Source organism: Dendrobates tinctorius, unplaced genomic scaffold (assembly GCF_039654945.1).
Source record: "Dendrobates tinctorius isolate UK_male_01 unplaced genomic scaffold, ASM3965494v1 ptg000168l, whole genome shotgun sequence".
NCBI classification, from domain to species: Eukaryota; Metazoa; Chordata; class Amphibia; order Anura; family Dendrobatidae; genus Dendrobates; species Dendrobates tinctorius.
Genome location: NW_027361835.1, coordinates 835 through 145,013, shown reverse-complemented (window position 1 = coordinate 145,013; position 144,179 = coordinate 835). Strand labels below are relative to the sequence as shown.

The following is a 144,179-nucleotide window of genomic DNA, read 5'->3' as shown; positions in this document are numbered from 1 at the left end:
CCCACCGACCCTACAACGGCTTGGCGCCAGCCGCCCCACGTGACTCAGCTTCCCGGGCGGTAGTGACGTGTCGGCTTAGTGCGGGCAGGGGCGACATCCGCTTTACAGCGCTGTCCCATGTGACTCAGTTCTCTGGGCGGTAGTGACGTTTTGGTCTCCTGCCCCCACCTCTTACAGCATGACGGGTAACTATCAATACATGCTGTGCAGCTATTTACTGAACTGCCACTCTTTTGCTGTGTAATCTCCTACTTATTGTTACCTCTGGACAAATTTCCCTGTCCCCTGCTATCCAGCGTTCCCATAGCCTTGATGAAGACCTCAGTCACTGGTACATACTGGTCTGAAGCGCTCTTCTTTACTAATAGTTCACACATCGGGAATTCTGAATACCAGGGTTCTACTAATCTACTTTGCACTTTATTTACTGATTGGGTTATATTTGCCCAGAGGAGACTATCATTATTATTAGTGGCATTTATCATACGCCTTACATGCCTTTTATTGTGGGAGCAGGGCGCTCATGGTATGATCTAGTGTATTTAGGTCACTGAATGATGTGTGTATTCTCTTTTCACAACTTATTCTGCTCATTAATGTTCGCTATATTGTGTGCTTTTTGCATATATTAACATTCTATGTCATTTTTTATGATAAAATTTAGTATCTTTATAAGTTACGTAGACTCTATTTCTCCTTTTTCTTACATGTATATGAGTCGCTGCTTAAATGCAATCTCTTAAAAAGGGTGGAAATTGCACCATAACTAGATAATTATGATTTGGAGATTTGTTGTATTACACATATAAATAAAGCAGGATCCTAGAGCAGCCAAAAAAAAACCCCATAGAACAAGGATCCTTAAAATGTAACTTTTAATAAGACAAGTTAAGATCATGTTCAAATCAAAAAAGGACATTAAAAAAGGAATATGGTGTGTGCCTTAAGACACCCTATAGGGCCACTATACTGAGCCCTGCCTGACAATGGAGCTTGGCACCCTAAGTTTCTGTGGTAGGCGCCCCCACTCCTCGACGGCTCACCCTAATATCTCTTATAGTCCCTCCAATAGTGACCCACAACAAATGTCCCAGTACACCCCAATACCCAAAAACTAAGAAAAACGTGAAAGATAAAAAATCAATAATTCAACAAATATCAAATAAACCAAATAGGTAAATGCTTTCTTAATATGTGCTGCTCAATAGCATCATTACAGAAATACCCTTTTGGCACTTTCCCTTATCAAGAAGAAAGGCCAAACAAATCACATATGGGTAAATAGGATGCAAATGTCTATAGCCTAGTAATGTAGGGGTCCCCAAACAGATAAGATGCAAATCAAAAAAACACCCATAATAAGGCTGGTAAGGCAATAATACCGTTCAAAATGCACAGTGTATCAATCAAAAAGCAATATGCTCATCTATTTGCCGTAATGCATCTTTAACCCCTTAACCCCCAAGGGTGGTTTGCACGTCCATGACCGGGCCAATTTTTACAATTCTGACCTCTGTCCCTTTATGAGGTAATAACTCTGGAGCTTCCATGGATCCCGGTGATTCTGACATTGTTTTCTCGTGACATATTGTACTTCATGCTAGTGGTAAAATTTCATTCAAATAACTTGCGTTTATTTGTGGAAAAAAACAAATTTGGCAAAAATTTTGAAAATTTTCCAACTTTGAATTTTTATGCCCTTAAATCACAGAGATATGGCACACAAAAAGCTTAATAAATAACATTTCCCACATGTTTACTTTATGTCAGCACTGTGATGGTGTGATATGCTATATGGATATCATTTTGTGTATATTGCTATTTCACTGATTTGCATAGTGTTAATCTTGATGCCTTGTATGTCTGCAGCCTGACTTTTATCTATGACTCTTGATGACCCCCTGTAGTGTCATAATCCCCCAGGCACCTTTTGTCAAGTCTGGGAGGCCTGAAAACCGCCAAACCGGTTTGACTCTCCCTGGACATAATGAGGGGGCTGGGGAGGACAGGGGCTGGGCAAGTCAGTTGCTGTGTGCAGAACATGGTGTGAAGACAGGACTTCGGAGAGAAAGAAGAATATATGGAACATGTTATCACTGTCAGCTGGATTTTGGACTCTCATCTCCCTGGACATGTTATACTGTTACTGAACTGCATTCAGATTCTGGACTATCTATCTTTTGTGGGGTGGACTGAATATGGACCTTTCACATTTTTGCCTAAATAAATGTCTGGGAATTGTTCACTCTCCTCTTGCTCGGTTGATTGTGTGATACCAGAGAAGGACCCCGTGACAAGCACAATTTTGGAACCCCAATTTTTTTTTCTTAGGAAGTTATAAGGGTTAAAAGTTGACCAGCTATTTCTCATTTTTGCAACACCATTTTATTTTTACGGACCACATCACATTTGAAGCCACTTTGAGGGGTCTATATGATAGAAAATACCCAAAAGTGACACCATTCTAAAAACTGCACCCTTTAAGATGCTCAAAACCACATTCAAGAAGTTTATTAACCCTTCATGTGTTTCACAGGAATTTTTTGAATATTTAAAAAAAATGAACATTTAACTTTTTTTCACAAAAAAAATACTTCAAGTTCAATTTTTTTTATTTTACCAAGGGTAACAAGAGAAGTTGGACTGCAAAAGTTATTGTGCAGTTTGTCCTGAGTACGATAATACCTGATATGTGGGGGGGAACCACTGTTTCAGCGCACGGCAGAGCTCAGAAGGAAAGGAGCGCCGTTTGACTTTTTCAATGCAAAATTGGCTAGAATTCAGATCGTGCGCCTTGTCACGTTTGGAGAGCCCCTGATGTACCTAAACAGTGGAAGACCCCCCAAGGAACTTATCTAGATATGTGCTGAGAACTTTGAACCAACAAGGGCTTCACAGAAGTTTATAACGTACAGCGGTACAATTAAAAAATCATATTTCCACAAAAATTATCTTTTCACCCCCAATTTTTATTTTCCCAAGGGTAACAGGACCCTAAAAGTTATTGTGCAATTTGTCGTGAGTACGCTGATACCCCATAATTGGATGTAAACGACAATTTGGGCGCATGGCAGAGCTCAGAAGGGAAGCAGCGCCATATGTGGGAGAAAACTACTGTATGGGCACACGTCGGGGCTCGGAAGGGAAGTAGTGACGTTTTGGAATGCAGACTTTGATGGAATGTTCTGCAGGTGTCATCTGTGTTTGGAGAGCCTCTGCTGTACCTAAACTATTGAAACTCCCCACAAGTGACCCCATTTTGGAAACTAGACCCCCCACGGAACTTATCTAGATGTGTGGTGAGTACTTTGAACCCCCAAGTGCTTCACAGAAGTTTATAACGCCCGGGCGTGAAAATAAAAAAAATCATTTTTTTCCACAAAAATGATATTTTTGCCCCCAATTTTTTATTTTCCTAAGGGTAACAGGAGAAATTGGACCCCAAAAGTTGTTTTGCAATTTGTCCTGAGTAGGCTGATACCCCATATGTGGGGGTAAAACACTGTTTGGGCGCATGGCAGAGCTTGGAAGGGAAGGAGCACCATTTGACTTTTTCAACGCAGAATTGGCTGGAATTGAGATCAGACGCCATGTTGCATTTGGAGAGCACCTGATGTGCCCAAACAGTGGAAACCCCCAATTCTAACTCCAACCCTAACCCCAACACACCTCTAACCCTAATCTCAGCCCTAACCCTAATGGGAAAATGGAAATAAATACATTTTCTTTTAATTTTATTATTTTTCCCTAACTAAGGGGGTGATAACGGGGGGTTTGATTTACTATTTATGGCGGTTTTTATGTTTGGCAGCTGTCACACGCTAAAAGACGCTTTTTATTGTAAAAATAGTTTTTGCATCACCACATATTGAGAGCTATAATTTTTCCATATTTTGACCCACAGAGTTATGTGAGGTCTTATTTTTTGCGGGACGAGTTGACGCTTTTATTGGTATCATGTTCAGGCACATGACATCTTTTGATCGCTTTTTATTCCGATTTTTGGGACGCAGAATGAACAAAAACCAGCATTTCAAGAATTTCTTTTTGGGGGTGCGTTTACACCGTTCCGCGTGTGGTAAAATTGATAAAGCGGTTTTATTCTTCGGGTCAGTACGGTTACAGCGATACCTCATTTATGTCTTTTTTTATGTTTTGTCGGTTATGCAATAAAAACAATTTTATATAAAAAATAATTATTTTTGCATCGCTTTATTCTGCAATCTATAACTTTTTTTATTTTTTCGCTGATGACACTGTATGGCGGCTCGTTTTTTGTGGGACAAGATGACGTTTTCAGCGGTACCATGCATAATTATATGCGTCTTTTTGATCGCGCGTTATTGCACTTTTTGTTCGGCGGTATGATAATAAATCATTATTTTTTGCTTCAATTTTTATTTTTTAAGGGGTTAGCTAAAGGGGTTAACTAATGGGACAGTTTTATAGGACGGGTCGTTACGGATGTGGCGATACCAAATATGTGTACTTTTATGTTTTTGTTTTTTTTTATTTCCAAAAAATGAATTTATTAGGGAATATTTTTTTTTTAATTTATTTAGCGATTTTTTTTTTTAAATTATTATTTTTTTTTTTTTAAACTTTATTACATTGTCCCACATCACTGTCCTGTGTCAGATCACTGATCTGTCACATCACAGATCACTATGACAGATCAGCGATCTGTCACAGGCACTGCACAAGGCTTCCTCCTTGCCTGCGCTTTGCAGGCATGAGGAAGCCAGCTCCCTGCAGGCCCCCGAACATCCCCGTCGCCATCTTGGATTCGGGGACCTGCTGGGATGGAGCCCCCCGCAGCAGCGCTGCACATTGCGCTGCTGTGGGGGTCTCAGGGAAGCACGGAGGGAGCCCCCTCCCTGCTGATGCTTCACTTTAACCCCGGGTACACCGCGATCGTGTTTGATCGCGGTGTGCAAGGGGTTAACGTGTCGGGGGCGGTCCGTGACCGCCCCTGACACATTGTGCCGGGTGTCAGCTGTGATAATCAGCTGACACCCAGCCGTGATCAGCGGCGCTCACCACGTGGGCGCCGCTGATTGCTGTGACGTACTATCCCGTCCCTGGGAATTAAGTCCCAGGACACATGAATGGGATAGTACGTCACATGACAGAAAGGGGTTAAATTGGTCCTGGGGATCCCATAAGATGATCCTCAATCAGGTTCCATTTAAGAATGGCACCGTTCCCAAGCAATGCCCAAAGTCTTTGAGGCAGGAGCGTCACTAGCATCAACAATCCACGGGGAAATATAACTTTTGGGGGGGGGGGGCATTGTTACTTAAAGGGGATACACAAGGGTATTTGTTGCTTGGAGCGAACACTTCAGATAACTTTCAAAATAGCATATCTGGCATGATTACTTGTTAGGTAGAACAGTGGGGTCATTACTAGTGATGATTGAGCACTAAAACTCGAGTGCTCAGTACTGGAACTGAGCAGGTTGGACATTCGGATGGGCTCAACTCGAGTAACAAGTGTAATGGAAGCTGTGGAGACACGAGGGGTCAGTGGGAGCTTTCGTCCACTGGCCCCGAGACCACATGTACCAGGGCTCATCCCACTGAATGCCCGCACTCCTTTTCCTTTGGGCATAGTACTACTCTGACAACACAGGGTTAGAGTAAAACAGTGCGGCAATACTTTATTGAACCACAAAACTTGCAAATAACACATAGAACAGTCCCAGCACAGTACCCAAGATGGCGAAAATTACAGAGTCTCACTGAAGCTTCGTAATTTCCAGGGCCGACTACCCCCCACTAGTGGCACCCTGCTTTTGGCAGGCACCCAAAGAGAGGAGGTAAGGACAAGCTTGGAAAGCTGACAGTCCATTCAGGCACGTGGACAGGTGACTGCATGGTCCCAACCTGTCTTCTCCATGGAGCCAGGTGACCGAATGGTCCCAACCTGGCTTCTCCAAACATCTCCATGGAGCCAGGTGACCGAATGGTCCCAACCTGGCTTCTCCAAACGTATCCATGTATTCTGTGATAATCAATGGAGCTGATCTGTATTCTGCCAGCCAGGGTCGTGGTCCCTTAAGCTGGCATCCTGTAGAATCCAAATCTGTGTCCCCCTTGAATGAGCCATGTTGTCCTGGTAGAGTGTTCTTTTATGGAGTTATGGTGTCTTGGCTGTTTCTCTGTCAAGTCCCTTTTGATACAGAGGCATATCACCCTTATGTAGTTTATATCTGTCCTTCAAGCCTTCATCCACAGGTCAAGGAGAAGGTGTGATAAGATTAACTCGCATTGTTTGAGTATTTAATCAAACTGCCTAGTTTGTCCTCCCCTGTTTTGCAAGTCAACAAACTAGCTGGCTTGGCACAATGTGTAATCAACATATTAGCAAATATTGATTGTTCACTTACCCCCACGTCCCTATCCCTCAAACATGGCAGACAATGAGTTGCAGCAAACAGCAACTTAAAATTCAACATCCAACTTATGCTGTGTTGTCACAGAAATCATTGTGGAACTCAAGCATTTTTCCCGAAGACCCAAACAGGAGTGCTGAGGGGCACTAAAATCCCTGAAATAGATGGAAATAGCAATCAAATTGAGTGGGAACAGCATGGGGAAGACGTCTGGACACATCTCTGACTCTCAGGTTGCTTCTTGGCCGCCGAAAAACCATGGCCGCCGAGAAAACAATGATGCACTCGGCTCTGCTCACCGTGGACACCAGGCCACAGCATCACCACATTTCTGCCGCCGGATCCTGAGGAAGGGACCCTGCTCCATGCAACGCACTCTGCTCTGCCTCACCACTGACACGAGACTCGCAGCATCACACTGCTGGGATACCCCGGGACTGCAGCATTGCCCCCGCCAGCTCCCTGAGGAAGGGACCATGCCTCCTGTGACCACACTCTACCACCGCCGGCCCTCAGGTAAGGTACCTTAAATTCGGACAATAAGACAGACCTCCATCTTATAAAAAGCGTATTTTTTTTTCTATTTTCCACCCCACAATTGAAGATGCGTCTTATGGGCCGGTGCATCTTATAGTCTGAAAAATACGGTAATTGTTATCGGCCTGCGACTGGGTGGAAAGGCAGATATAACCGGAGAGGGCCAGGGCGTGTGAGCAGACTGTGGTTTATTGTCCAGAAGCCTCCTCCACTGCGGTCGGATAGTAAGGGCCTTATCGGCCAGGGCGGCATCTCTATCCACTGTGCTCGGTGTGCAATTATCAGACCTTTTGTAAGGTGATTAAGACTTGAGACCAGACAGGGAAAACAGAATGATACAGAGCAACAAAACAACACTCCTAAAGTCAGTAACAATATGAACATGGACAGAGTGACGCCACACACCACATCACACCATCACAACCTAAAAGACAAAACGTTTGAACGAGTGCTGCTTGATGATCCTCTTAAAATTTGGACAGAGTGACGCACAAAGGCTGTAAAGATTTTGAGTGAGGGCCACCTGATGATCCCACATTTTAATTGGCTTTATGTTCTGCTGCTGTGATCCAATGGGGTTGGGAAGTTTGTGCCAATCCAGAGCTTGTTCATTTTTATTTAGTTCTATTAAACATTTTTCAAACAAGAATAAATCCCAACAGATCATCCAGATTACAGCATGTTATCTGGTAAATTGTGACAACCATTGCCCAATAAAGCATGCAATACCAATAAAAGATGGAAAATGAAAAAAAAAAATAAGTGTGTGCATGTCTCATTTCTTACTAGTGCCATTTCTTCTGGATAAGTAATGAACAGGCTGTGATGGTGTGATAGGCTATGCGGATATCATTTTGTGTATATTTCTATTTCACTGATTTTCATAGTGTTTTTCTTGTTGCCTTGTATGTCTGCAGCCTGACTGTGTCTTTGTCTCTTGATGACCCCCTGTAGTGTCTTCTCCCAGGCACCTTTGTCAGGCATGGGAGGCCTGTAAACCACCCCAACCCGTCTGACTACTCCTGGACATAGGGAGGGGGCTGGAAAGGACAGGAGGGGGGGAGTCAGTTCCTGTGGAGAGCATCGTGTGAACACAGCACGTCAAAGAGAAAGGGAAGCGTATGGACTTTTTATCCTCTGGCTGATGGATTTTTGGACTCTAATCTCCTTGGACATTCATCCTGTTACTGAACTACATTCATGTTCTGGACTATTGTATCCTCTGTGTGGTGGATTGTTTATGAACCTTTTAGTTTTGCCTATAATAAAGGTCTTGGGATTGTTCACACTTCCCTCGCTCTGTTGATTGTGTGATATCGGGGAAGGACCCTGTGACACAGTCCAATTACTGTATGAGTATCAAAACTCAGGAATAACTCCAAACTTTAAACCTGTAACAGTAATAACAACTTTGCTGCCAGGATTACCTCCATTTAAACATAAAAATCTTTTCATGTAATATATAAGAACACATTCCGCCTCAGCCCATCCACGCTAAACAGGATGAAGCTGGTGTGGGTAGTACCCTTTGTAGCGGAGGCAACCATCTCCTGTTCCTCCTCCTAATCATTATCATCCAATCCATGCTGAGAAGATGTGATGAGGCAGGGCTGGGTATTATCACCCTTTGCCCTTTCTTCCTCCATCTCCACCCGATCCACATGCAAAGCCTCCTCTTTAATTGTGAGCAGTGAGTGTTTGAGCAGACACAAGTGGGATGGTTACGCTGATTATGGCGTCATCATCACTCATCATCTTGGTTGATTTCTCTTAAGTTTTGGAGAACCTCACAGATGTGCGACATCCATGCTCACTCATCGATTATTATGTATGGAGGTTGACCGGATTAAGCATGTTGTAGTTGGTGTTCAACTACTGCCCTCTGCTGCTCAGAAAGCCTTGCTGACGTGTAATATGGAGTTCCAGTGTGTGGTCAGGTCGCACACCAGTCGGTGAGCTGGGACTTGCCAGAACTGCTGCAGCACTGACGAAGTGTCATGGTAGGTGACTTTCAGAAATGAGAGCACACAAGGCGCACCTTTACAAGTAGCTCACTCAAGTCTGGGTAGGTTTTCAGAAACCGCTGAATCAGTAAGTTGAGCACGTGGACTAGACAGGGTACATGTGTGAGTTTGCCAAGCTTCAGAGCCGTCACCATGTTACGGTCATTTTCACACACAACTATGCCTGGTTGGAGGTTCCAGCGGTGAGAGCCACAGATCTGTCTGGTCTGTTATACCTTTTCACAACTCTCGGCAGTGTGCAGATTGTGTCCTGGGCAAGTTAGTTTCAGCAGAGCCTGTTGCCACTTCACTGAGGCAGTGCTGCAAAGCTTAAAGCTTGCAACTGCTATAGCTGGCAACTCAGAGATTGCAGAATTTAGCAGGTGTGCTGAGGAAGGGAGCCACCTCTGCACTCCGATCAGTGCCCCTGCAATGTCATAACGGGGGCCCGATCGATGACATGGTGACCCGATGTCGACATCCAGGTCACCAGGCTATGGCAAGCCCCTCAGACCATGCCCAGAGCACAGTCTAAGGGGCTTGTGTCAGTGCAGCACTGATGGTTATAAATTCATTGCATTGTTCGTGCATAATAACTGTAATCAGGCTGCTAAAAGTCAAAGTCCCATAGCCACCGGAACAGCACGGTGGCTCAGTGGTTAGCACTACAGCCATGCAGCGCTGGAGTCCTGTGTCCCACCAAGGACAACATCTGCAAGGAGTTTGTATGTTCTCCCCGTGTTTGTGTGGGTTTCCTCCAGGTATTCCGGTTTCCTCCCACATTCCAAAGACATACTGATAGGGAATTTAGATTGTGAGCCCCATCAGGGACAGTGATGATAATGTGTGAAAATTGTAAAGCGCTGCGGAATATGTTTGCGCTATATAAAGATTATTATTAGTAGGCCAAGGTAAGGTTTTTTTAAAAAAAAAAGTAAAGAAAAAAAATTGTAAAACTTATTTTAAAAAGAAACATAAAATAATAAAAAAAAATATATACTGTACTGATAAATGTATATTTTTATGTAAAAAATAAAGTTCACATTTGGTATAAAAAAAAATGGCGGAAAACCATGCTTTTTCATCATATTTCCAGACAAAAAGTGGAATAAAACACGATCTAAAAGATGAATGTAAATACAAATGGTATCTCTGAAAATGTCATCTTGTCCACCAAAAAACAAGCCGCCATACAGCTTTATCAATGAAAAAATAAAAAAGTTACAGCTCTCAGAATAAAGCTATGCAAATTTTTTTTCTATAAAATAGTTTTAAATGTGTAAAAGTGCCAAAACATAAAAAACTATATAAATGAGGTATCGCTGTAATCGTTCTGACCCTAAAAATAAAGCTGCCTTACCAATTTTACCACATGAGGAATGACACCGAAATAAACTCTAAATATCAATTCCTTAATTTCTGTCTTTTGTTCATTCTGCCTCCCAAAGATTGCAGTAAGACTAGGCTCACATTTATCCTGTGCTCTGCGCTGAGCCCTTACACCGGGGTTTCTGTGTAAATCTCTGAAATACATGATTCAGACAGAACCTCTGGTGGAATATTCCCTACAATGAGGCAGATGGAGGCACTGTGGAGCCGTGTGACCTGGGATCCAGCAGTGTCCGTCTTTTTAGGACTGCATAAAAGTGTCGTTGGCCACAGTTTTGTTCACTTCTGAAAAGAAGGACACCACTGACCCAATATGAGTAACTCTGCTGCCTCACTATAGTGAATGGATCCCTCGGGGGTTTCCTCTGAATTACGTCACTCAGAGATTTAGATGGAAACCCCAAGTAAGAGCGCTGGATAACTGTGATCCCAAACGTCATGTAAAATGTTCCTAACAAAAGCTTCAACTCAATCCACAAAAATAGGAATAGGAAAGGTACAGCTGCACCACCCCAACCCCTACGCTGTTTCGCATTAAAGCTTTTTCCGGGGGTGTGAAGTTGTTTTGTTATTTATACTGGTTTTAATAATTTGTTAATAAAGAGAACTGTACTCTTTACTTAAGCTGGAATCTCTTTGTATTTTGTTGACAGCCAAGAAAAAACACAGCTGTTTGCAAAAACATATTTACACATATGGGGTATTGCCGCATTCTGCAGAAATTGTGGGACAAATATTGATGCTATTTTTACCCATTTATCCTTGTAAAAATGTAAACTCTGGGGCTAAAACTATTTATTTTGTGGTAAAAATGTAATTTTCTTTTCACAGTCCAAAGATATAAAATTCTGTAATGCACATGTGGTACCAATATGATCACTGTACCCCTAGATAAATTCATTGGGGAGTGTAGTTTGTAAAATGAGGTTATATAAGGGGGTTTCTCCTGTTCTGGCACCTCAGGGGCTCTTGTTGTGAACACTTTTGACCTGGCTTCTGAGTTTGGGCTCCCTCTGGTGGTTGCTGCTGGTAATGGAGCTGGTCTGGCTGACAGAAGTCAATCACCTGAGGAGGATGATTGGTCAGGTGTTACAGACTGGAGAGATTTAAGTGAGCAACCTTCCCTCAGTTGTTGCCGGTGATTTGGTTTTCTTCCTAAGCATTTTGGATATCTGCTTGCCCTCTGCTTTGTCCTGCGTCTTTCAGATAAGTTATTTGTTTGCTTGAATCTTTTTGCATTTGATCCAGTTTTTGCCTTTCTCTGATTTCGGCTTTGCTGGTGTGAGTTCAGCCCTGTTCCCTGCTGGAACCTGTGCTGGACTCTGTTCCATATGCCACAGCTCATGTCAGTCTTTTCAGTATTTCTAATCCCCTGTTATATCACTATCTTTTGTTTAGCGTCCAGTTCACACTAGAATTCTGATCTAGTGGGGGAGAGGTCGTGTGGCCTCAGTATTTTTTCATATCAGACGTGTTGGATTTTTCTTAGGGTTTTTTGCGTGATTGCAGACAGTATCTTTCCTGTCCTGTTCTATCTAGACAGTTTGGGCCCCATCATTTGCTTACTCTATTTTCTGCCTGTGTTTTGTGCCTCATCTTGTCTCACCAGCAATAGATGTTTGGGGGCTATCTATTCCTTTGGTGTTCTACTCCAGGGCAGTTTAGCTTTCCCCTTTCTGTCGTTAGGCTTAGTTATCTCTTTGGCTGTGCCGAGGCGTCTAGGGCATCGTAGGCATGACTCACGGCTAATTCTGGTTGTGTTGTCAGTTTAGGGGTCTGCAATCCGCTAAGCTACCAACCTCTCTGGTTATCTGGTAGGCCTAGCCTATTCCCCTGCTATCCTCCTCGGTTACCTAATCATAACAGGCTCTGCCAATGTGACATGACACCCTGAAACCATTCTAGCAAAATCTGAACTCCAATATGGCGCCTCTTCCCTTCTGAGCTTTGCACTGTGCCTTAAAAGTAGTTTTTGACCACATATGGGGTATCGGTGAACTCAGGAGAAATTGCACAACACATTTTGGAGTCCATTTCTCCTGCTATCCTTGTAAAAATGAAAACATTTGGGGCTAAAACAACAATTTGTGAGAATTTGTTTTTTAATTTTCACAGATCAACATAATACTGCCCCTATATACAAGAATATAACTACTATAATACTGCCCCTTTATACAAGAATATAACTACTATAATACTGCCCCTGTGTACAAGAATATAACTACTATAATACTGCCCCTATGTATAAGAATACAACTACTATAATACTGCCCCCTATATACAAGAATATAACTACTATAATACTGCTCCCTATGTACAGGAATATAACTACTATAATACTGCCCCTATGTACAAGACTATAACTACTATAATACTGCTCCTATGTACAAGAATATTACTACTATAATACTGCCCCTATGTACAAGAATATAACTACTATAATACTGCTCCTATGTACAAGAATATAACTACTATAATACTGCTCCTATGTACAAGAATATAACTACTATAATACTGCTCCTATATACAAGAATATAACTACTATAATACTGCCCCTATGTACAAGAACATAACTACTATAATACTGCTCCTATGTACAAGAATATAACTACTATAATACTGCTCCTATGTACAGGAATATAACTACTATAATACTGCCCCTATGTACAAGAATATAACTACTATAATACTGCCCCTTTATACAAGAATATAACTACTATAATACTGCCCCTGTGTACAAGAATATAGCTACTATAATACTGCCCCTATGTATAAGAATACAACTACTATAATACTGCCCCCTATATACAAGAATATAACTACTATAATACTGCTCCCTGTGTACAGGAATATAACTACTATAATACTGCCCCTATGTACAAGACTATAACTACTATAATACTGCTCCTATGTACAAGAATATTACTACTATAATACTGCCCCTATGTACAAGAATATAACTACTATAATACTGCTCCTATGTACAAGAATATAACTACTATAATACTGCTCCTATGTACAAGAATATATCTACTATAATACTGCCCCTATGTACAAGAACATAACTACTATAATACTGCTCCTATGTACAAGAATATAACTACTATAATACTGCTCCTATGTACAGGAATATAACTACTATAATACTGCTCCTATGTACAAGAATATGACTACTATAATACTGCCCCTATGTACCAGACTATAACTACTATAATACTGCCCCTATGTACAAGACTATAACTGCTATAATACTGCCCCTATGTACAAGACTATAACTGCTATAATACTGCCCCTATGTACAAGCTTATAACTACTATAATACTACCCCTATGTACAAGAATATAACTACTATAATACTGCTCCTATGTACAGGAATATAACGACTATAATACTGCTCCTATGGACAAGAATATAACTACTATAATACTGCCTCCTATGTACAAGAATATAACTACCATAATACTGCCCCTATGTACAGGAATATAACTACTATAATACTGCTCCTATGTACAAGAATATAACTACTATAATACTGCCCCTATGTACAAGAATATAACTACTATAATACTGCCTCCTATGTACAAGAATATAACTACCATAATACTGCCCCTATGTACAGGAATATAACTACTATAATACTGCCCCTATGTACAAGAATATAACTACTATAATACTGCTCCTATGTACAAGAATATAACTACTATAATACTGCCCCCTATGTACAAGAATATAACTACTATAATACTGCCTCCTATGTACAAGAATATAACTACCATAATACTGCCCCTATGTACAGGAATATAACTACTATAATACTGCTCCTATGTACAAGAATATAACTACTATAATACTGCCCCTATGTACAAGAATATAACTACTATAATACTGCCTCCTATGTACAAGAATATAACTACCATAATACTGCCCCTATGTACAGGAATATAACTACTATAATACTGCCCCTATGTACAAGAATATAACTACTATAATACTGCTCCTATGTACAAGAATATAACTACTATAATACTGCCCCTATGTACAAGAATATAACTACTATAATACAGTCATGGCCAAAAGTTTAGAGAATGACACAAATATTATATTTTCATATGATCTGCTGGCCTCTGGTTTTTATGTGTGTTTGTCAGATGTTTTTATCACATACAGAAATATAATTGCAATCATATTATGAGTAGCAAAAGGTTATATTGACAGTTAGAATGAGTTAATGCAGCAAGTCAATATTTGCAGTGTTGACCCTTCTTCAGGACCTCAGCAATTCTCCCTGGCATGCTCTCAATCAACTTCTGGATCAAATCCTGACTGATAGCAGTCCATTCTTGCAAAATCAATGCTTTTATTTTGTCTGAACTTGAAGGTTTTTGTTTGTCCACCCGTCTCTTGATGATTGACCACAAGTTCTCAGTGGGATTAAGATCTGGGGAGTTTCCAGGCCATGGTCCCAAAATCTCTGTTTTGTTCCCTGAGCCATTTAGTTATGACCTTTGCTTTATGGCAAGGTGCTCCATCATGTTGAAAAAGGCATTGTTGATCGCCAAACTGCTCTTGGACGGTTGGGAGAAGTTGCTCTTGGAGGACATTCTGGAACCATTCTTTATTCATGGCTGTGTTTTTAGGCAAGACTGAGAGAGAGCCCATTCCCTTGGCTGAGAAGCAACCCCACACATGAATGGTTTCAGGATGCTTGACATTTGGCATGAGACAAGACTGGTGGTAGCGCTCACCTGGTCTTCTCCGAATAAGCCGTTTTCCAGATGTCCCAAACAATCGAAAAGGGGATTCATCAGAGAAAATGACTTTACCCCAGTCCTCAGCAGTCCACTCCCTGTACCTCTTGCAGAATATCAGTCTGTCCATGATGTTTTTCCTGGAGAGAAGTAGCTTCTTTGCTGCCCTCCTTGAGACCAGGCCTTGCTCCAAGAGTCTCCACCTCACAGCGCGTGCAGATGCACTCACACCTGCCTGCTGCCATTCCTGAGCAAGCTCTGCACTGCTGGTAGCCCGATCCCGCAGCTGAAACACTTTTAAGAGACGGTCCTGGCGCTTGCTGGTCTTTCTTGGGCGCCCTGGAGCCTTTTTGGCAACAAGGGAACCTCTCTCCTTGAAGTTCTTGATGATGCGATAGATTGTTGACTGAGGTGCAATCTTTCTAGCTGCGATACTCTTCCCTGTTAGGCCATTTTTGTGCAGTGCAATGATGACTGCACGTGTTTCTTTAGAGATAACCATGGTTAGCAGAAGAGAAACAATGATGCCAAGCACCAGCCTCCTTTTAAAGTGTCCCGTGGTGTCATTCTTACTTAATCATGACAGATTGATCTCCAGCCCTGTCCTCATCAACACCCACACCTGTGATAATGGAGCAATCACTGAAACGATGTTAGCTGGTCCTTTTAAGGCAGGGCTGCAATGATGTTGAAATGTGTTTTGGGGGATAAAGTTCATTTTCTAGGCAAATATTGACTTTGCAAGTAATTGTTGTTAAGCTGATCACTCTTTATAACATTCTGGAGTATATGCAAATTGCCATTAGAAAAAAATGAAGCAGTAGACTTTGTAAAAATTAATATTTGTGTCATTCTCAAAACTTTTGGCCATGACTGTACTGCTCCTATGTACAAGAATATAACTACTATAATACTGCTCCTATGTACAAGACTATAACTACTATAATACTGCCTCTATGTAGATGAATATAACTACTAAAGTGGTTTGGTACCGTGTTAGCAAGTAGAAAAAAATATATAAAGTGCTCTCAGTGAAAGAAACAAAATAGGAATCTATCTATCATACCCACAAGATTCCTATTTTTTTTTCTCTCACTGAGAGCACATTATATAATATAACTACTATAATACTGCCCCCTATGTACAAGAATATACCTACTATAATACTGCTCCTATGTACAGGAATATAACTACTATAATACTGCTCCTATGTACAAGAATATAACTACTATAATACTGCCCCCTATGTACAAGAATTTAGTTACTATAATACTGCCCCCTATGTACAAGAATTTAACTACTATAATACTGCTCCTATGCACAAGAATATAACTACTATAATACTGCTCCTATGTACAAGAATATAACTACTATAATACTGCTCCTATGTACAAGAATATAACTACTATAATACTGCTCCTATATACAAGAATATAACTACTATAATACTGCCCCCTATGTACAAGAATATACCTACTATAATACTGCTCCTATGTACAAGAATATAACTACTATAATACTGCCCCCTATGTACAAGAATATAAGTACTATAATACTGCCCCCTATGTACAAGAATATAACTAGTACAATACTGCTCCTATGTACAGGAATATAACTACTATAATACTGCTCCTATGTACAAGAATATAACTACTATAATACTGCCCCCTATGTACAAGAATATAAGTACTATAATACTGCCCCCTATGTACAAGAATATAAGTACTATAATGCTGCCCCCTATGTACAAGAATATACCTACTATAATACTGCTCCTATGTACAGGAATATAACTACTATGATACTGCTCCTATGTACAAGAATATAACTACTATAATACTGCCCCCTATGTGCAAGAATTTAATTACTATAATACTGCCCCCTATGTACAAGAATTTAACTACTATAATACTGCTCCTATGTACAAGAATATAACTACTATAATACTGCTCCTATATACAAGAATATAACTACTATAATACTGCTCCTATATACAAGAATATAACTACTATAATACTGCTCCTATGTACAAGAATACAACTACTATAATAATGCCCCCTATGTACAAGAATATATCTACTATAATACTGCTCCCTATGTACAAGAATATAACTACTATAATACTGCCCCTATGTACAAGAATATAACTACTATAATACTGCCCTCTATGTACAAGAATATAACTACTATAATACTGACCCCTATGTACAAGAATATAACTACTATAATACTGCCCCTATGTACAAGAATATAACTACTATAATACTGCCCCTATGTACAAGAATATAAGTACTATAATACTGCCCCTATGTACAAGAATATAAGTACTATAATACTGCCCCCTATGTACAAGATTATAACTACTATAATACTGCCCCTATGTACAAGAATATAACTACTATAATACTGCCCCTATGTACAAGAATGTAACTACTATAATACTGCCCCTATGTACAATGACACCATTGTAGGCATTTACTACAGGCCGCCTGTGCAAAATGAAGATATGGATGAACTCTTTATGCATCAAATGGCCAAGTTCTCCAAAAAATATGACATAGTTGTCATGGGAGATTTCAACTATCCAGACATTTGTTGGGAATCTCTCTCAGGCAAAACTAACAGGTCAAGGAAATTCTTATCCTCTCTTGCTGACAACTTTATCTTCCAAAAGGTAAGGGAGAAAACAAGGGGAACTGCTACCTTGGATCTAATCCTTATAAACAGGGAGGAAATGGTTGAGGAGGTAAAAGTGGCTGGGACCCTAGGAGGTAGCGACCATGCTATTTTAGAATTTTGGATAACTAGAGGCGGAAGACCTGTGAAGACTCAGACGTCAAGGTTAGATTTCAGAAAGGCAGATTTTAAGGGATTCAGAAAGAGAATTGGAGGGATCCAATGGCTGGATATCCTTAAAGACAAAAATGTCCAGGAAGGATGGGAAATCTTGAAAAATGAAATTCTCAAAGCACAGTTGTTAACAATTCCGAAAAGAGGGAAGAATAGGAAGCATTTAAGGAAACCAGGATGGATGAACACAGAACTTAAGCACATGCTAAAAAGGAAGAAAAAAATGTTTATAAAATGGAAAGAGGGAGGCATATCTAAAGAAGAATATAATGCTGTCTGCAGAACCTGCAGGGCACAAATCAGATTATCTAAAGCTGAAAATGAATTGAGGCTTGCAAGAGATGTCAAAAGCAATATTAAAGGATTTTGGGGATATGTCAAAAGTAAAAGAAAAGTCAAAGATGCTATAGGATTTTTACAGGATGAAAATGATGAAATGGTAAGACAGGATGTTGAGAAGGCTGAACTTTTAAATTCCTATTTTGCATCTGTTTTCTCTCAGAAAGGAAATGTAACATCAACTGTTATTCACTGTCCTATTAAGGGAATAGAAGAATCCAGGATATCTATAAACAGAAAGATAGTGAGGAAACACTTAGCTAACCTAAATGAATTCAAGTCTCCAGGTCCAGATGAATTACACCCAAGAGTACTGAAGGAGATAGCAGAAGAAATTTTTGAACCCCTCTCCATAATCTTTGAAAATTCTTGGAGAACAGGAGAAGTGCCAGAAGACTGGAGAAGAGCAAATGTTGTTCCTATCTTCAAAAAGGGGAAGAAGGTGGACCCAGGCAACTATAGGCCGGTGAGTCTGACTTCTATACCAGGAAAGATCTTTGAACAAATTATTAAACAACATGTATGTCAATACCTGGATAAGAATGAAGTGATTAAACAGAGTCAGCATGGGTTTGTAACTAATAAGTCATGTCAGACTAACTTAATTTCCTTCTATGATGGTATCACTGATTGGGTGGATCAAGGAAATGCTGTAGATATAGTATATCTTGACTTCAGCAAAGCATTTGACAAAGTCTCTCATACAATCCTTATTGAAAAAATGACTAAGTATGGAATGGACAAGGCAACTGTTAGGTGGATTCATAACTGGCTTAGTGATCGGACCCAAAGAGTGGTCGTAAATGGCTGCACATCCAGTTGGAAGAATGTCTCAAGTGGGGTACCACAGGGCTCTGTCCTGGGCCCTGTATTGTTCAACATCTTTATCAACGATTTAGATGAAGGAATTGAGGGTAAACTGATTAAATTTGCTGATGACACAAAGCTAGGAGGGATAGCTAATACTAGAGAAGAGAGAGCGAGGATTCAAAAATATTTAAATAAACTGGAGAAGTGGGCAGCAACTAACAGAATGGTTTTTAACAGGGAGAAATGCAAAGTACTACATCTGGGCAATAAAAATGAAAAAAGCAGATATAGAATGGGAGGAATAGGGCTAAGTGACAGCACATGTGAAAAAGACTTGGGTATACTAATAGATCACAGACTGAATATGAGTCAACAGTGTGATGCAGCATCAAAAAAGGCAAATGCAATTCTAGGATGTATTAACAAGCATACAGTCTAGATCACGTGAAGTCATTATTTCCCTCTACTCCTCTTTGGTCAGACCTCATCTGGAATATTGTGTCCAGTTTTGGGCACCACATTTTAAAAAAGACATCAACAAACTGGAGCAAGTTCAGAAAAGAGCGACCAGAATGGTGACCGGTCTGCAAACCCTGTCTTATGAGGAAAGGTTGCAGGATTTGGGAATGTTTAGTTTGCAAAAGAGAAGACTGAGAGGAGACTTAATAGCTGTCTACAAATATCTAAAGGGCTGTCACATTTTAGAAGGATCAACTTTATTCTCATTTGCAAGAGGAAAGACTAGAAGCAATGGGATGAAACTGAATGGGAGGAGGCACAGATTAGATATTAGAAAAAACTTTTTGACAGTTAGAGTGATCAATGAGTGGAACAGGCTGCCACGAGAAGTGGTGAGTTCTCCTTCAATGGAAGTCTTCAAACAGAGGCTGGACAGACATCTGACTGGGATGATTTAGCGAATCCTGCTTTGAGCAGGGGGTTGGACCAGATGGTTCAGGAGGTCCCTTCCAACTCTACGATTCTATGATTCTTTGATTGTATGATTCTACAAGAATATAAGTACTATAATACTGCTCCTATGTACAAGAATATAAGTACTATAATACTACCCCTATTTACAAGAATATAACTACTATAATACTGCCCCCTATGTACAAGATTATAACTACTATAATACTGCCCCTATGTACAAGAATATAACTACTATAATACTGCCCCTATGTACAAGAATATAACTACTATAATACTGCCCCTATGTACAAGAATATAAGTACTATAATACTGCTCCTATGTACAAGAATATAAGTACTATAATACTGCCCCTATGTACAAGAATATAACTACTATAATACTGCCCCCTATGTACAAGAATATAACTACTATAATACTGCCCCTATGTACAAGAATATAACTACTATAATACTGCCCCTATGTACAAGAATATAACTACTATAATACTGCCCCCTATGTACAAGAATATAACTACTATAATACTGCCCCTATGTACAAGAATATAACTACTATAATACTGCCCCTATGTACAAGAATATACCTACTATAATACTGCCTCCTAGCTGTGAGGTTGTGTGTCTGTGGTTCTCCTCATGTCTGGAGCAAGCCCAGGGAGGGGCCACCCTGGGCGGGGAAGCTCCCCAAGCAAGGCCCAGGCTTCCAGGCCTACACTGGGAGGAAACTCCCAACCTTCTCATGTGGATGGAAATCCCAGAGTTGCCTCTGCGGGAAATAAACCTCAGAATGGAAGTCCCAGCAGCAAGGAGAAAGATCCTGTGTTGAAGTTCAGCACAGGAAAGAAACAGGAGAAAGCTTTGTCTGTGTGCAAGGATGTTTCTGTTAAACAGTCGGCCAGTCAAGGCAAACAGTTTCCAGAGCCTGGAAGGAAATCCCAGAAGGCATCTTCTGCTGAGTGCTGGAGGGCAGGTGGCTGCACAGAAGGTGAGGCAGAGTTCATCACCAGCTTCAGGTGTGCAGCTCACTCCAGGCAGACAGAGACGGACATCTCTGGAGAAGCAAACACTCCAGGAGAACCTTCAGCTGGGACATGTGACCAGCATGGCGAGCTCTGGACGCACGAGGTTGCAGGCTGGTGGCAGCGGTAAAAGTGTTGCGGAGGCTGGAGTCACAAAACCAGCGACATTAAAAACCAACGTGTCAACCCCTAAAGTAAGACCCCAGAAGGAGCTGCCGCGTGCCCCAGAGCTACAGCTGGCAGAGGAGATACCAGGACTGGTCAGGAGGATGGGTGAGTTGCAGCAGCAGAGGAATCTTATGGAAATGGAAATTGACTGTATTTACAAGGTGAAGGCTGCTAATCCTGGGGATCACTCTGTTTATGACCAGAGACTGAATGCACTGGGAGTAGAGCTGGCGACTGTGGTGCGGGACATAGACTGTGTGCTGGCGAGGATGGGGCCCCTGGCAGAGACATATAGGAACCAGGAGCGGTTTAGGTCCTACACGCAGGACTCTGCTGGTTCCCGCACAGACATTGTCCCAGGTGGGACCCGGCAGCAGGTACGGCCGGTGCTGCAGCCCGCTAGCTTCTGTTTTAAGGGTCAGATACTGCACCAGCAGCCACAACTACCTGCGGCAGACCCCAAGCAGGAGCAAGAGGCTCAGATCCCAGCGGTACCACAAGTCCCAGCATGCCCAGCACAACAGCAAGACAGTGGACATGAGACTGCATCTACTGTTGGAGCCCAGGAGAGCACTAATTCTGGGGATATTGATACTGTTCATGTGGGGTTGGGGGCTGAAGGGGTTACAGAGTCTGTGGTGGACATTGCACATCCTGATGACGCTATTGAGATTGATGATGGTAATAATAATAATGTGCAAAATGTCTGTGATTTCCCCCCTTTGGTTTCCGGCACACAAGGTGCAACAGGCCCCTCCGCTGCAGACCCTCGCCCTGTCAGTCAGCCCAGTGTGGCCCCACAGGTCCCTCCCAGTAATGTTTGGAGCCGCGGCGCTCCATCCTTTACCTCCGGCGCCAATTACACCGGGCAGGCTTTCAAAAGGAGGAATGTGGTGCGGTTCAGGCACAGAGGTGCCAAGGAGGATCTGCCAGACAGGAGGCTGGTGGTCAGGGAGCTTCTGTGCCGCCAGATGGGGTTTGCGCCGGTTAATATCTTGGCGGTCATCAATCTGCCAGACAGACAGGGCTATGATATCAGCTTTAAGCTTATGTCTGATCTGGACAGATTCTGGGCCAATTTCCCCAAGTTCAGGGACGCTGATGGCTGGAACAAGTTCAGCTTCATTCCAATATCTAAGCCGGATACCGCCACGGTTAATATCATCTTTTGGAATGAGGCTGTTCCCCCGCAGGACATTGTGGTGTGGCTCCGGAGGCATTGTGACCTTGTCTCCGACCTCACCAAAAACAGGGATGAGGACGGTATATGGACCGGTGGATGGAAGGTGCTGGTGAAACTGCGCCAGCACAACAATATCACGGCTCACTTACCCAACTCCTTCTTTATCGGGAGGGAGTTTGCTTCTACCCTGGGCAGCCACGAAAGTGTTTTAAGTGTGGTAAAGTGGGTCACCTGGCAAACACCTGTACCGTGGTAAAGTGCAGCCTGTGCGGGGAAGTCGGCCACTTAGCGGCAGATTGCCAGAACATCAAGTGCAATCTCTGTGGGGAGATCGGCCACCCTCACAGGGACTGTCCTGATGCCTGGCACAATATATGCAAGCTCCTTCCTGATGAGGAGTTAGTGACAGGGACAGAGGCTCAGGAGGAGGAGGCTTTAATGTCAGGGACAGTACTGACCAGGTCAGAGGTCCACCAGGGGTCCGCTCAGGTAACATCAGAGCAGCTTTGTACAGAGGGGAGCATGGAGGTCGTCCCTCAGGTCCAGCAGCCACATGTAGCCACCACTTCAGTATCACCATCTCTAGCTGAAGAAAGTGGCTGTAATCAGGTAAAAAGGAAAAAAAGGACAAGGCCTCCCGTAAACCTGAGGAGGAGTATGTCACTAGCCAGGGTGGCAGGAAAAAAGTCCAGAGTTCAGCAGGTGTGATGGTCGTGTCCAATAAGTTTGATGTTTTGTCTGAGTCTGATGGGGACTTGGAGGAAGAGATAAAAAGAATAGAGACTGAGTATGACAGGGACGTAGCGGACCATCCCCCTACAAAACGGAAGCCCGTACCTGCTGACAATGAGATACAGTCTGACATGGAGACCGGTGGTAGTCAGAACATCTGTGACCCAGACTTATGATGGCGGCTTTTACATCTCTGCTCCTCTGTTGTGGCATTGTGATGGTGGATTTCTCATTAAAAGTAACATCCAGTAATGTGAACAGCATTAAGGTGAGGAGGACGAGGCACGCTGTCTATGACCATCTCCGATACCTGGACGCAGATGTCATCTTTCTGCAGGAGACGCGGCTGACGACTCAGGGGCTCATGAGGGAGGCTGAGAGGGAATGGCGGTCTGGTCCCTCTTTTTGGTCACTGGCTGTGGAGCCGTACGCCGGGGTCGCCATTCTGTTTAACACCAGGGATGTGACAGTACATAGGATGACGGAGGTGGTAATGGGAAGGTGTCTGGTCCTGGAAGTCACTGTCCATGGGAGGCGTCTCCGGCTTATTAACATCTATGGGCCACAGACAGTGACTGACAGGATACAGTTATTTAATGATGTCAAGCCTTATCTGTTCACCTCTCTTCCAGTGATAATGGTGGGGGACTTTAATGCCATACTGACATCTGGTGACAGCTCCTCAGGTAGAACCGTGACGAGGGATGGTAGGATCTTGAATAACATAGTCCTGCAGGCCGGATTAGGGGACGTCTTTAAACGGGGAGGACGAAAGCCAAAAATAACCTATTCCTGCTCCAATAGAGGCAGTAGAATAGATCTGGCTTTTGTAAGTCCCATGGAAGTCATTGGTGCCATGAGTGAGAGAGTCGTCCCATACTCAGACCATCTTGCCCTATATTTCTGCCTGGGGGCCACTAAGCGAGCTGATGTTAGTAGGGGGTTATGGAGACTCAATTCCAGCCTCCTCCATGATGTTTCTGTCCAGAGTTGTGTCCACTCCCTTTTGCAGGGTCATCTACAGAGAGTGGACTTCTATGACAACATGGCCGACTGGTGGGAGGACGTCAAGGATGATATCAGATACCTCTTGAAGAGACTGTCAGCTAAGAAAGGCAGGAGTAAGTATAGCCAGTACCTAAGGCTGCGCAAAGAATTGGAGTCACTCTATTCGGAGGGCGGGGGTAACAAAGAGAAGATCGACCGGCTGAAATCTGAGATAAGGCAGTATCAGTACAGCAGGTATACCTCCTTGGTTCTCGAACGGGATTATGGGGTCTTAGGGGCACCTGATCCCTTTGAGAATTGCCGGGAGCGGGTGGCCAATAAATTGGTCACAGGTCTCATTGACTCCCAGGGTGTATTGCAGGAATCTCGGGAGGGTATCCTGGGGGTTGTGAAATCTTATTATACTGACTTGTTTCAGAGGAAGGCTTTGGATAAATATAAAATGACTCAATTCTTGGAGGCAACTCCAACACCTGATATTAATGACCTGGACTTTTCTCCTTTGACAGCAGAATTAACGGTGGAGGAGGTTAAGGAGGCCATTGATAAGTTACATCTGAAGAAGGCACCAGGTCCGGATGGTATAACAGCAGAATTTTATAAGAAGTTCAAAGACCTCCTGGTTCCAATTCTTGTGGATGTTTACAAACATTGTCTAGAAAATCACCTGATGCCTCCATCCATGAGAGTGTCCTCATTAATTCTGCTGTCTAAAGGTAAGGAGCCGAGCGACATCAAGAACTGGAGGCCAATTGCCCTCTTGAATGTTGACAGGAAGATTCTGGCAAAGATCCTGTTTTCTAGGTTAGTCTGTTTGTCCCCGGCACTGTTGGTAGGCTCTCAGTTTGGCACGGTAAAAGGGCGGAACATCTCTGGAGCAGTCATCTCGATACGGGAGATGTTTGAGAGATGTAAAGCTCTGCGGTGTGGGAGATATGTTGTTAGTCTGGACCAGGCTAAAGCCTTTGACAGGGTTGATCATGATTATCTGTGGGCCACTTTGTCAAAGTACGGTATTCCAGGACAATTTGTGGATTGGCTGAAGACTTTGTACAGAGAGGCGGTGAGCTTTCCTCTGATTAATGGTTGGCAGGGTGACACTTTTGGAGTTGAGGCGGGGGTGAGACAGGGCTGCCCGCTGAGTCCACTCCTGTATGTTTTTGCCATAGACCCGTTTTTGAGGTCACTGCAGGAGTGTAACTTTTGGGGGGTGCCGGTCCCCCACTGCTTGCCTCTGAAGGTGGTTGCCTACGCGGATGATGTGACTCTGGTGATATCTAATCCTCATGAGGTGCAGATGTTGTCTGCGGCCATCAGAAGTTACTCAGAGGCCTCCGGGTCTCTGGTCAACCTTGAGAAGAGTCAAGCTCTGTGGACATTGCAATCTGACCCAGACTTTGATCTGCCGCAGTTTGTTAAGGCCTCCACCCATATTAAGATCTTAGGGGTTAAATTTGGGAGGGACGATAATGCCAGCCTAAATTGGGAGGAGAAATTGGAGACCGGAAATGCAAAGGTTCAGCGATGGAAGAACTGGAGGCTGACTTACAGAGAAAGGGTTGCTATGTTGAAGACGTACCTGGTCCCCGTCTTCTTGTATGTCTCTGTCGTTTTTCCTTTGCCAGAATCCTTCTCGGCGAGGCTCCTCAGCCTGTTCTTCCAGCTCTTGTGGGGGAACAGGATGAACCTGATAAAGAGGGGAATAACGTACCTACAGCGGAGTGAGGGCGGGCTGGATATGTTAAATCCAAGGGTTTTCTTTGACTCCTTGTTTCTGAAAGTAAATTTTGGGAGCATGGATTCAAACAGTAGCTCCCTGTGGGCGAAAAGTATCAGGTATTGGATATTGCCTTTTGCGGAATCTTGGGTGCGAGGCGGCAGTCTCAAGAGGAGGAGATGGAGAGGTGACCACCTCCCCCAGTATCTGGAATATGGTCTGAAGTGTGTCAGGAAGTGGGGACTGGAGACGTCCTACATTGAGAGTAATACGAGGAAAGATCTGTGTGCTCATATATGTAGGGCTTTCTTCTACTCTCCACTGGCCCTAAGGGATTGTGCCACTAGTACCCTTCAGGACAGTCTCCGGTTCCTCAACGGGAGGCGACTTCCAGCAAAGTTTTTTGACATTGCTTGGCTGTCGCTATATGGGAAGCTCTTTGTGAGGGGGAACTTAAAATATTTAAGTGTTTCGGATCGGAACTGTCCCCTTGGTTGTCAGCAGGAGGAAACCATGGAGCATTTTATTTGTGATTGCTGGGGAGGTAGGGAAATATGGACGGAAGTATCGACCAAGCTGAAAATCCCCAGACTGCTGTCCCTGAAATACCCTGACATTATCTATGGAGTCCCATCCACTGACGGTACCATCGACAGGGGGACAATGTACCTGATCATTACCACCATTAAATATTACCACTGGCACATGAGAACCCGAGTGTCCCTCCACAGCGAGCCCTTCCATCCCGTCACCGCAGCCACAAAGATACTGTCCGAGCTCAGATGGATAAGAGCGATAGAGATAAAGAAAAGTCAGAGTAATGAGAAACTATGGAGGAATGTGTCTGTGGGATAATAACATGATCGTGTTACTAAAAGTGTTTATTTCATATTCTTCCTTCCACAGGAGTGAACTCTAAGTTACCTTTATTCCTAATGTATTAATTTAGTTCTATAATTATTGTCTGATGCATTCATGAGAATTTATGTTTTGTATTAAGGAAGAATTCTGTTTATTTTAATTGTATTTGTGGGTTTTTATACAATAAAAATTGCCCCTATATACAAGAATATAACTACTATAATACTGCCCCTATGTACAAGAATATAACTACTATAATACTGCCCCCTATGTACAAGAATATAACTACTATAATACTGCCCCTATGTACAAGAATATAACTACTATAATACTGCTTCCTATGTACAAGAATATAACTACTATAATACTGCCCCCTATGTACAGGAATATAACTACTATAATACTGCCCCTATGTACAAGAATATAACTACTATAATACTGCTCCTATGTACAAGAATATAACTACTATAATACTGCTCCTATGTACAAGAATATAACTACAATAACACTGCTCCTTATGTACAGGAATATAACTACTATAATACTGCCCCTATGTACAAGAATATAACTACTATAATACTGCCCCTATGTACAAGAATATAACTACTATAATACTGCTTCCTATGTACAAGAATATAACTACTATAATACTGCCCCCTATGTACAGGAATATAACTACTATAATACTGCCCCTATGTACAAGAATATAACTACTATAATACTGCCCCTATGTACAAGAATATAACTACTATAATACTGCTCCTATGTACAAGAATATAACTACAATAACACTGCCCCTATGTACAAGAATATAACTACTATAATACTGCTCCTATGTACAAGCATATAACTACTATAATACTGCTCCTATATACAAGAATATAACTACTATAATACTGCCCCTATGTACAAGAATATAACTACTATAATACTGCCCCCTATGTACAAGAATATAACTACTATAATACTGCCCCTATGTACAAGAATATAACTACTATAATACTGCTTCCTATGTACAAGAATATAACTACTATAATACTGCCCCCTATGTACAAGAATATAACTACTATAATACTGCCCCTATGTACAAGAATATAACTACTATAATACTGCTCCCTATGTACAAGAATATAACTACTATAATACTGCCCCCTATGTACAAGAATATAACTGCTATAATACTGCCCCTATATACAAGAATATAACTACTATAATACTGCCCCTATGTACAAAAATATAACTACTGTAATACTGCTCCTATGTGCAAGAATATAACTACTATAATACTGCCCCTATGTACAAGAATATAACTACTATAATACTGCCCCTATATACAAGAATATAACTACTATAATACTGCTCCTATGTGCAAGAATATAACTACTATAATACTGCTCCCTATGTACAAGAATATAACTACTATAATACTGCCCCCTATGTACAAGAATATAACTGCTATAATACTTCCCCTATGTACAAGAATATAACTACTATAATACTGCCTCCTATGCACAAGAATATAACTACTATAATACTGCTCCTATATACAAGAATATAACTACTATAATACTGCTCCTATGTACAAGAATATAACTACTATAATACTGCCCCCTATGTACAAGAAAATAACTACTATAATACTGCCCCTGTGTACAAGAATATAACTATAATACTGCCCCTATGTACAAGAATATAACTACTATAATACTGCCCCCTATGTACAAGAATATAACTACTATAATACTGCTCCTATGTGCAAGAATATAACTACTATAATACTGCCCCTATGTACAAGAATATAACTACTATAATACTGCTCCTATGTGCAAGAATATAACTACTATAATACTGCCCCTATGTACAAGAATATAACTACTATAATACTGCTCCTATGTGCAAGAATATAACTACTATAATACTGCCCCTATGTACAAGAATATAACTACTATAATACTGCTCCCTATGTACAGGAATATAACTACTATAATACTGCCCCCTATGTACAAGAATATAACTACTATAATACTGCCCCTATGTACAAGAATATAACTACTATAATACTGCCTCCTATGCACAAGAATATAACTACTATAATACTGCTCCTATATACAAGAATATAACTACTATAATACTGCTCCTATGTACAAGAATATAACTGCAATAATACTGCCCCTTATGTACAAGAAAATAACTACTATAATACTGCCCCCTATGTACAAGAATATAACTACTATAATACTGCCCCTATGTACAAGAATATAACTACAATAATACTGCCCCCTATGTACAAGAATATAACTGCAATAATACTGCCCCTTATGTACAAGAAAATAACTACTATAATACTGCTCCTATATACAAGAATATAACTACTATAATACTGCTCCTATGTACAAGAATATAACTACAATAATACTGCTCCTATGTACAAGAATATAACTGCAATAATACTGCCCCTTATGTACAAGAAAATAACTACTATAATACTGCTCCTATATACAAGAATATAACTACTATAATACTGCCCCTATGTACAAGAATATAACTACAATAATACTGCTCCTATGTACAAGAATATAACTGCAATAATACTGCCCCTTAAGTACAAGAAAATAACTACTATAATACTGCTCCTATATACAAGAATATAACTACTATAATACTGCTCCTATGTACAAGAATATAACTACAATAATACTGCCCCCTATGTACAAGAAAATAACTACTATAATACTGTCCCTATGTACAAGAATATAACTACTATAATAGTGTCCCTATGTACAAGAATATAACTACTATAATACTGCTCCTATGTACAAGAATATAACCACTATAATACTGCTCCTATGTACAAGAATATAACTACTATAATACTGCCCCTATGTACAAGAATATAACTACTATAATACTGCTCCTATGTACAAGAATATAACTACTATAATACTGCTCCTATGTACAAGAATATAACTACTATAATACTGCCCCTATGTACAAGAATATAACTACTATAATACTGCTCCTATGTACAAGAATATAACTACTATAATACTGCCCCTATGTACAAGAATATAACTACTATAATACTGCTCCTATGTACAAGAATATAACTACTATAATACTGCCCCTATGTACAAGAATATAACTACTATAATACTGCCCCCTATGTACAAGAATATAACTACTATAATACTGCTCCTATGTACAAGAATATAACTACTATAATACTGCCCCTTTGTACAAGAATATAACTACTATAATACTGCTCCTATGTACAAGAATATAACTACTATAATACTGCTCCTATGTACAAGAATATAACTACTATAATACTGCCCCTATGTACAAGAATATAACTACTATAATACTGCCCCTATGTACAAGAATATAACTACTATAATAATGCTCCTATGTACAAGAATATAACTACTATAATACTGCTCCTATGTACAAGAATATAACTACTATAATACTGCTCCTATGTACAAGAATATAACTACTATAATACTGCTCCTATGTACAAGAATATAACTACTATAATACTGCCCCTATGTACAAGAATATAACTACTATAATACTGCCCCCTATGTACAAGAATATAACTACTATAATACTCCCTCTATGTACAAGAATATAACTACTATAATACTCCCTCTATGTACAAGAATATACCGTATTTTTCGCTTTATAAGACGCTCCGGATTATAAGACGCACCCCAAATTTTGAGGAGAAAAATAGGAAAAAATGTTTTTTCAATAAAATGGTGGTGCTTCTTATAATCCAGGCGTCTTATTGCTTACCGGCCTGTCCCCGGGGTGCTGTTGCCCACTCGGTCCCCGGGGTGCTGTCGCCCACTCTGTCCCAGGGGTGCTGTCGCCCACTCTGTCCCCGGGGAGCTGCCGCCCACTCTGTACCTGGTGCTGCCGCCACCGCGCTGGGTCCTCCGGCTGCTGACGCCGCCACACTGGGTCCCTCGGGTGCTGCCGTGCTGGGTCCCTCGGGTGCTGCCGCTGCCGCGCTGGGTCCCTCGGGTGCTGCCGCCACCGCGCTGGGTCCCTCGGGTGCTGCCGCCGCACTGGGTCCCCCGGTGCCTGCCGCCGCCGTCGGGCTCTGTCCCGTGCTGCGTTTGGGGCTCTGCCATTTCATCCGTGCCTGTGCGGTGGCTTGCTTCCTGGAAGATGGAGATCTTGCATTGAAATCTCGGGAGATTTCAGCACCCGAGGGACCCAGCGCGGCGGCAGCACCCGAGGGATCCAGCGCGGCGGTGGCAGCTCCCGAGGGACCCAGTGCGGCGGTACCCGAGGGACCCAGTGCGGCGGCGGCAGCACCCGGACGACCCAGCGCGGCGGCGGCAGCACCCGGAGGACCCAGCGCGGTGGCGGCAAGTATCGGACACCCGCAGCGGCAGCACAAAAAAACGTATGTTTGCATTGTAAGACGCACCCCTATTTTCCCCCCAAATTTTGGGGAAAAAAAGTGCGTCTTACAAAGCGAAAAATACGGTAACTACTATAATACTGCTCCTATGTACAGGAATATAACTACTATAATACTGCCCCTATGTACAAGAATATAACTACTATAATACTGCTCCTATGTACAAGAATATAACTACTATAATACTGCCCCTATGTACAAGAATATAACTACTATAATACTGCTCCTATGTACAAGAATATAACTACTATAATACTGTCCCTATGTACAAGAATATAACTACTATAATACTGCTCCTATGTACAAGAATATAACTACTATAATACTGCCCCTATGTACAAGAATATAACTACTATAATACTCCCTCTATGTACAAGAATATAACTACTATAATACTCCCTCTATGTACAAGAATATAACTACTATAATACTCCCTCTATGTACAAGAATATAACTACTATAATACTGCTCCTATGTACAAGAATATAACTACTATAATACTCCCTCTATGTACAAGAATATAACTACTATAATACTCCCTCTATGTACAAGAATATAACTACTATAATACTGCTCCTATGTACAAGAATATAACTACTATAATACTGCTCCTATGTACAAGAATATAACTACTATAATACTGCTCCTATGTACAAGAATATAACTACTATAATACTGCCCCCTATGTACAAGAATATAACTACTATAATACTCCCTCTATGTACAAGAATATAACTACTATAATACTCCCTCTATGTACAAGAATATAACTACTATAATACTGCTCCTATGTACAAGAATATAACTACTATAATACTGCCCCTATGTACAAGAATATAACTACTATAATACTGCTCCTATGTACAAGAATATAACTACTATAATACTGCCCCCTATGTACAAGAATATAACTACTATAATACTGCCCCCTATGTACAAGAATATAACTACTATAATACTGCCCCTATATACAAGAATATAACTACTATAATACTGCCCCTATGTACAAGAATATAACTACTATAATACTGCTCCTATGTACAAGAATATAACTACTATAATACTGCCCCTATGTACAAGAATATAACTACTATAATACTGCTCCTATGTACAAGAATATAACTACTATAATACTCCCTCTATGTACAAGAATATAACTACTATAATACTCCCTCTATGTACAAGAATATAACTGCTATAATACTGCCCCTATGTACAAGAATATAACTACTATAATACTGCTCCTATGTACAAGAATATAACTACTATAATACTGCTCCTATGTACAAGAATATAACTACTATAATACTGCTCCTATGTACAAGAATATAACTACTATCATACTGCCCCCTATGTACAAGAATATAACTACTATAATACTCCCTCTATGTACAAGAATATAACTACTATAATACTGCTCCTATGTACAAGAATATAACTACTATAATACTGCTCCTATGTACAAGAATATAACTACTATAATACTGCCCCCTATGTACAAGAATATAACTACTATAATACTCCCTCTATGTACAAGAATATAACTACTATAATACTCCCTCTATGTACAAGAATATAACTACTATAATACTGCTCCTATGTACAAGAATATAACTACTATAATACTGCTCCTATGTACAAGAATATAACTACTATAATACTGCTCCTATGTACAAGAATATAACTACTATAATACTCCCTCTATGTACAAGAATATAACTACTATAATACTCCATCTATGTACAAGAATATAACTACTATAATACTGCTCCTATGTACAAGAATATAACTACTATAATAATGCCCCTATGTACAAGAATATAACTACTATAATACTGCCCCCTATGTACAAGAATATAACTACTATAATACTGCTCCTATGTACAAGAATATAACTACTATAATACTGCCCCTATGTACAAGAATATAACTACTATAATACTGCTCCTATGTACAAGAATATAACTACTATAATACTGCCCCCTATGTACAAGAATATAACTACTATAATACTGCTCCTATGTACAAGAATATAACTACTATAATACTGCTCCTATGTACAAGAATATAACTACTATAATACTGCCCCTATGTACAAGAATATAACTACTATAATACTGCTCCTATGTACAAGAATATAACTACTATAATACTGCCCCTATGTACAAGAATATAACTACTATAATACTGCTCCTATGTACAAGAATATAACTACTATAATACTGCTCCTATGTACAAGAATATAACTACTATAATAATGCCCCTATGTACAAGAATATAACTACTATAATACTGCCCCTATGTACAAGAATATAACTACTATAATACTGCCCCCTATGTACAAGAATATAACTACTATAATACTGCTCCTATGTACAATAATATAACTACTATAATACTGCCCCCTATGTACAAGAATATAACTACTATAATACTGCCCCCTATGTACAAGAATATAACTACTATAATACTGCTCCTATGTACAATAATATAATACTATAATACTGCTCCTATGTACAAGAATATAACTACTATAATACTGCTCCTATGTACAAGAATATAACTACTATAATACTGCCCCCTATGTACAAGAATATAACTACTATAATACTGCCCCCTATGTACAAGAATATAACTACTATAATACTGCCCCCTATGTACAAGAATATAACTACTATAATACTTCTCCTATGTACAAGAATATAACTACTATAATACTGCCCCCTATGTACAAGAATATAACTACTATAATACTGCCCCCTATGTACAAGAATATAACTACTATAATACTGCCTGTGTAGTGAGGGTGTAAGTGCTGTGAGATCAGCCCCAATTGGTTGCAGTGTGCTGTACTGTAGTCGCCCCTGACTTTGCGCTGTGGTCTGGTGATGGTGCGCACTGTGCGGCTTCTTCCTCTCCTGTGTGATGCGGTCTCTTCCCTTTCTGAGGAGTCAGATCCTCATCATACAGGACATTTCCTCTGATCCGTTACAATGTGACAGTGCAGTCTTCTGCCCTCCTGGAATAATGGCCCCGTCCTCCAATAGGATAATGGGGCGAGAGGTGGGGAGCTGTGACGTCACTCGTACACAATATCGGCGCTGCCGGATGGGCGGGGCGGTGACGTCACTTATTTCTCTCCTCTCTCCGCTCTTCCTCCAATCAGCAGACGGCTCCTCGCTTGCAGCCAATCCTGTGCGTGCGGGGGGCGGTCCCGTGCTCAGCTGGTCGGCTCCGCTGTGAGATGTTGCTCGGGGGGTCCCGGGCTCCTCTCTGGGGGGTCGCGGCCGCCTGTGCCGCCCTGCTTCTCCTCATCTTCCTCGTCAGACAGGTCCGGAGGCAGCGGAGACCCCCGAGCTTCCCCCCTGGGCCCCCCGGACTGCCGCTGATCGGGAACATCCTGGCTCTTGCCCGAGACCCGCACGTGTATATGAGAGAGCTGAGCGGGGAGCACGGGGAGGTGAGACCGGAGAAACCGGGGAGCGCGGGGGAGGTGAGACCGGAGAAACCGGGGAGCGCGGGGGAGGTGAGACCGGAGAAACCGGGGAGCGCGGGGGAGGTGAGACCGGAGAAACCGGGGAACGCGGGGGAGGTGAGACCGGAGAAACCGGGGAGCGCGGGGGAGGTGAGACCGGAGAAACCGGGGAGCGCGGGGGAGGTGAGACCGGAGAAACCGGGGAGCGCGGGGGAGGTGAGACCGGAGAAACCGGGGAGCGCGGGGGAGGTGAGACCGGGGAAACCGGGGAGCGCGGGGGAGGGGAGACCGGAGAAACCGGGGAGCGCGGGGGAGGTGAGACCGGGGAGCACGGGGGAGGTGAGACCGGGGAGCACGGGGGAGGTGAGACCTGGGGGGGAAACCGGGGAGGTGAGACCGGAGAAACCGGGGAGCACGGGGGAGGGGGGAAACCGGGGAGGTGAGACCGGAGAAACCGGGGAGCACGGGGGGAGGGGGGAAACCGGGGAGGTGAGACCGGAGAAACCGGGGAGCACGGGGGAGGTGAGACCGGGGAGCACGGGGGAGGTGAGACCGGGGAGCACGGGGGAGGTGAGATCGGGGAGCACGGGGGAGGTGAGATCGGGGAGCACGGGGGAGGTGAAACCGGGGAGCACGGGGGAGGTGAGACCGGAGAAACGGGGGAGCGTGGGGGAGGTGAGACCGGGGAGCGCGGGGGAGGTGAGACCGGGGAGCGCGGGGGAGGTGAGACCGGGGAGCGCGGGGGAGGTGAGATCGGGGAGCGCGGGGGAGGTGAGATCGGGGAGCACGGGGGAGGTGAGACCGGGGAGCACGGGGGAGGTGAGACCTGGGGGGGAAACCGGGGAGCACGGGGAGGTGAGACCGGAGAAACCGGGGAGCACGGGGGAGGTGAGATCGGGGAGCACGGGGGAGGTGAGACCGGGGGGGGGAAACCGGGGAGCAGGGGGAGGTGAGACCGGAGAAACCGGGGAGCACGGGGGAGGTGAGACCGGAGAAACCGGGGAGCACGGGGGAGGTGAGACCGGAGAAACCGGGGAGCACGGGGGAGGTGAGACCGGAGAAACCGGGGAGCGCGGGGGAGGTGAGACCGGAGAAACCGGGGAGCGCGGGGGAGGTGAGACCGGAGAAACCGGGGAGCGCGGGGGAGGTGAGACCGGAGAAACCGGGGAGCGCGGGGGAGGTGAGACCGGAGAAACCGGGGAGCGCGGGGGAGGTGAGACCGGAGAAACCGGGGAGCGCGGGGGAGGTGAGACCGGAGAAACCGGGGAGCGCGGGGGAGGTGAGACCGGGGAGCGCGGGGGAGGTGAGACCGGGGAGCGCGGGGGAGGTGAGACCGGGGAGCGCGGGGGAGGTGAGACCGGGGGGAAACTGGGGAGCGCGGGGGAGGTGAGACCGGGGGGAAACTGGGGAGCGCGGGGGAGGTGAGACCGGGGGGAAACCGGGGAGCGCGGGGGAGGTGAGACCGGGGAGCGCGGGGGAGGTGAGACCGGGGGGAAACCGGGGAGGTGAGACCGGGGAGCACGGGGGAGGTGAGACCGGGGGGAAACCGGGGAGCACGGGGGAGGTGACACCGGGGAGCACGGGGGAGGTGAGACCGGGGAGCACGGGGGAGGTGAGACCGGGGAGCACGGGGGAGGTGAGACCGGGGAGCACGGGGGAGGTGAGACCGGGGAGCACGGGGGAGGTGAGACCGGGGAGCACGGGGGAGGTGAGACCGGGGGGAAACCGGGGAGCTCGGGGGAGGTGTAACCGGGGAGCACGGGGGAGGTGAAACCGGGGAGCACGGGGGAGGTGAGACCGGGGAGCACGGGGGAGGTGAGACCGGGGAGCACGGGGGAGGTGAGACCGGGGGGAAACCGGGGAGCACGGGGGAGGTGAGACCGGGGAGCACGGGGGAGGTGAGACCGGGGAGCACGGGGGAGGTGAGACCGGGGGGAAACCGGGGAGCACGGGGGAGGTGAGACCGGGGAGCACGGGGGAGGTGAGACCGGGGAGCACGGGGGAGGTGAGACCGGGGGGAAACCGGGGAGCACGGGGGAGGTGAGACCGGGGAGCACGGGGGAGGTGAGACCGGGGAGCACGGGGGAGGTGAGACCAGGGGGAAACCGGGGAGCGCGGGGGAGGTGAGACCGGGGAGCGCGGGGGAGGTGAGACCGGGGAGCGCGGGGGAGGTGAGACCGGGGAGCGCGGGGGAGGTGAGACCGGGGAGCGCGGGGGAGGTGAGACCGGGGAGCGCGGGGGAGGTGAGACCGGGGAGCGCGGGGGAGGTGAGACCGGGGGGAAACTGGGGAGCGCGGGGGAGGTGAGACCGGGGGGAAACTGGGGAGGTGAGACCGGGGGGAAACTGGGGAGCGCGGGGGAGGTGAGACCGGGGGGAAACTGGGGAGCGCGGGGGAGGTGAGACCGGGGGGAAACTGGGGAGCGCGGGGGAGGTGAGACCGGGGGGAAACTGGGGAGCGCGGGGGAGGTGAGACCGGGGGGAAACTGGGGAGCGCGGGGGAGGTGAGACCGGGGGGAAACCGGGGAGCGCGGGGGAGGTGAGACCGGGGAGCGCGGGGGAGGTGAGACCGGGGAGCGCGGGGGAGGTGAGACCGGGGAGCGCGGGGGAGGTGAGACCGGGGGGAAACCGGGGAGGTGAGACCGGGGAGCACGGGGGAGGTGAGACCGGGGGGAAACCGGGGAGCTCGGGGGAGGTGACACCGGGGAGCACGGGGGAGGTGAGACCGGGGAGCACGGGGGAGGTGAGACCGGGGAGCACGGGGGAGGTGAGACCGGGGAGCACGGGGGAGGTGAGACCGGGGGGAAACCGGGGAGCTTGGGGGAGGTGAAACCGGGGAGCACGGGGGAGGTGAGACCGGGGAGCACGGGGGAGGTGAGATCGGGGAGCACGGGGGAGGTGAAACCGGGGAGCACGGGGGAGGTGAGACCGGAGAAACGGGGGAGCGTGGGGGAGGTGAGACCGGAGAAACCGGGGAGCGCGGGGGAGGTGAGACCGGGGAGCGCGGGGGAGGTGAGACCGGGGAGCACGGGGGAGGTGAGACCGGGGAGCACGGGGGAGGTGAGATCGGGGAGCACGGGGGAGGTGAGACCGGGGAGCACGGGGGAGGTGAGACCTGGGGGGGAAACCGGGGAGCACGGGGAGGTGAGACCGGAGAAACCGGGGAGCACGGGGGAGGTGAGATCGGGGAGCACGGGGGAGGTGAGACCGGGGGGGGGGAAACCGGGGAGCAGGGGGAGGTGAGACCGGAGAAACCGGGGAGCACGGGGGAGGTGAGACCGGAGAAACCGGGGAGCACGGGGGAGGTGAGACCGGAGAAACCGGGGAGCACGGGGGAGGTGAGACCGGAGAAACCGGGGAGCACGGGGGAGGTGAGACCGGAGAAACCGGGGAGCACGGGGGAGGTGAGACCGGAGAAACCGGGGAGCGCGGGGGAGGTGAGACCGGGGAGCGCGGGGGAGGTGAGACCGGGGAGCGCGGGGGAGGTGAGACCGGGGAGCGCGGGGGAGGTGAGACCGGGGGGAAACTGGGGAGCGCGGGGGAGGTGAGACCGGGGGGAAACTGGGGAGCGCGGGGGAGGTGAGACCGGGGGGAAACCGGGGAGCGCGGGGGAGGTGAGACCGGGGAGCGCGGGGGAGGTGAGACCGGGGGGAAACCGGGGAGGTGAGACCGGGGAGCACGGGGGAGGTGAGACCGGGGGGAAACCGGGGAGCTCGGGGGAGGTGACACCGGGGAGCACGGGGGAGGTGACACCGGGGAGCACGGGGGAGGTGACACCGGGGAGCACGGGGGAGGTGAAACCGGGGAGCACGGGGGAGGTGAGACCGGGGAGCACGGGGGAGGTGAGACCGGGGAGCACGGGGGAGGTGAGACCGGGGGGAAACCGGGGAGCTCGGGGGAGGTGTAACCGGGGAGCACGGGGGAGGTGAAACCGGGGAGCACGGGGGAGGTGAGACCGGGGAGCACGGGGGAGGTGAGACCGGGGAGCACGGGGAGGTGAGACCGGGGGGAAACCGGGGAGCACGGGGGAGGTGAGACCGGGGAGCACGGGGGAGGTGAGACCGGGGGGAAACCGGGGAGCACGGGGGAGGTGAGACCGGGGAGCACGGGGGAGGTGAGACCGGGGAGCACGGGGGAGGTGAGACCAGGGGGAAACCGGGGAGCGCGGGGGAGGTGAGACCGGGGAGCGCGGGGGAGGTGAGACCGGGGAGCGCGGGGGAGGTGAGACCGGGGAGCGCGGGGGAGGTGAGACCGGGGAGCGCGGGGGAGGTGAGACCGGGGAGCGCGGGGGAGGTGAGACCGGGGAGCGCGGGGGAGGTGAGACCGGGGAGCGCGGGGGAGGTGAGACCGGGGGGAAACCGGGGAGCGCGGGGGAGGTGAGACCGGGGGGAAACCGGGGAGCGCGGGGGAGGTGAGACCGGGGGGAAACCGGGGAGCGCGGGGGAGGTGAGACCGGGGAGCGCGGGGGAGGTGAGACCGGGGAGCGCGGGGGAGGTGAGACCGGGGGGAAACCGGGGAGGTGAGACCGGGGAGCACGGGGGAGGTGAGACCGGGGGGAAACCGGGGAGCTCGGGGGAGGTGAGACCGGGGAGCACGGGGGAGGTGAGACCGGGGAGCACGGGGGAGGTGAGACCGGGGAGCACGGGGGAGGTGAGACCGGGGAGCACGGGGGAGGTGAGACCGGGGGGAAACCGGGGAGCTCGGGGGAGGTGAAACCGGGGAGCACGGGGGAGGTGAGACCGGGGAGCACGGGGGAGGTGAGACTGGGGAGAACGGGGGAGGTGAGACCGGGGAGCACGGGGGAGGTGAGACCGGGGGGAGACCGGGAAGCACGGGGAGGTGAGACCGGGGAGCACGGGGGAGGTGAGACCGGGGGGAGACCGGGGAGCACGGGGGAGGTGAGACCGGGGGGAAACCGGGGAGCACGGGGGAGGTGAGACCGGGGAGCACGGGGGAGGTGAGACCGGGGAGCACGGGGGAGGTGAGACCGGGGAGCACGGGGGAGGTGAGACCAGGGGGAAACCGGGGAGCTCGGGGGAGGTGACACCGGGGAGCACGGGGGAGGTGAGACCGGGGAGCACGGGGGAGGTGAGACAGGGGAGCACGGGGAGGTGAGACCGGGAGACACCGGGGAGCACGGGGGAGGTGAGACGGGGGGAAACCGGGGAGCACGGGAAGGTGAGACAGGGAGACACCGGGGAGCACGGGGAGGTGAAACCGGGGGACACCGGGGAGCACGGGGGAGGTGAGACAGGGGGCAAACCGGGGAGCGCGGGGGAGGTGAGACAGGGGGCAAACCGGGGAGCGCGGGGGAGGTGAGACCGGGGGGAAACCGGGGAGCGCTGGGAAGGTGAGACCGGGGGGAAACCGGGGAGCGCGGGGAAGGTGAGACCGGGGGGAAACCGGGGAGTGCGGGTAAGGTGAAACCGGGGAGCACGGGGAGGTGAGACCGGGGAAGGTGAGACCGGGGGAAACCGGGGAGCGCGGGGAAGGTGAGACCGGGGGGAAACCGGGGAGTGCGGGTAAGGTGAAACCGGGGAGCACGGGGAGGTGAGACCGGGGAAGGTGAGACCGGGGGACACCGGGGGAGGGGACACCGGGGAAGGTGAGACCGGGGGACACTGGGGGAGGGGACACCGGGGAAGGTGAGACCAGGGGACAACGGGGAAGGTGAGACCGGAGAAACCGGGGAGCGCGGGGGAGGTGAGACCGGGGGAAACCGGGGAGCGCAGGGTAGGTGTGACCGGGGATAAACCGGGGAGCGCGGGGGAGGTGAGACCGGGGGAAACCGGCGAGCGCGGGGTAGGTGTGACCGGGGGGAAACCGGGGAGCACGGGGGAGGTGAGACCGGGGAGCACGGGGGAGGTGAGACCGGGGAGCACGGGGGAGGTGAGACCGGGGAGAAAACGGGGAGCACGGGGGAGGTGAGACCGGGGAGCACGGGGGAGGTGAGACCGGGGAGCACGGGGGAGGTGAGACCGGGGAGCACGGGGGAGGTGAGACCGGGGAGCACGGGGGAGGTGAGACCAGGGGGAAACCGGGGAGCTCGGGGGAGGTGACACCGGGGAGCACGGGGGAGGTGAAACCGGGGAGCATTGGGGAGGTGACACCGGGGAGCACGGGGGAGGTGACACCGGGGAGCACGGGGGAGGTGACACCGGGGAGCACGGGGGAGGTGACACCAGGGGGAAACCGGGGAGCACGGGGAGGTGAGACCGGGGAGCACGGGGGAGGTGAGACCGGGGGGAAACCGGGGAGCACGGGAAGGTGAGACAGGGAGACACCGGGGAGCACGGGGAGGTGAAACCGGGGGACACCGGGGAGCACGGGGGAGGTGAGACAGGGGGCACACCGGGGAGCGCGGGGGGAGGTGAGACAGGGGGCAAACCGGGGAGCGCGGGGGAGGTGAGACCAGGGGGAAACCGGGGAGCTCGGGGGAGGTGACACCGGGGAGCACGGGGGAGGTGAGACCGGGGAGCACGGGGGAGGTGAGACCGGGGAGCACGGGGAGGTGAGACCGGGAGACACCGGGGAGCACGGGGGAGGTGAGACCGGGGGGAAACCGGGGAGCACGGGAAGGTGAGACAGGGAGACACCGGGGAGCACGGGGAGGTGAAACCGGGGGCAAACCGGGGAGCACGGGGGAGGTGAGACAGGGGGCAAACCGGGGAGCGCGGGGGAGGTGAGACAGGGGGCAAACCGGGGAGCGCGGGGGAGGTGAGACCGGGGGGAAACCGGGGAGCGCTGGGAAGGTGAGACCGGGGGGAAACCGGGGAGCGCGGGGAAGGTGAGACCGGGGGGAAACCGGGGAGTGCGGGTAAGGTGAAAACGGGGAGCACGGGGAGGTGAGACCGGGGAAGGTGAGACCGGGGGAAACCGGGGAGCGCGGGGAAGGTGAGACCGGGGGGAAACCGGGGAGTGCGGGTAAGGTGAAACCGGGGAGCACGGGGAGGTGAGACCGGGGGAGGGGACACCGGGGAAGGTGAGACCAGGGGACAACGGGGAAGGTGAGACCGGAGAAACCGGGGAGCGCGGGGGAGGTGAGACCGGGGGAAACCGGGGAGCGCAGGGTAGGTGTGACCGGGGAGAAACCGGGGAGCGCGGGGGAGGTGAGACCGGGGGGAAACCGGCGAGCGCAGGGTAGGTGTGACCGGGGGGAAACCGGGGAGCACGGGGGAGGTGAGACCGGGGAGCACGGGGGAGGTGAGACCGGGGAGCACGGGGGAGGTGAGACCGGGGAGCACGGGGGAGGTGAGACCGGGGGGAAACCGGGGAGCACGGGGGAGGTGAGACCGGGGAGCACGGGGGAGGTGAGACCGGGGAGCACGGGGGAGGTGAGACCGGGGAGCACGGGGGAGGTGAGACCAGGGGGAAACCGGGGAGCTCGGGGGAGGTGACACCGGGGAGCACGGGGGAGGTGAAACCGGGGAGCATGGGGGAGGTGAGACCGGGGAGCACGGGGGAGGTGAGACCGAGGAGCACGGGGGAGGTGACACCGAGGAGCACGGGGGAGGTGACACCGGGGAGCACGGGGGAGGTGACACCGGGGGGAAACCGGGGAGCACGGGGAGGTGAGACCGGGGAGCACGGGGGAGGTGAGACCGGGGGGAAACCGGGGAGCACGGGAAGGTGAGACAGGGGGCACACCGGGGAGCGCGGGGGGAGGTGAGACAGGGGGCAAACCGGGGAGCGCGGGGGGAGGTGAGACAGGGGGCAAACCGGGGAGCGCGGGGGGAGGTGAGACAGGGGGCAAACCGGGGAGCGCGGGGGAGGTGAGACAGGGGGCAAACCGGGGAGCACGGGGGAGGTGAGACAGGGGGCAAACCGGGGAGCGCGGGGGAGGTGAGACCGGGGGCAAACCGGGGAGCGCGGGGGAGGTGAGACCGGGGGCAAACCGGGGAGCGCGGGGGAGGTGAGACCGGGGGGAAACTGGGGAGTGCGGGTAAGGTGAAACCGGGGAGGTGAGACCGGGGAAGGTGAGACCGGGGGAAACCGGGGAGCGCGGGGAAGGTGAGACCGGGGGGAAACCGGGGAGTGCGGGTAAGGTGAAACCGGGGAGCACGGGGAGGTGAGACCGGGGAAGGTGAGACCGGGGGAGGGGACACCGGGGAAGGTGAGACCGGGGGACACCGGGGAAATTGAGACCGGAGGACACCGGGGAAGGGGACACCGGGGAAGGGGACACCGGGGGACACCGGGGAAGGGGACACTGGGGAAGGGGACACCGGGGAAGGTGAGACCGGGGGACGCCGGGGAAGGGGACGCCGGGGAAGGTGAGACCGGGGGACGCCGGGGAAGGGGACGCCGGGGAAGGTGAGACCGGGGGACACCGGGGAGCACGGGGAGGTGACATCGGGGAAGGTGAGACCGGGGGACACCGGGGAGCACGGGGAAGTGATACCGGGGAAGGTGAGACCGGGGAGCACGGGGAGGTGAGACCGGGGGGATCTGCTTCTTACGTGTGGTATGAGGGTTACATTATGGTGACCGCCCCCTCTTTCTTCCCCTCAGATCTTTAGTTTAGACCTTGGGGGCATCTCCGCTGTGGTGCTGAACGGTTATGACGCGCTGAAGGAATGTCTTTTGCGGCAGAGCGATGTGTTCGCCGACCGCCCGTCGCTGCCGCTGTTTCTGAAACTAACGAAGATGGGAGGTGAGAAGCGTGCAGTCCCATGTAACGGACTTGTGCCCTGTGTGGTCGTACCCTTGTTCCAGTTTGTCTTTTTTTCTGAGATCTCTGCTTGTTGTCAGTGAACCCAAATATTTTTGTTTCCATTCTGAAGCTGAAAACTTGCTCAGATCTAAGTCTTCTCCTCGCTGAGGGTTTGTTACACTGTATCGAGTTGTGCACCAATCATCCTGTGCTCCACACTGACACATGGTGACATTTGTACCATTTTGGGTCCTGACTTGGTTTTCCAGGCCTTCTGAACGCCAAGTACGGGCGCTGCTGGACGGAGCACCGGAAGCTGGCCATCGGCTGTTTCCGCACCTTCGGGTACGGTCAGAAGTGGTTTGAGAGTCGGATCTGCGAGGAGTCAAGCTTCTTCCTGGACGCAGTGGACACGTACAAGGGCAGAGCCTTTGACCCCAAGCACCTGACCACCATCGCAGTGTCCAACATCTCCAACCTCATCCTGTTCGGCGAGCGCTTCCGCTACGACGACGGCGACTTCCTGCACATGATCGAGATCTTCAGCGAGAACATCGAGCTAGCGGCCAGCGCTTGGGTCTTCCTCTACAACGCCTTCCCCCTGATCGGCCTCCTGCCCTTCGGGAAGCACCGCCAGCTCTTCAGGAACGCCGCCGAGGTCTACGACTTCCTCCTACGCATCATCGGGAGGTTCTCCGAAAACCGCACACTGCACTCACCGCGACACTACATAGATGCGTATCTGGATGAGATGGAGAGGAGCACGGCTGATCCCGACAGCTCCTACTCCACAGAAAACCTCATCTTCTCTGTGGGGGAGCTGATCATCGCCAGCACCGAGACCACCACCAATGTGCTGAGGTGGGCCATGCTCTTCATGGCGCTGTACCCCAATATACAAGGTGAGAGCGAGATTACTGATGTCCGGCTGTTGCATCATGGCTTCTCCTCCAGAGCTGCACTCACTATTCTGCTGTTACATCGTATCTTATCCTCCAACTCTTTTATTTTACAAAATTATCAAAATTACACTCAGAAACAAACCACAATACATAAACTAAAGAAAACCAACATAGACAGACATAAAATGTGCAAAACATGCGCAAACAACTGAAAGTCCAAATCCTTTCCTTGTCCTCCACTAAGCTTGGCAGCTTAGGGTCCCCCAGCAGGAATCCACTTAAAAGAAAATACAAAGAAACATAAACCCCTCTCCCCACTCTCACTCCATTCACCCCCATTCACCCCCATTCACACCTCACCGATTTTACTAGTTTACTATTTACAATTTTACTATTTACAAAAACCAAACGAAAATAACCCTTTCCTGGCCCTCCGCCTTGAAAAAAACAAGAACTCTGCCACTTTGGCCGACAAACCTTACCTCCTATTACACAGCAAAGATTTTTTTTTTTTTTTTTTTTTTTTTTTTTTTTTTTTTCCTCTCCCACACATGGCAACAAGTTCGCAGCCTTTTTTCCCACCACCTTGCACCGCAGGTCCTACAAGTTTGTAGCCTTGTCACTGCAAAATCTGGTCCACGAAAGTTTATGGCCTTTTGATTCCACACGAAAACTCTTTCCAGGGTCCGCAGAGTCTACTTCTCCTGCCCTGCTCCTCTGCTCCTTCATGTTGCTCTTGGCATCCGGTCATCCATCCACCACCCCCCATGCACCCCCCTCCCAACCTGACTACACCCCATCCACACATTCTAACTAAAAAAACAAAAAAAACGTGTGTTATATGTTTTTCCTTTTACCAAAGCACAACCAAAAGACATTTTCCAAAACTCTCAATACCATCCCATCTACTTACGCATTAATATACAAACTAAACACAGCATTTACATACCCAAGGCCCAAGTTTGGCACCTGTAAGCCCAATATCCATTATATGTCCTGTTTTTAAAACAAAAAGCTAAGGTGGCATGCACCAGCCCACCACCAGGAAAACGGGGTTCTAGAGGCTCCATCCCTCACTAACACATTCATCCTATCCCTCAAGAACTAAGACTGTCCCTACTTCTGTCCCTATAGAAACTGTCCCTGTCTGTCCCTTCCTGGCCCTACTCTACCTAACTTATCATAACTAACTCTCTATCTGTCCCTCAGTGCCTGTCCCTCCCTGTCCCTATCTGCCCCTACTTCTGTCCCTAACACACCCAGTGAAACTTATGCTATCCCTACCCTCATTCACACGGAGCTAGCTCTCCCTTGAGTGCGTTTTTAAAAGGAGAGGCCTCTCCAAAGCCAAGAGGCCTTCCTCACACCCAACCTTTCGAACTCCAAAGAACGGACCTTCACCAGGTCACCCAAGATGTTTCCTACCACCTCATCCCTTGGGAGGGTTTTTTTCCGCGTCGTAACTAGGCACCGTGCATTCCAAGCGTGGAACCTAACCGCTGCACTGACTAGGAATAAAGTGCACGGGTCCCGGCCACCCAGGGATCTGAACGCTCCATAGGCCCATTCAGTGTAGGAGAGGGACGCCAGCCGCGGCCAACGTATGGAGGCACCCACCCTGTTGTAAACCTCTGCATTAAAGGGACAATGAAGCAGGAAGTGCTCCATGCTTTCCAGCACGTCGCCACACTCCTCACGAGGGCAACCCCGGTCATCGGAGTTCCTGCACTTCAAGTTGTCCCTTACATACAGCCTCCCGTGGAAGCAACGCCAGGTCAAGTCCCAAAACTTCATGGGGATCCGCTTAGAATTTAAAAGCCCCAGCCCGACCTCCAGATCCCGGCCTGGGCAATCCTTAAGGGCCAGGGGCTTCTGGAAATGGGTCAACAGGACCCTCCTGTCAAGGCACTGCCTCGACATGGTCCTGATTTCCCACATTCCCAGACCCCACCGGCGGATCACCTTCAGAACCGGGGTAGCGTAAGCCGGAAGATGCCCATGAGGTGTGCGTAGGTCCTTCACCCGCCCTCCTGTCTCCCATTCCTGGAAGAAAGGCCAAAGCCAACCCTTGCAGGAGACTACCCACGGAGGAGCCCTCTCTAGCCAGAGGTTAGAGATGTTAGTCTTAAGAAAGGTGTTTACTAGAAACACCACCGGGTTGACCATACCCAACCCGCCTAGTCTCCTCGTACGGTATGTAACCTCCCTCTTGATTAGGTTAAGCCTATTCCCCCATAACAATTGGAAGAACAGGCTATAGACCCGCGTCCAGAGAGGTTCCGGCAAGATGCACACACTGCCCAGGTATATCAATAAAGGTAGCAGATAGCCTTTAGCCAGGGCAACCCTTTCCCTCAGGGTTAAAGACCAACCCTTCCATTGGTCCACCTTTTGGGCGGCGATCTTAAGTCTGCCCTCCCAATTTTGCTGGGGGTAGTCCCCGGGGCCAAATTCGATGCCTAGAATTTTGGCGGTGGCCTGGGGCCCTGGAAGGGTGTCCGGGAGATCAAAACTAGGATCTCCCCCTCCCAGCCAGAGACTTTCACACTTATCCCGGTTGATCATGGACCCGGATGCCTCCGAGTAGCGCACTACCTCCGACATGACCCAGTCCGCCTCCCCTCTCGAGGATACGAACAGGGAAACATCATCGGCGTACGCCACCACCCTCAGAGAGGAGCCAGAGCCCGCCCGGTCCATCCCGACTCCCGCCAACGGTCCACGATCTACCCTCCTTAAGAAGGGATCGATCGCGAACACGTATAAAAGCGGGCTCAGCGGACAGCCCTGACGGACCCCAGAACCCACCTCAAAAGGACGACCTGACCAACCATTCACCAGCGGAAAAGTCTCAGCCCCTTGGTACAAGATCTCTAACCATTTTACAAACCTCCCAGGCAGACCATACCTCAAAAGGACGGACCAGAGGTACTCGTGGTTGACCCGGTCAAAGGCTTTCGCTTGATCTAATGACAGCAAGTACCCCTTCCAGTGACCTGCCCTACCCTGCTCCACTGCCTCTCGGACACCGAGCACAGCACTAAAAGTACTGCGGCCTGGAACAGAGCAATGCTGGGCCCCTGAAAGGAGCCGGGGTGCAAACTTCACCAGCCGATTAAACAGCACCTTGGCCAGAACCTTCCGGTCCGTATCGAGAAGCGCTATGGGACGCCAGTTCTCGATTCGGGACGGATCCTTACCCTTTGACAGAATAATGAGGGCTGACTTCCTCATTGAGCCGGGAAGAGTGCCCGAGGAGAGACACTCATTAAAGACCCCTGTCAAGAGGGGGACCAAGGAGTCCCTAAAAGTCTTATAGAACTCAGATGTTAAGCCATCCGGACCTGGCGATTTCTTGAGCCGAAGCCCATCAATGGCCAGTCTCACTTCCTCTTCCCTGATTTCTTCTGCCAAAACACCAAGAGAGGGGTCACCCCCTGGCTCAGGGATGGCTTCAGCCAGGAAAGCCGACATCCTGTCCCGATCCAGATCCTTCTTTTCCAAGAGGTGTGAGTAGAAGGATCTGACCACCTCCAGGATCCCTGATTTGGATCTGTTCAGGGACCCCGTACTGTCGATCAGTCCTGTCACCATCTTACAATTCACTGACATCTTACAGTTTCTGTAAGGGTCGGGCGAGCGGTACTTCCCGAAGTCCCTCTCAAAAACCAAGGATGTGTGCCTATCATACTGACACCTCTTGAGCAAAGATTTCACTCTGGAGATTTCCTCTCGGTCACCTCCAGTCGAGACAAGCTGCTCGAGTTTCCTCCCCAGAGCCTGGTACAAGCGGTGCCTGTTCAGACTCCTGAGGCTCGAGAGCTGACGGAAGAACCCCGCCACCCGCTTTTTGAAGATCTCCCACCACTCTGACTTACTACTACAGAGATCCAACAGCGGTACCTGGCTCTGAAGAAAATCCTCGAAGGATTGTCTCACCTCCGCTTCTTCCAGCAGGGACGAATTGAGCTTCCACAGCCCTCTTCCCATCCGAGGAGTCTCTGCAACATTCAGAGAAAAGAAAATTAGACAGTGATCGGAGAACTCCACCTCAACGGCGGACACAGCAGAAAAGATGGCGTCCTCCTTCAAAAAAAACCTGTCTATTCTAGACCTACAGCTACCCCTATGGTAGGTGAAACCTCCGTGACCTGGAGTGTGCCGGATGTGGGCATCCACCAGGCGAGCTTCACTGGCTATGCTATTCAACGCGACGCTATCATAAGCCAGGCGATCTCCGGGACCCCCCCGGTCACGGGACCTCGTAATGGTGTTGAAGTCCCCACCGAAGACCACCTGTCGGCTCGTAAAAAGAAAGGGCTTGATCCTCAGGAAGAGACATTTGCGGTCCCACTTGGACTGCGGGCCGTAGATGTTGATGAGCCGGAGCTCTTGTCCCCTCATGAAGACATCTAGGATCAGGCACCTCCCCATTTCCAACTCAGTAACCCGTCGGCATTCAACTGCTGCAGTCTTAAAAAGGACTGCCACCCCGCTATACGGCTCGGCCGCAAGAGACCAGTATGAGGGCCCGCACCTCCACTCCCTCCGTGCTTTATAGATGGCCCCCATGTCTGTTAGTCTGGTCTCTTGCAAGAATAAAATTTCTGCCTCAATCCGGGAGAAAAAATCAAAGGCCGTGAAGCGAGCCGCATCTGACTTAATGCTGGCGACATTAATAGACGCCAGCGTCAACGGGGCGAGTTCAGCCATCATGGGTGATCGAGTTGGATGGCCAATTTCTTCCCTACCCCGCTATTACCTCCTCCTGGGGAGGGGTCAGACACCTTCCTTTTCAGGGAAGCTCCCGACGTGTCCATCCCACCCCCCCCGGTGTCCTCGCCCCCGGGTTCCAGGTCTGTCCCCCCCTCAGGAGGAGCAATGCCCCCTGAGGGACGGACTCCGCCATCCCCTGAAGGACCCTCCGGTGTTGCCCCCGGCCCAGTACCCTCGTCTTGCGGTTCATCATCTGAACCCCCGAGGGCGCTGAACCGGTTGGAGAGTCTGATCAGAGGGGGGTCAGCGGGCCCTTCCGTATGCACCCTTGTGGTCGGGGGTGGGGGGGACTTTGAAGGCTTGTCAGCCTTCCTCCCCACCGCTTTGCGCTTGGCACGCCTGGTTTTGCCACCTGGTGCTGTAGGCTGCTCTTGGACATCCTCATCAACACTTTCATACTGAGAGGAATTGTCCGAGTCAGCCGCTTTCTCCTCTCTCTCCATCCTCCTGATCTCCTCACTCACCGCACTCTCCCCCAGGGCCTCAGAGGCTTTGGCCACGGGCCTGGAGGGAGGAGCAGGCATCACCCCGGTTGCCCGAGGCTCCACCTGTCCCTTACCTCCCTGGCGTTTTTCCTGCCTCCGCTGGTACGCGGGGCCCCTTGCAGCATTGCCCTTCCTCACTGGCCCCTCAGCCCTTCCCCCTTCGCCACCACCTGCCACAGCAGAAGCAGCGCCACCGGGGGTTGCCCCCCCGCGGTCTCCCCCCACCGGGCCTGTGGCGGCATTAGAGAAAGAGCGAGGGCAGCGGCTGAGAGGGTGACCCAGGTCACCACACAGGTGGCACCGAATGTCTTTGCACAAGGCAGCCAGGTGACCTACCCCACCACACAACGCGCACTTCTGCACCTTGCAGTTGGCGCTGAAGTGAGTGGGGTCGCCGCACTTGTGGCAGACCTTCGGTTGCCCCTGGTAGAAGACCAGGATCCTGTCCCTTCCCAGGAACGCCGAGGAAGGGATGTGGGTGACCGTGCCGCCGGAAACCTTCAATTTGACCATGAAGGTCCAGCCCCCCGACCAGATGCCAAACTCGTCCCTGTTCTTTTTTGGGACCTCGGTGACCTCCCCGTAACGGGAAAGCCACGTCATGATGTCCACGCCTGCGAGTGACTCGTTACATGTAACCACGGTCACTCGCTTGACGGAATTTTGGCGAGACACCGCTTGAGCCACGAAGTCTCGCCATCCGGGCTCTTCTCGCACCAGCTCGTAGTTTGACCAGAAGAGCTCAAGCCCCTCTGGCCGCACGAAGCTGACGTCGAAGAAGCGGGACGCCGAAGGGTGTATCAGGGCAAAGATGTCATTCGCCCCGAAGCCCATCTTAAGGAGGAGCTCCACCACCTTGCTCCTAGGTGGACAAGCTTCACTGCCCCCCCACCTAAGACGGACCACATTCCTTCTTGGCGGCCCCTGCCCGGCTGTGGGGAGAGACCAAACAGTCCCTCCCTCCCTTTGATTTTGGAAGGCTGCTAGGCCATGTCTCTCTATCCAGAAAGACAGGTCCACTGTCCTCCCCTCTACCATGATCGATCTTTCTCCCCTTTGGAGGGCCTCCAGGAAACGGCGGTGCAAACCGCCGTCCCCGGAGCCCGGAGGCGAGGAGACCCCCCCGGAACCACCCCGACCCCCAGCCGCGACCCCCGCATAATTACGTTGGGGCCTCGCGGATGGGGGGGCAGACGGGCCAGCCCTCCCACCACTACCACCACTTGTGCCAGCACCCTCATTCATTCTCCCGTTCACTCTTTTATTATTTCCACTCGCTCCGGCACTCACTCCAGCATTTACTGCCACATTCACACTCGCACTCACTCCCTCATCCATATCGCTCACATCACCATTTATGTCCTCAAACAGCTCTTCAAAAATATCTCCTATCTCACTCCCACTCTCACTTCCAGATAGACCACTATTTACATTAGCAGACTTGGTGTTGCAGTACCCCTGCCTGCCTGCTGGGGGCCCTGACTGGCCAGTGCTCTGCTCCTTGGAGCTGCTGGCACTGCTCCAACTCTTGTCCAAGAGTGCCGCTGCCCCTTTAAATACCTCCGAGCAGAGCGCACTCAGTACGCCCTGCCCGAGCCTGGGAGCAGCAGCAGCTCCTGGGTTCTCTGGCTCCACTTTTTTTTCTTTTTGCGGTGTCTTTGCACTGAGGACAGGGACGGCCACTGCCACCGCACCCTGCCCTCTGCTGTTCGCCCCCGCCGGCTTCCCAAGGAGCGCCAGAGCCCCCGCACCACCAGATGGAGGTAAGCGGGCTGGGGACCCCGACAACTCCCTACCGACTTTTGGGGGCACTATGCTGCTTGAGGGGGTAGGCGGGACAGGAGGCAGTGGGCCCGCCAAGGCCACGCCCCCCCCGCCGGCCGCAGCCACCCCGGGCAGAGCAGTGACCCCTTGCGAGGCCACGCCCTCCCCAGGTGACGCGGGCACAGCGGGCGGGACAGCGGCCGAGGAGGACACGCCCCCCCCGCATGCCGCAGCCTTTGCAGGCTGGGCAACACTCGGGGAGGCCACGCCCCCCTCACGGACCGTCACTGCGCCCCTGAACCCACCACTTGATGTTGGCAGGGCTGGCCACTCCCCCTCGTCGCCCAGCGGCGGCGGTGCCCCCAGCACGGACCCCTTTTTGGGTCTACGCGCCGGGGACCCCGCTCTTGCCACGGGCGCCGTCAGAGGAGCTACCAGCCCCTTGCATTTTTTTAGCTGCTGCTTCACAGCAGCCTCCACGCCCTTTCTAGGTCTCTGGACCCCCATAAGTGGACCAGACTTAACGGACCCGTGCGTGGGGGATCCAGAGACCCCAGCACTCACCGCCGGAGGTGCGGTCCTGGCTGTACCCGTGCTGAGCGCCAGGCCAGCCCCCCCTGCCACCGGGGACTGAGCCCGGACACCACTACTGCCAATACCGCCAGCGGCTGTTACACCACTGGCACCAGCACCGACCTCCATGTCGCTGCCTGAACCCTCACCGCCACCACCAGATGTGACGGTAAGGTCCAGGCACACATCACTCTCCCCGCGCCCCCGCTGCGGACCCACCACAGGGCCCGAGCCGGGGTGGGCAGCGGGTTCCATACAGCGGGACAGAGGGGCCCCGGAAAGAGGGACAAACATAAGTTTGTCAGCCACGGTGTTCTTTGGCTTGCGCTTGTTTTTTTTCTTTTTCCTCTTTCCGGTTGCCTCGTCCTCAGGGCAGACCTCATCCCCAAAGAGCAGTGTGCCAAACCGCTCTGGGGACTCGATCTGCCTCACCTGTTGTAGGACGAGGCAGCCCCCCTCACTACTACTGTCCCCACTCCCACCAGCCTCCCCCTCGCCCCCACTTTCCTCCGAGTAACTGGAGTCCGGTGGGAGAGCCACTTGCTCAGGGGCCACCCCGCTGCATGTTACCTGGGTGTTGTTGCTCACCAGGCCTTCAGGTGGGGCAGGCGTAGATGTTCCGCCATCCTCCTCTTCGTGCTCCACCTGGCAGGGGCCTCCCGACCCCCCAGGAGACCCTCCGGTCATGGCTCTAAACCGGTCATCATTTTTCAGTTTCTCTGCAAAGGGGCCGCTCCCACTCAGGATAGCCGCCCGTATCTCCTCCAAGGCCCTGATAGCCCCCTTCAGCCTCTCCACCGTGGCGGAGACCTCAGCTCGTCTCGAGGCGGGGAGCCGGTTCTTAGCCACCGCTCGTGCTCCCCTTAACTCCTCCCGGAGTTTTCCCAGCTGTTTGGCGGCCTCCTCATATTCGCAGAGGTGCGCATGGATGCGGGAGGCGTAGATGGTGGATGGCTCTCCCTCAGCTCTGGAGCCCCAGATGTTGGGGGGCTCTGCCACTGCACCTCTGCTCTGGGCCGCCACTCCTCCGGGAGGAGGAGCCGCCACGGTACCAGCTTCGGGGGGCCCGGTGTCCCGGGGCTCCTGGGTCCTGCGACCCCCTCTCTCTTGGCTCCGTCTCTTCCCCATCTCCCTGGGACTGGCTGGCTGCACCCTGGCCTCTGGATGGTGCTGAGGCCCCCCACCCCCAGCTGGCTTGCCGGAGGGTGGGAGCCAGGGGCACAGCCCCGGCGCTCAGTCCCAGGGAAAGTCCTCTTTCCTGGGAAGGGGGCAGATGGAAAGTCCTTGCAGGAAAAAACCTCCCTTCCCAGGAGCTTAGCAAGGCCCTAGCCTGCAGATGCTCAGCACAGATGCTCCTCCTCTTCCTGGGCGTGCTCTATCCTCCATTCACCTCCAGAGCTGCGCTCATTATTCTGCTGTTACATCGTGTCTTATCCTCCAGAGCTGCACTCACTATTCTGCTATTACATCACGTCTTATCCTCCAGTCACCTCCAGAGCTGCACTCACTATTCTGCTGTTACATCGTGTCTTATCCTCCATTCACCTCCAGAGCTGCAGTCACTATTCTGCTGTTACATCGTGTCTTATCCTCCAGTCACCTCCAGAGCTGCGCTCACTATTCTGCTGTTACATCGTGTCTTATCCTCCAGAGCTGCACTCACTATTCTGCTATTACATCACGTCTTATCCTCCAGTCACCTCTAGAGCTGCACTCACTATTCTGTTAGAGGAGGGTTTCAGACCAGACTCCATGTCACAGTACAGCAGAGCTGGACTCCTGGACTTTAATTGAGTAGTGCTGTAGTGTAGAGCAGGGGGGATGGCGGGAGTAGCAATCGGCTTCGGGGAAGTGTAATATGGTGACGTGTCTTTGCTTTCCCTCTTAGTTCAGGTGCAGCAAGAGATTGACCTTGTGGTGGGACCCCATCGGACCCCGACCTTTGAGGAGAGGTCGAGCATGCCATACACCGAGGCCGTCCTGCACGAGATCCTGCGCTTCTGTAATATCGCCCCCTTAGGGATTTTTCACGCCACTTCCAGGGACACTGTAGTGCGAGGATATTCCATCCCAGCGGGCACCACGGTCATCACCAACCTGTACTCCGTCCACCACGACAAGAAATACTGGATTGACCCTGAAATCTTCCGTCCGGAGCGCTTCCTGGACAGCAGTGGACAGTTTGCCAAGAGGGAGGCGTTCGTGCCTTTCTCATTAGGTGAGGGTCTGCCAGGGATGACGGTGGTTGTGAGGATGATGAGGGCGATTGCTGTTCCTTAGACTCTCCTGGATACAATGTATCATCCTAAAGCTTCTACCTTCTGATAGATCTTCGGAGAGGGTGGTTCGGTAGATGGAGAGTGTAGTAGACGCTGTGCCGCTGATCCCCGGGGGAGTGTAGTGGGCGCTGTGCCGCCGCTGATCACTGGATGGGGGAGTGTAGTGGGCGCTGTGCCGCCGCTGATCACTGGATGGGGGGTGTAGTGGACGCTGTGCCGCCGCTGATCTTTGAATGGGGGGAATGTGTAGTGGACGCTGTGCCGCCGCTGATCTATGGATAGGCGGTGTAGTGGACGCTGTGCCGCCGCTGATCTATGGATAGGCGGTGTAGTGGACGCTGTGCCGCCGCTGATTTATGGATAGGCGGTGTAGTGGACGCTCTGCCGCCGCTGATCTTTGAATGAGGGAATGTGTAGTGGATGCTGTGCCGCCGCTGATCTATGGATACGTGGTGTAGTGGCTGCCGTGCCGCCGCTGGTCTCATGAGGAGGTGTAGTGGATGCTGCGCCACCTCTGATCTCTGGCTGGGGGGGGTGTAGTGGACACCGCTGGTCTCTGGATGGGGGAGTGTAGAGGACGCCGTGCCGCCGATTTCTGGAGGGGGCTGTCTAGTGGATGTCGTGCCGCTGCTGATCCCTGGATGGGGGGAGTGTAATGGACGCTATGCCGCCGCTGATCTCTGGATGGGGGCGGGTGTAATGTACGTTGTGCCACCGCTGATCTCCGGGGAAGTGTAGTGCACACCGTGCTGCCGCTCATCTCTGAATGGGGAGGTGTAGTGGATGCTGAGCCTCCTCTGATCTCTAGATGGGGGCTGTAGTGGACGCCGTGCCGCCGCTGATCTCTGGTGGTGTAGTGGACGCCGTGCCGCCGCTGATCTCTGGCTGGGGGGGTGTAGTGGACACCGTGCTGCCGCTGATCTCTGGATGGGGGGGTGTAGTGGACACCGTGCTGCCGCTGATCTCTGGCTGGAGGGGTGTAGTGGATGCCACTGATCTCTGGATGGTGGGGGGGTGTAGTGGACGCCACTGATTTCTGGATGGTGGGGGGGTGTAGTAGACGCAACTGATCACTGGCTGGGGGGTGTAGGGGACGCCACTGATCTCTGGATAGTGTGTAGTGGACACCGTGCTGCTGATCTCTGGATGGGGGGAGGGGGTGTGTAGTGGATGCTGCAGATCTCTGGATGGGGGGGTGTAGTGGACACCGTGCTGCCGCTAATCTCTGGATGGTGGGGGGGGGGTGTAGTGGACACCGTGCTGCCGCTAATCTCTGGATGGTGGGGGGGGTGTAGTGGACACCGTGCCGCCGCTGATCTCTGGATGGTGGGGGGGGTGGTGTAGTGGACACCGTGCCGCCGCTGATCTCTGGATGGTGGGGGGGGTGGTGTAGTGGACACCGTGCCGCCGCTGATATCTGGATGGTGGGGGGGGGGGTGTAGTGGACACCGTGCCGCCGCTGATATCTGGATGGTGGGGGGGGGGGTGTAGTGGACACCGTGCCGCCGCTGATCTCTGGATGGTGGGGGGGGGGTGTAGTGGACACCGTGCCGCCACTGATCTCTGGATGGTGGGGGGGGGGTGTAGTGGACACCGTGCCGCCACTGATCTCTGGATGGTGGGGGGGGGGTGTAGTGGACACCGTGCCGCCGCTGATCTCTGGATGGTGGGGGGGGGGTGTAGTGGACACCGTGCCGCCGCTGATCTCTGGATGGTGGGGGGGTGTAGTGGACGCCGTGCCGCCGCTGATCTCTGGATGGTGGGGGGGTGTAGTGGACGCCGTACCGCCGCTGATCTCTGGACGGGGCGCTGTAGTGGACGTCGTGCCACCGCTGATCTCTGGATGGTGGGGGGGTGTAGTGGACGCCGTGCCGCCGCTGATCTCTGGACGGGGGCGGTGTAGTGGACGCCGTGCCGCCGCTGATCTCTGGATGGTGGGGGGGTGTAGTGGACGCCGTACTGCCGCTGATCACTACAGCGCCCCCGTCCAGAGGACGTCGTGCCACCGCTGATCTCTGGATGGTGGGGGGGTGTAGTGGACGCCGTGCCGCCGCTGATCTCTGGACGGGGGCGGTGTAGTGGACGCCGTGCCGCCGCTGATCTCTGGACGGGAGCGGTGTAGTGGACGTCGTGCCACCGCTGATCTCTGAATGTGGAGGTGTAGTGGATGCCGAGCCTCCTCTGATCTGTAGTGGACGCCGTGCCGCCGATCTCTGGTGGTGGGGTGGTGTAGTAGACGCCGTGCCGCCGCTGATCTCTGGCTGGGGGGGGTGTAGTGGACGCCACTGCTCTCTGGATGGTGGGGGGGTGTAGTGGACGCCACTGATCTCTGGATGGTGGGGGGGTGTAGTGGACGCCACTGATCTCTGGATGGTGGGGGGGTGTAGTGGACGCCACTGATCTCTGGCTGGGGGGGGTGTAGTGGATGCTGCTGATCTCTGGATGGGGGGGGGTGTAGTGGACACCGTGCTGCCGCTGATCTCTGGATGGTGGGGAGGTGTAGTGGACACCGTGCTGCCGCTGATCTCTGGATGGTGGGGGGTGTAGTGGACGCCGTACCGCCGCTGATCTCTGGATGGGGGGGGGGTGTAGTGGACGCCGTGCCGCCGCTGATCTCTGGACGGGAGCGGTGTAGTGGACGTCGTGCCACCGCTGATCTCTGAATGGGGAGGTGTAGTGGATGCTGAGCCTCCTCTGATCTGTAGTAGACGCCATGCCGCCGCTGATCTCTGGCTGGGGGGGGGGGTGTAGTGGACGCCACTGATCTCTGGATGGTGGGGGGGTGTAGTGGACGCCACTGATCTCTGGCTGGGGAGGGGGGTGTAGTGGATGCTGCTGATCTCTGGATGGGGGGGGGGGGTGTAATGGACACCGTGCTGCCGCTGATCTCTGGATGGTGTGGGGGGGGTGTAGTGGACACCGTGCTGCCGTTGATCTCTGGATGGTGGGGAGGTGTAGTGGACACCGTGCTGCCGCTGATCTCTGGATGGTGGGGGGGGGGTGTAGTGGATACCGTGCTGCCGCTGATCTCTGGATGGTGGTGGGGGGGGTGCAGTGGACACTGTGCCGCCGCTGATCTCTGGATGGGGGGGGTGTAGTGGATGTCGTTGATCTCTGGATGGGGGGGTGTAGTGGATGCCGCTGATCTCTGGATGGGGGGTGTAGTGGATGCCGTGAAGCCGCTGATCTCTGGATGGGGGGGTGTAGCGGATGCCATTGATCTCTGGATTGGGGGGGGGGGGGTGGTGGTGGTGGTGGTGTAGTGGATGCTGCTGATCTCTAGATGGGGGGGTGTAGTGGATGCTGCTGATCTCTAGATGGGGGGGGTGTAGTGGATGCTGCTGATCTCTAGATGGGGGGGGTGTAGTGGATGCTGCTGATCTCTAGATGGGGGGGGTGTAGTGGATGCCGCTGATCTCTGGATGGGGGGGGTGTAGTGGATGCTGTGATGCCGCTGATCTCTGGATGGGGGGGTGTAGTGGATGCCATTGATCTCTGGATTTGGGGGGGGGGGGGGGTGGTGGTGGTGTAGTGGATGCTGCTGATCTCTAGATGGGGGGGTGTAGTGGATGCTGCTGATCTCTAGATGGGGGGGGTGTAGTGGATGCTGCTGATCTCTAGATGGGGGGGGTGTAGTGGATGCTGCTGATCTCTAGATGGGGGGGGTGTAGTGGATGCCGCTGATCTCTGGATGGGGGGTGTAGTGGATGCCGTGAAGCCGCTGATCTCTGGATGGGGGGGTGTAGTGGATGCCATTGATCTCTGGATTGGGGGGGGGGGGGTGGTGGTGGTGGTGTAGTGGATGCTGCTGATCTCTAGATGGGGGGGGTGTAGTGGATGCCGCTGATCTCTGGATGGGGGGTGTAGTGGATGCCGTGAAGCCGCTGATCTCTGGATGGGGGGGTGTAGTGGATGCCATTGATCTCTGGATTTGGGGGGGGGGGGTGGTGGTGGTGTAGTGGATGCTGCTGATCTCTAGATGGGGGGGTGTAGTGGATGCTGCTGATCTCTAGATGGGGGGGGTGTAGTGGATGCTGCTGATCTCTAGATGGGGGGGGTGTAGTGGATGCTGCTGATCTCTAGATGGGGGGGGTGTAGTGGATGCTGCTGATCTCTAGATGGGGGGGGTGTAGTGGATGCCGCTGATCTCTGGATGGGGGGTGTAGTGGATGCCGTGAAGCCGCTGATCTCTGGATGGGGGGGTGTAGTGGATGCCATTGATCTCTGGATTGGGGGGGGGGGGTGGTGGTGGTGGTGTAGTGGATGCTGCTGATCTCTAGATGGGGGGGTGTAGTGGATGCTGCTGATCTCTAGATGGGGGGGTGTAGTGGATGCTGCTGATCTCTAGATGGGGGGGGTGTAGTGGATGCTGCTGATCTCTAGATGGGGGGGGTGTAGTGGATGCCGCTGATCTCTGGATGGGGGGGTGTAGTGGATGCTGTGATGCCGCTGATCTCTGGGTTGGGGGGGGGTGTAGTGGATGCCGCTGATCTCTGGATGGGGGGGTGTAGTGGATGCTGTGATGCCGCTGATCTCTGGACGGGGGGGTGTAGTGGATGCCGCTGATCTCTGGATGGGGGGGTGTAGTGGATGCTGTGATGCCGCTGATCTCTGGACGGGGGGGTGTAGTGGATGCCGCTGATCTCTGGATGGGGGGGTGTAGTGGATGCTGTGATGCCGCTGATCTCTGGGTTGGGGGGGGTATAGTGGATGCTGTGATGCCGCTGATCTTTGGCGCTTTGTTTTGGCAGGCCGGAGGAACTGTCTGGGGGAGCCGCTCGCCCGCATGGAGCTCTTCCTCTTCTTTTCCGCTTTTCTACAACGATTTCATCTCAGTTTTCCACTCGGATTTATTCCAACCCTGAAGCCGAAGCTGGGGATGACGCTGCAGCCGCACCCGTACACGGTGTGTGCTGAGAGGCGGTGACCCCCGGGGACTACGAGGACACTACCCTCATCATCTGCTCAGACTGGGCCTGGAAGCTCCGGGAGCAGTGGATCCCAGGAGGGAGCAGTGGATCCCGGGTCATAGATTCAGTGCCTTTTTAAAAAATATTTTATACATAAAGACATTCTAAACGTTGCGCTGTTGTTACCTTATATTGATAAATCCCTGAGGCAATGTGCCCACGTTGCAGAAATGCTGCGGAAATGTCCGCAACTCCCGGCCGCGGATAAAGCACAAGCGTTTTTAGCTTGCAGAATGCTTGCACTTTTCCCAGCAATTTGAAGCATCACTTGGAAAGGTGATTGACGGGTTGGTCACACACAGTATAGTGCTTGACGAGTGTGACCACCTTTTTACTATTGAGGCTGCCTATGCGGCATCAATAGTAAAAGAATGGTAAAAAATAATAAAAAAAAAAATAGTATCCTCACCTCCCGCCTCTCAGCCACGCTGCTGGCAACGTCTGCTCCCAGTGATGCCTTGCGACATTGACCTCTGAGCATCATGTGAGACGTCATCAGAGGTAACGCGCGCAATGCATCCCTGGGAACGGAAGATGCGGGCAGCGTGGCTGAGAGGCGCCAGAAGGTGAGAATATGACGGTTTTTTATTTTAGTTCTATTTTTTACAGGGCTGTGGTACCCCGGGCATAGAGTCTCCTCTCCTCCAGACCCTGGGTACCATCCGCACATGAAGCGCTCACTTCACGCATGATGGGCATAGCCACATCCGGTGGCGGAGGAATCGCTGCGATTCCGCAAAATTAATGGACATGCTGCAGATTTTACCGCTATATGATTCCGCAGCAATGACACAGCAACTGCAGAATCCCATAGGATTGCATAGGGACGCGTTTTGTGCAGGTTCAGCGACCTCTGAATCTCTGGCTGCACCTTATTCTCCAGCCTCTGACAACTCCTCAGCTCTCATCCCATTAACAACCTGCAATCAGGCCTCGTAAAGCAACAAAATCCAGAACTTGTGATGACTCCGAACGGCCATCGGTCAGGATCAGCCCAGGGCAGCGCTCTCCAGTCCCACCCAGAGCTGCACCGACAGCAATGTGCTGCTGCCCTCTGCTGGGCCTAGAGCAGTACAGTGGTGCCGCATTATTGTGGACGGGGCTTGAGTGCACGGACCCAGCGGACGGATGGGCGACCAAAATCACAGTCAGGCTATCCACACCCCGCATTGTGATGACAGGCGTGCTGCGGGTGGGGGGGGGATCTGATTGCAGCCAGGCCAGGGTAAGTCACCAGGTTTGATATACAGGAAATGCCTTAAAGGGATATTCCAACCTTACATTTAAATCCAAAGGGAGTTCGTAGCTATATTCCGCGCTGCTGCTTTAGACAAATTCCAGGAGAACGCTGGATGATTGCAGTGGTTTTATTCTACGCGTTTCAGGGGTCTCATGCCCCCTTCATCAGGAAATACCACAGAATACATCCAGGCATCACAGACATAAGTAGGTTTGGAAGGACGCTGGATTTCAAAAAACTGAGGCCAACAAGTCAGATGGTGCAGGGTCAAAGTTCAATGACATCACATGGTTAACAGTTCACCTAGGATATAGTACAGACGTATGCGTAGTTTAGAAGATTTTTTTGATTAAATTTATATTTCCAAAAGAGGAGATAATCAAAAAAATCTTCTAAACTACGCATACGTCTGTACTATATCCTAGGTGAACTGTTAACCATGTGATGTCATTGAACTTTGACCCTGCACCATCTGACTTGTTGGCCTCAGTTTTTTGAAATCCAGCGTCCTTCCAAACCTACTTATGTCTGTGATGCCTGGATGTATTCTGTGGTATTTCCTGATGAAGGGGGCATGAGACCCCTGAAACGCGTAGAATAAAACCACTGCAATCATCCAGCGTTCTCCTGGAATTTGTCTCAGCGGCAGCGCGGAATATAGCTACGAATCCCCTTTGGATTCATCATTTCTTCTGATACAGGAAAGATGTAGGTCTCTGTACCGTGTTAGCCAGTGGATAGAAAAATATTCAGGATTGAGAGTCCTCAGTAGTTGATACCTTTTAATGGCTAACTGAAAAGATGGTGACACATTGCAGCTTTCGAGATTACTCAGGTCTCTTCATCAGGCAAAGACTAATACAAAATCTGAAGAGTCACATATTTATAACCAACACAGCACAGAAAAAATGCAATAGATAAGACAAGTGACGTGAAGCAGAACTATCAATATGGGAGAGGGAGAAACATAAATATAAACATTGGACCAGTTCATAGATAAGGAGTCTGGATGTTTTATGGTCCTCTGATTGGGGTCTAGTTCTGTGTTGCCCCGCAAGGTTTTAAAAGGAAATTCCTTAATTGATGTAAAAAGACATAAATCCATGCGACACATTCATTCCAGCACTGAGAGTGTCAAAGGTCGTCATAAATTTGTACTCCCAAACTCGTCTCTCTCTCTGAGATGTGAAGTTACCTTTCAATACCAGTACATCTCAGTACATCTTCACATCTCAGAGAGAGAGACGAGTTTGGGAGTACAAATTTATGACGACCTTTGACACTCTCAGTGCTGGAATGAATGTGTCGCATGGATTTATGTCTTTTTACATCAATTAAGGAATTTCCTTTTAAAACCTTGCGGGGCAACACAGAACTAGACCCCAATCAGAGGACCATAAAACATCCAGACTCCTTATCTATGAACTGGTCCAATGTTTATATTTATGTTTCTCCCTCTCCCATATTGATAGTTCTGCTTCACGTCACTTGTCTTATCTATTGCATTTTTTCTAGGCTGTATTGTGCATAAATATGTGACTTCAGATTTTGTATTAGTCTTTGCCTGATGAAGAGACCTGAGTAATCTCGAAAGCTGCAATGTGTCACCATCTTTTCAGTTCGCCATTAAAAGGTATCAACTACTGAGGACTCTCAATCCTGAATATTTTTCATTTCTTCTGGTCACTGAAGACCTGTGGATCCGCAGCGGCCGCTCCCTACACGCCGTTATCTCATCCTAACCAGGTGAGCAGATTTCAAGATACACCGTCCTCTGTAACGTGGGTAAGACCCTATTGCGCTTTGTCCCCCCCCCTTTTTTTTTGCAATAACCTTACATTTAGATGCTCATGACATTCCACAAATGTCAGATCTTCAGCTGCTCCTATGGTGTGATTGGCTGGAAGGAGAGACCCCAAGACCTCTACACTCAGGCGCCAGGTGGGCTGTTGGAGGACCCATCCACTGGAGCCAGACTGCCACATCCCGCAGTCGTCTATGGCGCATCCCCGTCACCGGGAAAGGAAACCAATGGAAATGGTTTACCATCTTACGCCTGGAGAAGAGTCACGTTCCAGAACAGAATCGCGAGCGGGCAACACGAGGCAGAGACTCCAGGGCGGGCGACACGAGGGTGGGGAGAGGGGGGCAGACACTCCAAGGCGGGCGACACGAGGTTGGGGAGAGGGGGGCAGACACTCCAGGGCGGGCGACACGAGGTTGGGGAGAGGGGGGCAGACACTCCAGGGCGGGCGACACGAGGTTGGGGAGAGGGGGGCAGACACTCCAGGGCGGGCGACACGAGGTTGGGGAGAGGGGGGCAGACACTCCAGGGCGGGCGACACGAGGTTGGGGAGAGGGGGGCAGACACTCCAGGGCGGGTGACACGAGGTTGGGGAGAGGGGGGCAGACACTCCAGGGCGGGCGACACGAGGTTGGGGAGAGGGGAATGGTGGTTTGTTTTTCATTCTGAAGAGGAACGTTCCGTGACCGCAGACATGGCGCAATGCACAGGAGCGGCAGTAAATGAGGCGCGCAGGCGGCGGTGCAGCCAGTGGGCGATTATATCTACACATATATTTATAAAGTGATGCGTAATGTGCTTATGTACAGACAGCGCCAACAGTTACATACATTGGCGGATTTTTGCCTTTCAATGTTTCTTTTTCAGGTGTTACAAACGACACTAAATACCTAAAAATCCTGAGAAAGAGAGTGGAAAAATATATATAATATATATCATCGCCTAAATAAAAAAAATAAAATCCCTTCATTATGGAAATTAGTTAAACTTTGTTTTTTCCTGAATTTTTTTTTTTTTTAGCTTTTTTTCAGGATCTACCACAGAACCTCAAAAAGGAACAGAAAAAAAAAAAACAAAAAAACCTGCCGCTTGAACGATGGGGAAAATAATAAAATGTGAAAAACACAAGCAAAATATTATACAGATAAAAGGCATCAGAAAACGACGCGCCCAGAATCTTCCAAAAAAATAATGTTCTGCTTTCAGTCTTTAGGACAGGAGGAGCCACGCAGGTTACAAGAACCGATCCATAAAATCCGGCCCGGTCCTCGGCGCAGGTCTACATCTGTCACAGGCACAGGTCAGAATAATGAGAAACCGTCGGCAGAGGCGCCAGGGATGGGCGGAGAAACAGTCGGCAGAGGCGCCAGGGATGGGCGGAGAAACCGTCGGCAGAGGCGCCAGGGATGGGCGGAGAAACCGTCGGCAGAGGCGCCAGGGATGGGCGGAGAAACCGTCGGCAGAGGCGCCAGGGATGGGCGGAGAAACCGTCGGCAGAGGCGCCAGGGATAGGCGGAGAAACCGTCGGCAGAGGCGCCAGGGATGGGAGGAGAAACCGTCGGCAGAGGCGCCAGGGATGGACGGAGAAACCGTCGGCAGAGGCGCCAGGGATGGGCGGAGAAACCGTCGGCAGAGGCGCCAGGGATGGGCGGAGAAACCGTCGGCAGAGGCGCCAGGGATGGGCGGAGAAACCGTCGGCAGAGGCGCCAGGGATGGGCGGAGAAACCGTCGGCAGAGGCGCCAGGGATGGGCGGAGAAACCGTCGGCAGAGGCGCCAGGGATGGGGAGCGTCGTCCACACTCCGGTCTCAAGAAAACCAAACAAAAAACCCAGCGAGTGGCGGCAGCTTTGGTAAGAAACGTCATGGTTTATGATTGTACCGTCAGGGAGCGTCAGGCAGCATCGGGAGGGATCCCGACCAATCAGGGCACAAGACACTTTGTATCAAGTTGTACAAGAATTATCGTCCATGGTGAAAGTGCATAGAGTGGGGGCGCCGGCGAGCCGGGGGGCCTCACAGTAATCAGGCCTGTCTACATCGTTACAGTATATGAAGAGGGTCAGCACGTCTCCTCCGCAAACATCCGCTCCTCTTCCTCGTCCGCCTCCTCAATCACCTGGATCTCGTCTGAAGGAGACATGGAGGAGCCGTCGCTCTGCTGCAATTTACTGCCGTCCGGTTTGGCTTTCTCCTCTTCCTCGATGATCTTCTTCCACGCCTTGTGGTTCTCTCGCAAGTGATGAATGATGGCGCTGAACATCCGCCGCCGCCCTTTCCTCCGTTTGGGTTCTGAAATGAGAGAATATTATACCATGATCAACCAGGAGAAAGGGTTAATATCGCGAGAAAGCGACAGGAAAACTGCTTCTCTACAGTGCAGGAAACCTGTGACACTACGGTATATTGGTGCAGCTCTGGAGTATAATACAGGATGTGACTCAGGATCAGTAATGTAATGTATGTACACAGTGACTGCACCAGCAGAATAGTGAGTGCAGCTCTGGGGTATAATACAGGAGGTAACTCAGGATCAGTAATGTCTGTACACAGTGACTGCACCAGCAGAATAGTGAGTGCAGCTGTGGTGTATAATACAGGATGTAACTCAGGATCAGTAATGTCTGTACACAGTGACTGCACCAGCAGAATAGTGAGTGCAGCTCTGGAGTATAATACAGGATGTGACTCAGGATCAGTAATGTAATGTATGTACACAGTGACTGCACCAGCAGAATAGTGAGTGCAGCTCTGGTGTATAATACAGGATGTAACTCAGGATCAGTAATGTAATGTATGTACACAGTGACTGCACCAGCAGAATAGTGAGTGCAGCTCTGGAGTATAATACAGGATGTAACTCAGGATCAGTAATGTAATGTATGTACACAGTGACTGCACCAGCAGAATAGTGAGTGCAGCTCTGGAGTATAATACAGGATGTAACTCAGGATCAGTAATGTAATGTATGTACACAGTGACTGCACCAGCAGAATAGTGAGTGCAGCTCTGGAGTATAATACAGGATGTAACTCGGGATCAGTAATGTAATGTATGTACACAGTGACTGCACCAGCAGAATAGTGAGTGCAGCTCTGGAGTATAATACAGGATGTAACTCGGGATCAGTAATGTAATGTATGTACACAGGGACTGCACCAGCAGAATAGTGAGTGCAGCTCTGGAGTATAATACAGGATGTAACTCAGGATCAGTAATGTAATGTATGTACACAGTGACTGCACCAGCAGAATAGTGAGTGCAGCTCTGGAGTATAATACAGGATGTAACTCAGGATCAGTAATGTAATGTATGTACACAGTGACTGCACCAGCAGAATAGTGAGTGCAACTCTGGAGTATAATACAGGATGTAACTCAGGATCAGTAATGTAATGTATGTACACAGTGACTGCACCAGCAGAATAGTGAGTGCAGCTCTGGAGTATAATACAGGATGTAACTCAGGATCAGTAATATATGTACACAGTGACTGCACCAGCAGAATAGTGAGTGCAGCTCTGGAGTATAATACAGGATGTAACTCAGGATCAGTAATGTAATGTATGTACACAGTGACTGCCCCAGCAGAATAGTGAGTGCAGCTCTGGAGTATAATACAGGATGTAACTCAGGATCAGTAATATATGTACACAGTGACTGCACCAGCAGAATAGTGAGTGCAGCTCTGGAGTATAATACAGGATGTAACTCAGGATCAGTAATATATGTACACAGTGACTGCACCAGCAGAATAGTGAGTGCAGCTCTGGAGTATAATACAGGATGTAACTCAGGATCAGTAATGTAATGTATGTACACAGTGACTGCACCAGCAGAATAGTGAGTGCAGCTCTGGAGTATAATACAGGATGTGACTCAGGATCAGTAATGTAATGTATGTACACAGTGACTGCACCAGCAGAATAGTGAGTGCAGCTCTGGGGTATAATACAGGATGTAACTCAGGATCAGTAATGTAATGTATGTACACAGTGACTGCACCAGCAGAATAGTGAGTGCAGCTCTGGAGTATAATACAGGATGTAACTCAGGATCAGTAATGTATGTACACAGTGACTGCACCAGCAGAATAGTGAGTGCAGCTCTGGAGTATAATACAGGATGTAACTCAGGATCAGTAATGTATGTACACAGTGACTGCACCAGCAGAATAGTGAGTGCAGCTCTGGAGTATAATGCAGGATGTAACTCAGGATCAGTAATGTATGTACACAGTGACTGCACCAGCAGAATAGTGAGTGCAGCTCTGGAGTATAATACAGGATGTAACTCAGGATCAGTAATGTAATGTATGTACACAGTGACTGCACCAGCAGAATAGTGAGTGCAGCTCTGGAGTATAATACAGGATGTGACTCAGGATCAGTAATGTAATGTATGTACACAGTGACTGCACCAGCAGAATAGTGAGTGCAGCTCTGGGGTATAATACAGGATGTAACTCAGGATCAGTAATGTAATGTATGTACACAGTGACTGCACCAGCAGAATAGTGAGTGCAGCTCTGGAGTATAATACAGGATGTAACTCAGGATCAGTAATGTATGTACACAGTGACTGCACCAGCAGAATAGTGAGTGCAGCTCTGGAGTATAATACAGGCTGTAACTCAGGATCAGTAATGTATGTACACAGTGACTGCACCAGCAGAATAGTGAGTGCAGCTCTGGAGTATAATGCAGGATGTAACTCAGGATCAGTAATGTATGTACACAGTGACTGCACCAGCAGAATAGTGAGTGCAGCTCTGGAGTATAATACAGGATGTAACTCAGGATCAGTAATGTAATGTACAGTGCCTACAAGTAGTATTCAACCCCCTGCAGATTTAGCAGGTTTACACATTCGGAATTAACTTGGCATTGTGACATTTGGACTGTAGATCAGCCTGGAAGTGTGAAATGCACTGCAGCAAAAAAGAATGTTATTTCTTTGTTTAATTTTTTTGTAAATTGTGAAAAGTTTATTCAGAGGGTCATTTATTATTCAACCCCTCAAACCACCAGAATTCTGTTTTGTTCCCCTAAAGTATTAAGAAGTATTTCAGGCACAAAGAACAATGAGCTTCACATGTTTGGATTAATTATCTCTTTTTCCAGCCTTTTCTGACTATTTAAGACCCTCCCCAAACTTGTGAACAGCACTCATACATGGTCAACATGGGAAAGACAAAGGAGCATTCCAAGGCCATCAGAGACAAGATCGTGGAGGGTCATAATGCTGGCAAGGGGTACAAAACCCTTTCCAAGGAGTTGGGCCTACCTGTCTCCACTGTTGGGAGCATCATCCGGAAGTGGAAGGCTTATGGAACTACTGTTAGCCTTCCACTGCCTGGACAGCCTTTGAAAGTTTCCTCCCGTGCCGAGGCCAGGCTTGTCCGAAGAGTCAAGGCTAACCCAAGGACAACAAGGAAGGAGCTCCGGGAAGATCTCATGGCAGTGGGGACATTGGTTTCAGCCAATACCATAAGTAACGTACTCCACCACAATGGTCTCCGTTCCAGACGAGCCTGTAAGGTACCTTTACTTTCAAAGCGTCATGTCAAGGCTCGTCTACAGTTTGCTCATGATCACTTGGAGGACTCTGAGACAGACTGGTTCAAGGTTCTCTGGTCTGATGAGACCAAGATCGAGATCTTTGGTGCCAACCACACATGTGACGTTTGTAGACTGGATGGCACTGCATACGACCCCAAGAATACCATCCCTACAGTCAAGCATGGTGGTGGCAGCATCATGCTGTGGGGCTGTTTCTCAGCCAAGGGGCCTGGCCATCTGGTCCGCATCCATGGGAAGATGGATAGCACGGCCTACCTGGAGATTTTGGCCAAGAACCTCCGCTCCTCCATCAAGGATCTTAAGATGGGTCGTCATTTCATCTTCCAACAAGACAACGACCCAAAGCACACAGCCAAGAAAACCAAGGCCTGGTTCAAGAGGCAAAAAATCAAGGTGTTGGAGTGGCCTAGTCAGTCTCCTGACCTTAACCCAATTGAAAACTTGTGGAAGGAGCTCAAGATTAAAGTCCACATGAGACACCCAAAGAACCTAGATAACTTGGAGAAGATCTGCATGGAGGAGTGGGCCAAGATAACTCCAGAGACCTGTGCCGGCCTGATCAGGTCTTATAAAAGACGATTATTAGCTGTAATTGCAAACAAGGGTTATTCCACAAAATATTAAACCTAGGGGTTGAATAATAATTGACCCACACTTGTATGTTTAAAATTTATTCAAATTTAACTGAGCAACATAACTTTTTGGTTTGTAAGATTTATGCATCTGTTAATAAATCCTGCTCTTGTGTGAAGTTTGAAGGCTCTAACTTATTTGCATCTTATCAAACCTGCTAAATCTGCAGGGGGTTGAATACTACTTGTAGGCACTGTATGTACACAGTAACTGCACCAGCAGAATAGTGAGTGCAGCTCTGGAGTATAATGCAGGATGTAACTCAGGATCAGTAATGTATGTACACAGTGACTGCACCAGCAGAATAGTGAGTGCAGCTCTGGAGTATAATACAGGATGTAACTCAGGATCAGTAATGTATGTACACAGTGACTGCACCAGCAGAATAGTGAGTGCAGCTCTGGAGTATAATGCAGGATGTAACTCAGGATCAGTAATGTATGTACACAGTGACTGCACCAGCAGAATAGTGAGTGCAGCTCTGGGGTATAATACAGGATGTAACTCAGGATCAGTAATGTAATGTATGTACACAGTGACTGCACCAGCAGAATAGTGAGTGCAGCTCTGGAGTATAATACAGGATGTAACTCAGGATCAGTAATGTAATGTATGTACACAGTGACTGCACCAGCAGAATAGTGAGTGCAGCTCTGGAGTATAATGCAGGATGTAACTCAGTATCAGTAATGTATGTACACAGTGACTGCACCAGCAGAATAGTGAGTGCAGCTCTGGAGTATAATGCAGGATGTAACTCAGGATCAGTAATGTATGTACACAGTGACTGCACCAGCAGAATAGTGAGTGCAGCTCTGGGGTATAATACAGGATGTAACTCAGGATCAGTAATGTATGTACACAGTGACTGCACCAGCAGAATAGTGAGTGCAGCTCTGGGGTATAATACAGGAGGTAACTCAGGATCAGTAATGTAATGTATGTACACAGTGACTGCACCAGCAGAATAGTGAGTGCAGCTCTGGAGTATAATACAGGATGTAACTCAGGATCAGTAATGTAATGTATGTACACAGTGACTGCACCAGCAGAATAGTGAGTGCAGCTCTGGAGTATAATGCAGGATGTAACTCAGGATCAGTAATGTATGTACACAGTGACTGCACCAGCAGAATAGTGAGTGCAGCTCTGGAGTATAATACAGGATGTAACTCAGGATCAGTAATGTATGTACACAGTGACTGCACCAGCAGAATAGTGAGTGCAGCTCTGGAGTATAATACAGGATGTAACTCAGGATCAGTAATGTATGTACACAGTGACTGCACCAGCAGAATAGTGAGTGCAGCTCTGGAGTATAATACAGGATGTAACTCAGGATCAGTAATGTATGTACACAGTGACTGCACCAGCAGAATAGTGAGTGCAGCTCTGGAGTATAATACAGGATGTAACTCAGGATCAGTAATGTAATGTATGTACACAGTGACTGCACCAGCAGAATAGTGAGTGCAGCTCTGGAGTATAATGCAGGATGTAACTCAGTATCAGTAATGTATGTACACAGTGACTGCACCAGCAGAATAGTGAGTGCAGCTCTGGAGTATAATGCAGGATGTAACTCAGGATCAGTAATGTATGTACACAGTGACTGCACCAGCAGAATAGTGAGTGCAGCTCTGGGGTATAATACAGGATGTAACTCAGGATCAGTAATGTATGTACACAGTGACTGCACCAGCAGAATAGTGAGTGCAGCTCTGGGGTATAATACAGGAGGTAACTCAGGATCAGTAATGTAATGTATGTACACAGTGACTGCACCAGCAGAATAGTGAGTGCAGCTCTGGAGTATAATACAGGATGTAACTCAGGATCACTAATGTAATGTATGTACACAGTGACTGCACCAGCAGAATAGTGAGTGCAGCTCTGGAGTATAATGCAGGATGTAACTCAGGATCAGTAATGTATGTACACAGTGACTGCACCAGCAGAATAGTGAGTGCAGCTCTGGAGTATAATACAGGATGTAACTCAGGATCAGTAATGTATGTACACAGTGACTGCACCAGCAGAATAGTGAGTGCAGCTCTGGAGTATAATGCAGGATGTAACTCAGGATCAGTAATGTATGTACACAGTGACTGCACCAGCAGAATAGTGAGTGCAGCTCTGGGGTATAATACAGGATGTAACTCAGGATCAGTAATGTATGTACACAGTGACTGCACCAGCAGAATAGTGAGTGCAGCTCTGGGGTATAATACAGGAGGTAACTCAGGATCAGTAATGTAATGTATGTACACAGTGACTGCACCAGCAGAATAGTGAGTGCAGCTCTGGGGTATAATACAGGAGGTAACTCAGGATCAGCAGTGTAATGTATGTACACAGTGACTGCACCAGCAGAATAGTGAGTGCAGCTCAGGAGTATAATACAGGATGTAACTCAGGATCAGTAATGCAATGTATGTACACAGTGACTGCACCAGCAGAATAGTGAGTGCAGCTCTGGGGTATAATACAGGAGGTAACTCAGGATCAGCAATGTAATGTATATACACAGTGACTGCACCAGCAGAATAGTGAGTGCAGCTCAGGAGTATAATACAGGAGGTAACTCTGGATCAGTAATGTAATATATGTACACAGTGACTGCACCAGCAGAATAGTGAGTGCAGCTCAGGAGTATAATACAGGATGCAACTCAGGATCAGTAATGTATGTACACAGTGACTGCACCAGCAGAATAGTGAGTGCAGCTCTGGAGTATAATGCAGGATGTAACTCAGGATCAGTAATGTAATGTATGTACACAGTGACTGCACCAGCAGAATAGTGAGTGCAGCTCTGGGGTATAATACAGGATGTAACTCAGGATCAGTAATGTATGTACACAGTGACTGCACCAGCAGAATAGTGAGTGCAGCTCTGGAGTATAATACAGGAGGTAACTCAGGATCAGTAATGTAATGTATGTACACAGTGACTGCACCAGCAGAATAGTGAGTGCAGCTCTGGGGTATAATACAGGAGGTAACTCAGGATCAGTAATGTAATGTATGTTCACAGTGACTGCACAAGCAGAATAGTGAGTGCAGCTCTGGGGTATAATACAGGAGGTAACTCAGGATCAGCAGTGTAATGTATGTACACAGTGACTGCACCAGCAGAATAGTGAGTGCAGCTCAGGAGTATAATACAGGATGTAACTCAGGATCAGTAATGCAATGTATGTACACAGTGACTGCACCAGCAGAATAGTGAGTGCAGCTCTGGGGTATAATACAGGAGGTAACTCAGGATCAGCAATGTAATGTATGTACACAGTGACTGCACCAGCAGAATAGTGAGTACAGCTCAGGAGTATAATACAGGAGGTAACTCTGGATCAGTAATGTAATATATGTACACAGTGACTGCACCAGCAGAATAGTGAGTGCAGCTCAGGAGTATAATACAGGATGCAACTCAGGATCAGTAATGTATGTACACAGTGACTGCACCAGCAGAATAGTGAGTGCAGCTCTGGAGTATAATACAGGATGTAACTCAGGATCAGTAATGTAATGTATGTACACAGTGACTGCACCAGCAGAATAGTGAGTGCAGCTCTGGAGTATAATACAGGATGTAACTCAGGATCAGTAATGTAATGTATGTACACAGTGACTGCACCAGCGGAATAGTGAGTGCAGCTCTGGGGTATAATACAGGAGGTAACTCAGGATCAGTAATGTAATGTATGTACACAGTGACTGCACCAGCAGAATAGTGAGCGCAGCTCTGGAGTATAATACAGTATGTAACTCAGGATAGTAATGTAATGTATGTACACAGTGACTGCACCAGCAGAATAGTGAGTGCAGCTCTGGAGTATAATACAGGATGTAACTCAGGATCAGTAATGCAATCTATGTACACAGTGACTGCACCAGCAGAATAGTGAGTGCAGCTCTGGGGTATAATACAGGAGGTAACTCAGGATCAGCAATGTAATGTATGTACACAGTGACTGCACCAGCAGAATAGTGAGTGCAGCTCTGGAGTATAATACAGGATGTAACTCAGGATCAGTAATGTAATGTATGTACACAGTGACTGCACCAGCAGAATAGTGAGTGCAGCTCTGGAGTATAATACAGGATGTAACTCAGGATTAGTAATGTGATGTATGTACACAGTGACTGCACCAGCAGAATAGTGAGTGCAGCTCTGGAGTATAATATAGGAGGAAACTCAGGATCAGTAATGTAATGTATTACACTCCAGAGCTGCACTCACTATTCTGCTGTTGCAGTCACTGTGCACATACATTACTGATCCTGAGTTACCTTCTCTATTATACCCCAGAGCTGCACTCACTATTCTGCTGGTGCAGTCACTGTGTACATACATTACATTACTGATCCTGAGTTACATCCTGTATTATACTCCAGAGCTGCACTCACTATTCTGCTGGTGCAGTCACTGCGTACATACATTACATTACTGATCCTGAGTTACATCCTGTATTATACTTCAGAGCTGCGCTCAGTGTTCGGTATAATGCCGTGGGGGTCAGAGATTCCCCTTACACTTACTGCGACCAATCTCATTGACTTCTTCATCTTCTGAGTCCAGGTCGTCGCCCTCTTCCTCCTCCTCCTCATCGTCCTCATCACTTTCTATGGCCTCCTCTTCCTCGTCTAGCCACTTCCCGGGGAGCAGACCAGCAGCGTCGTAGGAGTTACACAGGGGCCCCACAATGTGTGTGATGAAGGATTCTTGGAGCTTGGCCAGCTGGGGGGACTCGCGGTCCATGAAGGGGCTGACTGGTAACCCCAGACTTGCTTCCTCATCACCCTGGAACAGAGGCCATAATCAGCCAATAAGCCGCAGCACCGAGGAACCGGCGCTTCAGAATACTAAGAGGTAAGGAATGACCACGCATGGCCACGGTGCATTTAGGGCCAAAGCCTCGGAGGCCACAGTACATGCCGGGGTCACAGCTCAGTGATATCGATGCATTCAGGGGCCACACTTTGGATACACTGCTGCTCGAGGTGTGGCCCCTAGAGACCGGGGGAAACACAGAGACCACACTTAGGGGCCACGCTTCTACCTGCTCGTAGAACTCGTTGACGATGCCTTCCGTCCACTTCAGGTGCAGCTCGCGGGTCTTGGCCGGGCCATTGATGTCCGCCAGTTTGATGCACACTTGGCACACGAGGAGCCGGTCATTCTCATTGCTCCAGTCGATGCCGTTACTGGTGACATCGTTCACCTGCCGGAAGAGGAAACCGATCATCACGTTACACGGTGACCAGGAAACGTCGTGCTTCCTCTGGGGCTGCCATGGCAACATTTCTTTTCTGAAGAGCACTTCCCATCGTGTGACCCCGGCACATGCAAAGGTCACGTGATCGTAAATGTACAGACAGGAGAAAATAAATACAGTGTGTTATAGATGGAATCGTAATATCTATAAAGTTCTCATTCACAAGAGGCAACATTTAGCTCCAGGACCTCCAGGTAACCCTGAACTGCGGGGGAGACGCTCACTCCCCATCGGCTAGATCGATAGATCAGACACCTTTCAGAAGAGTGGGGTAGGGACTGGCAGGCAAACTACTGTACGCTGCTCTGTCCGGAAAGTGATGAATATTGAGATTTTTATGAACAGCATAGACATGACAAATATGAGCGACACATTCTCGGAGTCGTGGCGAATTTAACGCATTGTCTTATGTCACTGGACGGGTGCAGCAGCACCTCCAAATTAACCCCTTCGCGCCGGAGCCCATTTTCGTTTTTGCATTTCTGTTTTCCGCTCCCCTTCTTCCCAGAGCCATAACTTTTTTATTTTTCCGTCAATATGGCCATGTGTGGGCTTGTTTTTTTGCAGGACGAGTTGCACTTTTGAATGACATCATTGGTTTTACCATGTCGTGTACTCAAAAACGGGAAAAAATTTCCAAGTGCAGTGAAGAAAAAAAAAAATAAGTGCCATTTTCCGATCCCTGTTGAGACTCCATTTTTCGGGATCTGGGGTTGGGCGAGAACTTATTTTTTGCGTGCAGAGATGACATTTTTAACAATATCACTTTTTTATAGATATGTTCTTTTGATCGCCTGTTATTGCATTTTAACCCAATGTTGAGGCGACCAAAAAAAACGTAATTCTGGCGTTTTGATTTGTTTTTATTGATAGATTGGGCGATTCTGAATGTGGCATGTGTATGTGTGATTTTTTTTTATTGTTTTATTTTGAATAGGGCGAAAAGGGAGTGATTTGAATTTTTTAAATATTTTTTAAAAATCTTTTTTTTTAATACTTTTGTCATGCTTTAATAGCCTCCATAGGACACTAGAAGCTGCCATAGCACGATCGCCTCTATCTATCTGAATTACTGCATTGCAATGAGCGCAGACCACCGGGTGGCGCTCATAGCAATCCGGAATCAACAACCATAGAGGTCTCAAGGAGACCGCTGGTTGTTATGCAGACGCACCGATGACCCCCGATCACATGACGGGGGTCAGCAGTGTGCGTATTTCTTTCCTGACAGCACTTGTTAAATGTCGCTGTCAGAGTGACAGCAGCATTTACCTAGTTAATAGCGGCGGGCGGATCGCAATCCCACCTGCAGCTATTGCGGGTACATGTCAGCTGTTGAAAATAGCTCACATATTCCCGGCTGTGAGGTGGGCTCACCGTCGAAGCCCATTTCAAAGGGGGAGATGCAACATGCGCCGTACTAATAAGGAGCATGTCGCAAAGAGGTTAATATCTGTAAGATGGATGATGCTATCCATGCAATATTTTCCATCTATGGATAGATAAATCTTATTAATTTTATGTTTCCTATTATCTCCCGCCTCAGACCTCCAGGGACGAAGATGATATGGAAGTTGGGGACCCCATAATTTCCTAAAAAGAACAAGCCACATCTATAATCAGCCCGGTTATGAGTCACGGGAGGGGAGATGTGCGGGCGTGACTGGTGTTAAGAAAAGCAAATAACGAACAATGTCACACAGCGCACCGTGGTTCTGCACTGTTACCGCCAAAAAAGAAGAGCTTCCCTTCGTAAGGAACAGCCAACCCTGCGACATCAGGTTTAGTATTTTCTCATTTGTTATCCCTTTTATCCCATGTAATTGTATATATCGTATTGTTTTGTTCCCATTTTCTATCATCTTTGCATATTTTTATACACACTGACTACCTCTCCGGCTTAAGTATCTAACAATTTATAGCTTTATTCCTCTTGTTCTGTAAACCGCACCCTGAAGCCATAAACTACCTGTAACGGGCGTACAATCGGGTGGTATAAACGACAAAAATGTCCAGGAAGGATGGGAAATCTTGAAAAATGAGTTTCTCAAAGCAGAATCGTTAACAATTCCAAAAAGAGGGAAGAATAGGAAGCATTTAAGGAAACCAGGATAAATGAACACAGAACTTAAACATTTCTTTCTCCTTTTTAGCATGTGTTTATCAAATGGAAAGAGGAAGACATACATAAAGAAGAATATAATGCTGTCTGCAGAACCTGCATGGGACGAATCAGATTAGCTAAAGCTGACAATGAATTAAGTCTTGTAAGAGACATCAAAAGCAATAAAAAAGGATTTGGGGGATATGTCAAAAGAAAAAGAAAAGCCATAGATGCTATAGGATTTTTACAGGATGAAAATTATGAAATCATAAGACAGGTTGTTGAGAACGTCGAACTTTTAAATTCCTATTTTGCATCTGTTTTCTCTCAGAAAGAAAATGTAACATCAACTGTTCTTCACTGTCCTATTAAGGGAATAGAAGAATCCAGGATATCTATAAACAGAAAGATAATGAGGAAACACTTAGCTAACCTAAATGAATTCAAGTCTCCAGGTCCAGAAGAATTACACCCCAGAGTACTGAAGGAGATGGCAGAAGAAATTTTTGAACCCCTCTCCATAATCTTTGAAAATTCTTGGCGAACAGGAGAAGTCTCAGAAGACTGGAGAAGAGCAAATGCTGTTCCTATCTTTAAAAAGGGAAAGAAGGTGGACCCAGGCAACTATAGGCCGGTGAGTCTAACTTCTATACCAGGAAAGATCTGTAGATATGGGAATGCTGTAGATATAGTATATCTTGACTTCAGCAAAGCATTTGACAAAGTATCTCACACAATCCTTATTGAAAAGATGACTAAGTATGGAATGGACAAGGCAACTGTTAGGTGGATTCATAACTGGCTTAGTGATCGGACCCAAAGAGTGGTCGTAAATGGCTGCACATCCAGTTGGAAGAATGTCTCAAGTGGGGTACCACAGGGCTCTGTCCTGGGCCCTGTATTGTTCAACATCTTCATCAACGATTTAGATGAAGGAACTGAGGGTAAACTGATTAAATTTGCTGATGACACAAAGCTAGGAGGGATAGCTAATACTAGAGAAGAGAGAGAGAGGATTCAAAAAGATATAAATAAACTGGAGGAGTGGGCAGCAACTAACAGAATGGTTTTTAACAGGGAAAAATGTAAAGTACTACATCTGGGCAATAAAAATGAAAAAAGCATATATAGAATGGGAGGAATAGGGCTATGGACAGCACATGTGAAAAAGACTTGGGTATACTAATAGATCACAGACTGAATATGAGTCAACAGTGTGATGCAGCAGCAAAAAAGGCAAATGCAATTCTAGGATGTATTAACAGAAGCATACAGTCTAGATCACGTGAAGTCATTATTTCCCTCTACTCCTCTTTGGTCAGACCTCATCTGGAATATTGTGTCCAGTTTTGGGCACCACATTTTAAAAAAGACATCAACAAACTGGAGCAAGTTCAGAAAAGAGCAACCAGAATGGTGACCGGTCTGCAAACCCTGTCTTATGAGGAAAGGTTGCAGGATTTGGGAATGTTTAGCTTGCAGAAGAGAAGACTGAGAGGAGACTTAATAGCTGTCTACAAATATCTCAAGGGCTGTCACATTGTAGAAGGATCAACTTTATTCTCATTTGCACAAGGAAAGACTAGAAGCAATGGGATGAAACTGAATGGGAGGAGACACAGATTAGATATTAGAAAAAACTTTTTGACAGAGTGATCAATGAGTGGAACAGGCTGCCACGAGAAGTGGTGAGTTCTCCTTCAATGGAAGTCTTCACACAGAGGCTGGACAGACATCTGACTGGGATGATTTAGCGAATCCTGCTTTGAGCAGGGGGTTGGACCAGATGACCCAGGAGGTCCCTTCCAACTCTACCATTCTATGATTGGTGGCAGCGACCATACCGGGGTGTATATATATTTAAATTCGACGTGTTGGCATCGGAGGTGTATATACCATATGCTCACTGTGAGTTCCCCAATAACCGGCCTAGTAGTGGGAGCAGCCGCGACCTCGTCCATCACTTGTCAGTTAACTGAATAACTGTTCTGACAATTTGTGTCAGCGGTGGGAACTGTCTGCCCCCCACCCTGGTGGTATCCTGGACATAGTGGATGTTACCATGGCAACCCCAGAGCAAGCACCGTGTTTCCATTCTGGCACAAAGATCCGGAGCGGCGGCGGTGTGCAGCTCACAGAGGATTCATGACACCGATACACTGTGGCACCACTGTGATAGTGAGGTAAGAAGTCTTGGAGATTCCCTGACCACAAGCAGAGGTCTTCATAACGCTGAGGGTTGCAGAAAACGGCAGTCGCCGGCAGCGCCCGGAGCTCGGTACTGACCTTGGCATTGAACTCGGCCAGAAAGTCGAAGTGTTTCTTGAGGTCGGTGGCGAGGATCGCCTCGATCACCAGGAAGCGGAACCGCTTGAACTGCACGTGGTCCAGGAATGTCAGGAAGTTGTAATCTGGGCGCGAGAGGAAGAGGTTCCAGGCGGCCGCTGCGTGATGGTTCTCCAACACCGATCTGTCATTATACAGCACGGCCTGAAAGCAGAGCATGGAGTCAGTGCAGGCGTCTGTGCCGCCATCACCATCGCGCACCAACACCGCAGCCGCACAGGAAGCCAACGGTCACGGAACATGAACCACGTGACCAAATTCACAAGTCAGATCCCTGCTATACAGCACACTGCCTCCATCCTGTGTACACACACGGGATTGTCTGCTGTACAATAAACTGCCTCTCCATTTGCTATATACTTGTGTTTTACCATACACCAGACTGCACTCCATTCTGTATTTACAGTGCCGTGGAGCATGAAGAGACAATCCACTGTACAGCAGACCTGTATTATCTGCTGAACACTGGACTGTATGCTACAAAGATGTGTGATCTGTACAGCAGACTGCCTCTCCATGCTGCACAGACTTGTACGTAGGTATGACACAGCATATTCTCTCTGCTCCAGCTGCGGAAAGCGGAGCCCTGACGGATGCCCCCCACTGAGTGGCCGTCTCGTGACGTATATTATTGTTTCTGCCCGCAGCCCTCGCCCCGCTTTCTGACCGCAGCCCTCGCTCTCCGCAGACTTTTCCGCGGCCTCTTCCCTCTGATAAATCAGGAGTAGAATAATTCTTTGCTAAACCAATTTGGACGCCTTCATGTCGATCTGAAGCCAGTCGCCGTCTCTGTGGGCGGCCGCGCCACATCCATCATTATAACAGGATTATGGCGGCGCTCAGCTGCTTCCCCGTAATCACGTTACTCGCCAGGTGAATCCTCGTCCTGCGCCTCCATCTCGGGGGAGGGAGCGGCCACCATTGTGGAAGAAGCAATAACTGCGGTAATTAACCCCACAGGATGATCACAGGGTCGCGGGGTGCTGCAGCCAATCCCTCGCACCACTCCCAGCAGAGCGGGGGCAGTCGTGCATGCCGCACTCACCTGTGGTGCATTTGTGGCCACAAGAAAGGCATTTGTGCGTCCGGGGTGGTCATAGTCGTGCATAGCAGCCGCCACGTACAGCGCCATCAGCTCCAGTGCCGGGATGTTCGCTGCCAGGCAGCCATAACTGTCATCTGTCACCTGACAACTCCTCGAGGACAAGTATGTGCGACCACCGCTGCCGTCCGCTTCTGGAGAGAGGAGAAGACGTGACTCCAAAACACTACAATTAAAGGGACGGTCCGGTACTTTATACCGATGGCTTAATTATTTATTTTACTCACTTATATAGTGAGCCCGTGGCTCCCCGCTCTTGGCACTGAGGAATCCCCCCATGTCACCCGTCACGCCCCCTGCCCCCCACTCTTGGGACTGAGGAATCCCCCCCCCCCCGTGTTAGCCTGCGGGCCCCCGCTCCTGACACTGAGGAATCCTCCCGTGTCACCAGTCAGCCCGCAGCCCCCCACTCCTGGCACTGAGGAATCCTCCCGTGTCACCGGTCAGGCCCAAGGCCCCCCGGCTCCTGGCACTGAGGAATCCCCCGTGTTAGCCTGGCCCCCGCTCCTGGCACTGAGGAATCCTCCCGTGTCACCCGTCAGCCCGCAGCCCCCCGCTCCTGGCACTTAGGAATCCTCCCGTGTCACCGGTCAGGCCCAAGGCCCCCCGCTCCTGGTACTGAGGAATCTCCCGTGTTAGCCCGTGGCGTCCCGCTCTTGTCACTGAGGAATCCCCCCCCCGTGTCAGCCTGCGGCCCCCCGCTCTTGGCACTGAGGAATCCCCCCCATGTCACCCGTCAGGCCTGCGGCCCCCCGCTCGTGGCACTGAGGAATCCCCGTGTCACCCGTCACGCCCGCGGCCCCCCACTCTTGGGACTGAGGAATCCCCCCGTGTTAGCCTGCAGGCCCTCGCTCTTGGCACTGAGGAATCCCCCCCCATGTCACCCGTCAGGCCCGCGGGCCCTCGCTCTTGGCACTGAGGAATCCCCCCCATGTCACCCGTCAGGCCCGCGGCCCCCCGCTCGTGGCACTGAGGAATCCCCGTGTCACCCGTCACGCCCGCGGCCCCCCACTTTTGGGACTGAGGAATCCCCCCGTGTTAGCCTGCAGGCCCTCGCTCTTGGCACTGAGGAATCCCCCCCATGTCACCCGTCAGGCCCGCGGGCCCTCGCTCTTGGCACTGAGGAATCCCCCCCATGTCACCCGTCAGGCCCGCGGCCCCCCGCTCGTGGCACTGAGGAATCCCCCCCATGTTACCCGTCACGCCCGCGGCCCACCGCTCGTGGCACTGAGGAATCCCCGTGTCACCCGTCACGCCCGCGACCCCCCGCTCCTGGCACTGAGGAATTCCCCGTGTTAGCTCGCGGCCCCCCGCTCTTGGCACTGAGGAATCCCCCTGTGTCACCCGTCAGGCCCCCGGCCCCCCACTCTTGGCACTGAGGAATCCACCCATGTCACCCGTCAGGCCCCCGGCCCCCCACTCCTGGCACGCCGCCCTCCGCTGCTCATTGTGGGATATTTTTAGTTCTGATGTTTAATTTCCTAATAATGTAAAGAATTATTAGTGTAATGCGCCGCGGAGCCGGAAAGTGCTGACTGCAGCAGAGCAGGCGCTGCGAGCGAGCGGCATCGGGGGAGCGAGGACTTGGCAGCCGACGAGGGATGATCAGCATTTACCCATCAATCAATTACCCAGTAATACAGGCGGCTCATAAAACACGCAGGCAGCATGTTAACCCCTGCAGCACTGGAGTAAGAACTACAACCCTCAGCAGGCACTCACAGCCGTGTCCTGAGGGTTGTACATGGAAACATTTCCAATCTATAGACTCACAAACCCGTACAACTCTGCTACTGAGGGTCTGTATGGAGGGGGGCACAGATCATATCATGGTGGTCCCGCATCCTTCTTCATGGGTCCTGGCACTGCTCGGATTTCATTACAGTGTTGGAGACCCCAAGGGTCCACAGAGGAAGTAAATGACGGACTCACCGGCCTCATCGCTGCTCAGCTCCTGGAATCCCGGGACGGGTCGTGTGGTCAGAAACCAAACCGCGTGCATGACGTCCGTGGCGTGAGTGCGATTGTGGTCTGCAAGGAAGCCCCAAATATCAGAGGGGAGACTCTGGGATAAGACGGGAGCACAAGTCCGAGTGTCTGGGGAGGGGGGTGTCCGGAGAGAGGGGGGGTAAGCATAGGGGTGTCCGGGGGAGGGGGTCCGCCTTGTACTCACATGGGATATCCCGGTAGCCACTTTCTAACGCCCGGAAGAAGTTTCGGAATTTGTTTTCAGGAATTTTGAAGATTTCAAACAAGCTTGTATCGTAGAACAGGGAGCATGAGACCTGCGAACACAAAACGGGAGACATCACACTGACACCCGACAGGGCGACACACAGGAGACCGCGGCAAACGTCCACAGGTCTGGTGCAGAACGCTGACCGGAGCTGTGCATGTGACTGGAGTGGAAGCCACGAAGTAAGGAAGAGTGCATTAAATCCTAATTACTATCCGCCAAGCTGCCGACCGCCTTCCGCCAAACTGCCAACCTCCGACCGCTTCCAGACTGCCCACCTCCGACCGCCTCTCGCCAAGCTGCCGACCTCCTCCTGATTTCCCAGCTGCCGACCGCTTCCTGACTGCCCAACTCCGACCACCTCCCAACAAGCTGTCAACCTCCTTCTGACTGAACAGCTCCAACCGCCTGCTGACTACTCAGCTGTTGACCGCTTCCTGATTGCCCAGCTCCAACCGCCTCCTGAGTGCCCAGCTCCGACCACCTCCCTCCAAGCTGCTAACCTCCTTCTGACTGCCCAACTCCGCCCACCTCCCAACAAGCTGACGACCACTTCCTGACTGAACAGCTCCAACTGCCTACTGAAAACCTTCCTGACTGCCCAGCTGCCAACTGCCTCCTTCACACCTACTGACCATCTCCTGCCTGCCCAACTTCAACTGCCTCTCACCCAGCTGCTGACTCCCTAACTCCAACTACTAACTGCCTCCTGCCCAGCTGCCGACCGCCCAACTACCATCCGCCTCGTGACTGCCCAGTTGTCTCCCCTCCGCCCAGCTGCGGATGGCCACCCGCCCAACTTCCAGTTCAGCACTTCCCGCCAAGCCTCCGACCCCTGCCTCCCACAGAGAGAGGCCATTGACAAGCGTCTCCTGATGTCTTTGCCACTGATCTCCTCCATGTTACATCTACATTTCGGCTTCATCGATGGCGCCTCGTTCTTTGGGCAGGGACAGTGGCTCTCATCATTTTAGCTGCTATCCTTGAAGGACCTCATTCTGTGATTTCGGAGTCGATGATCTCAGCGCTACATTCTGGCAGCAGCGGCCACATCAGCTGCATTAGACAATTCTGGAGAATTGGGAGTTTTATTGGGAGACGCCGGAGCCAAAAAGTGAAGTCATAATGAAAAGTTGTCAGGCCGAGAATAAGACGGAGATCACTAATCGCCAGCCGCCCAGGAAGACACATTTATAATGTCTGAATGGAGGCTGCGATAATGGCGGGGGAAGGAGCGGGAGTTTATAGAAGACTAGCTGAAGAGCCCGGCGCTACCCGGGCAGAGTAACTAACTACGGTTAGTTATAACAAATTATAATGATTATATCTATACATATATAAAGCTGAGTGTAGAACCCCATCCACTACGCATAGCCACATTCACTATAATATCCCACATCATCCCGTCAGCCAGAGCCACCGGACTACTACCCCTAATATTCCACATCATCCCGTCAGCCAGAGCCACCGGACTACTACCCCTAATATCCCACATCATCCCGTCAGCCAGAGCCACCAGACTACTACCCCTAATGTCCCACATCATCCCGTTAGCCAGAGCCACCGGACTACTACCCCTAATGTCCCACATCATCCCGTCAGCCAGAGCCACCGGACTACTACCTCTAATATCCCACATCATCCCGTCAGCCAGAGCCACCGGACTACTACCCCTAATATCCCACATCATCCCGTCAGCCAGAGCCACCGGACTACTACCACTAATATCCCACATCATCCCATCAGCCAGAGCCACCGGACTACTACCCCTAATATCCCACATCAGCCCGTCAGCCAGAGCCACCGGACTACTACCCCTAATATCCCACATCATCCCGTCAGCCAGAGCCACCGGACCTACTACCCCTAATATCCCACATCATCCCGTCAGCCAGAGCCACCGAACTACTACCCCTAATGTCCCACATCATCCCGTCAGCCAGAGCCACCGGACTACTACCCCTAATATCCCACATCATCCCGTCAGCCAGAGCCACCGGACTACTACCCCTAATATCCCACATCATCCCGTCAGCCAGAGCGACCGGACTACTACCACTAATATCCCAAATCATCCCATCAGCCAGAGCCACCGGACTACTACCCCTAATATCCCACATCATCCCGTCAGCCAGAGCCACCGGACTACTACCCCTAATATCCCACATCATCCCGTCAGCCAGAGCCACCGGACCTACTACCCCTAATATCCCACATCATCCCGTCAGCCAGAGCCACCGGACTACTACCCCTAATATCCCACATCATCCCTTCAGCCAGAGCCACCGGACCTACTACCCCTAATATCCCACATCATCCCGTCAGCCAGAGCCACCGGACTACTACCCCTAATATCCCACATCATCCAGTCAGCCAGAGCCACCGGACTACTACCCTAATATCCCACATCATCCAGTCAGCCAGAGCCACCGGACTACTACCCCTAATATCCCACATCATCCAGTCAGCCAGAGCCACCGGACTACTACCACTAATATCCCACATCATCCCGTCAGCCAGAGCCACCGGACTACTACCACTAATATCCCACATCATCCCGTCAGCCAGAGCCACCGGACTACTACCCCTAATATCCCACATCATCCCATCAGCCAGAGCCACCGGACCTACTACCCCTAATATCCCACATCATCCCGTCAGCCAGAGCCACCGGACTACTACCCCTAATATCCCACATCATCCCATCAGCCAGAGACACCGGACCTACTACCCCTAATATCCCACATCATCCCATCAGCCAGAGCCACCGGACCTACTACCCCTAATATCCCACATCATCCCATCAGCCAGAGCCACCGGACCTACTACCCCTAATATCCCACATCATCCCATCAGCCAGAGCCACCGGACTACTACCCCTAATATCCCACATCATCCCGTCAGCCAGAGCCACCAGACTACTACCCCTAATATCCCACATCATCCCATCAGCCAGAGACACCGGACTACTACCCCTAATATCCCACATCATCCCGTCAGCCAGAGCCACCGGACTACTACCCCTAATATCCCACATCATCCCGTCAGCCAGAGCCACCAGACTACTACCCCTAATATCCCACATCATCCCATCAGCCAGAGCCACCGGACTACTACCCCTAATATCCCACATCATCCCGTCAACCAGAGCCACCGGACTACTATCCCTAATATCCCACATCATCCCGTCAGCCAGAGACACCAGACTACTACCCCTAATATCCCACATCATCCCATCAGCCAGAGACACCGGACTACTACCCCTAATATCCCACATCATCCCGTCAGCCAGAGCTACCGGACTACTACCCCTAATATCCCACATCATCCCATCAGCCAGAGCCACCGGACTACTACTCCTAATATCCCACATCATCCCATCAGCCAGAGCCACCGGACTACTACCCCTAATATCCCACATCATCCCGTCAGCCAGAGCCACCGGACTACTACCCCTAATATCCCACATCATCCCGTCAGCCAGAGCCACCGGACTACTACCCCTAATATCCCACATCATCCCATCAGCCAGAGCCACCGGACTACTACTCCTAATATCCCACATCATCCCATCAGCCAGAGCCACCGGACTACTACTCCTAATATCCCACATCATCCCGTCAGCCAGAGCCACCGGACTACTACCCCTAATATCCCACATCATCCCGTCAGCCAGAGCCACCGGACTACTACCACTAATATCCCACATCATCTCGTCAGCCAGAGCCACCGGACTACTACCCCTAATATCCCACATCATCCCATCAGCCAGAGCCACCGGACTACTACCCATAATATCCCACATCATCCCATCAGCCAGAGCCACCGGACTACTACCCCTAATATCTCACATCATCCCATCAGCCAGAGCCACCGGACTACTACCCATAATATCCCACATCATCTCGTCAGCCAGAGCCACCGGACTACTACCCCTAATATCCCATCAGCCAGAGCCACCGGACTACTACCCCTAATATCTCACATCATCCCATCAGCCAGAGCCACCGGACTACTACCCCTAATATCCCACATCATCCCGTCAGCCAGAGCCACCGGACTACTACCCCTAATATCCCACATCATCCCGTCAGCCAGAGCCACCGGACTACTACCCCTAATATCCCACATCATCCCGTCAGCCAGAGCCACCGGACCTACTACCCCTAATATCCCACATCATCCCATCAGCGAGAGCCACCGGACTACTACCCCTAATATCCCACATCATCCCATCAGCCAGGGCCACCGGACTACTACCCCTAATATCTCACATCATCCCATCAGCCAGAGCCACCGGACCTACTACCCCTAATATCCCACATCATCCCATCAGCGAGAGCCACCGGACTACTACCCCTAATATCCCACATCATCCCATCAGCCAGAGCCACCGGACTACTACCCCTAATATCTCACATCATCCCATCAGCCAGAGCTACCGGACTACTACCCTTAATACCCCACATCATCCCATCAGCCAGAGCCACCGGACTACTACCCCTAATATCTCACATCATCCCATCAGCCAGAGCTACCGGACTACTACCCCTAATATCCCACATCATCCCATCAGCCAGAGCCACCGGACTACTACCCCTAATATCTCACATCATCCCATCAGCCAGAGCCACCGGACTACTACCCCTAATATCCCACATCATCCCATCAGCCAGAGCCACCGGACTACTACCCCTAATATCCCACATCATCCCATCAGCCAGAGCCAACGGACTACTACCCCTAATATCCCACATCATCCCGTCAGCCAGAGCCACCGGACTACTACCCCTAAAATCCCACATCATCCCGTCAGCCAGAGCCACCGGACTACTACCCCTAAAATCCCACATCATCCCATCAGACAGAGCTACCGGACTACTACCCCTAATATCCCACATCATCCCGTCAGCCAGAGCTACCGGACTACTACCCCTAATATCCCACATCATCCCATCAGCCAGAGCCACCGGACTACTTCACCTAATATCCCACATCATCCCATCAGCGAGAGCCACCGGACTACTACCACTAATATCCCACATCATCCCGTCAGCCAGAGCCACCGGACTACTACCCCTAATATCCCACATCATCCCGTCAGCCAGAGCCACCGGACTACCAGCCCTAATATCCCACATCATCCCGTCAGCCAGAGCCACCGGACTACCAGCCCTAATATCCCACATCATCCCGTCAGCCAGAGCCACCGGACTACTACACCTAATATCCCACATCATCCCGTCAGCCAGAGCCACCGGACTACTACCCCTAACATCCTACATCATCCCGTCAGCCAGAGCCACCGGACTACTACCCCTAATATCCCACATCATCCCGTCAGCCAGAGCCACCGGACTACTACCCCTAATATCCCACATCATCCTGTCAGCCAGAGCCACCAGACTACTACCCCTAATATCCCACATCATCCCGTCAGCCAGAGCCACCGGACTACCCCTAATATCCCACATCATCCCGTCAGCCAGAGCCACCGGACTACTACCCCTAATATCCCACATCATCCCGTCAGCCAGAGCCACCAGACTACTACCCCTAATATCCCACATCATCCCGTCACAGCTGCCGGACTACTACCCCTAATATCCCACATCTTCCCATCAGCCAGAGCCACCGGACTACTACCCCTAATATCCCACATCATCCCATCAGACAGAGCCACCGGACTACTACCCCTAATATCCCACATCATCCCGTCAGCCAGAGCCACCGGACTACTACCCCTAATATCCCACATCATCCCATCAGCCAGAGCCACCGGACTACTACCCCTAATATCCCACATCATCCCGTCAGCCAGAGCCACCGGACTACTACCCCTAATATCCCACATCATCCCGTCAGCCAGAGCCACCGGACTACCAGCCCTAATATCCCACATCATCCCGTCAGCCAGAGCCACCGGACTACCAGCCCTAATATCCCACATCATCCCGTCAGCCAGAGCCACCGGACTACTACACCTAATATCCCACATCATCCCGTCAGTCAGAGCCACCGGACTACTACCCCTAATATCTCACATCATCCCATCAGCCAGAGCCATCGGACTACTACCCCTAATATCCCACATCATCCCATCAGCCAGAGCCACCGGACTATTACCCCTAATATCCCACATCATCCCGTCAGCCAGAGCCACCGGACTACAACCCCTAATATCCCACATCAACCCATCAGACAGAGCCACCAGACTACTACCACTAATATCCCACATCATCCCATCAGCCAGAGCCACCGGACTACTACCCCTAATATCCCACATCAACCCATCAGACAGAGCCACCAGACTACTACCACTAATATCCCACATCAACCCATCAGACAGAGCCACCGGACTACTACGACTAACATCCCACATCATCCTATTAGCCAGAGCCACCGGACTACTACGACTAACATCCCACATCATCCTATTAGCCAGAGCCACCGGACTACTACACCTAATATCCCACATCATCCCATCAGCCAGAGCCACCGGACTACTACCACTAATATCCCACATCCTCCCGTCAGACAGAGCCACCGGACTACTACCCCTAATATCCCACATCATCCCATCAGCCAGAGCCACCGGACTACAACCCCTAATATCCCACATCATCCCGTCAGCCAGAGCCACCAGACTACTACCACTAATATCCCACATCATCCCGTCACCCAGAGCCACCGGACTACTACCTCTAATATCCCACATCATCCCATCAGCCAGAGCCACCGGACTACAACCCCTAATATCCCACATCATCCCATCAGCAAGAGCCACCGGACTACTACCCCTAATATCCCACATCATCCCGTCAGCCAGAGCCACCGGACTACTACCCCTAATATCCCACATCATCCCATCAGACAGAGCCACCGGACTACTACCCCTAATATCCCACATCATCCCGTCAGCCAGAGCCACCGGACTACTACCCCTAATATCCCACATCATCCCATCAGCCAGAGCCACCGGACTACAACCCCTAATATCCCACATCATCCCATCAGACAGAGCCACCGGACTACTACCCCTAATATCCCACATCATCCCGTCAGCCAGAGCCACCGGACTACTACCCCTAATATCCCACATCATCCCGTCAGCCAGAGCCACCGGACTACTACCCCTAATATCCCACATCATCCCGTCAGCCAGAGCCACCGGACTACTACCCCTAATATCCCACATCATCCCGTCAGCCAGAGCCACCGGAATACTACCCCTAATATCCCACATCATCCCGTCAGCCAGAGCCACCGGACTACTACCCCTAACATCCTACATCATCCCGTCAGCCAGAGCCACCGGACTACTACCCCTAATATCCCACATCATCCCGTCAGCCAGAGCCACCGGACTACTACCCCTAATATCCCACATCATCCTGTCAGCCAGAGCCACCAGACTACTACCCCTAATATCCCACATCATCCCGTCAGCCAGAGCCACCGGACTACCCCTAATATCCCACATCATCCCGTCAGCCAGAGCCACCGGACTACTACCCCTAATATCCCACATCATCCCGTCAGCCAGAGCCACCAGACTACTACCCCTAATATCCCACATCATCCCGTCACAGCTGCCGGACTACTACCCCTAATATCCCACATCTTCCCATCAGCCAGAGCCACCGGACTACTACCCCTAATATCCCACATCATCCCATCAGACAGAGCCACCGGACTACTACCCCTAATATCCCACATCATCCCGTCAGCCAGAGCCACCGGACTACTACCCCTAATATCCCACATCATCCCATCAGCCAGAGCCACCGGACTACAACCCCTAATATCCCACATCATCCCATCAGACAGAGCCACCGGACTACTACCCCTAATATCCCACATCATCCCGTCAGCCAGAGCCACCGGACTACTACCCCTAATATCCCACATCATCCCGTCAGCCAGAGCCACCGGACTACTACCCCTAATATCCCACATCATCCCGTCAGCCAGAGCCACCGGACTACTACCCCTAATATCCCACATCATCCCGTCAGCCAGAGCCACCGGAATACTACCCCTAATATCCCACATCATCCCGTCAGCCAGAGCCACCGGACTACTACCCCTAACATCCTACATCATCCCGTCAGCCAGAGCCACCGGACTACTACCCCTAATATCCCACATCATCCCGTCAGCCAGAGCCACCGGACTACTACCCCTAATATCCCACATCATCCTGTCAGCCAGAGCCACCAGACTACTACCCCTAATATCCCACATCATCCCGTCAGCCAGAGCCACCGGACTACCCCTAATATCCCACATCATCCCGTCAGCCAGAGCCACCGGACTACTACCCCTAATATCCCACATCATCCCATCAGCCAGAGCCACCGGACTACTTCACCTAATATCCCACATCATCCCATCAGCGAGAGCCACCGGACTACTACCACTAATATCCCACATCATCCCGTCAGCCAGAGCCACCGGACTACTACCCCTAATATCCCACATCATCCCGTCAGCCAGAGCCACCGGACTACTACCCCTAATATCCCACATCATCCTGTCAGCCAGAGCCACCAGACTACTACCCCTAATATCCCACATCATCCCGTCAGCCAGAGCCACCGGACTACCCCTAATATCCCACATCATCCCGTCAGCCAGAGCCACCGGACTACTACCCCTAATATCCCACATCATCCCATCAGCCAGAGCCACCGGACTACTTCACCTAATATCCCACATCATCCCATCAGCGAGAGCCACCGGACTACTACCCCTAATATCCCACATCATCCCGTCAGCCAGAGCCACCGGACTACCAGCCCTAATATCCCACATCATCCCGTCAGCCAGAGCCACCGGACTACTACACCTAATATCCCACATCATCCCGTCAGTCAGAGCCACCGGACTACTACCCCTAATATCTCACATCATCCCATCAGCCAGAGCCATCGGACTACTACCACTAATATCCCACATCATCCCATCAGCCAGAGCCACCGGACTATTACCCCTAATATCCCACATCATCCCGTCAGCCAGAGCCACCGGACTACTACCACTAATATCCCACATCATCCCATCAGCCAGAGCCACCGGACTACTACCCCTAATATCCCACATCATCCCATCAGACAGAGCCACCGGACTACTACCCCTAATATCCCACATCATCCCGTCAGCCAGAGCCACCGGACTACTACCCCTAATATCCCACATCATCCCATCAGCCAGAGCCACCGGACTACAACCCCTAATATCCCACATCATCCCATCAGACAGAGCCACCGGACTACTACCCCTAATATCCCACATCATCCCGTCAGCCAGAGCCACCGGACTACTACCCCTAATATCCCACATCATCCCGTCAGCCAGAGCCACCGGACTACTACCCCTAATATCCCACATCATCCCGTCAGCCAGAGCCACCGGACTACTACCCCTAATATCCCACATCATCCCGTCAGCCAGAGCCACCGGAATACTACCCCTAATATCCCACATCATCCCGTCAGCCAGAGCCACCGGACTACTACCCCTAACATCCTACATCATCCCGTCAGCCAGAGCCACCGGACTACTACCCCTAATATCCCACATCATCCCGTCAGCCAGAGCCACCGGACTACTACCCCTAATATCCCACATCATCCTGTCAGCCAGAGCCACCAGACTACTACCCCTAATATCCCACATCATCCCGTCAGCCAGAGCCACCGGACTACCCCTAATATCCCACATCATCCCGTCAGCCAGAGCCACCGGACTACTACCCCTAATATCCCACATCATCCCATCAGCCAGAGCCACCGGACTACTTCACCTAATATCCCACATCATCCCATCAGCGAGAGCCACCGGACTACTACCACTAATATCCCACATCATCCCGTCAGCCAGAGCCACCGGACTACTACCCCTAATATCCCACATCATCCCGTCAGCCAGAGCCACCGGACTACTACCCCTAATATCCCACATCATCCTGTCAGCCAGAGCCACCAGACTACTACCCCTAATATCCCACATCATCCCGTCAGCCAGAGCCACCGGACTACCCCTAATATCCCACATCATCCCGTCAGCCAGAGCCACCGGACTACTACCCCTAATATCCCACATCATCCCATCAGCCAGAGCCACCGGACTACTTCACCTAATATCCCACATCATCCCATCAGCGAGAGCCACCGGACTACTACCCCTAATATCCCACATCATCCCGTCAGCCAGAGCCACCGGACTACCAGCCCTAATATCCCACATCATCCCGTCAGCCAGAGCCACCGGACTACTACACCTAATATCCCACATCATCCCGTCAGTCAGAGCCACCGGACTACTACCCCTAATATCTCACATCATCCCATCAGCCAGAGCCATCGGACTACTACCACTAATATCCCACATCATCCCATCAGCCAGAGCCACCGGACTATTACCCCTAATATCCCACATCATCCCGTCAGCCAGAGCCACCGGACTACTACCACTAATATCCCACATCATCCCATCAGCCAGAGCCACCGGACTACTACCCCTAATATCCCACATCAACCCATCAGACAGAGCCACCAGACTACTACCACTAATATCCCACATCAACCCATCAGAGAGAGCCACCGGACTACTACGACTAACATCCCACATCATCCTATTAGCCAGAGCCACCGGACTACTACCACTAATATCCCACATCATCCCATCAGCCAGAGCCACCGGACTACTACGACTAACATCCCACATCATCCTATTAGCCAGAGCCACCGGACTACTACGACTAACATCCCACATCATCCTATTAGCCAGAGCCACCGGACTACTACACCTAATATCCCACATCATCCCATCAGCCAGAGCCACCGGACTACTACCACTAATATCCCACATCCTCCCGTCAGACAGAGCCACCGGACTACTACCACTAATATCCCACATCATCCCATCAGCCAGAGCCACCGGACTACAACCCCTAATATCCCACATCATCCCGTCAGCCAGAGCCACCAGACTACTACCACTAATATCCCACATCATCCCGTCACCCAGAGCCACCGGACTACTACCTCTAATATCCCACATCATCCCATCAGCCAGAGCCACCGGACTACAACCCCTAATATCCCACATCATCCCATCAGCAAGAGCCACCGGACTACTACCCCTAATATCCCACATCATCCCGTCAGCCAGAGCCACCGGACTACTACCCCTAATATCCCACATCATCCCATCAGACAGAGCCACCGGACTACTACCCCTAATATCCCACATCATCCCGTCAGCCAGAGCCACCGGACTACAACCCCTAATATCCCACATCATCCCGTCAGCCAGAGCCACCAGACTACTACCACTAATATCCCACATCATCCCGTCACCCAGAGCCACCGGACTACTACCTCTAATATCCCACATCATCCCATCAGCCAGAGCCACCGGACTACAACCCCTAATATCCCACATCATCCCATCAGCAAGAGCCACCGGACTACTACCCCTAATATCCCACATCATCCCGTCAGCCAGAGCCACCGGACTACTACCCCTAATATCCCACATCATCCCATCAGACAGAGCCACCGGACTACTACCCCTAATATCCCACATCATCCCGTCAGCCAGAGCCACCGGACTACTACCCCTAATATCCCACATCATCCCATCAGCCAGAGCCACCGGACTACAACCCCTAATATCCCACATCATCCCATCAGACAGAGCCACCGGACTACTACCCCTAATATCCCACATCATCCCGTCAGCCAGAGCCACCGGACTACTACCCCTAATATCCCACATCATCCCGTCAGCCAGAGCCACCGGACTACTACCCCTAATATCCCACATCATCCCGTCAGCCAGAGCCACCGGACTACTACCCCTAATATCCCACATCATCCCGTCAGCCAGAGCCACCGGAATACTACCCCTAATATCCCACATCATCCCGTCAGCCAGAGCCACCGGACTACTACCCCTAACATCCTACATCATCCCGTCAGCCAGAGCCACCGGACTACTACCCCTAATATCCCACATCATCCCGTCAGCCAGAGCCACCGGACTACTACCCCTAATATCCCACATCATCCTGTCAGCCAGAGCCACCAGACTACTACCCCTAATATCCCACATCATCCCGTCAGCCAGAGCCACCGGACTACCCCTAATATCCCACATCATCCCGTCAGCCAGAGCCACCGGACTACTACCCCTAATATCCCACATCATCCCGTCAGCCAGAGCCACCAGACTACTACCCCTAATATCCCACATCATCCCGTCACAGCTGCCGGACTACTACCCCTAATATCCCACATCTTCCCATCAGCCAGAGCCACCGGACTACTACCCCTAATATCCCACATCATCCCATCAGACAGAGCCACCGGACTACTACCCCTAATATCCCACATCATCCCGTCAGCCAGAGCCACCGGACTACTACCCCTAATATCCCACATCATCCCATCAGCCAGAGCCACCGGACTACAACCCCTAATATCCCACATCATCCCATCAGACAGAGCCACCGGACTACTACCCCTAATATCCCACATCATCCCGTCAGCCAGAGCCACCGGACTACTACCCCTAATATCCCACATCATCCCGTCAGCCAGAGCCACCGGACTACTACCCCTAATATCCCACATCATCCCGTCAGCCAGAGCCACCGGACTACTACCCCTAATATCCCACATCATCCCGTCAGCCAGAGCCACCGGAATACTACCCCTAATATCCCACATCATCCCGTCAGCCAGAGCCACCGGACTACTACCCCTAACATCCTACATCATCCCGTCAGCCAGAGCCACCGGACTACTACCCCTAATATCCCACATCATCCCGTCAGCCAGAGCCACCGGACTACTACCCCTAATATCCCACATCATCCTGTCAGCCAGAGCCACCAGACTACTACCCCTAATATCCCACATCATCCCGTCAGCCAGAGCCACCGGACTACCCCTAATATCCCACATCATCCCGTCAGCCAGAGCCACCGGACTACTACCCCTAATATCCCACATCATCCCGTCACAGCTGCCGGACTACTACCCCTAATATCCCACATCTTCCCATCAGCCAGAGCCACCGGACTAATACCCCTAACATCTCACATCAGCCAGAGCCACCGGACTACTAACCCTAATATCCCACATCATCCCGTCAGCCAGAGCCACCGGACTACTGTCCCTAATATCTCACATCATCCCGTCAGCCAGAGCCACCAGACTACTACCCCTAATATCCCACATCATCCCGTCAGCCAGAGCCACCGGACTACTACCCCTAATATCCCACATCATCCCGTCAGCCAGAACCACCAGACTACTACCCCTAATATCCCACATCATCCCGTCAGCCAGAGCCACCGGACTACTACCCGTAATATCCCACATCATCCCGTCAGCCAGAACCACCAGACTACTACCCCTAATATCCCACATCATCCCGTCAGCCAGAGCCACCGGACTACTACCCCTAATATCTCACATCATCCCGTCAGCCAGAGCCACCAGACTACTTACCCCTAATATCCCACATCATCCCGTCAGCCAGAGCCACCGGACTACTACCCCTAATATCCCACATCATCCCGTCAGCCAGAGCCACCAGACTACTACCCCTAATATCCCACATCATCCCGTCAGCCAGAGCCACCGGACTACTACCCCTAATATCCCACATCATCCCGTCAGCCAGAGCCACCGGACTACTACCCCTAATATCCCACATCATCCCGTCAGCCAGAGCCACCAGACTACTACCCCTAATATCCCACATCATCCCGTCAGCCAGAGCCACCGGACTACTACCCCTAATATCCCACATCATCCCGTCAGCCAGAGCCACCGGACTACTACACCTAATATCCCACATCATCCCGTCAGCCAGAGCCACCGGACTACTACCCCTAATATCCCACATCATCCCGTCAGCCAGAACCACCGGACTACTACCCCTAATATCCCACATCATCCCGTCAGCCAGAGCCACCAGACTACTACCCCTAATATCCCACATCATCCCGTCAGCCAGAGCCACCGGACTACTACCCCTAATATCCCACATCATCCCGTCAGCCAGAGCCACCGGACTACTACCCCTAATATCCCACATCATCCCGTCAGCCAGAGCCACCGGACTACTACCCCTAATATCCCACATCATCCCGTCAGCCAGAGCCACCGGACTACTACCCCTAATATCCCACATCATCCCGTCAGCCAGAGCCACCGGACTACTACCACTAATATCCCACATCATCCCGTCACCCAGAGCCACCGGACTACTACCTCTAATATCCCACATCATCCCATCAGCCAGAGCCACCGGACTACTACCCCTAATATCCCACATCATCCCATCAGCCAGAGCCACCGGACTACTACCACTAATATCCCACATCATCCCGTCAGCCAGAGCTACCGGACTACTACCCCTAATATCCCACATCATCCCGTCAGCCAGAGCTACCGGACTACTACCCCTAATATCCCACATCATCCCGTCAGACAGAACCACCGGACTACTACCCCTAATATCCCACATCATCCCATCAGCCAGAGCCACCGGACTACTACCCCTAATATCCCACATCATCCAGTCAGCCGAAGCCACCGGACTACTACCCCTAATATCCCACATCATCCCATCAGCCAGAGCCACCGGACTACTACCCCTAATATCCCACATCATCCCGTCAGCCAGAGCCACCGGACTACTACCCCTAATATCCCACATCATCCCGTCAGCCAGAACCACCGGACTACTACCCCTAATATCCCACATCATCCCGTCAGCCAGAGCCACCGGACTACTACCCCTAATATCCCACATCATCCCGTCAGCCAGAACCACCGGACTACTACCCCTAATATCCCACATCATCCCGTCAGCCAGAGCCACCGGACTACTACCCCTAATATCCCACATCATCCCGTCAGCCAGAGCCACCGGACTACTACCCCTAATATCCCACATCATCCCGTCAGCCAGAACCACCGGACTACTACCCCTAATATCCCACATCATCCCGTCAGCCAGAGCCACCGGACTACTACCCCTAATATCCCACATCATCCCGTCAGCCAGAGCCACCGGACTACTACCCCTAATATCCCACATCATCCCGTCAGCCAGAACCACCGGACTACTACCCCTAATATCCCACATCATCCCGTCAGCCAGAGCCACCGGACTACTACCCCTAATATCCCACATCATCCCGTCAGCCAGAGCCACCGGACTACTACCCCTAATATCCCACATCATCCCGTCAGCCAGAGCCACCGGACTACTACCCCTAATATCCCACATCATCCCGTCAGCCAGAACCACCGGACTACTACCCCTAATATCCCACATCATCCCGTCAGCCAGAGCCACCGGACTACTACCCCTAATATCCCACATCATCCCGTCAGCCAGAGCCACCGGACTACTACCACTAATATCCCACATCATCCCGTCAGCCAGAGCCACCGGACTACTACCCCTAATATCCCACATCATCCCGTCAGCCAGAGCCACCGGACTACTACCCCTAATATCCCACATCATCCCGTCAGCCAGAGCCACCGGACTACTACCCCTAATATCCCACATCATCCCGTCAGCCAGAGCCACCGGACTACTACCCCTAATATCCCACATCATCCCGTCAGCCAGAGCCACCGGACTACTACCCCTAATATCCCACATCATCCCGTCAGCCAGAGCCACCGGACTACTACCACTAATATCCCACATCATCCCGTCAGCCAGAGCCACCGGACTACTACCCCTAATATCCCACATCATCCCGTCAGCCAGAACCACCGGACTACTACCCCTAATATCCCACATCATCCCATCAGCCAGAGCCACCGGACTACTACCCCTAATACCCCACATCATCCCGTCAGCCAGAGCCACCGGACTACTACCCCTAATATCCCACATCATCCCGTCAGCCAGAGCCACCGGACTACTACCCCTAATATCCCACATCATCCCGTCAGCCAGAGCCACCGGACTACTACCCCTAATATCCCACACCATCCCGTCAGCCTGGGGTCAGAACCAGAGCGCTGAGTGGATTTGCCCTGCCTTTCGTACAGGAGATCCTTTTATAGAAGCCTGGGGTTAGTATCAGAGCATTTGAAGGCAATTGCCCTGACTTCCATACCGAGGATCCCTTTAAGAAAGGACTGGGGTCAGTACCAAATCGCTGAGTGGATTTGCCCTAACTTGCATACCAATGATGCACGGGAGGGGGGGATTCATTTCTGTCATGTGCTCTTTGCTCCTTTCTGGGGGACAGACAATGGCTGGGAGCTTATGTTCCCAGGGATGCTAGATTTCTCCCACCATGTCAGTGTCTGCTGAGGTGTTGTCAAGTGGGAAAACTTGCTCATAGCAACCAATCACAGCTTAGCTTCTTTTAACCAGCTCTGGCGAAATGAGAGATGCTTAGTGATTGGTAGCAAGGAAAACTGTTGCTCATAGCAACCAATCACAGCTCAGCTTCCTTTGAACAGCTCTGGTGAAATGAAAGATGCTTCGTGATTGGTTGGTGATACACACACACATTCAGTTTTATATATAGAGATGGAAAGCTAAAACTTTACAGGATAAAGTCTAGAAATACGGGAATTCTGCTCATCCAGCACCTGCCAGATTATCAGGCAAACCAGAAAATACAGCAAAGGCGAGGACCCAAAGAATAAGCAGGATCAGGCCTGACACAGAGAAGCCGAATGACCAGTGCAACAGCGCCCCCAGCGCTGTCATCTGAAGTCTATGGAAATTACACAGTGGTGAAAAGCGGTACTGCAAGTGACAGAAGTAACGAGGACGGATACAGTGTATAGCGACTGTCGCACCTGACTCAGGATCCACCCACATTTCCCGCCAGTTTTCTCCATGAGATCGAAGATTGGAAAATTCCAATTATCCATTTTCTGCAGTAATTCGTCCTGATCCTCAATGTGCAAATCCAGTGCTGCCGACTCCTCAATCTGCCCCTAAACAGAAGGACAAGTTCAGAGCAAAGGTGTAAACCGTTGGTGACAAAGACCCCCCCCCCCTCCCCAAAAAAAAAAAAAAGATTCACCATCAGTAAATGGAATCATCAACAGGGTGAAAGCGGATTATTCTCACAACTGAGGATCCGTTACAATGTATCAACCCAGAGTTCGGGTCATCAATGAGCTCTGATACACCGTAACAAACCCTCAGCTATAAGATGATTCAGGTCAATAAAGTTTTATCCTCTGCAGTATGCAAGGTTTCCATTCACTGACAGCAAGCAGAAAGGTAGGAAATAATAGGAGGCTGAAAGGGATGAGGAAAGCGACGTGAACACAACGACAGCCAAATCCCTCCCTGTCCTGGACTCTCCTCTGCACTGACACACTGCAGCAGCAGCTCAGCTGGGAGGCCTGATGATCAGTGTGAGGCTGCACTTACCTCCGGGTGTTGGCTACGCTGCGTCTGCTCCTCCTGCAGTAGTGTCATACAGTCGCTGGACACTCGCTTCTCCTGCGCCCGGTCCGTTAAGTGCAAAGGTTCGGCCTGAACGTCGGAATATTCACCTGAAGACATGAGAAAGTGAGCAGGGAGTAACGGAACCGCCGGACCCTGGGGTTCTGGCGACGAGGACCCCCGGGCACAGGCGGCGAGGAACCCCCGAGGACAGGCGGCAAGGGACCCCCGGGCACAGGCGGCGAGGAAACCCCCCGAGGACAGGCGGCAAGGGACCCCTGGGCACAGGCGGCGAGGAAACCCCCCGAGGACAGACGGTGAGGGACCCCCGAGCACAGGCGGCGAGGAAACCCCCCGAGGACAGGCGGCAAGGGACCCCCGGGCACAGGCGGTGAGGAACCCCCGAGGACAGGCGGCAAGGGACCCCCGGGCACAGGCGGTGAGGAACCCCCGAGGACAGGCGGCAAGGAAACCCCCCGAGGACAGGCGGCAAGGGACCCCCGGGCACAGGCGGTGAGGAACCCCCGGGCACAGGCGGCGAGGGACCCCCGGGCACAGGCGGCAAGGAACCCCTGGGCACAGGCGTCTCTGCTCTCACCTGATTTCAGCGCTTGGTTCTCGCCGCCGTCCAGCGATTCCGAATGTGACGTAGATTTAAAAATCCTGCGATCACAACTGGGGGAAGGAGGAGACGATAAGTCTATGGTGAAGAGCACGACCCCCCACCCAGACAAACCTGCCCATTTAACATCCCAGCCCCCATCGCATCTGTCCCCCCACCCGACCCCTGACCACAACAACCCAGCCCATGTCACCTCAACACCCCTCTGATAATCCAGCCCCCATAGCCTCACCCCACCCAACACCCCAGCCCCCATATCCCAGCCCCAAGGAGCAGCGGTCATCAGCGCAGTATATGGAAGTGACGCCAATCATTCTGTACCAGCTCCGGCGCCGTTACCTGTGACATGTATGGCTTGTAGACGATCTGATTGGCTGTGGGAAATCCTGAGAGCCGAGAGCGAGTCCCACAGGTTTATGTAAAGTCACACTTGGTTTAGTAAGGAAATCAGCGGTGTCCGGAAACTCGACAGGTGATCGGCCAAACACAGAACCATGGGAGGGCGAGCTCACCGGGCTCAGCATGGGAGAGGTACCTGCAACCCAGCAAGACCACCACAAAGATATCAGACAGGAAGAAATACAGGTCAACAGTCTGATAACAGGGAGAAATAGATTGTAGTCTCCCGTCCTACAGTCTCCTCCCCCAGTAATGGCTGATAACGGGGAGTAATAGATTGTAGTCTCCTGTCCTACAGTCTCCTCCCCCAGTAATGGCTGATAACGGAGAGTAATAGATTGTAGTCTCCTGTCCTACAGTCTCCTCCCCAGTAATGGCCGATAACGGGGAGTAATAGATTGTAGTCTCCTGTCCTACAGTCTCCTCCCCAGTAATGGCTGATAACGGGGAGTAATAGATTGTAGTCTCCTGTCCTACAGTCTCCTCCCCAGTAATGGCTGATAACGGGGAGTAATAGATTGTAGTCTCCTGTCCTACAGTCTCCTCCCCAGTAATGGCTGATAACGGGGAGTAATAGATTGTAGTCTCCTGTCCTACAGTCTCCTCCCCCAGTAATGGCTGATAACGGAGAGTAATAGATTGTAGTCTCCTGTCCTACAGTCTCCTCCCCAGTAATGGCTGATAACGGAGAGTAATAGATTGTAGTATCCTGTCCTACAGTCTCCTCCCCCAGTAATGACTGATAACGGGGAGTAATAGATTGTAGTCTCCTGTCCTACAGTCTCCTCCCCAGTAATGGCCGATAACAGGGAGTCATAGATTGTAGTCTCCTGTCCTACAGTCTCCTCCCCAGTAATGGCTGATAACGGAGAGTAATAGATTGTAGTCTCCTGTCCTACAGTCTCCTCCCCCAGTAATGACTGATAACGGGGAGTAATAGATTGTAGTCTCCTGTCCTACAGTCTCCTCCCCAGTAATGGCCGATAACAGGGAGTAATAGATTGTAGTCTCCTGTCCTACAGTCTCCTCCCCAGTAATGGCCGATAACAGGGAGTAATAGATTGTAGTCTCCTGTCCTACAGTCTCCTCCCCCAGTAATGGCTGATAACGGAGAGTAATAGATTGTAGTCTCCTGTCCTACAGTCTCCTCCCCAGTAATGGCTGATAACGGAGAGTAATAGATTGTAGTCTCCTGTCCTACAGTCTCCTCCCCCAGTAATGGCTGATAACGGGGAGTAATAGATTGTAGTCTCCTGTCCTACAGTCTCCTCCCCAGTAATGGCTGATAACGGGGAGTAATAGATTGTAGTCTCCTGTCCTACAGTCTCCTCCCCCAGTAATGGCTGATAACGGAGAGTAATAGATTGTAGTCTCCTGTCCTACAGTCTCCTCCCCAGTAATGGCTGATAACGGGGAGTAATAGATTGTAGTCTCCTGTCCTACAGTCTCCTCCCCCAGTAATGGCTGATAACGGGGAGTAATAGATTGTAGTCTCCTGTCCTACAGTCTCCTCCCCAGTAATGGCTGATAACGGAGAGTAATAGATTGTAGTCTCCTGTCCTACAGTCTCCTCCCCAGTAATGGCTGATAACGGGGAGTAATAGATTGTAGTCTCCTGTCCTACAGTCTCCTCCCCAGTAATGGCTGATAACGGGGAGTAATAGATTGTAGTCTCCTGTCCTACAGTCTCCTCCCCAGTAATGGCTGATAACGGGGAGTAATAGATTGTAGTCTCCTGTCCTACAGTCTCCTCCCCAGTAATGGCTGATAACGGGGAGTAATAGATTGTAGTCTCCTGTCCTACAGTCTCCTCCCCCAGTAATGGCTGATAACGGGGAGTAATAGATTGTAGTCTCCTGTCCTACAGTCTCCTCCCCAGTAATGGCTGATAACGGGGAGTAATAGATTGTAGTCTCCTGTCCTACAGTCTCCTCCCCCAGTAATGGCTGATAACGGGGAGTAATAGATTGTAGTCTCCTGTCCTACAGTCTCCTCCCCAGTAATGGCTGATAACAGGGAGTAATAGATTGTAGTCTCCTGTCCTACAGTCTCCTCCCCCAGTAATGGCTGATAACAGAGAGTAATAGATTGTAGTCTCTTGTCCTACAGTCTCCCCCCCAGTAATGGCTGATAACGGGGAGTAATAGATTGTAGTCTCCTGTCCTACAGTCTCCTCCCCCAGTAATGGCTGATAACAGGGAGTAATAGATTGTAGTCTCCTGTCCTACAGTCTCCTCCCCCAGTAATGGCTGATAACAGGGAGTAATAGATTGTAGTCTCCTGTCCTACAGTCTCCTCCCCAGTAATGGCTGATAACGGGGAGTAATAGATTGTAGTCTCCTGTCCTACAGTCTCCTCCCCCAGTAATGGCTGATAACGGGGAGTAATAGATTGTAGTCTCCTGTCCTACAGTCTCCTCCCCCAGTAATGGCTGATAACGGGGAGTAATAGATTGTAGTCTCCTGTCCTACAGTCTCCTCCCCAGTAATGGCTGATAACGGGGAGTAATAGATTGTAGTCTCCTGTCCTACAGTCTCCTCCCCCAGTAATGGCTGATAACAGGGAGTAATAGATTGTAGTCTCCTGTCCTACAGTCTCCTCCCCAGTAATGGCTGATAACGGGGAGTAATAGATTGTAGTCTCCTGTCCTACAGTCTCCTCCCCCAGTAATGGCTGATAACGGGGAGTAATAGATTGTAGTCTCCTGTCCTACAGTCTCCTCCCCCAGTAATGGCTGATAACGGGGAGTAATAGATTGTAGTCTCCTGTCCTACAGTCTCCTCCCCAGTAATGGCTGATAACGGGGAGTAATAGATTGTAGTCTCCTGTCCTACAGTCTCCTCCCCAGTAATGGCTGATAACAGGGAGTAATAGATTGTAGGTCTTTTTTATTATTATAAAATCCTTCACGACGTTACAAATAAAACACAACAGAACAAACATAGAACAAAAACTCCAATCAGAAACAATATGACAAAATCAGACACAAACACAAAGAAATAAACAAGAAATGGAAACAATAAGGGAAATTCTCGACCTACAAAACGGGAAAAGAAAATTAAATTAAAGAAACAAGAAATTAAAAACTAAAAAAAACAAAAAAGGAACAAAATTACAATAATTACACCAGTACCCCCTTAAAATAATAAATAAATAAAATCATGTAAAACCCCCGACCCAGCTCCATTCACACTATTATATACACCCCATGAACTACATTTACACCGTCCTATATACAATACTATATACAATATAAACATATGACACCAGTCCGAATATTGTACAAGACACCAGAACACACCTAATACCCTCTGGTCCCACTGCCTTACCTCACAGCCTCCCCCTTACACCGCCACATTCACACTTACGACAAACCTAATTACAAACATAGTATAGAAAATTAACAATATTTATATATTTTTCCTTTTATTTATTTTTTTTTTTTTTTCCTTTTTTTTAACACTATATATAAAACACACATCTACTCTAACTATCCCACCACCCCTGATCCAGCTCTGGCCACAAAGTTCAGGATTTCTCCGAGCTAGGATCAGGCCCCAAAGTTTTTCCCCAGGCGGGGCCTGGACCAGGCCAGATCAGTCTCTTATCACCGCTGTTGAAAACCCCCCATCCCCCCAATCCCCCCACCCAACCTAACTAAGACCCTCTATTATACACAATATATACAATACACTATATACAATATATACATAAACCAACGTTACAGAACATAACCTACGTACTCACCACTTAAGGCTCAAGTTCGATGCTTGCAAACCTTCTATTCAGGAGACTGAAATTCAAAACAAAGCTCTAGAGTGAAAAGGCATCAACCCACCACCAGGATATAGGAGTACTAACAGACTAAGGCACCCCGAAGGAGAAACCCCTCCAGAGATGGGCCGCCCTCCGGGCACCCAGTCTTTCATACTCCAGAGAATGGACCTTCACTAGGGCACCTAGGATGCTGCTATAAACTTCGTCTACACGGAGGATTTTACTCTGCGTCGAAACTAAAACTCGTGCGTTCCACGTGAAGTACCTGACCACTGCGCTGACTATAAATAAAGTGACTCTGTCCCTTCTCCCGAGGTCTCCGAACGCTCCATAGGCCCACTCGGCATAGGACAGAGTAGCCAGCCGCGGCCAACCAATGGAAGCTCCCACCCTGTTGTACACCTCTGTATTAAAGGGACAATGAAGCAGGAAGTGCTCCATGCTTTCCAGCATGTTAGCACAAGCCTCACAGGGGCAATTCCTGTCCTCGGAGCTCCTGTACTTCAGATTGTCCCTCACATACAACTTACCTTGGAAGCAGCGCCAAGTCAAGTCCCAGTACTTCTTGGGGATCCTATTAGAATTTAACAAACTCAACCCAACCTCTAGATCCCGACTTGGGCAGTCCTTGAGGACCAATGGACTCTGAAAATGCGAAAGCAAGACCCGCATGTCGAGGAGTTTCCTCGGGAGGGACCTCACCTCCCACATTCCCAGACCCCACCGGCGCATCATCTTCAGAACCGGGGTAACATAAGCCGGGAGATGCCCATGCGGTGTGCGAAGATCCTTCAATCTTCCCCCTGTCTCCCATTCCTGGAAGAAAGGCTGAAACCATCCCTTGCAGGAGAATACCCACGGAGGAGCCCTCTCTTTCCAGAGGTTTGCCACGTTGACCTTCAAAAAGGTGTTCACTAGGAACACCACGGGGTTCACCATATTCAACCCCCCTAGTCTCCTCGTGCGGTAAGTGACCTCCCGCTTGACTAGGTTCAGTCTATTCCCCCATAACATCTGAAAGAACAGACTGTAGACCCGAGTCCAGAGAGGCTCTGGCAAGACACAGACGCTGCCCAGGTAGATTAGTAAGGGGAGCAGGAAAGCTTTGCACAGGCCAACCCTTTCCCTCAGGGTCAAAGACCAACCCTTCCATTGGTCCACTTTTTGAGCGACACCTTTGATTCTGCCTTCCCAGTTTTTCGTGGGGTAATCACCCTGACCAAATTCGATGCCTAGGACTTTGGCGTGTTCTTGGGGTTCGGGGAGGGTGTCCGGAAGATCAAACCCGGGATCCCCGCCTCCCAGCCAGAGACTCTCACACTTGTCCTGGTTGACCTTGGACCCGGAAGCCTCCGAGTAGCTCTCCACTTCTGACATCACCACCATCGCCTCCTCTCGCGAAGAAACAAAAACGGTGACATCGTCCGCGTAGGCCACTACCCTCAGGATAGCCTCTGGCGCCACCCCGCCCATCCCCACCCCCGCCAACGGTCCACACTCGATCCTTCTGAGGAAGGGATCGATCGCAAACGCGTACAGCAATGGGCTAAGAGGGCAGCCCTGACGGACACCAGATCCTACCCCGAAAGGTTGTCCAATCCACCCATTTACCAGAGGGAAAGTCTCAGCCCCAGCGTATAAGGTCTTAAGCCAGTCCACAAACCCCCCAGGCAGACTGTACCTCAAAAGAGTGGACCAGAGGTACTCGTGGTCAACCCGGTCAAAAGCCTTTGCCTGATCCAGGGTCAGCAGGAACCCCTTCCAAAGGCCCGCCCTGCCTTGCTCCACGGCCTCTCGGACACCCAGAACAGCACTGAAAGTGCTACGGCCAGGAACGCAACAGTTCTGAGCCTCTGAAAGCAGCCGCGGCGCAAACTTCACCAGCCTGTTGAAAAGTATCTTAGCCAAAACCTTCCTGTCCACATTGAGAAGTGCTATGGGACGCCAATTCTCAATGCGTGACGGATCCTTACCCTTTGACAAAATGATCAAAGCTGACCTCCTTAATGATCTCGGCAGGGTGCCCGAGGAGAGACACTCATTAAACACCTGAGTCAAGAGGGGAACCAAGGAGTCCCTAAAGGTCCTAAAGAACTCGGATGTTAAGCCATCCGGACCTGGTGATTTTTTGGGCCTGAGCCCATCGATCGCCAGTCTCACTTCCTCTTCTTTGATCGCTTCTGCCAAAACGTCCAGCGAGAGGTCAGCCCCTGGCTCCGGAACAGCTTCAGCCAGGAAAGCCGACATCCTGTCACGATCCAGTTCCCTCCTTCCCAAGAGGTGTGAGTAGTATGAACTGACGACCTCCAAGATCCCTGATCTGGACCTCTTCAAGGATCCCGTACTGTCCATCAGCCCCGTCACTATCTTACTATTCACTGACATCTTGCAGATTCTGTAAGGGTCGGGCGAGTAGTACTTCCCGTAGTCCCTCTCAAAAACCAAAGATGCGTGCCTATCGTACTGACACCTCTTCAGCAAGGACTTCACACCGGAGATCTCCTCGCGGCTACCTCCAGTCGAGACAAGATGCTCGAGTCTCCTCCTCAGGCTCTGATACAGGCGATCCCTGTTCAGGCTTCTGAGGTTCGAGAGTTGCCGGAAGAATTTCGCCACCCGATGTTTGAACATCTCCCACCACTCTGACTTAGTGTTACTTAGGCCCAGCAGCGGTACCTGGCTCTGACGAAAATCCTCAAAAGACCGTCTTACAGCTTCTTCCTCAAGGAGTGATGAATTCAGCTTCCAATAACCTCTTCCCATCCTAGGAGTCTCTGTAATGTTCAGAGAAAACATAATCAAACAGTGGTCGGAGAACTCCACCTCCACAACCGACAACGGCGAGGAGACGGCTTCCTCCTTCAAATAAAACCTATCTATCCTAGACCTGCACTGACTACCTCTAAAAAAGGTGAATCCCGTGTTGCCTGTGTTGTGCTGGATGTGGACATCCACTAGGCGTGCCTCACTTACTATCCTGTTTAGCGCTACGCAATCATAAGTCAGCCGGTTCCCAGAACCTCCTCTATCACAGGGTCTCGTGACGTTGTTGAAATCCCCTCCAAAGACCACCTGCCGACTTGAAAATAAGAAAGGTTTGATCTTCAAGAAGAGACATTTGCGGTCCCACTTGGATTGGGGACCGTAGATGTTAATGAGCCGAAGCTCCTGTCCCCCCCATGGAGACATCTAGGATCAAGCATCTCCCCATTTCTAATTCAATTAATCGTCTGCATTCAACCGCTGCGGTCTTAAAAAGGACCGCCACCCCGCTATACGGCTCGGCCGCAAGAGACCAGTAGGAGGGCCCATGCCTCCACTCCCTCCTTGCTTTATGCATGGTTGATAGGTCAGTCAACCTGGTCTCCTGCAAAAACAAAATGTCGGCATCAAGTTGGCTGAGAAAATGAAAGGCCGTGTACCTTGCCGCTTCTGACTTTATGCTGGCAACATTAATGGTTGCCAGCGTCAACGGTGTGGGTGCCGCCATCATGATTGATTGGATTAGATAGCCTTTTTCTTCCCACCCCCAACAGCTTCACCCTCTTCCTCAGACAATGATGAGCTTTTAGTGCGCTTAAGACACACAGACTCATCCATTCTCTCCTTACATACACTCTGGCCCTTGTCTGGTGGTCCCGAGGTAGTCCCCCCCCCCCCAGAGGGCCCTTTAATTGCTCCCTGAGAAGAAGACTCAGCGACCCCCTGAGCCCCAACATCCCTGTCCGCTACCTCCGGCTCCGGGCTCCTGTCCTCCCCCTCTGCAGGGGAGTCCTGGAGGGCCCCGAACCGGTTGGAGAGATCCACCAGAGGGGGGGCGGCTGGACCTTCCAATGGCACCTGGATCAGGGCTAGAGAATCAGAGGGGTCGCACTCCAGAGCGGAGGCTCGAGACCCGGACCCACTCCTACCCTTGGTTGTTTTCCGGTTACCCTTTTTCCTTTGTTGTGACCATTCCCCCTCTCCCTCATCCAGACTGTCACCGGATGAGGGTTCCTGGGAGGACATGGCGTCTGCCTGCTCCTCCCTTTCAAGTCTCCTGACTTCCTCACTCAATTCGCTGTCTTTAGGATCCTCAGCTGCAAGTGAAGTACCTGGGTCAGGGTTTAGGGTCATTACTCCCTGCCCCCTGTTCCCATGGCGTTGCTCCTGCCGCCTGATGTTGGATGGCGGCAGCTTGCTCCTCACCGGTTCCCTGCCTCCTCCGCCCTTACTGGTCCCTTCACCGGCAAGATTAGTCCCGGCTTTCGCCTGTCCCGCACTCGCCGCTTTCAGGACTGCATTGGCAAAGGAACGCGGACAGCGACTGAATGGATGACCGAGGTCACCACACAAGTTACACCTAATCCTGCCACAGGTAGCAGCGAGATGGCCAAGGTCCCCACACAGTGCGCACTTCTGGGTGGTACACTGCGCACTGAAGTGTGTGGGGCTGCCGCACCTGTGACAGACCTTAGGCTGCCCCTGGTAGAAAATCAGGATCCTGTCCCTCCCCAAAAATGTAGAGGAAGGTATATGGGTAACAGTGTTTCCTGAAACCTTCAATTTCACCATGAAGGTCCAGGCCCCTGACCAGATACCATGGTCGTCGCGGGTCTTCTCAGGAATGCCGACGATGTCGCCATATCGACCAATCCAGGTGGAGATGTCCATGCAGGAAAGTGACTCGTTACTGGTCAAAACGGTCACCTTCCTGACCGAGTTCTGGCGGGATATTGCGACAGGGACGAAACCTTGCCATTCGGGGCGACCCCGAGCCAGCTCATGGCGAGACCAAAAAAGCTCAAGGCCCTCCGGTCTCACGAAGCTGACATCGAAGTAGGAGGTCCCATAGGGATGGATCAAGGCAAAGATGTCGTATGCCGCGAAGCCCATCCCCAGCAGGAGCTCAGCATCCTTTGACCGATCAGGACAGGCATCCTTGCTTACCCACTGGAGACGGGCCACGTTCCTACGGTTACTCCTCTGCCCCGGTGTCGGCAGAGACCAGACAGTCTCTGCCCCTCTATCTCGGAAGGCGGAAAGACCGTGTCTCTCTATCCAGAAAGACAGATCAACCTCCCTCCCCTCTACATTGATGGAACTCTCCCCTTTCTTCAGGGCGTCCAGGAAGCGCTGCTGCAAGTCACCGTCCTCAGGGCCACCAGACAAGGGCGCACTACTACCCCCAGCAGTGACAGCCCCCGAATAGCTAGGGGCTGAAGCCCTCGCCACCGCTGGGGGGGCAGTGGGACCACTACCTACTTCCCCTCCACCAACACCAGTGCTGCTCTCCTCATTCACTCCACCAATACTCCCATCATTTGCGGCACCACAACTCCCATCATTCACTCCACCACTATTCCCACCATTCACTCCAGCAGTACTCCCATCATTCACTCCACCAATACTCCCAACGTTTGCGGCACCACAACTCCTATCATTCACTCCACCACTATTCCCACCATTCACTCCCCCACCTGTCCCATCATTCACTCCACCAATACTCCCAACGTTTGCGGCACCACAACTCCCATTATTCACTCCACTACTTCTCCCATCATTCACCCCATTACCACTGTTCTCTGCACCTTCCACAGTCACCTCCATTCCCTCCTCCCTTGTGTCTGCAGTCTCTGCACTCACACCTGCTGGGTCGGGGGAGCGGTGCAGCACCACACCCGTTTTAATTAGCTCAGTGCTGACATTGTGCAGTTCTTTTGGAGCACTGTGCCCCTTATTGTTCTGGGCTGCCTGCCCTGTAGCCACAGACTTCGGGGTGCTGGTATCACGCTTAGGGGCATGCTGTCCCCCCGTCACGGCAGAGCGCACAGTGTTCCTTGCTGATGATGTTCCCTGCTTTTGCTGTGCATTTTTTTTTTCCCGTGGCTCTGACTCAGCTGCGCGCCTCCTCTCCTCTGTTGAGGCGCACTGCGCCCCTGTCACAAGTGCGCCCCCCTTTCGCCGCACCATGCTCCTCGGCCCTGCCCCCCACAGCCCCAGCGTCGGCCGGCTCAGCTGCAGTGAGCAGGGATGGAGTCTGCCCACACCGTCCCCCTTTCGCAACGGCGTGGACATCCCCCCCGCTCTCCTCGGCCCCGGTGATAACCGGCTTAGCCGCAGCAGGCAGGGAGGGAAACTCCACGGGGTCCCCTATGTCCGGCGCCGTGAGTACCTCCACAGCCTCACCCCCTGCACTGTTCCCCGCACAGACGGCAGCATTGCCGGACGTCCTCCTCCTCTCCCCACCTTGCCTATGCCCCGGACCCACTGCAGAGCCCGTGCTTTTAGGTTTGGTGGGGTTTACACAGGAGGTGGTAGGTGTAACATCAGACATTGGTACATATTTGTAACTCACCACCTCCTGTCTCGCCTTCTTGGTCTTCCTCCTCTTTTTGGTCTCCTCCGCTGGCTCGTCCTCCCCGAAGGAGAATCTCGTCAGGTCCACAGGAGACTCCAGCTCTCTGATCTCCCTCAACAGACCACACTCCTCCTCCGCTGACACTCCAGCATGGGTTGTCGGAGTTCTCTGCCGTGCCGGGAGGCCGCTTCCTTGCTGGCTCTGCGACTCTTTCTCCCGGCTTGTTCCGGCACGTGAGACTCCAGCCACGACTTCGTCCTCCTCCTCCTCCTCACTTAGGACGCCGGCTGGCAGTTCTCCCGAGGTATTTAACCCCTTCATTTCAGAGAACCGCCGCTGGTTCTTAAACCTCTCCAGGAAGGGACCTGCGCTTTTCTCAATCCCCTCCCGGAGGAGCACTAACCGGACCACCTCATCTCTGAGGGCTTTAAACCTCTGGGAGGTCGCGGGTCTTTCCTTGTTAGAGGCACGGGTGTTCAGGATGCGTGCCTCCCGCAGCTGCTCCTTCAGCCCGGTCAGTGCTTTGCCGGCGTCCTCGTACTCTCTCAACATGGCGACCACTCGGGAGGAGAAGGAGCTCGTGGACTCGCTGGAGGTCATCTCGCCCCATGATGTTGCTGGGCTCTTCTTCCTGGGGCCTGGGGTGCCCCTGTCTCCCTCTCTGGGCGGACGATGAGCAATCTCGGGGTTGGAGTAGGTGGGTACGGTCTTTCTCATCCGACCAGATCTCCTCACGCCCTCCTGGGCCGGTTGCTGCTGCTCTCTGTCCCCCGCCGGCACAGACCGGGGAACAGAAGCCTGGGAAGCCATGCCTGGCTCCCAGGAAGCCTGCCTCTCCCTGGGGAGAAGAGAGGCAGACTCTGGGCCTCCTCCTGGAAGTCCTGGAGCTCACAAGACAGGTGCTGCTCTCAACAGGGTGTGACTGATTGTGGGCACCTGTCCTACAGTCTCCTCCCCCAGTAATGGCTGATAACGGGGAGTAATAGATTGTAGTCTCCTGTCCTACAGTCACCTCCCCCAGTAATGGCTGATAACGGGGAGTAATAGATTGTAGTCTCCTGTCCTACAGTCTCCTCCCCAGTAATGGCCGATAACGGGGAGTAATAGATTGTAGTCTCCTGTCCTACAGTCTCCTCCCCCAGTAATGGCTGATAACGGGGAGTAATAGATTGTAGTCTCCTGTCCTACAGTCTCCTCCCCAGTAATGGCCGATAACGGGGAGTAATAGATTGTATTCTCCTGTCCTACAGTCTCCTCCCCAGTAATGGCTGATAACAGGGAGTAATAGATTGTAGTCTCCTGTCCTACAGTCTCCTCTCCCAGTAATGACTGATAACAGGGAGTAATAGATTGTAGTCTCCTGTCCTACAGTCTCCTCCCCCAGTAATGGCTGATAACGAGAAGTAATAGATTGTAGTCTCCTGTCCTACAGTCTCCTCCCCCAGTAATGGCTGATAACGGGGAGTAATAGATTGTAGTCTCCTGTCCTACAGTCTCCTCCCCCAGTAATGGCTGATAACGGGGAGTAATAGATTGTAGTCTCCTGTCCTACAGTCTCCTCCTCCAGTAATGGCTGATAACGGGGAGTAATAGATTGTAGTCTCTTGTCCTACAGTCTCCTCCCCAGTAATGGCTGATAACGGGGAGTAATAGATTGTAGTCTCCTGTCCTACAGTCACCTCCCCCAGTAATGGCTGATAACAGGGAGTAATAGATTGTAGTCTCTTGTCCTACAGTCTCCTCCCCCAGTAATGGCTGATAACGGGGAGTAATAGATTGTAGTCTCCTGTCCTACAGTCTCCACCCCCAGTAATGGCTGATAACGGGGAGTAATAGATTGTAGTCTCTTGTCCTACAGTCTCCTCCCCAGTAATGGCTGATAACGGGGAGTAATAGATTGTAGTCTCCTGTCCTACAGTCACCTCCCCCAGTAATGGCTGATAACAGGGAGTAATAGATTGTAGTCTCTTGTCCTACAGTCTCCTCCCCAGTAATGGCTGATAACGGGGAGTAATAGATTGTAGTCTCCTGTCCTACAGTCACCTCCCCCAGTAATGGCTGATAACGGGGAGTAATAGATTGTAGTCTCCTGTCCTACAGTCTCCTCCCCAGTAAGGGCTAGGGTTAGGGTTGAGCTGCTGGGGCCGGAGTTGGGAATAGGGTTAGGGTTATGGTTAGAGTTGGGATAAGGGATTTGACACCGTCTATCACACCAGCACGTAGGGCTACAACACTAGCATTGCTAAAAGAGTGGGAAAAAAGAACTTACTGAAAGTTCTCTACCTGGGTATCCCTATTGGAGGAAGAAAAAGTAATGCTAGAAACAACTTCAAAGAAATTGTCTGACCTCACAGAGGAGGGACCGTACTTAAACACAAGACAAATACTGATTTTTTTCAGACAGGAAGCTACAATAGAGACAACTGAGCAAATCCAAGGGGAAATTAAGAGCAGGAAACTCAAGGGATTTCCATCAGTTTAAGGAGAAAAAAAATCTACTCCTTCCTCCAGGAAGAAAGAAGGTGGAAGGTATGAGCAATATCTCATCTTCCGATATCGATCTATCAGATACCGATCGAGGACTGAACTTATTCCTGGGCGGTAGAGGAGCACGGCGCAGAGCCCGGAGGAAAAATCTCAGGGCAAAATGGGAAAGACAGGAAAGGAGGAATTCTATGCCCACCATATGGCCACCGGAAACAGCCACGAAGGGACCTGTCCCCAGTAAGATCTTCTGCTCCATCATCCTCGGCCTCACTCTCTTTTTTAGAGAGGGGAATGGGGATGTCCCACCGCGGGAAAAATCAGGAGAGGCTATGACTGCCAGAAAACAAAGGAGAATAAAACGATTAATATTTCCTCCTACACTGTCCCCATTGGAAAGTCTGTCCTGTCTAAAGGATCATCCTATGCGCCAACAACCCGCTTTGATGATTTCGGGTGGGTGAAGGACATCAATTTGTTCTCCTGTAAGTTAAAATGGAAAAAATTATTTAAAACCCACGACCGTGCCAAGTGCGAATCCCCGGGAATTGTGGAAGCGGATCTTCCTAGTGTTAGGATTGTGACGGAATTAACGAGGGAGAGTGACCAACAGCCGGACTGGGCCCTGTACAGACTGAAGGGGTAAAGGTACCAAGATGCCCCTGATATACTCACTGAGCTAGTGACGGATGAACTTAAGCTCATGTGGTGTCCGGACAAGGACCTAATCTAACACGGAGAATGGAGAGGGAAGCGCTCGATAACTGGCAGATAAAGAACTTGGCTTTAAACCCTCCGATAAGGGGGGAACCTTGTTGAAATGAACCATGAGAAATATCTACATAGGTGCAATAGGGTCCTGAGAGATGAGGATACCTACTAAACCTTAAGGGAAGATCCCACTAGAGAATTCTTACAGGAATTAGAGAATGTATTGCTGAGTGCCTTGGATTTAAAAGTTATTTCCAAAAGTGAGTGTGACTCCCTGTGCCCTAAATTCCCGGTCCTGGCAGTCTTTTACGCATGACCCATTAAAAGGCCGCCCTATTGTTTGAGATTGATTCTGTTACCCCGAATTCAGGCCTCTATATAGATAGGGGGGCAAGGATATCCTATGTTAGAGATACTCGGACCTCCTTCTCAAGCTGGAGGATATAACTGTGGATGAGGGTGTGTACTTGGCGTCCATCGATGTGGAGGCTCCGTATAGTGACATCCCCCATGACATTGGGCTACAGGTGGTGGAATACTATCGTAGATCCAGGGCACACAACCAATTTGTACTGGGATTGAGTTTACATTAAAACTTAACTTTTTCTCCTTTTATGGTAAGTTCTTCCACCAGCTCAGGGGCACAGCAATGGGGAGCCCATGTGACCCCACTTATGCTAATTAGTTCCTGGGCTGGTGGGAGGACACCATTGTCATTGGGGAGGACGCCACCTATTGGTGGAACCCTAAAATATTGTTTTGGGGCCGTTACCTTGATGATGTGCTGATACTGTGGGCAGATAGTCCGGATACCTTTTACAATTTTGTGGGAGAACTAAATGATAACCACTTGGGCCTTAAACTGACATGAGATCAACTACAAATCTATGAGTTTTTTCGACCTAAGAATTGGTAGGGACGACACTGGACGCATCACTACGGAGATATACTGCAAACCTGCATCCGCAAATAACCTTCTATGATGGGATAGCCACCAAACCCCCAGCTTGAGAAGGGGGATCCCTAAAGGCCAGTATCTGGGTTAGACAGAACTATTCATCAATCACTAAGTTTCACCATCAGGCCCAGGATTTGAGGGACAGATTTACGGACAGAGGTTACACCTTAGACGTCTTGAATGAGGCCTTCAAAGGAGCGAGGGCAAGGTAGAGGACATCTTCATTAAAGAAAAGGGACTCGGAGGACTCAGTCCCAGATCAGAACCATAGGTACCTTTCACAATAAATCAAGGGAGGTGTCACGGGGTCCTTCTCCGATACCACACAATCAACAGAGCGAGGGAAGGGTGAACAATCCCAAGACCTTTATTACAGGCAAAATTAGAAGGTCCATAAACAATCCACCACACTGAGGATACAATAGTCCAGAGCAAGAATGTAGTCCAGTAACAGGATAAAATGTCCAGGGAGACGAGATTCCAAAACTCTAGCACCAGAGGATAAAATGGGTCCTTCTCTCTGAAGTGCAGTCTTTACACAATCCTCTCCAAACAGGAACTGACTTGCCCAGCTCCTGTTCTCCTCACCCCCTTCCTTGTGTCCAGGGGTAGTCAAACAGGTTGGGGCGGTTTCCAGGCCTCCCAGAGGAGAACAAAGGACCCTTGAGAATTAATGCACTACAGGGGGTCATCAAGAGACAGACAGTGTCAGGCTGTGGTCCCACAGGGCATCAAGAAAAACACTATGAAAACAAGTGAAATAGAAATATACACAAAATGATATCCACATAGCCTATCACACCTTCACAACCTCTCCCTCTCCCCCATAATAAGTGGGCACGCCATGAGGTCTACACAGACCTCTGGCCTGCTCACATTAGTCCACATTGCTCAGTTATATATAATTCCTTGTACAGTGGCAGGGGTAGTTCGGCCTGGGGAGCCTATGGCTCTTATTGTCAAGATAGACCATCGGCGTTCTGGTGTTGGCTTCCCCGCTTGTATTGGATGGAGAAGCTGTAGGGTTGTAAGGACAAGCTCCACCGCAGCAATCTTCCATTGTCCCCTGATTCGCGGTTCAGCCATGTGAGGGGGTTGTGGTCTGTAACAATTGTAAAGTCTCTGACATACAAGTATGGCTGCAATTTTTTTTAGCTCCCATACGAAGGCAAGGCACTCCTTTTCAATAGTGGCATAGGCAACTTCTCGATCCAGTAGTTTCCGACTGGCAAAAGCAACAGGATGTTCTTCTCCAGTGGCGTTCACTTGGCTAAGTACTGCCCCAATCCCAAAGTTGGATGCATCTGTCTGCACAAGGAACCTGCGTTTATAATCCGGGGCAACCAAGACAGGAGCAGTGACAAGGGCAGTCTTTAACGCTGAAAAGGCATCCTCGCATGCAGGCATCCACGTCATATTCCTAGAGGCATGTTCTTGCGGGTCAGGTCGGTTAGGGGCTTGGCCAAGGTGCTGAAGTTAGAAACAAATTTGCGATAGTATCCAGCAGTTCCTAAAAATGCAGGTACCTGCTTTTTAGTCTGGGGTCTACACCAGTGGCTAATAGCTTCTACCTTGGCAGGCTCAGGCCTTAGGGTCCCACCCCCTACTCTATGCCCGAGGTACTGCACCTCAGCCATCCCTATTTGGCACTTATCAGGGCGAATGGTCAGTCCTGCAGTAAGGATACAGTCTAGCTCTATGCCCATGTGTTTAAGATGTTCCTCCCAGGTTGTGCTAAAATGGCAATGTCGTCTAAGTAAGCACAGGCAAAGTCCTGACATTGTTGTAACAGTCGATCCACCAGTCTCTGGAAAGTAGCGGGGGCAGTTTTCATCCCAAAGGGCATTCCCAGGAACTCAAAAAGCCCAAATGGAGTAATGAAGGCTGAGCGCTCCCGAGCGTCCTCCGTTAGGGGTATCTGCCAGTACCCCTTGCTCAAGTCTAATGTGGTCACAGATTGGGCACTGGCCAGACGATCCAATAGATCATCAGTCCTGGGCATGGGATAAGCAAAGCATCACTCTTGGTGGCATAATTTAATCGTCTGTAATCAACGCAGAATCGTGTTGTACCATCCTTCTTGGGGACCAGGACGACAGGAGAGGCCCAAGAACTGTGAGATGGCTGAATAACTCCCAGTCGTTTCATCTCCTCCAGTTCGTTCTTTATCATGCCTTGAACAGACTCTGGAACCCGGTAGGCAGCCTGCTGGATGGGGCGTTGTCCGGGGGTTTCCACATGGTGACTGGTGAGAGTAGTCTTCCCTGGCTTTGAGAAGAAAGCAGCAGCCCTCGGCCTTAGTACGGCGACAATATCGTCCTTTTGTATATCCGATAAATGGGAGCCCAGGGGCACTTGTTCCAGTGATCCTCCCACTTGGGCAACCTGGAGGAGATCGGGGAGATACTCGTCGTCGGCGGTATCACTAGGGGGGTGGCAGACAGCTAGAACAGGTAGAGATCGGTCGTGGTAGTCTTTCAGCATGTTAATGTGGACGGTTTTCTGTCGTCGATCACTAGAGTCCAGGGCAATAACATAGTGTCATTAATTTTCTTGACAACCTGATAAGGGCCTTCCCACACTGCTTGAAGCTTGTTGGCAGGGGAAGCAGTAATCATGAGCACTTGCTGTCCTTCCATAAATTCCCGGTTCCTGGCATTACGGTCATACCAGGCTTTTTGTCTGGACTGGGCCATTCGCTGATGTTCTTTAGCGAAGGTAGCTAGCTGGGCGAGACGGTCTCTGAGCTATAGAACATAGGGAACGATGGGCATTCCGGTATCTGAGATGTCTCCCTCCAAATGTTCTTTCAGAAGAGTGATAGGCCCACGGACCTTCCGGCCAAACAGTAGTTCGAAGGGAGAGAACCCTGTGGACTCTTGGGGAACCTCCCGATAGGCGAAGAGGAGATGTGGCAGGTACTTTTCCCAGTCTTTTTCAACGTCAACAAAAGCCCTAAGCATATTTTTTAGGGTTCCATTAAAGCGTTCACATAGTCCGTTGGTCTGCGGGTGGTATGGGGTGGTGCGAATGGCTCGAACACCACAGGTATGCCATAGGGACTGGACCAGATCTGACATGAACTGAGTGCCTTGATCTGACAATATTTCACTAGGAAACCCTACCCGGGTAAAGATGGTAACAAGGGCCTCGGTTACCTTTACTGCTGTAATACTGGACAGGGCCACAGCTTCAGGATACCTAGTGGCATAATCCACCACGGTCAGGATATATTTTTTCCCCGACCGACTGGGGTGGGCCAGAGGACCTATGATGTCGACAGCTACACATTGAAATGGTTCCTCAATTATGGGCAGGGATTGCAGGGGTACCTTATGTCGAGCTCCTGGATGCCACATTCGCTGGCACACATTGCAGGTGCGGCAATAATGGGCTACCGACTGCGAGACGCCCGGCCAGTAAAAGCTTTGGGTGAGTCTCTTTTCAGTCCTTTTTCTCCCTTGATGCCCAGCCAAGGGGATGTCATGGGCCAGTTGAAGTAGCTGTGCCCTGTACTTCTGAGGGACAATGAGTTGCCTGGTCGTTGCGTCAGGGTTGCCCTGGTCACTGCCCTTTGTTACACGATAATACAGTCCGTTTTCTCGAGTGAAGTCATCCCCATTATCTCCCATGTGCCCAGTTTCTGCCTTTCGCCTAAGGGCTGCTAAGGTAGTGTCACCCTCTATTTCTCTCCTAAACTCCTCTCTGTCCCAAGACTCTCCCAATGTAGTAGCAGCGAACGTATTGCTTACCACCTCTGATGCGGTTCGTGGTGGTTGCTCACCGGTGAGGTCCGGATGATGTAGTGCTTGACGGTCCTGTAGTCGGGTGACTGCTCCCACAAATTGGCACTGTAACTCCCCAATGTCGTTCCCAAGGAGGATATCTGCAGGAAGTCCTCCCATAACTCCAATCCAACACAGTTTTTCTCCACAGCCATAATCCAAACGCACAGAAGCTCGCTGTATATATTTGCGGGCACCGCCCAGCAGGACAATGGGAATTCCCGGACCCTGGTAAATTGCCTCGGGTCGAACCACACGGGGTCAGCGATAGTCAGGAATGCCCCTGTGTCTCTAAATCCAGACACTGTATCCATCAATTAAGACATCCTGCAGGTGGCGTTGCCGTAGCTCTGAGTAGCTAAAGGACAAAGGCCGGAGTCCGTACACTCCAGGAGGAGAATCTATGGTGCCGTGGTCGATGGTCCACTCTGGTGGGGGTGGTGGTAGCTCTTCCTCAGGTGTGGTGGAATGTACAAGATGCACTAGACGAGGTGGGGCAGCGTGGGGCTCCCTCCGAATCCTGGAGGGACAGCCAGACTGCAAATGTCCAGGTTGCCCACACCCATAACACCTCCTCTCTGCGATAACCCCAGGTCGTGGTCGGAACTGTTGGGGCCTAGGATTGTGAGGCGTGATTGTCATCGATTTGCGACTAGGTGGAAGGGCAGATATAATTGGAGGGGGACAGGGCGCGGGAGCAGTCCGTGGTTCATTGTCCAGAAGTCTCCTCCATTGCGGCCGGATAGTAAGGGCTTCATCTGCCAGGGCTGCAGCTCTATCCACGATACACGGCGTGCGCTACCGGACCCATTCCCGTACCTCTGCAGGGCACTTGGCAAGAAATTGTTCTATAAGGAACGCATGTATAACATCTTCCACAGTAAAGGCGTTTTCTGCTTCCAGCCATCTCCGACATGCGTGGGACATCTTATGTGCATACATCCTAAACGATCCCCCGTGGTGCATGGGAGGTCTCGGAACTTGGCCCTATGAGTCTGGGGTGATAGCATGGTAATCCAGGATAGTCCGCTTTACAATGTTATAATCCCGATTCCGAGGTGCGTCAATGGTTCAGTAAGCCTCCGCCATGCTTCCGTTCAGGAGCCCCACTAACAAACGCATCCAGCTAGAGTGGGGCACCTCCATCACAGCACACTGCTGCTCAAAGTCTTTGAAGGACCCCTCCACATCTCCAGAAGCCTCATCAAATGGCTTAAACTCTGTCCAACAGATCCATAAAGGCTCCCGGATCGTTGGGGCTACACTCCACATTGCGTTACTCCCTCTTTCAAGCTCCATTGCGTCCTGTCTCCGCTGTGCCCGGCGGGCAGCCTCCTCCTTGTACTCCTGAGAGAACCGCCATCTCTTCTTCGTACCACACCAACCACTGGCTTTTCTGGATGGGGATCCCTGTCTCCAGTGCTCGCCCTTCAGACATCTGGGAGGAGGTGGCCGGGCTAGCGCCCACCCGTAGATCGATTAAGGCCTCTTTAGTCAGGCCCTGGTAGTTCAGGCCCAGGTCTCTGGCTCTCTCCTGTAAACTGGATACAGTCCAATTTCTGTACTCACTCTGTGGGTGGTTCTCCATTGGGTTATGCTCTGTTGGTCCCACTGCTGCCACCAGTTGTCACGGGGTCCTTCTCCGATACCACACAATCAACAGAGCGAGGGAAGGGTGAACAATCCCAAGACCTTTATTACAGGCAAAATTAGAAGGTGTATAAACAATCCACCACACTGAGGATACAATAGTCCAGAACAAGAATCTAGTCCAGTAACAGGATAAAATGTCCAGGGAGATGAGATTCCAAAGCTCTAGCACTAGAGGATAAAATGGGTCCTTCTCTCTGAAGTGCAGTCTATACACGATCCTCTCCAAACAGGAACTGACTTGCCCAGCTCCTGTTCTCCCCAACCCCTTCCTTGTGTCCAGGGGTAGTCAAACAGGTTGGGGCGGTTTCCAGGCCTCCCAGAGGAGAACAAAGGAGCCTTGGGGATTAATGCACTACAGGGGGTCATCAAGAGACAGACAGTGTCAGGCTGTAGACACACAGGGCCTCAAGAAAAACACTATGAAAACAAGTGAAATAGAATTATACACAAAATGACATCCACATAGCATATCACACCATCACAGGAGGTAAAAGGGGTTCTACAAAAATATTGGAATACACTGAAAATGGACCTTATCCCTGAATTTCTGTCAGTGACCTCCCATAAGGGGAGATCCATACGGGATCAGCTTGTGCGCAGTGAATATTCTCCCTTGGTTGGATAACAGCAAAAACTGCAACTTTAAATGAGGGAAATGCAAGTTCTGCAAATCCATTTTCAGGACTAAGCCCTTCCCTAGTGCTAGCAGAAGTAAGAGCTACAATGTAGACACTTGTCCAACTGTAAGGCGACCGGGGTGGTGCATCTATTCCAATGCACCTGTCCATTGACCGAAGGAGAGTGGGGAACACCTAGGGGATATCACAAATGCCAGGGATACCCCCATCTCTAGACATGTGAGGAATGTACACGGTGGGGATTTGAGCTGCTTCCATTTTATGGCAATTTGAGGTGATTACTCCACCAAAAAGGGGGGGGATGGGAATTTGGATCGTTTGCTCCTACCACATTTTTTTCGTTCCACATTGCTTCAGTTCTCGTGAAGCACCTGAAGGGTTAATAAACTTCTTGAATCTGGTTTTGGGCACCCTGAGGGGTGCAGATTTTAGAATGGTGTCACTTTTGGGTATTTTCTGCCATATAGACCCCTCAAAGTGACTTCTAATGTGAGGTGGTCCCTAAAAAAACGTTTTGTAAATGGTGTTGTAAAAATGAGAAGTCGCTGGTCAACGTTTAACCCTTATAACATCCTAACAAAAAAGTTTCCAAAATTGTGCTGATGTAAAATAGACATGCGGGAAATGTAATTTATTAACTATTTTGTATTTTGTATGATATGACTCTTTGATTTAAGGGAACAAAAATTAAAAGTTTGAAAATTGGTAAAATTTCAAAATTTTCGCCAAATTTCTGTTTTTTTCACAAATATACGCAAGTTATATAGAAGAAATGTTCCCACTATCATAAAGTACAATATGTCACGAGAAAACAATGTCAGAATCACCGGGATCCATGGAAGCTCCAGAGTTATCACCTCAAAGGGACAGGGGTCAGAATTCTAAAAATCGGCCCGGGCATTAACCCCTTTCCTACATTAGACGTACTAATCCGTCCTTGTGACCTGGGACCTAACTCCCAACGACGGGATAGTACGTCTAGCGCGATCAGCTGCGCTCACGGGGGGGAGCGCTGCTGATCGCGGCCGGGTGTCAGCTGATTATCACAGCTGACACCCGGCACTATGTGTCAGGGGCGGTCACGGACCGCCCCCGCCACACTAACCCCTGGCACACTGCGATCAAACACAATCGCAGTGTACCGGGGGTTTAGGGAAGCATCGGCAGGGAGGGGGCTCCCCTGAGCCCCCCGGAGCAGTGTAATGTGCAGCGCTGCTGCGGGGGGGGCTCCTTCCCTGCAGGCCACCGGATCCAATATGGCGGTGGGGACCTTCGGGGGCCTGCAGGGAGCCGGCTTCCTCATGCCTGCAAAGCGCCGGCATGAGGAAGTCTGCACTGCCTGTGTCAGATCGCTGATCTGTCACATGACAGTTATGTCCCCCCTGGGACAATGTAATAAAGTTAAAAAAAAAAAAAAAAAAGGGTAAAATTAATTTTAACAAAATCGCTAATTAAAAAAAAAAAAATATTCCCTAATAAATTCATTTTTTGAAAATAATAAAAAAAAAAAATAAAAGTACACATATTTGGTATTGCCACGTCCGTAACGACCTGCCCTATAAAACTGTCCCATTAGTTAACCCCTTTATTGAACCCCTTAAAAAATAAAAATAAAAAACAAAGCAAAAAATAATGATTTATTATTATACCGCCGAACAAAAAGTGCAATAACGCGCGATCAAAAAGACGCATATAAATATCCATGGTACCGCTGAAAACGTCATCTTGTCCCGCAAAAAACGAGCCGCCATAGAACGTCATCAGCGAAAAAATAAAAAAGTTATAGCTCGCAGAATAAAGCAATACAAAAATAATTATTTTTTATATAAAATTGTTTTTATTGTATAAAACCGACAAAACATAAAAAAACGACCTAAATGAGGTATCGCTGTAATCGTACTGACCCGAAGAATAAAACCGCTTTATCAGTTTTACAACACGGGGAACAATGTAAGCGCACCCCCCCAAAAGAAATTCATGAAACGCTGGTTTTTGTTCATTCTGTGTCCCAAAAATCGGAATAAAAAGCGATCAAAAAATGTCACGTGCCCGAAAATGGCACCAATAAAAACGTCAACTCGTCCCGCAAAAAATAAGATCTCACATGACTCTGTGGGTCAAAATACAGAAAAATTATAGCCCTCAATATGTGGTGATGCAAAAACTATTTTTACAATAAAAAGTGTCTTTTAGCGTGCGACAGCCGCCAAACATAAAAACCGCCATAATATAGTAAATCAAACCCCCCGTTATCACCCCCTTAGTTAGGGAAAAATAATAAAATTAAAAAAAAGTATCTATTTCCATTTTCCCATTAGGGCTAGAGTTAGGGGTGTGTTGGAGTTAGAATTGTGGGAGGTTTCCACTGTTTTGGTACATCAGGGGTTTTCCAAACGCGACATGGCGTCCGATCTCAATTCCAGCCAAAAAAGTCAAACGGCGCTCCTTTCCTTCTGAGCTCTGCCATGCGCCCAAATAGTCATTTACCCCCACATATGGGGTATCAGCGTACTCAGGACAAATTGCACAATAACTTTTGCAGTCCAATTTCTCCTGTTACCCTTGGTAAAATAAAAAAATTGAACCTGATGTAATTTTTTTGTGAAAAAAAGTTTGTTAATTTTTTTTTTAAACATTCAAAAAATTCCTGTGAAGCACCTAAAGGGTTAATAAACTTCTTGAATGTGGTTTTGAGCACCTTAAGGGGTGCAGTTTTTAGAATGGTGTCACTTTTGGGTATTTCTTATCATATAGACCCCTCAAAGTGACTTCAAATGTGATGTGGTCCTAAAAATAAAATGGTGTAAACATGAGAAATCGCTGGTCAACTTTTAACCCTCATAACTTCCTAAGTAAAAAAAAAATTTTGGTTCCCAAATTGTGCTGATGTAAAGTAAACATGTGGGAAATGTTACTTATTAAGTTTTTTGTGTGCCGTATCTCTGATTTAAGGGCATAAAAATTCAAAGTTGGAAAATTGCGAAATTTTCAACATTTTCGCCAAATCTCCGTTTTTTTCACAAATAAACGCAAGTTATATGAATGAAATTTTACCACTAACATGAAGGACAATATGTCACGAGAAAACAGTGTCAGAGTCACCAGGATCCATGGAAGCGTTTCAGAGTTATGACCTCATAAAGGGACAGTGGTCAGAATTGTAAGAGCTGGCCTGGGAATTAACGTGCAAACCACCCTTGGGGCTTAAGGGGTTAAGCTGCAAATTGGCTCAGTCACTAAGGGGTTAAACAGATGTAAAACCATGTGTGACTGACACATTGTGCCGCTTACCAGCTCTCCGGGTGCCCAGGTGGGGGGTCAGAGTCACAGACGACGACCTCTGCTTTGGTATGGTCAGCAGGTTGGAGCTGAACGGTCCATTGGGGTAAGGTCCTTGGCTACAAAAAAAACATTAATCGATGGCGGATACATTGTACAGTCATGGCCAAAAGTTTAGAGAATGACACAAATATTAATTTTTACAAAGTCTACTGCTTCATTTTTTCTAATGGCAATTTGCATATACTCCAGAATGTTATAAAGAGTGATCAGCTTAACAGCAATTACTTGCAAAGTCAATATTTGCCTAGAAAATGAACTTTATCCCCCAAAACACATTTCAACATCATTGCAGCCCTGCCTTAAAAGGACCAGCTAACATCGTTTCAGTGATTGCTCCATTAACACAGGTGTGGGTGTTGATGAGGACAGGGCTGGAGATCAATCTGTCATGATTAAGTAAGAATGACACCACTGGACGCTTTAAAAGGAGGCTGGTGCTTGGCATCATTGTTTCTCTTCTGTTAACCATGGTTATCTCTAAAGAAACACGTGCAGTCATCATTGCACTGCACAAAAATGGCCTAACAGGGAAGAGTATCGCAGCTAGAAAGATTGCACCTCAGTCAACAATCTATCGCATCATCAAGAACTTCAAGGAGAGAGGTTCCCTTGTTGCCAAAAAGGCTCCAGGGCGCCCAAGAACGACCAGCAAGCGCCAGGACCATCTCTTAAAAGTGTTTCAGCTGCGGGATCGGGCTACCAGCAGTGCAGAGCTTGCTCAGGAATGGCAGCAGGCAGGTGTGAGTGCATCTGCACGCACTGTGAGGCGGAGACTCTTGGAGAAAGGCCTGGTCTCAAGGAGGGCAGCAAAGAAGCCACTTCTCTCCAGAAAAAACATCATGGACAGACTGATATTCTGCAAGAGGTACAGGGAGTGGACTGCTGAGGACTGGGGTAAAGTCATTTTCTCTGATGAATCCCCTTATCGATTGTTTGGGACTAGAGTTGAGCGACTTTTGGTTTTTTAGGGTCGCGTTTCGTTTCGTGAAACCCGACTTTTCCAAAAGTCGGGTCGAGCAAGATCGTCCGATTATAGGGAAAAGTCGGGGTCGTCACGAAACCCAATGTAAGTCAATGGGGAATAAAAGTCGGCAGTGAGAGGAGGATAGGAAACACACCTACAGTGCCCATTTGAATGCCAAAAGCATCAATTCTTCTTACTTAAGCTTGTCAACCTTAATTAACTTCATAATACAAGTTACGTACTGAAAAATGGGGGTTATTTGGCTAAAGTTGTGGGGGGGGGAGGGGTGGCTGCAGGTTTTCATGTGCCCTGGGCGAAAGAGCGCCCCTTTAACACATAATACCACAACTCATCATGCTCCGATACGGCAGAGAAATAGCGGTATAGTACAATGAAAAATACCTCACTTTTTACATCTCATGACGAGGCCCATCTATTTCTCCATACAGAATCATTGGTCCCATATAATGTTTGAAACAGTATATGATGAGCTCCACATAATGCTACAGTATATGTTGGTCCCCATGGATGAAGCTCCACTGTCTTATGGGCCCAAATAATGCTCCAAACATAATGGGCCCCATTTCTAATGCTCTAGTGTATAATGGGCCCTGTAAATGCTGCTCCAGTGTCTGATGTCCACCTTTGGAATGTTCCAGTGTATGGTGGGCCCCATCTATCATTCTCCAGAGTATAGTGCTCCCCAAAAATTGCTGTCCCAACATTGAAAACAATCAAATAAGTCTCCTCGCTAGGGAATCCCTGTACTAGTCTGGACTCCTCGTCGTTCCCATCTTCCATCTCACTGCACAGTATTTCAACCTTGCAAGTGCTGTGATCCTGAGCAAGCAGGGGGGGCCCACTCGTTGGCGACGGCACTGGCACAGGGCCCCTGATAGTACGGTGGTGTGTCTGATGGCGGGTGGGCCGAACCTGCACATTCATCTGCAGCTTCTTCTTTGTCACCGTGTAAGATGGAACTGTATATGGGAAGGGTAACCTGAGTTTCATCAGGGTCAGATTCAGGCCGGGTAGCGTGCGAGGGGAATGTAGTGGTCTGGGTCAATGTACCAGCAGATTCATCGAGCAGTGGCTGGGCATCAGTGCACTTGTGTCGCCCCCAGGAGTACGGTCGCCACAGTGGCATTACCTTCCTCCTAGGGAGTGTGATGTCATGCTTGGGAGCAACGAAGGATCTCTAGCAGGTTAACTGATTGGGCGGCGTTATTCCCACGAGTCATGACCCTCCAAACAGGGTTCATGAAGGCAAAGTGTTTGTTTTACGTGGGCAGTATGGTTGCAAAGCTGAACCTTAAAGGAATGTCCAGAAGGGCACCACCAGGAGTGGAGCCTACGGTTAAATTCGACTCCACCTGGGAAACCTCAACCATGCCAGCTACAGAACAGATGCACACATTGCAAGCTTAATTCCGTTAACGAACGAGACTCCGTCATGCCCCGCGGTCCGAGTCCGGCTTACTAGAGGGACACGTGAGGCTCTGGCACATGAGATTGGCCAATAACTGGTGTGTCATGCCCTTACATGTCCGTGGCTGCATGTGCGCTACACTGAAAAGGCCAGCGTTTGTCGCTTACAGGTGCAGATAACCCGCTGAACAACGTTAGTGATGGGGATCACTGATTACAATTATTACCCGCGAACAATGATTTCCCAGTAAGTGCAGGTCAACCGCAGTTCCGGAATTAGGCCTAACCGTCATTCCTGAAAAAATGAAAAACTTACGTGTGCAAACCACAGGTGCTGTAGCTTGCTTAACAGCTCGCCAGCCGTTCTCACGCCCAGTATGGATTACACGTGATTGCACAAAGGTGAGAAAGGGTACCGTATCCCCAGATAACATGTATGGATAGCGTACACATTCAAAATATATGTCTCAGGAGGCAGGCTCAGACGGTGTCAGGCCCAGTATGGATTGCACGTGATTGCACAAAGGTGAGAAAGGGTACCGTATCCCCGGATAACATGTATGGATAGCGTACACATTCAAAATATATGTCTATACATCAGGAGGCAGGCTCAGACGGTGTTAGGCCCAGTATGGATTGCACGTGATTGCACAAAGGTGAGAAAGGGTACCGTATCCCCGGATAACATGTATGGATAGCGTACACATTCAAAATATATGTCTATACATCAGGAGGCAGGCTCAGACGGTGTCAGGCACAGTATGGATTGCACGTGATTGCACAAAGGTGAGAAAGGGTACCGTATCCCCGGATAACATGTATGGATAGCGTACACATTCAAAATATGTCTATACATCAGGAGGCAGGCTCAGACGGTGTTAGGCCCAGTATGGATTTGACGGCCCAGATTACACAGCGGAGGAGCAGGGAGAGGTAAAGATTGCAAATGCTGGGGCCCTGCCCAAGCAAGGGGGGCCCACTCGTGGGCGTCGGTACTGGCACTGGGCCCCTCATAGTACAGCGGTGTGTCTGACGGCGGGTGTGCACCACCACCGTCAGAGACACTTGATTGCACTATGAGGGACCCTGTGCCAGTGCCCGCGCCCAAGAGTCGGCCTATCCACCTGTCCAGGGCAACGGCACTCGCACGGTGTCGTGCGCTAGGTGGTGACCCCGGCCATGGGGGGGGAGGCAGCACAGTTAGGGAGTTTTAGAAAGTGGCATATGTTGATGTTGGACATTCAGCTGATGCAAAAGGTGAAATAGGTCAAGTCCCAGGAAGAGGTGGACCAAAGCAAGACATTTTTCTGTCACTCTATGTGTCATCAGGGGAAGGTGGGACAAAATCCTTGGAAACCCATGCATGGTTCATTTTAATGAAGGTTAGATCATCCACATTTTGGGTTGACAGACGGGTCCTTTTCTCTGTCAGGATTTATCCAGCTGCACTGAAGACTCTTTCCGATAGCACACTTGCAGCTGGGCAAGCGAGCTCCTGTAAGGCATATTGTGCCAATTCAGGCCAGGTGTCCAGTTTAGCGGCCCAATAGTCAAAGGGGAATGACCTGTGCGGGAGAACATCGATATGGGAGGAAAAGTAGTTTGTAACCATAGTTGACAACTGCTGTCTCCTGTCACTTTCCATCGATGCAGTATTACCAGTTGTGTGAGCGGTACTTGAAAAATCAGTCCACAACATTGTCATGAAACCCCTGTCTCCAACGCCACTTCTGCTGTGTGCACCACGAACACCTCTGCCAAGCTGCCCCCGGCCCGTACGGCTCGTGTGAGAACCATCACCGCTGCTGTGTGCTGGGAATGCCTCAAGCAACCGATTTACCAGAGTTGCTTGTTTATTAGCCAATATTAGGTCAAGGTTCTCCTGTGGCATGATGTTTTGTAATTTGCCTTTATAGCGTGGATCCAGGATGCTGGCCAACCAGTAGTCGTCATCGTTCATCATTTTGGCAATGCGGGGGTCCCTTTTTAGGATCCGCAAGGCATAATCTGACATGTGGGCCAATGTTCCCGATGTCAATGATGCACTGCGAGTGCTGGTTGGAGGAGCACTTTCTGGCAAATCCACATCCCTCCAGTCACGCACAAACCCTGTACCAGACCTTGCCACGCCAACATTTTCACTTGCCCCACGAGATGCATCCTCCTCCCCTAAGTAATCATCCCCATCATCATCCTCCTCCTCCTCTTCTTCCTCCACCTCGTCCAGGAGAGGTCCCTGAGCAGACAATGGCTGACTGTCATCAAGGATTCCCTCCTCCTCTTCCTCCTCATCAACATTGGCTGCAGACGCCTGCTTCTTAAGGTGCGTCAAAGTTTGCATGAGCAGACGCATAAGTGGGATGCTCATGCTTAGGATGGCGTCGTCTGCGCTTACCAGCCGTGTGCATTCCTCAAAACACTGAAGGACTTTACAGAGGTCTTTCAGCTTCGACCACTGCACACCTGTCAACTCCATGTCTGCTCTCAAAGTGCCTGGCCGTGTATCCTCCCACAAATGCATTATGGCCTGCCTCTGCTCGCACAGCCGCTCCACCATGTGCAGGGTGGAGTTCCACCTTGTTGCAATGTCGATAATGAGGCGGTGGTTGGGAAGGTGGAGCAATCGCTGCAGCTTCTGCATACGAACGGAGTGTACAGGCGACCGGCGGATGTGCGCGCACAGTCTTCGCACCTTCTGGAGCAGGGCTGTTAACTCCGGATAATTAGTGAGGAAGCACTGCACCACCAGGTTCAAGGTGTGAGCCAAGCAAGGTATGTGGCTGAGTTTTGAAAGGGCTATGGCTGCCACAAAATTACGGCCGTTATCACTAACTACCTTGCCTGCCTCAAGATGTACACTGCCCAGCCATGACTCAGTTTGTCGCTTCAAGTACTCGGCCAGCACCTCGGCGGTGTGTCTGTCGCCCAAACACATCATCTGCAACACAGCCTGCTGACGCTTTCCACTAGCTGCTCGATAGGGGGACACATCGTGTGCAACAGTGGCAGCTGCAGATGGAGTGCTCGTACGACTGCGCTCTGTGGACGAGCTTTCGCTTCTGGATGAGGAGGAGGAGGAGGGTCGAACGCCTACAGCCAACTGTTTCCTATACCGTGGGCTAGGCAGCACTGTCCCACCACCGCTGTCCCCTGTGGACCCTGCATCCACCACATTAACCCAGTGCGCAGGGATGGACACGTAATGGCCCTGGCCATGCCGACTGGACCATGCATCAGTTGTGAGGTGCACCTTTCCGCTCACTGACTGCTTGAGTGCATGGACAATGCGGTCTTTCACATGATGGTGGAGGGCTGGGATGGCTTTGCGAGAGAAGAAGTGGCGACTGGGTAGGTCATAGCGTGGTACTGCATAGGCCATGAGTTCGCGGAAAGCTGCGCTTTCCACCAACCGATAGGGCATCATCTCAAACGAGATTAGTTTGGCAATGTGGGCGTTCAAACCAAGTGTACGCGGATGAGAGACTGAGTACTTTCTTGACCTACTCATAGTGTCTGGGAGGGTGAGCTGGACTTGAGAGCTGCATATGGTGGAAATAGCGGTGGACAGGGCGGACTGAGAGAGGGTTGATGATGGTGATGGAGTTGGTGTTCTTCCTGATGGCCTAGAATCAGTCTTTTGTTGATATAACAGTGGGATTCCCTGACTGCTGTGGTCTTGCAACGACACCTCAACATTTGCTGCTGTGCTAACCGGTGGGCTTACAGTGGGGGAAACAATGTAGCGTTGCTGACTACCTTCGTTGTGATCAGTTGCACATGTGGCACTTGAGGTTTGGTGTTGTGTCCACGCTTGCAAGTGCATGCTGGTTAAATGTCTAAGCATGCAACTGGTATTCAAATTTTTCAGATTTTTCCCTCGGCTAAAGGTCTTTGCGCACTTCTTACAGATAACCTTGGCCTGATCATGAGGATTTTGTTCAAAAAAGTGCCACACTGCACTCTTCCTACTTTGGCAGACATTTTGCGGCCTAGCACGCTGTGATCTTTTGACCCTCTGGACAAGCTGTCCAGCAACTCTTTTGATGTTTGGAACCTGTCTTTGGAGTGCTCCGGGCCTGCCAGATAACAGCTGTTGCGATGTCGATGTCTGCTGTGGATGCTCCTCATCTGAGCTATTGGAAGCAGCACCCTCTTCCCCCAATGGATGCCAATCTGGGTCAACAACTGGGTCATCCATCACCTCCTCTTCTATGTCATGTGCACCTTCCTCTGTGTCACCGTGTATGGTGGTATAGTGTGCGGGAAGGGGCACCTGAGTCTCATCAGGGTCAGAATCTGGCTCTGTACACTGTGAGGACAATGTAGTGCTCTGAGTGAGTGTACCAGCAGAATCATCCATCAGCGGCTGTGCATCAGTGCACTCCATGTCAGATTCATCTTGGCCTGGGTAATTCACCATTTGACTTGATAATCCAGGCATGGTATGTGAAAACAGCTCCATGGAGTAATCAGTAGTATGGCCTGCGTCATCCTTCAATCTTGGTTGGGGTGAAGGACACAAGGAAAGGTGTGGTTCATGAACATGAGCCTCCAATGACGACTCAGTGCTTTTACTTTTTACAACTGAAGAAGAGGAGGCGATAGAGCTGGAGGCTGAGTCAGCAATGTAAGACAAAACTTTTTCCTGATGCTCTGGCTTTAAAAGCGGTTTGCCAACTCCTAGAAAACTAAGCGTTTGAGGCCTTATGTAGCCAGACGATGACGCAGGGTCAGCACCTCCTGCATTCGGTCCTATTTTGCTCTTGCCACTACCATCAGATCCACCACCAACACCATCATTACCAGCTGCCAACCCCCGCCCAATTCCACGGCCTCTTCCACCAGCCTTCCTCATTTTTGGTAGAAATGTAGACAAAATCCAACAAACTATATAGTAATGTAAAACAAGGTACAAGGTGTCTATAGGACAGGGGAGATTTTGAATTTCTGCAGACACTTGTGGACAGTGGACACTTTTGGATTGTGTGAGGCCCACTGATATCTGAGCGCTATGTGACAGGCTCGATGGCACAGCTGTGACCAAAGTGACTAGAGGATAAGGGAGATTTTGAATCTCTGCACACACTTTTGGACACTGGACACTTTTGGATTGTGTGAGGCCCAATGAATATCTGAGCGCTATGTGACAGGCTCGATGGCACAGCTGTGACCAAAGTGACTAGAGGATAAGGGAGATTTTGAATCTCTGCACACACTTTTGGACACTGGATGGACACTTTTGGATTGTGTGAGGCCCACTGATATCTGAGCGCTATGTGACAGGCTCGATGGCACAGCTGTGACCAAAGAGACTAGAGGATAAGGGAGATTTTGAATCTCTGCACACACTTTTGGACACTGGATGGACACTTTTGGATTGTGTGAGGCCCACTGATATCTGAGCGCTATGTGACAGGCTCGATGGCACAGCTGTGACCAAAGTGACTAGAGGATAAGGGAGATTTTGAATCTCTGCACACACTTTTGGACACTGGACACTTTTGGATTGTGTGAGGCCCAATGAATATCTGAGCGCTATGTGACAGGCTCGATGGCACAGCTGTGACCTAAGTGACTAGAGGATAAGGGAGATTTTGAATCTCTGCACACACTTTTGGACACTGGACACTTTTGGATTGTGTGAGGCCCAATGAATATCTGAGCGCTATGTGACAGGCTCGATGGCACACTGTGACCTAAGTGACTAGAGGATAAGGGAGATTTTGAATCTCTGCACACACTTTTGGACACTGGACACTTTTGGATTGTGTGAGGCCCAATGAATATCTGAGCGCTATGTGACAGGCTCGATGGCACTGCTGTGACAAAAGGGACTAGAGGATAAGGGAGATTGGATTGCTTTTAAAAAAGCAGTTTGCAGAGCAGTGGGTAAACAGCAATGCCAGCCTGTCAGGAAGCCTTAGAAGGCAGCCCAACAACCAACACCACTGATACACCACAATATAGCCTCCCCTTGCACTGCACACACAGTGACTGGTGTGTTGTGCAGGCCAAATCGCTAACAGCAGAAGCAGTTTTTTTGTCTTCTTCCCTGCCTAACGCTCTCCCTACAGAATCAGCAGCAACCTCTCCCTATACTGAGATCGGCAGAAGTAAGATGGCGGTCGGCGTGCACGCCCTTTTATACCCCCTGTGACGCCCACCAAAGCAAGCCAATCACTTGCATGCCCTTCTGAAAGATGGTGGTGACCCCTGGCTATGTCATCACGTTGCCCACAGTGTCCGTGGATCCTGATTGGCTGAAAAAGAGCGCAAAACAAACTTTTGAAACGCGACTTTGGCGCATAAGTCGCCGACCTCGTGGCCGACCTCATCCTAGGGTCGGGTTTCGTTTCATGAAACCCGACTTTGCCAAAAGTCGGCGACTTTTGAAATTTTTCGACCCGTTTTGCTCAACTCTATTTGGGACATCTGGAAAACGGCTTATTCGGAGAAGACCAGGTGAGCGCTACCACCAGTCTTGTCTAATGCCAACTGTCAAGCATCCTGAAACCATTCATGTGTGGGGTGGCTTCTCAGCCAAGGGAATGGGCTCTCTCTCAGTCTTGCCTAAAAACACAGCCATGAATAAAGAATGGTACCAGAATGTCCTCCAAGAGCAACTTCTCCCAACCGTCCAAGAACAGTTTGGCGATCAACAATGCCTTTTTCAACATGATGGAGCACCTTGCCATAAAGCAAAGGTGATAACTAAATGGCTCAGGGAACAAAACATAGAGATTTTGGGACCATGGCCTGGAAACTCCCCAGATCTTAATCCCATTGAGAACTTGTGGTCAATCATCAAGAGACGGGTGGACAAACAAAAACCTTCAAATTCAGACAAAATAAAAGCATTGATTTTGCAAGAATGGACTGCTATCAGTCAGGATTTGATCCAGAAGTTGAATGAGAGCATGCCAGGGAGAATTGCTGAGGTCCTGAAGAAGAAGGGTCAACACTGCAAATATTGACTTGCTGCATTATCTCATTCTAACTGTCAATATAACCTTTTGTTACTCATAATATGATTGCAATTATATTTCCGTATGTGATAAAAACATCTGACAAACACACATAAAAACCAGAGGCCAGCAGATCATGTGAAAATATAATATTTGTGTCATTCTCAAAACTTTTGGCCATGACTGTACAAGGACCTGGAGGGGAACAGAGGAGCTCTGCCGCCACCTGCTGCTGAAAAGGTGGCACTGCAGCCCTGTACACGCAGCTCACCTTCCCGTGCTGTAATCCGGGTGGGATCTCTTGCCGTTACTTCTCTCCCACCTGGAAGACGCCAGCTCCATGGGCGGCAGCGCTGACGCTCCAGAACACCTGCGTAACTGAGGGGTGGGCAAACTGCTGCGACTGTTCAACCCCTAGAGGAGAAAAAAGGAAGAGAACTACAAATCCAAGAATTCTCAGAACTGAACCCACAGAAAGCAGCCACCCAAGTGTTCTGTATAACTTACTGCTATCATGTCATCACATGTGACAGCTAACAGCCGCCCCTCTTATAACGCTCCAGCACTGATATAACCCCCAGACATTACACCATATGTGACTGATATCAGCCCCTCTTATAACGCTCCAGTACTGATATAACCCCCAGACATTACACCATATGTGACTGATATCAGCCCCTCTTATAACGCTCCAGTACTGATATAACCCCCAGACATTACACCATATGTGACTGATATCAGCCCCTCTTATAACGCTCCAGTACTGATATAACCTGCAGACATTACACCATATGTGACTGATATCAGCCCCTCTTATAACGCTCCAGTACTGATATAACCCCCAGACATTACATCATATGTGACCGATATCAGCCCCTCTTATAACGCTCCAGTACTGATATAACCCCCAGACATTACACCATATGTGACTGATATCAGTCCCTCTTATAACGCTCCAGTGCTAATATAAGCTCCAGACATTACACCATATGTGACTGATATCAGCCCCTCTTATAACGCTCCAGTACTGATATAACCCCCAGACATTACACCATATGTGACTGATATCAGCCCCTCTTATAACGCTCCAGTACTGATATAACCTCCAGACATTACACCATATGTGACTGATATCAGCCCCTCTTATAACGCTCCAGTACTGATATAACCCCCAGACATTACACCATATGTGACTGATCTCAGCCCCTCTTATAACGCTCCAGTACTGATATAACCCCCAGACATTACACTATATGTGACTGATATCAGCCCCTCTTATAACGCTCCAGTACTGATATAACCTCCAGACATTACACCATATGTGACTGATATCAGCCCCTCTTATAACGCTCCAGTACTGATATAACCCCCAGACATTACACCATATGTGACTGATATCAGCCCCCTTATAACGCTCCAGTACTGATATAACCCCCAGACATTACACCATATGTGACTGATATCAGCCCCTCTTATAACGCTCCAGTACTGATATAACCCCCAGACATTACACCATATGTGACTGATATCAGCCTCTCTTATAACGCTCCAGTACTGATATAACCCCCAGACATTACACCATATGTGACTGATATCAGCCCCTCTTATAACGCTCCAGTACTGATATAACCCCCAGACATTACACTATATGTGACTGATATCAGCCTCTCTTATAACGCTCCAGTACTGATATAACCCCCAGACATTACACTATATGTGACTGATATCAGCCTCTCTTATAACGCTCCAGTACTGATATAACCCCCAGACATTACACCATATGTGACTGATATCAGCCCCTCTTATAACGCTCCAGTACTGATATAACCCCCAGACATTACACCATATGTGACTGATATCAGCCTCTCTTATAACGCTCCAGTACTGATATAACCCCCAGACATTACACTATATGTGACTGATATCAGCCCCTCTTATAACGCTCCAGTACTGATATAACCTCCAGACATTACACCATATGTGACTAATATCAGCCCCTCTTATAACGCTCCAGTACTGATATAACCTCCAGACATTACACCATATGTGACTAATATCAGCCCCTCTTATAACGCTCCAGTACTGATATAACCCCCAGACATTACACCATATGTGACTAATATCAGCCCCTCTTATAACTCTCCAGTACTGATATAACCCCCAGACATTACACCATATGTGACTGATATCAGCCCCTCTTATAACGCTCCACTACTGATATAACCTCCAGACATTACACCATATGTGACTGATATCAGCCCCTCTTATAATGCTCCAGTACTGATATAACCTCCAGACATTACACCATATGTGACTGATATCAGCCTCTCTTATAACGCTCCAGTACTGATATAACCTCCAGACATTACACCATATGTGACTGATATCAGCCCCTCTTATAACGCTCCAGTACTGATATAACCCCCAGACATTACATCATATGTGACTGATATCAGCCCCTCTTATAATGCTCCAGTACTGATATAACCTCCAGACATTACACCATATGTGACTGATATCAGCCCTTCATATAACGCTCCAGTACTGATATAACCTCCAGACATTACACCATATGTGACTGATATCAGCCCCTCTTATAACGCTCCAGTACTGATATAACCCCCAGACATTACATCATATGTGACTGATATCAGCCCCTCTTATAATGCTCCAGTACTGATATAACCTCCAGACATTACACCATATGTGACTGATATCAGCCCCTCTTATAACGCTCCAGTACTGATATAACCCCCAGACATTACACCATATGTGACTGATATCAGCCCCTCTTATAACGCTCCAATACTGATATAACCTCCAGACATTACACCATATGTGACTGATATCAGCCCCTCTTATAACGCTCCACTACTGATATAACCTCCAGACATTACACCATATGTGACTGATAACAGCCCCTCTTATAACGCTCCAGTACTGATATAACCTCCAGACATTACACCATATGTGACTGATATCAGCCCCTCTTATAACGCTCCAGTACTGATATAACCTCCAGACATTACACCATATGTGACTAATATCAGCCCCTCTTATAACGCTCCAGTACTGATATAACCTCCAGACATTACACCATATGTGACTAATATCAGCCCCTCTTATAACGCTCCACTACTGATATAACCTCCAGACATTACACCATATGTGACTGATAACAGCCCCTCTTATAACGCTCCAGTACTGATATAACCTCCAGACATTACCCCATATGTGACTGATATCAGCCCCTCTTATAACGCTCCAGTACTGATATAACCTCCAGACATTACACCATATGTGACTAATATCAGCCCCTCTTATAACGCTCCAGTACTGATATAACCTCCAGACATTACACCATATGTGACTAATATCAGCCCCTCTTATAACGCTCCAGTACTGATATAACCTCCAGACATTACACCATATGTGACTGATATCAGCCCCTCTTATAACGCTCCAGTACTGATGTAACCTCCAGACATTACACCATATGTGACTGATATCAGCCCCTCTTATAACACTCCACTACTGATATAACCTCCAGACATTACACCATATGTGACTGATAACAGCCCCTCTTATAACGCTCCAGTACTGATATAACCCCCAGACATTGCCCCATATGTGACTGATATCAGCCCCTCTTATAACGCTCCAGTACTGATATAACCCCCAGACATTACACCATATGTGACTGATATCAGCCCCTCTTATAACGCTCCAGGACTGATATAACCTCCAGACATTACACCATATGTGACTGATATCAGCCCCTCTTATAACGCTCCAGTACTGATATAACCTCCAGACATTACACCATATGTGACTGATATCAGCCCCTCTTATAACGCTCCAGTATTGATATAACCCCCAGACATTACACCATATGTGACTGATATCAGCCCCTCTTATAACGCTCCAGTGCTGATATAACCCCCAGTTATTACACCATATGTGACTGATATCAGCCTCTCTTATAACGCTCCAGTACTGATATAACCTCCAGACATTACACCATGTGACTGATATCAGCCTCTCTTATAACGCTCCAGTACTGATATAACCCCCAGACATTACACCATATGTGACTGATATCAGCCCCTCTTATAACGCTCCAGTACTGATATAACCCCCAGATATTACACCATATGTGACTGATATCAGCCCCTCTTATAACGCTCCAGTGCTGATATAACCCCCAGATATTACACCATATGTGACTGATATCAGCCCCTCTTATAACGCTCCAGTACTGATATAACCTCCAGACATTACACCATATGTGACTGATATCAGCCTCTCTTATAACGCTCCAGTACTGATATAACCCCCAGACATTACACCATATGTGACTGATATCAGCCCCTCTTATAACGCTCCAGTACTGATATAACCTCCAGACATTACACCATATGTGACTGATATCAGCCCCTCTTATAACGCTCCAGTACTGATATAACCTCCAGACATTACACCATATGTGACTGATATCAGCCCCTCTTATAACGCTCCAGTACTGATATAACCTCCAGACATTACACCATATGTGACTGATATCAGCCTCTCTTATAACGCTCCAGTACTGATATAACCCCCAGACATTACATCATATGTGACTGATATCAGCCCCTCTTATAACGCTCCAGTACTGATATAACCTCCAGACATTACACCATATGTGACTGATATCAGCCCCTCTTATAACGCTCCAGTATTGATATAACCCCCAGACATTACACCATATGTGACTGATATCAGCCCCTCTTATAACGCTCCAGTGCTGATATAACCCCCAGACATTACATCATATGTGACTGATATCAGCCCCTCTTATAACGCTCCAGGACTGATATAACCTCCAGACATTACACCATATGTGACTGATATCAGCCCCTCTTATAACGCTCCAGTACTGATATAACCTCCAGACATTACACCATATGTGACTGATATCAGCCCCTCTTATAACGCTCCAGTACTGATATAACCTCCAGACATTACACCATATGTGACTGATATCAGCCCCTCTTATAACGCTCCAGTACTGATATAACCTCCAGACATTACATCATATGTGACTGATATCAGCCCCTCTTATAACGCTCCAGGACTGATATAACCTCCAGACATTACACCATATGTGACTGATATCAGCCCCTCTTATAACGCTCCAGTACTGATATAACCTCCAGACATTACACCATATGTGACTGATATCAGCCCCTCTTATAACGCTCCAGTATTGATATAACCCCCAGACATTACACCATATGTGACTGATATCAGCCCCTCTTATAACGCTCCAGTGCTGATATAACCCCCAGTTATTACACCATATGTGACTGATATCAGCCTCTCTTATAACGCTCCAGTACTGATATAACCTCCAGACATTACACCATGTGACTGATATCAGCCTCTCTTATAACGCTCCAGTACTGATATAACCCCCAGACATTACACCATATGTGACTGATATCAGCCCCTCTTATAACGCTCCAGTACTGATATAACCCCCAGATATTACACCATATGTGACTGATATCAGCCCCTCTTATAACGCTCCAGTGCTGATATAACCCCCAGATATTACACCATATGTGACTGATATCAGCCCCTCTTATAACGCTCCAGTACTGATATAACCTCCAGACATTACACCATATGTGACTGATATCAGCCTCTCTTATAACGCTCCAGTACTGATATAACCCCCAGACATTACACCATATGTGACTGATATCAGCCCCTCTTATAACGCTCCAGTACTGATATAACCTCCAGACATTACACCATATGTGACTGATATCAGCCCCTCTTATAACGCTCCAGTACTGATATAACCTCCAGACATTACACCATATGTGACTGATATCAGCCCCTCTTATAACGCTCCAGTACTGATATAACCTCCAGACATTACACCATATGTGACTGATATCAGCCTCTCTTATAACGCTCCAGTACTGATATAACCCCCAGACATTACATCATATGTGACTGATATCAGCCCCTCTTATAACGCTCCAGTACTGATATAACCTCCAGACATTACACCATATGTGACTGATATCAGCCCCTCTTATAACGCTCCAGTATTGATATAACCCCCAGACATTACACCATATGTGACTGATATCAGCCCCTCTTATAACGCTCCAGTGCTGATATAACCCCCAGATATTACACCATATGTGACTGATATCAGCCTCTCTTATAACGCTCCAGTACTGATATAACCTCCAGACATTACACCATATGTGACTGATATCAGCCTCTCTTATAACGCTCCAGTACTGATATAACCCCCAGACATTACACCATATGTGACTGATATCAGCCCCTCTTATTACACTCCAGTACTGATATAACCCCCAGACATTACACCATATGTGACTGATATCAGCCCCTCTTATAACGCTCCAGTACTGATATAACCCCCAGACATTACACCATATGTGACTGATATCAGCCCCTCTTATTACACTCCAGTACTGATATAACCCCCAGACATTACACCATATGTGACTGATATCAGCCCCTCTTATAACGCTCCAGTACTGATATAACCTCCAGACATTACACCATATGTGACTGATATTAACCTCTCTTATAACGCTCCAGTACTGATATAACCCCCAGACATTACACCATATGTGACTGATATCAGTCCCTCTTATAACCTCCAGACATTACATCATATGTGACTGATATCAGCCCCTCTTATAACGCTCCAGTACTGATATAACCCCCAGACATTACACCATATGTGACTGATATCAGCCCCTCTTATTACACTCCAGTACTGATATAACCCCCAGACATTACACCATATGTGACTGATATCAGCCCCTCTTATTACACTCCAGTACTGATATAACCCCCAGACATTACACCATATGTGACTGATATCAGCCCCTCTTATAACGCTCCAGTACTGATATAACCTCCAGACATTACACCATATGTGACTGATATCAGCCTCTCTTATAATGCTCCAGTACTGATATAACCTCCAGACATTACACCATATGTGACTGATATCAGCCCCTCTTATAATGCTCCAGTACTGATATAACCCCCAGACATTACACCATATGTGACTGATATCAGCCTCTTATAACGCTCCAGTACTGATATAACCCCCAGACATTACCCCATATGTGACTGATATCAGCCCCTCTTATAACGCTCCAGTACTGATATAACCCCCAGACATTACACAATATGTGAATGATATCAGCCCCTCTTATTACACTCCAGTACTGATATAACCCCCAGACATTACACCATATGTGACTGATATCAGCCCCTCTTATTACACTCCAGTACTGATATAACCCCCAGACATTACACCATATGTGACTGATATCAGCCCCTCTTATAACGCTCCAGTACTGATATAACCTCCAGACATTACACCATATGTGACTGATATCAGCCCCTCTTATTACACTCCAGTACTGATATAACCCCCAGACATTACACCATATATGACTGATATCAGCTCCTCTTATAACGCTCCAGTACTGATATAACCTCCAGACATTACACCATATGTGACTGATATCAGCCCCTCTTATAATGCTCCAGTACTGATATAACCCCCAGACATTAGACCATATGTGACTGATATCAGCCCCTCCTATAACGCTCCAGTGATGATATAACCTCCAGACATTACATCATATGTGACTGATATCAGCCCCTCTTATAACGCTCCAGTACTGATATAACCCCCAGACATTACACCATATGTGACTGATATCAGCCCCTCTTATAACGCTCCAGTACTGATATAACCCCCAGACATTACACCATATGTGACTGATATCAGCCCCTCTTATAATGCTCCAGTACTGATATAACCTCCAGACATTACATCATATGTGACTGATGTCAGCCCCTCTTATAACGCTCCAGTACTGATATAACCCCCAGACATTACACCATATGTGACTGATATCAGCCCCTCTTATAACGCTCCAGTACTGATATAACCTCCAGACATTACACCATATGTGACTGATATTAACCTCTCTTATAACGCTCCAGTACTGATATAACCTCCAGACATTACATCATATGTGACTGATATCAGCCCCTCTTATAACGCTCCAGTACTGATATAACCCCCAGACATTACACCATATGTGACTGATATCAGCCCCTCTTATAATGCTCCAGTACTGATATAACCCCCAGACATTAGACCATATGTGACTGATATCAGCCCCTCCTATAACGCTCCAGTACTGATATAACCTCCAGACATTACATCATATGTGACTGATGTCAGCCCCTCTTATAACGCTCCAGTACTGATATAACCCCCAGACATTACACCATATGTGACTGATATCAGCCCCTCTTATAACGCTCCAGTACTGATATAACCCCCAGACATTACACCATATGTGACTGATATCAGCCCCTCCTATAACGCTCCAGTACTGATATAACCCCCAGACATTACACCATATGTGACTGATATCAGCCCCTCTTATAACGCTCCAGTATTGATATAACCCCCAGACATTACACCATATGTGACTGATATCAGCCCCTCTTATAACGCTCCAGTACTGATATAACCTCCAGACATTACACCATATGTGACTGATATTAACCTCTCTTATAACGCTCCAGTACTGATATAATCGCCATGGCTTGTGTGATGGTGTGATATGCTATGTGGATATCATTTTGTGTATATTTCTATTTCACTGATTTGCACAGTGTTAATCTTGTATGTCTGCAGCCTGACTTTTATCTATGACTCTTGATGACCCCCTGTAGTGTCATAATCCCCCAGGCACCTTTTGTCAGGCATGGGAGGCCTGAGAACCGCCCCAAACCGTCTGGCTACTCCTGGACATGGGAAGGGGGCTGGAAGGGACAGGAGGGGGGAAGTCAGTTGCTGTGTGCAGAGCATGGTGTGAAGACAGGACTTCGGAGAGAAAGAAGAGTATATGGAACATGTTATCCACTGTCAGCTGGATTGTTGGACTCTCATCTCCCTGGACATTTTATCCTGATACTGGACTGCATTCTTTTTCTGGACTATCTTATCCTTTGTGTGGTGGACGGAATATGGACCTTTTCGTATTTTTGCCTAAATTAAGGTCTTGGAATTGTTCACTCTTCGCTCGCTCTGTTGATTGTGTGATACCAGAGAAGGACCCCGTGACAGCCTGTATGCACGCTCATCATGTAACCGCCATGGCCTGTATGCACGCTCATCATGTAACCGCCATGGCCTGTATGCACGCTCATCATGTAACCGCCATGGCCTGTATGCACACTCATCATGTAACCGCCATGGCCTGTATGCACACTCATCATGTAACCGCCATGGCCTGTATGCACACTCATCATGTAACCGCCATGGCCTGTATGCACGCTCAGCACACAACCCAATAGATATACTGAGCACATTGGTGACGAGTCCGCGCCTTACATCTTCCGCTGCGTATAAATCAGACCCTTTACCTTGTGGATCTTCCTCTCCCCTCGGTCTTCAGCTTCATCGTCCTCCTCAGTGCAGGGGTAGAAACCGGGGAAGGGGGTGAAGGGGTTGACTTTGGGTCTGCATGAGCCCGAGAACGCCCCCATCAGGCTGTTAATGCTACGCAGCGAGGACACGACCTGCGGGGACAGAGATGGATCCACCAGGAGCTCCGACACCAGATTCCGCGCCTCGTTCAGCACAGACAGGTCCACGCCATTCCCACCGCCAGCGGTCTACAAGAAGAGACACAGAGTGAGCGGAGCCGCACCATGTCCCCCAACCCCAGCACTGTCACCCCCACACCGGGGCGAAGCACGCAGAGAACAGGAGGAGAGAAAACACCTAGAATATGCCAACTGCAGCTCTGGAGGTGACTGGAGGATAAGACATGATGTAACAGCAGAATAGTGAGTGCAGCTCTGGAGGTGACTGGAGGATAAGACACAGTGTAACAGCAGAATAGTGAGTGCAGCTCTGGGGGTGAGTGGAGGAAAGGACACGGTGCAACAGCAGAATAGTGAGTGCAGCTCTGGAGGTGACTGGAGGATAAGACGTGATGTAAAAGCAGAATAGTAAGTGCAGCTCTGGAGGTGACTGGGGGATAAGACATGGAGGTGACTGGAGGATAAGACATGCTGTAACAGCAGAATACTGACTGCAGCTCTGGAGGTGACTGGAGGACATAGGACATCGGAGCACTCACCTGGTACTGGGGCTTGTACCACTGCTTGAAATCCCAGTCCCACAGAATCATCTGAAATGACAAAACACAAAGGAGGAAACTTTTTAGCGATTTTGTGTCATCACGGCGAGAAGATAAAATAATGGAACAGTGTAGCGAATCTGCAGCTGCGAGCGAGAATTTATTAACTACAGGGACGGACAAGAAACCTGCAACGGACAAGCCCCAAATACTAATCAAGTGCCAGTAAGAGATAATCAGAGATGTGGGGGGACGAGGGCGGCTATGGGAGGGGGGGGATGAGGGCGGCTGTGGGAGGGGGGGGGACGAGGGCGGCTGTGGGAGGGGGGGGGGGACGAGGGCGGCTGTGGGAGGGGGGGACGAAGGCGGCTGTGGGGGGGGGGGACGAGGGCGGCTGTGGGAGGGGGGGACGAAGGCGGCTGTGGGAGGGGGGGGACGAGGGCGGCTGTGGGAGGGGGGGACGAGGGCGGCTGTGGGAGGGGGGGGACGAGGGCGGCTGTGGGAGGGGGGGACGAGGGCGGCTGTGGGAGGGGGGGGACGAGGGCGGCTGTGGGAGGGGGGGGACGAGGGCGGCTGTGGGAGGGGGGGGACGAGGGCGGCTGTGGGAGGGGGGGACGAGGGCGGCTGTGGGAGGGGGGGGGGGACGAGGGCGGCTGTGGGAGGGGGGGGGACGAGGGGCGGCTGTGGGAGGGGGGGACGAGGGCGGCTGTGGGAGGGGGGGGACGAGGGCGGCTGTGGGAGGGGGGGGACGAGGGCGGCTGTGTGAGGGGGGGGACGAGGGCGGCTGTGGGGGGGGGGGGACGAGGGCGGCTGTGGGAGGGGGGGGGACGAGGGCGGCTGTGGGAGGGGGGGGACGAGGGCGGCTGTGGAGGGGGGGACGAGGGCGGCTGTGGAGGGGTGGACCGAGGGCGGCTGTGGAGGGGGGACGAGGGCGGCCGTGGGAGGGGGGGGGACGGAGGGCGGCCGTGGGAGGGGGGGGGGACGAGGGCGGCCGTGGGAGGGGGGGGGGACGAGGGCGGCCGTGGGAGGGGGGGGGACGAGGGCGGCCGTGGGAGGGGGGGGGACGAGGGCGGCCGTGGGAGGGGGGGGACGAGGGCGG

The 144,179-nt window shown here is 50.1% G+C and overlaps 2 protein-coding genes across 3 annotated transcripts; one reads left to right on the top strand and one right to left on the bottom strand.

The window, feature by feature from the left end:
• The first annotated feature begins 34,302 nt into the window (after positions 1-34,302).
• Positions 34,303-59,114, top strand: CYP2R1 (cytochrome P450 family 2 subfamily R member 1). 2 transcript variants are annotated; one of them, XM_073550742.1, is made up of 5 exons: positions 34,303-34,585; positions 43,110-43,251; positions 43,521-44,153; positions 53,640-53,969; positions 58,782-59,114. In XM_073550742.1, exons 1-5 carry the CDS (start codon positions 34,370-34,372, stop codon positions 58,955-58,957), a joined length of 1,497 nt encoding a protein of 498 aa, XP_073406843.1. In that variant the 5' UTR covers positions 34,303-34,369; the 3' UTR covers positions 58,958-59,114. The 2 variants fall into 2 exon arrangements, with proteins under 2 accessions (XP_073406843.1, XP_073406842.1); XM_073550741.1 differs by having other exon boundaries at positions 34,303-34,618.
• A 3,672-nt stretch (positions 59,115-62,786) lies between these two features.
• Positions 62,787-143,212, bottom strand: PDE3B (phosphodiesterase 3B). The gene is made up of 15 exons (XM_073550740.1): positions 143,081-143,212; positions 142,359-142,610; positions 133,132-133,274; positions 123,453-123,559; positions 99,756-99,951; positions 99,393-99,469; positions 98,780-98,904; positions 98,194-98,334; positions 81,266-81,377; positions 81,025-81,123; positions 79,036-79,226; positions 77,931-78,134; positions 73,325-73,486; positions 72,804-73,065; positions 62,787-64,334 (listed from the first exon to the last, which is right to left on the bottom strand). Exons 1-15 carry the CDS (start codon positions 143,129-143,131, stop codon positions 64,105-64,107), a joined length of 2,352 nt encoding a protein of 783 aa, XP_073406841.1. The 5' UTR covers positions 143,132-143,212; the 3' UTR covers positions 62,787-64,104.
• Positions 143,213-144,179: the final 967 nt, after the last annotated feature.

Excerpts from the sequence above, each read along its gene's own strand:
- CYP2R1 (XM_073550741.1), top strand. The coding sequence starts at position 34,370 with ATGTTGCTCGGGGGGTCCCGGGCTCCTCTCTGGGGGGTCGCGGCCGCC. Across the intron at positions 34,619-43,109 it reads AACCGGGGAGCGCGGGGGAG|ATCTTTAGTTTAGACCTTGG; the intron begins GTGAGACCGGAG and ends TCTTCCCCTCAG. Across the intron at positions 53,970-58,781 it reads GTTCGTGCCTTTCTCATTAG|GCCGGAGGAACTGTCTGGGG; the intron begins GTGAGGGTCTGC and ends TTGTTTTGGCAG.
- PDE3B (XM_073550740.1), bottom strand. The coding sequence starts at position 143,131 with ATGATTCTGTGGGACTGGGATTTCAAGCAGTGGTACAAGCCCCAGTAC. Across the intron at positions 123,560-133,131 it reads CCGGATTACAGCACGGGAAG|CCAAGGACCTTACCCCAATG; the intron begins GTGAGCTGCGTG and ends TTTTTTTTGTAG. Across the intron at positions 98,905-99,392 it reads GAACCAAGCGCTGAAATCAG|GTGAATATTCCGACGTTCAG; the intron begins GTGAGAGCAGAG and ends TCATGTCTTCAG.